The 144,179-nt window shown below is 33.4% G+C and overlaps 10 protein-coding genes across 13 annotated transcripts; 6 read left to right on the top strand and 4 right to left on the bottom strand.

Moving 5' to 3' along the window:
• Positions 1–26,322: 26,322 nt before the first annotated feature.
• Positions 26,323–34,728, top strand: LOC134237824 (dnaJ homolog subfamily C member 25 homolog). The gene is made up of 12 exons (XM_062719972.1): positions 26,323–26,439; positions 26,907–26,935; positions 27,200–27,268; positions 27,412–27,465; positions 29,199–29,253; positions 29,708–29,811; positions 30,078–30,218; positions 30,744–30,808; positions 31,063–31,258; positions 31,864–31,884; positions 33,824–33,907; positions 34,303–34,728. The coding sequence occupies exons 1-12, from the start codon at positions 26,331–26,333 to the stop codon at positions 34,423–34,425; spliced, it is 1,050 nt and encodes a 349-aa protein (XP_062575956.1). The 5' UTR covers positions 26,323–26,330; the 3' UTR covers positions 34,426–34,728.
• A 5,648-nt stretch (positions 34,729–40,376) lies between these two features.
• LOC134237808 (nck-associated protein 1-like) lies at positions 40,377–72,425 on the top strand. Its single transcript, XM_062719954.1, has 37 exons — positions 40,377–40,582; positions 41,912–41,935; positions 43,099–43,209; positions 44,162–44,248; positions 44,449–44,505; positions 44,611–44,753; positions 45,082–45,172; positions 45,658–45,795; positions 46,178–46,226; positions 46,911–47,064; positions 48,665–48,727; positions 48,981–49,077; positions 49,228–49,393; positions 49,724–49,815; positions 49,961–49,981; positions 50,768–50,849; positions 51,004–51,062; positions 51,181–51,326; positions 51,597–51,729; positions 52,013–52,132; positions 52,391–52,533; positions 53,384–53,515; positions 54,520–54,635; positions 54,801–54,906; positions 58,862–59,010; positions 59,233–59,330; positions 59,623–59,716; positions 60,675–60,695; positions 61,566–61,586; positions 63,418–63,500; positions 65,097–65,201; positions 67,662–67,746; positions 67,977–68,015; positions 70,484–70,594; positions 70,796–70,908; positions 71,063–71,158; positions 71,373–72,425. The coding sequence occupies exons 1-37, from the start codon at positions 40,469–40,471 to the stop codon at positions 71,484–71,486; spliced, it is 3,573 nt and encodes a 1,190-aa protein (XP_062575938.1). The 5' UTR covers positions 40,377–40,468; the 3' UTR covers positions 71,487–72,425.
• A 526-nt stretch (positions 72,426–72,951) lies between these two features.
• On the bottom strand, positions 72,952–75,336 carry LOC134237823 (uncharacterized). The gene is made up of 3 exons (XM_062719971.1): positions 75,212–75,336; positions 74,220–74,471; positions 72,952–73,736 (listed from the first exon to the last, which is right to left on the bottom strand). The coding sequence occupies exons 2-3, from the start codon at positions 74,443–74,445 to the stop codon at positions 73,570–73,572; spliced, it is 393 nt and encodes a 130-aa protein (XP_062575955.1). The 5' UTR covers positions 74,446–74,471; positions 75,212–75,336; the 3' UTR covers positions 72,952–73,569.
• A 4,452-nt stretch (positions 75,337–79,788) lies between these two features.
• Positions 79,789–90,707, top strand: LOC134237807 (phosphonopyruvate decarboxylase-like). Of its 3 annotated transcripts, none has more exons than XM_062719952.1 (11): positions 79,789–79,936; positions 80,795–80,893; positions 83,584–83,598; positions 86,083–86,230; positions 87,561–87,691; positions 87,923–88,082; positions 88,495–88,550; positions 88,828–88,940; positions 89,267–89,377; positions 89,476–89,782; positions 90,020–90,707. In XM_062719952.1, the coding sequence occupies exons 1-11, from the start codon at positions 79,895–79,897 to the stop codon at positions 90,197–90,199; spliced, it is 1,362 nt and encodes a 453-aa protein (XP_062575936.1). In that variant the 5' UTR covers positions 79,789–79,894; the 3' UTR covers positions 90,200–90,707. The 3 variants fall into 3 exon arrangements, with proteins under 3 accessions (XP_062575936.1, XP_062575935.1, XP_062575937.1); XM_062719951.1 differs by lacking the exon at positions 83,584–83,598 and adding an exon at positions 82,644–82,661 and having other exon boundaries at positions 90,020–90,706; XM_062719953.1 differs by lacking the exon at positions 83,584–83,598.
• A 3,314-nt stretch (positions 90,708–94,021) lies between these two features.
• Positions 94,022–98,689, bottom strand: LOC134237822 (radial spoke head 14 homolog). Its single transcript, XM_062719970.1, is given in 9 exon segments — positions 94,022–94,415; positions 95,041–95,206; positions 95,637–95,753; positions 95,957–96,105; positions 96,696–96,772; positions 97,346–97,480; positions 97,635–97,721; positions 98,258–98,363; positions 98,494–98,689. Coding segments are annotated over 9 exon segments (1,014 nt in total). The 5' UTR covers positions 98,587–98,689; the 3' UTR covers positions 94,022–94,331.
• A 194-nt stretch (positions 98,690–98,883) lies between these two features.
• LOC134237821 (uncharacterized) lies at positions 98,884–106,460 on the top strand. Its single transcript, XM_062719969.1, has 15 exons — positions 98,884–98,934; positions 99,240–99,328; positions 99,462–99,646; positions 99,975–100,028; positions 100,171–100,248; positions 100,429–100,480; positions 100,788–100,905; positions 101,100–101,234; positions 103,204–103,258; positions 103,564–103,636; positions 103,782–103,830; positions 104,071–104,162; positions 104,586–105,142; positions 105,389–105,490; positions 105,875–106,460. Exons 2-15 carry the CDS (start codon positions 99,244–99,246, stop codon positions 106,178–106,180), a joined length of 1,941 nt encoding a protein of 646 aa, XP_062575953.1. The 5' UTR covers positions 98,884–98,934; positions 99,240–99,243; the 3' UTR covers positions 106,181–106,460.
• Positions 106,461–106,983: 523 nt separating this feature from the next.
• LOC134237820 (sodium channel modifier 1-like) lies at positions 106,984–112,418 on the bottom strand. The gene is made up of 6 exons (XM_062719968.1): positions 112,320–112,418; positions 109,201–109,271; positions 108,644–108,732; positions 108,364–108,464; positions 107,507–108,189; positions 106,984–107,314 (listed from the first exon to the last, which is right to left on the bottom strand). Exons 1-6 carry the CDS (start codon positions 112,368–112,370, stop codon positions 107,224–107,226), a joined length of 1,086 nt encoding a protein of 361 aa, XP_062575952.1. The 5' UTR covers positions 112,371–112,418; the 3' UTR covers positions 106,984–107,223.
• A 267-nt stretch (positions 112,419–112,685) lies between these two features.
• LOC134237805 (peptidyl-prolyl cis-trans isomerase FKBP4-like) lies at positions 112,686–120,021 on the top strand. Of its 2 annotated transcripts, XM_062719949.1 has the most exons (9): positions 112,686–113,017; positions 113,672–113,836; positions 115,941–116,039; positions 116,282–116,529; positions 116,943–117,026; positions 117,123–117,359; positions 117,618–117,809; positions 118,925–119,124; positions 119,676–120,021. In XM_062719949.1, the coding sequence occupies exons 1-8, from the start codon at positions 112,810–112,812 to the stop codon at positions 119,075–119,077; spliced, it is 1,386 nt and encodes a 461-aa protein (XP_062575933.1). In that variant the 5' UTR covers positions 112,686–112,809; the 3' UTR covers positions 119,078–119,124; positions 119,676–120,021. The 2 variants fall into 2 exon arrangements, with proteins under 2 accessions (XP_062575933.1, XP_062575934.1); XM_062719950.1 differs by lacking the exon at positions 118,925–119,124 and having other exon boundaries at positions 112,687–113,017.
• Positions 120,022–127,931: 7,910 nt separating this feature from the next.
• LOC134237800 (tripartite motif-containing protein 2-like) lies at positions 127,932–128,798 on the bottom strand. Its single transcript, XM_062719944.1, has one exon. The coding sequence runs from the start codon at positions 128,796–128,798 to the stop codon at positions 127,932–127,934; it is 867 nt and encodes a 288-aa protein (XP_062575928.1).
• Positions 128,799–129,981: 1,183 nt separating this feature from the next.
• On the top strand, positions 129,982–134,950 carry LOC134237819 (uncharacterized). Its single transcript, XM_062719967.1, has 2 exons — positions 129,982–130,454; positions 134,800–134,950. Exons 1-2 carry the CDS (start codon positions 130,011–130,013, stop codon positions 134,932–134,934), a joined length of 579 nt encoding a protein of 192 aa, XP_062575951.1. The 5' UTR covers positions 129,982–130,010; the 3' UTR covers positions 134,935–134,950.
• Positions 134,951–144,179: the final 9,229 nt, after the last annotated feature.

The following is a 144,179-nucleotide window of genomic DNA, read 5'->3' as shown; positions in this document are numbered from 1 at the left end:
TCTTTCACTGTTTCCACAACAAAACATCCTTGTAATTGTTATTTATAATTGTTATTTATAATAGTCCTCCTGGTCCTGAAATAGAGATCATCGAAAATTTCGTCTATTTATACTGCCAGTTTGATTTGCAAGATAATACGATCCAACGCGCTTCGTGCAGATGTCCACTACGAGAACACTTGATAGAGGAGTGAGGATTGTTTTTTAAATCTAGCTTTTATCACAATTGCGGTAAGAATTTGGAAAAATTAATCCAGAACCAAGCACAACTACTAGTATCTTTTCATGTGCAAATATAGTTTTTTCAACGGGGGCACTGTAGCTCTCTGGTCTGTCAAAATATTTTTTTCGGAGAGCTGCAAGTTCTACAGCTATAACTTTTCAATCGTCAACTTTCCTTTACTTCTGCAGCAATATACCTTCATAACCTGCATACAGGATTATATCTCTCTATTGATTCGATATGCAAGAGCATGCTCTAAATATCAATTTCTAAAACAATGTAAGTTATTGACAAACAAGTTGATGAAACAAGCACATTTACAGTCTCGTTTAAAGTCATCAATTCGGAAGAGATGCACCTCAAATTTAGTTGTTTTTTTTTAAATGAAATGATCCTTTCTTTCTCTAAATTTCTTTTAAACTTCAATCACTTAGGCGAAAGTTCCCTCAAGCCTTATACCTTCAAAAGAAAATAGAAGTTCGACATCGTGATCACACGCTCTAAATTTATATGTTCATGTATGTATTTCCATATTATTCCATATTAATCAAAGAATAATTTTTCGATTATCATAATTGTTTCTGCCACAAAGCAGACTGTCATAGCAATGACACATAATGCAAAGGAAAAATGCAAACTGGCCCCAGGCACTTCCTATTGAATCTGGTACAAATTCTAAGCAAAAAGAGATGTAACAACAAGGAAAAACAAACCTGAAAAGAATTTTTGTCAGAATGAATTTTGAATACTTGTGCTCATCGACACAATAATAAGTCGGATGTTTATAATGCGCTTGTTACGCTTGTATACACAAAGATATACTCGTAACTAACTGAAAATTTATGATCTATTTTTTTAATGTATTTACATAAAAAATACTTCCTTTAACACGTTTAAAGAAATTATCTGTTTCGACAATATATGTCCCTTTCTAGTTTGTAGATCTGATATATTTCAAAATTGTATTTTAACTATTTTTCAAAGCAAAATTAACCACAAAAGCCTCCTACTTTTTACATACCTGTTATCCCATTAAATATCATACTGACTGTCAACAAAATAGAAGAACATTCTAAGCCCAAGGATGAATGCAGCGAGTATCAGAAAAAGAATTATGAGGAACATTAATACGTACAAAGACCACAGCAAATCTGAAAAATTAACCAACTGTAGCAAAGATGCAATACATATTTCATTTAAAATTTTTCGTATTTTTTTTTTTCGCAAATGCATAATTTGTATAAAGGATAACAATATAGAAAAATGTATTAGATGTACAAGCATATTAATTCCCATAAGCAAATAAAGACGTCTATTTGAAACAAATTTAAGCAGATACTATAAAGTTAATTTCTTATGTGTGGTAAATTGGGAATTTTGACTTGTTGTAAATTACCTTTTTGCTCCTTTGTCAATAATGGATAGTCAAGTACCCTTGTACATTTGGTTGAAGATCCTTCTTCATAATAATTTTCACAGTAATTCCAAAGCCCGATTCTGACTGTTTTTGTTCTGTAATTGGTCTCCAGTATTTCATTATCAGCTGAGGTCTCTGTTGTTATAACAATAGCTGTTGTCTTTATTGATGTATAATTAGCTGTCATGTTAGTTTCGGCTGTTGTAACATTAGGTGGCGCTTCGTTTATACTTCCAATGACCCAGTACGGTATCAAAAAAGCAACGGTGTGTAGCGTAACGGATAACCACATCAAAACAAAACTTCTCAATAACCATTTTGAGAAATTATCCAAAGGTCTGCAAGGAAAAATAACAATTTTAAAAAAGTGTGCTGTAAAATCACAGATTTCTGTGGGGTCGATTCTTCGTTGTTTATGGGAGTACAAATGTTTCGTGCTGGGGATTTCATTTCATGGATAAAAAATTGTTAAGTATTAAGCATAATTCAATGTACATTTTGTGGTCGATGAATTCATTGGTTCTTCATACCTTAAAAACATCAAAAGATCTATCTCCACGAAAATTGGTGATTTTACAGTACAGATGTTAATTAATTTGGCAAACTTCAATTATATAAGACAAAGTAAAAGCAATACTTTAATAGTGCAAAGTATTTCAAGACGTTTTGCTTGTAACTTAAATTCTCTGAGACTGTGCACGCCTCTCTGTACAGTTTGGCGAGAAAAAGAAATATGATGAAAGCGCCCAGATATTACCTTGGCATGTGTGTGCGAGAGTGGAATTTCAAAATTGCCTAAAACTGTAAGACTTTCTGTGAGTGGACTTTACAAAGAATTATGTTTCCATCGAACAGATTCCGAATTCAAATATATTAGTGTTGGCAACGAGTACCCGGTTAACCGTCGAACGATGCGAGTATCGGTTAGTAAAACTGTTATTCGGTTACTCGAATAAAAATACATCTTATATAGTAAATAAATAACAAAAGTAAATTGATTTGTAAGCGTATACATAAACATTTCTCTAATTTTTTCTTTACTGTTAGACTTGATTGATATAAATTTGAATGCCAGCAGGTTATACAAGTTTTGAAGACTTTAGTTATAATTATCTTGTTAAATAATTCAACAAGACGCCGCCAAAGACATGTATAGCTTGGAGGTATTTTAAAAGAACAGCTGATTGGAGTTACCGTGTACGGGTGTGACTTCATTTGTAAATACTCAGCAATTTTTCTCCTTGATCGCGATATATATATATATATATATGGGGTCAAAAAGTAAAAGGCGATGAACGCCATTGTAAAATAGCGTTTAATATTGAATATTTCTTTTTCTTCTTCTGATTTAGTTATTTTTTTTTTATTCTGATAACCAAATTATTTCAAGATAGTGCGTGCGTGTCTTTAATTTAAAAATAAAGTTCATTCACAATATATTGTGTTTTATTACTACCGATGAGTAAAGGATGAAATAAATGATATACATATATGAATATGAATAAATCTCCGAGTAACCGGGTACTCGATCGGAAGATTGAGCGAGTAACCGGTTACTAAAATTCGTCCGATTTGCCAACACTAAACAAAACTAAAACAAAATTATCTGCAACTGAATTTTACTTTGTGTAACGTAGCTCTTTATTGAATTGCTAAGATTTGAATAAGGTTTTAAACTGTAAAAAGTCATTTATGTAATAACTGCTTGTTCAAATATTATTGAGATCTAAATAAAACTTCCACTTATTTCTGGATAAAATATCACAACACAAGATTTGTGTGAATTTTTATTTTTTGAAAATGACAATGAGTATTAAAACTTACAATAAATGGGAGATCCAAAAACCTTTTACAAATATTCCTTTACATAACAAAGTAAATTTGTATAATGATCTCCCCTGTGCATGTCAAAATACCCGGTAATGTACGAAATAACAGAACAAACAGTAGAACATGATATACATTACAAGCAAAAAGTTGGCGTTCAAAAATAAAACAGTAAAAGTCATTAATGAAAAATCTAAAAAATAAATGGAGAATGCATTCTATAAACAAGAAATTTCCTTCGTGACAAGAATACTAGTACGATTACATGTTCAATAAGTAAAGTAGCTGACGGAACGGAATCCCGATTTTTAAATATCTATCTAAAATATACTAAAATAAGCAATATCAACTAATATTCATGATTCGAATATTCGATTTTTTTTCCAGAGTGCACAAAAGAAAGAAAGCTGGAAAAAAATATTGGAAAGTAAATAATCTCAATCAACGAAGGCAGGCTTCTGACAAATAAACGAAATTACATCAAATTAGTTATATGAATATTTTGTACCCTTTATGTATTTAATCTGAACATTTCTTATCATAAAAAAATAATCGGACCAAAATTAGGTTCAAATGGATTTATTTGCTAAGATTTTTTTCCATGTTTTTTTTTTTAACACGAGAAATTGGTTTTTCATGGCAACGACTATTATTTTAAACAAATGTAGAAAGCATTTTACGAAATAAAATGGCAAAAAATTAAATATAGTCATTTATTTATCAAATGAAATACATAACTTGTAAAAAACATAATAATCAAATTAAAATAAAAGTTTTTCTACATTACCCCTCACTCGCCATAGTTCATTTTCATCAACGTTTTCGATAAATTTAAGACTTCAATTTTCCCCCTTCACTTGTTAGTTACAGAGTAGTGAATTCGAATATATCAGTGTTAGAATTTTTTATTTAAAGCGACTTGAAAAAGATACAGCTGGATACCTTCCAGACAAGCACCGATGCAATCAACTTTTTTTTTTTAATTTTCAGAACGAGGATAATATGGATATTTTTTAAATTCCCATTATCTGTTCAACTGATCTGAATATAAAAAAAAGTTTACATCGGTGGCTCAAAACGGAATAAAACCCCAATCGATTTTCCAATAATTGTATATATAAAAATGATGTTGTGGTATCAAAAATGTTAAGAGGCCAACATTCCAAAGCAATTATGCATACCCCTCCAGTATCATCAAAATACGGTAGTATTAAGTTAACAAAGAAAGCAATACATCTCTTCTCTGCTTTCAAAGTTTGTAAATACATACAATTTCATATTGGAGGGCGTTCAGAAATTGAAACATGTTCTGAAATATAACGAACCAATGATGTTTTGGGGATTTTTCATTTTTTTTTTCTCGTTCGTAATGTCAAATTGACAGGGAAACTTTAGTTTCTGTATAAATGTAACTATATTGTATAATTTATTTACTCTTTCATAGTTCAAGTAATACTCCGTCATAATATTATCATAAGAAATAGACAGAACTGCACAAACAGTTTGGAGAAAAGAAACCGTGTGTTTGTTGAGTTAGAAACAATATTAATGAAATGAGTATTGAATGTAAGTCTTCATTTAAATAGTTTAACCCTTAATATACTGTAAACGTATAACATTTGGCTGTGTACTCAGTATTCTATTTAGCAGTTTTGGCAATAAGGAACCTCCGCTAATTCAAGTACAACGCTAAATGTCTTGCACATACATATACAAAAATAAGAACACTGAGAAATGCGCTAAATCAAATCTACGCTAACTCGTTCAAAAATCAATATTGTACACGCTAAATATAATACATTTACAGTATTCATTTTATAGCATATGTTCCGTTACAAAAAAATGTATATAGCATATACTGAGGGACTGTGAAGTTTCACTTACCAGTGTAATTTACTGGAAGATATCTACATGTATATGTAGTTTAGAAGAATTTAGATTTAATTCTACAAGTGGTAATATCCAACTTTTACTCATACATGTAGTTCCCTTTAGGAAGAAATTCATCAAAATCACCTGTCAGTTTTGAATATTTTTTTCATATTCCAAACAACCAAAATGAATCTGAATTATGATATTTACACTGGATTCCGAAACTTTATAAAAATCCTTACAAACAAAGATATATCGCGGCTTCCAGTAAATGTTCTACCTAGCCTCTTTTTTTTACTCCTTACTAAGATATTAACAGTAGTGAAGGTGAAACTTCAAGAGTGCTGTGCAACGATATATTTGAGAAGTGTTGTAAATCAGATGTAGATATTAAAAATTCCAGGGAACTTTTGGAACATTTGAAATCATAAAAATTTTACCAAAATCAACAACATAATAACATACGACTTTTCAACTTTACATACAATTTTCCCCCATGATAAAGTCCATGCTTTCTGTCACTGGCAGCTGCTTTTTAAATAAAAATGGAACTCGTAAATTTACTTATCTTGCCATTGGTCATTTGCAAAATTACTTTGTTAAAAAACATTCTGATTGTACATACAGGTATTATGAAGTTGATATTATAAAAATATTGCATGTAGTTGAATGTAACATTGAAAATTTTCACCCCAAGAAAACCAATGTCAACCGAGGCGCAGCCAAGGTTGACAATGGTTTTCGAGGGGGCAAAATTTTTTCAATGTTACACTCAACTACATGCAATATTTATTATATTATACTGAATGTTTTATACAAATACATATAACAGTGAACCGTGCGCGCATAAATTCTGCGCAGTCGCTATTTTTTGGAATATCATCCGTCGTCAAGCAATGTTAACTGTTGCTACGCAGGAGGGCGTGACTTCCTTATTCAGCGGGTAATAGTGTTTTTTAACATATGTTACTCGACGAATCAGATTCAAGTAATTCACATGAAAGTATAATATTAAAAAGATGCTTGAGTTTCTGATTGACAATATCTTTATATGTAGATTTTGAAGACCAGGTCTTCCAACAATCTAAATTGGAATTCCCATGGGTACTGTCATTAGCAGATCTATTTGTGTATTCATATGAAGCAGAATTTGTCCAAAATGTTTCACTTGAAAAGAAGAAACACTTGTTATGGCCTTCAACTCGACATTTAGTTTTATCGACGATGCAATTTAAATTAACAATAATTATTTCCATTCTTCAATCGACACGCTATATCCCGGTGAGCTTGAAATAAAAAAAATACAGAGCTTGACACATCTGTTTCATATCTGGATCTTTTAAAAGAAAAAGTAGAAAAAGACGTTAATGGTTATCTTACAACAAAGCTTTATGATAAACATGATGACTTCATCATTTCAATCGTCAACTCCCCTTATTACTTAATTTTGCAGCAACGTACCTTCATCACCGCCTGCATACGGGATTATATCTCTCATAGTTGATTTGATACGCAATTTTAAGCATGCTCTACGTGTAAACAATTTTTAAAACGAGGTAAATTATTGACAAACAAGTTGCTTAAACAAGAATATCAGCAGTCTCGTTTTACGTCATCATTTCGTAAGTTCTATGCTCGATACAATGACCTCGTCAGCAAATACAATCTATCATTATAATTAAGTCAAATGCTGACTGACGTTTTTCATACTAATTGTTAGGCCATATATATAAATATATATATCTATTTTAATGTTTTACTGATATAGACGATAAAGGCCAAACAACAACTTAACTCTGTGACAAACAAAATGACTTACCTTTCCCATCTTCAACTTTGAATTCCTATTCCAGTGAATTTCCAAACATCTCCAAACTTCTTCAACCCTCGAAAGGAATACTTTTTTTATCTGAGCAAGATCACTGAGAGATAAATTTGTGCAACAGGGATTTCAACAACCTCGACTTAAGTCAGCATTTCGTAGATGGTTGTTATATTGGCCTTTTTAGCAAATATAACTGATCAATGGCGTGTGTCATAATAATAATATAATAAAATAATAATAATAATACTTTATTTAAAGAGGGTGACTCAATTAGTGCGAGCACTATTCTTCCTTGAGGCCCTCTATAAAAACGTATATATAATACACAATGATAAATAGTACACTCAACAATGTTATATGCAGTATGACTCGATATACAATTAATAATAAAACATGCATCATTTCATTAATAATACAGTCCACATATGTATACAATTATATAATAATTTAAGTTGAACGTTGGTCTATTATAAATTTTCTTGACTTGATTTTAAAATTTTGAAGTGATGGAGACATTCTTACATTTAAAGGTAAATTGTTCCACAAAACTGCACCTGAATATTGAAAAGAGTTTTGAAATATTTTGGTTTTGTGCTTTGGAACACTTAAGTCAAAATTAGATTCAGATCTGAGATGGTACGAATTGGTTGATTGGTAGTTGAACATTTCAGACAGGTAATTTGGACTTGCCCCGTAAAGCGTTTTGTACATTAATACTAACTTATTTACAGTCAATTGCTCATGCACTGACAGCCAATCAAGTTTTTCAAATAAGGGTTTTGATGGCGTGTCATAGGCAGCATCTAAGATACAGCGAGCTGCCCGTTTTTGTAACTTAAGAATCCTCTCGAGGCTAAAAGCTGATGCATTACCCCAAACTGTTAAACAGTATTCAATTGATGGCATTATATAAGCATTATAGAATAACTTTCTTGTATGCAATGGAAGATATTTCTTAATTCTTCGTAATACAGATATCTTTCCAGATACAGATTTACAAACAGCATCAATATGTGTATTAAAGTTAAGTGAATTATCAATATGAATTCCAAGTAATTTTTCATGTGTAACACTCTCAAGAAAATGATCTGAGATTTTTAATTTTAGATTTTGGTTTGTCTGTTTTGATCGTCTCTGATGTGTGCCTATCAACATGCATTTTGTTTTACTAGTGTTTAAAATCATCTGATTCTGAGAACACCATGTTTCTATATTACTTATATCCGAAGATAACATGTTTTGAATGGAAGAAACATTACTGTCAGAAAAGTGAAGAGTAGCGTCATCCGCAAATAAGTCTATGCTTGATTTCTCTATGAATAATGGGAGATCATTGATGTAAAATAAGAAAAGAAGTGGACCTAAAATTGATCCCTGTGGCACTCCCGCTGTGACTAATTGTTTTTCAGATTTCATATTTCCAAGTTGAACACTCTGAAACCTACAGTTTAAATATGAGTCAAACCATTGTACTGCTTTGCGGTCAAAATTGTAGCAACGTAGTTTTTTAATTAAAATATCATGATTCACAAGATCAAAAGCCTTGCTAAAATCAAGAAAGGTTACGCCGACAAGTTCGCCAGTATCCATTGCTTGTAGCCATTCATCAATTAGTTTAGTAAGCGCGGTTTGGCACGAGTGTGATTCTCTGAAACCTGATTGTGATTTGCAAAGTAAATCAAAATCTGATAAAAATTTACGGATATGATTAGCAACATGTTTTTCAACTAGTTTCGACAAAGTGGGGAGGATAGATATTGGCCTATAATTACTAGGATCAAGTCTATCTCCTTTCTTGTATATCGGTGTTACCTTTGCAGATTTCAATTCATTTGGAAATATTCCTGTAGAAATACTGACATTGATTAAATGGGTGATAGATTTGTATATCGCTGGTGCAGCATGTTTAAGTAAGCGTGGACCTATGGTATCGATACCAGCCGATTTATTTACATCAAGTTTGTTTAATAAAGCTAACACGTCATTTTCATGTATAAGGGGAATGCTAAATTTATCACCATGTTCAAGCTTGGTTTTTGTAAACTGCATTAATTTCTCGTAGTCAAAATCTTTCCGTTCGATATTTGAGATAAGTTTTTCTGATATACCTGTGAAATGATTGTTAAAAATCTCAACAATTTCTTGCGTGTCCTCGGTGGTGTTATTATTGTCAGAAATAGTCATCGGTGCAAAATTATGTGATTTTGATGCTAGTTTATTCAATGTGTTCCACATTTGTTTTGGATTTTTGCTTTGCTCTATAGTTGACCTATAATATTTGATCTTTGCGCTGTCTATAAGTGCCGTGACCTTGTTTCTCCAGATTCGGAAGTTTTCAAAGTCACCATTTTGATGGAAACTGTCACGCATATGTTGCGCCTTAGTGATTTCTGGTGTTAGCCATTTAGGGCGATTGTCGTTTTTTTACTCGCTTAGTTTTAATTTTTGCATGTTTGTCCAAAACTTTGTTAAATAGGATGTAAAATTTTCTCAAAAATTCATTTGGGTCACATATGCTTTCCAGTGTTGTAAAATTAGCATTATTTAAATCATTTAAAAAATTGTGCTCATTGAAGTTTTTAAAGCATCTGTATGTTATCTCAGTGTGCTTTCCTTTATGTAAGGATTTATTTGTTTTTCTTGTGAAACACACTGGGTAGTGGTCTGACAAAGCTATGGGGGGCACTTGAATTTCACACATGTTTTTAGGTAAATTAGTGTAAACATGGTCAATGAGTGTTCTTGATGTATTTGTAATTCTAGTAGGTTGTTGAATTACTTATGTTAAATCAAACTCTTCTATAGCAGAGGTCCAGTACCGAGGGGGGTCTTTGAGCAGGTCAATATTAAAATCACCCGTTAAGATAATTTCATTTTCATCACAGCGGGAGGCACAATTTATTTCTCTAGCCAACTCATCAACCCAGTTGGAGGCAGCAGATGGAGGCCGATATGCAGAACAAAAGAAAATTGGTTTAGATTTTGGAATTATAATTTCAAGCCATATTGTTTCTATATTATCTTGTTCAAGGTCATCTCGACGCTTATAATTTAGATCTTTAGACACATACTAGTATACAATAAGTCCTCCACCTGCTTTACCTCGTCTATCCTTTCTTTCAAAAACATATCCATCTATGCTTAATTCATTATCAGCTGTATTTTCATTTAAGAAAGTTTCACAAACCCCAAATACATCTAGTGACTGTTCACTATTTAAAAGTAATTGGATTTGATCAAATTTCGGCAAAATGTGACAAATATTTAAATTCCCAAATTTTAGCCCCCTTTTATTTAAGCCGAAAGGTGATTGTGAATTTCTAGATTTTTCGGGAGGGTGATTTGCATCCTTTTTATTCGTGACTTTTTTGTTTGTATAATTTTCTGAATTTTCCTTTTTTGATAATGAATTAGATTTTTTAGGGATAGGTGGCTTGTTTGAATGAGGGTCTATGTGAAACTGTGAACATTTACATTTTACATTGTTACATTCTTGACATAAGTTTATAAGTTTTTCATAAATGTTTTTACAACTAGGATAATTGTTATTTGTAATAACGGCTGTACATTCATCGCCGATTCCCTAATATTCACAAAATTTAACTTTGTGACCAATTTCACCACATTTCCAGCAAGTAACTTTCCTCCCATGCCTGCAGTTTCGTGCGGAATGGCCCTCTTCACCACAGAATGGACAGGTGTATTTACGGGATGTATTAAGGCAGCCTTGTACTCTGTCGCATTTCAAAACGTTCACTTGTCCTTGAATGATCCTGAGAAACGAAGATGTCCCTTTGTCAGAGAGATGGATTCCGTCCTTCCAGTACAATTCAGGGCGAGGTTTCTCTTGCTTGAACACCTGTGTTGTCGATATCACTGTAGCTCCGTATTCCTCACAAACAAAACGAATTACATTATTAATTTCACAAACATTGATACCTTTCCTTGCCAAAACTTCACAAATATACACTTGGACATTAGAATTCCGGGACTTGAGATCGGTGATAATTTCTACAAAATCATTTTCAATGGCCTCCCTGTCGCGGTTGTTTCCGACATCATTTCCTCCAGCAAGAATAACCACATCATTATAGGAGGAGACGTTCATCTTAGCTAATTTTGCACGAATATGGGAGACTTGGGCTCCTCTGTTTGTGCTAACTTGTATACAGGGCAGTAACCCTCGGGTTTTTATTCTCTGCAGGATTGAATCCCCAATCAAAAGCACAGATTTCCCATCTTCTGGCTGTCTCCGTATTTTCCCCGTCTTTTGGCTTTGTGGCAAATATGTATTGGATTCTGCATCCGTGGATCATGTTTATTATCAGACTTTAAACTTTGTTTTTATGTCCCCGTAATCGAAGTTGTGGGGTTATATAGTTTTCGCCTCGTCTGTCTGTCCGTCCGTCCGTCCAGCTGTGTGTCTGTCTGTCCGCGAAAACTTTAACGTTACATAACTATTGAGTGGGTGGGGCTATGGTTTTTATATTTCAAATATATGTATTCCTTGTTACAAGACCTTTCTTTGGGTGCCACCAAATTTGACCTCTTGACCTTGTAGTTTAACCTACTTTTACCAAAAAAAAACACAATTAAATTAAACCTTAGCTTTAACTTTTGAACAGTTGGGGCCAGGGCGATCATACTTCAAATGTGTATTCATTGTGACAAGACCTTTCCGAAGGTATAAAATATGTTTTACCTTTTGACATTGACCTTTTTGATCCGTTTGATCCCCTTTTTTAAAAACATTAACGTTGGACATTACTATTGAACAGTTTGGACTAGGGCTTTCATATTTCATAGGTGTATTCCTTGTAACAACACTTTCCTTTGGGTCCAAACACTTTTTACATTTGGAGTTGCATTTGGACATGCATTTGATAAGATTCAGTCCTCGCCATAAGCTGAGATACGGGAGCACCCGTGTATAAAAACACTTCTTATAATACTAAATGTGATTATATATGGAAAATTTTGCATGTCTACTAATCCAGTGACGTTGCGACGTTTTTGAAAGTGGTCGGCCAATCAGAAAAAAATTTCAACCTTCCTGAAAAAAACTTGACAAAAAAAGATGAAATTTCCCAATGGGGGGGAGGTGTTGGGTGTTAGGGTTACTCAAATTTTCTCAGTACCAAGTTTTTTCTCATAATATACTACATTACTTTTATTTGACACTTACTTTTGCAAAGAGTGGGATGGGATGGCCAACCGGGCTTTCAATGACTGTTCTCAATTTTAAAAAATCTAAAAATATTTAAAAAAAAAAAAAAAGAAAGAAAATAGAAAGATATGGAAAAAAAAGTCTGCAAGACACTGCCCGCCCCCACGTTGCTACGTGTCTGCAGTGACAATTCTCTTAACAGCCCTACGTGTAGTCTTATCAATACGCTCTGTACACGCATGCGCTCAGGTAAATAGTTTCATTTACATTTATTAGAAAATAAATTATACAATCTAAAAGAGCGTGAAATTCTGAGTCAAATCAGTGTTTCATGTACCCAATTCGACCAAAAATGACCCAGATATGATCATTTAAAGAATTCCATCCCGTCACTCTTAGTAACGATTCATTCCGCATATCCAAGAGACCACTATGACGTCACAGTCCAAAAATTCATTATTCCAAAAATACTTCAATCAAACACTAAAAAGTCATTTATGCATCCATTTTGAAGCGATTCTCGGTGTTGGGTTCGGTTTCACACTCTTTTCCGCATCGAATGAATTTATTTTCAACATTCCCACACCTCAATTGACTTCAAAATAAGGGTCTCCTATATGGCTTATTTTACTTCCATAATTATTGCCCTAGGCCCAGCAATCTCAAATGTATCCCCATTAAGCGACAGATCGCGCTCAGATCATATCTCGGACACCTAGATGTATATGTATTTTGTACACTACTTACCAAGTTTTGAAGGTCCGCGCTCTTGTCTGGTCACAGTGACCATTCTCTACACAGCCCTTCGTGTGGTCTTATCAATACGCTCTGTACAGGCATTCGCCCAGGGAAATAATTTGGCTTACATGGCATTTCTATTAGAAATTCAATTACACCATCTGAAAGAACGTAAAATTCTGAGTCAAATAAGTGTTTCAAGTACCCAATTCGACCAAAAATGACCCAGCTATGATCATTTAAAGAATTCCATCCCGTCACTCTTAGTAGCGATCCATTCTGCATATCCAAGAGACCACTATGACGTCACAGTCCAAAAATTCATTGTTCCAACAATACTTCAATCAAACACAGAAAAGTCATTTATGCATCGATTTTGAAGCGGATTTCGGTGTTGGGTTCGGTTTCAAACTCTTTTCCGCATCGAATGAATTTATTTTCAACAATCCCACACCTCAAATGACTTCAATATAAGGGTCTCTTATATGGCTTATTTTTCTTCCGTAATTATTGTCCTAGGCCCAGTAATCTCAAATATATCCCCATTAATCGACAAATCGCGCTCAGATCATATCTCGGACACCTAGATGTATATGTATTTTGTACACTACTTACCAAGTTTTGAAGGTCCGCGCTCTTGTGCAGTCACAGCAACCATTCTCTATACAGCCCTTCGTATGGTCTTATTAATACGCTCTGTACCGGCATTCGCCCAGGGAAATAATTTGGCTTACATGGCATTTCTATTAGAAATTTAATTACACCATATGAAAAGACGTAAAATTCTGAGTCAAATAAGTGTTTCAAGTACCCAATTCGACCAAAAATGACCGAGATATGATCATTTAAAGAATTCCATCCCGTCACTCTTAGTAACGATTCATTCCGCATATCCAAGAGACCACTATGACGTCACAGTCCAAAAATCCATTGTTCCAACTATACTTCAATCAAACGCTAAAAAGTCATTTATGCATCGATTTTGAAGCGGATTTCGGTGTTGGGTTCAGTTTCACAGTCTTTTCCGCATCGAATGAATTTATTTTCAATATTCCCACACCTCAAATGACTTCAATATAAGGGTCTCCTATATGGCTTATTTTTCTTCCGTAATTATTCACCAGGCCCAGTAATCTCAAATTTATCCCCATTAAGCGACAAATCGCGCTCAGATCATATCTCGGACACCTAGATGTATATGTATTTTGTACACTACTTACCAAGTTTTGAAGGTCCGCGCTCTTGTCTGGTCACAGTGACCATTCTCTACACAGCCCTTCGTATGGTCTTATCAATACGCTCTGTACAGGCATGCGCCCAGGGAAATAATTTGGCTTACATGGCATTAGAAAATGAATTACGCTATCTGAAAGAGCGTACAATTCTGAGTCAAATAAGTGTTTCAAGTACCCAATTCGACCAAAAATGACCCAGATATGATCATTTAGAGAATTCCATCCCTCTCTCTTAGTAACGATTCATTCCGCATATCCAAAAGACCACTATGACGTCACAGTCCAAAAATCCATTGTTCCAACAATACTTCAACTAGATGCTGTCATGAGACAGTAATACCCGCACTAAGGTGTTTGCCTCTAAATACACGCTCCTACATATTGGGCGGCTTTCCAAGGAAAAAGTCAAAATAATTCTATATAATTTACATGTACAGTGTATTCATCAAATTGAGTATGAAATTCTCCCTATGACCTATAACTCTGAACCTCTTATATTTATTTTACATGCTTAATTCATTATATACCAATTTGAATTCTATTAATGATGTAAATTAGATTTTGATAAATGTTTTGCTCATAATTGCTGAGGACCTTTTCAAATTTACTAATCCCCCCCCCCCCCTCTCGACATCACAATCACACAGCACATACTTTTTGGAATAGGCTAGATGGAACAGTTTTGTTAAAACATCGTTTGTTATGAATTAATTTAAAATTTGCTCTTGTACTATACATGTTAACATGTAAATTTCTACATCACATCACGTTGCGTCACCCATTATCATATTTTTAGATTAAACTCCATTCGGCACACCTCGGCCGATTCCCACTTCATCTGATAAGGTGACGGAATCGACGGCACGAAGGTTTGCCGAATGGAATAGCATTAGCAGTGTCATGCTGCAGTCTGGTGTGCATTGGATTAATATTCATTTTGTGTTATAATTGGATTATATATTTCATGAAGTTGACAAGACCTATGGAGGTCGGTAAGTACAAGTTTAAGTATAGTGGGGGGGGGGGGGGTAAAATAAACCCAAACGATTAGGTTAAAGTTCAAAAAGGGTCAAAGATCATCGCATGCCACACTACACGAATTTCATATTGTGAAGTTATCTCCCATTGTCGATGTGACATTCAGTTACTGCCAATACTGGTGCGGATCCAGATTTTTTTTTCGGGAGTAGGGAGGTGGGTTCACATCTCAGTCAAAAAATTCCAGCCCAGAATTTCCTGACAAGCAGGAGAAAAAAAAACTGAAAACAAATAAACAAAATAAAAACAATGATAGTGGGGTCAATGTTTTCTAAGTTAGGGGGAGGATGTCCAAAGTCATTTTTTATTTGCTTCAGTATATAGTCTTGTTTAAATAACAAAGCAAATTCCAGGGGGGGGTCCAATCTCCCAACCCTCTCCCTGTCCCTGAAATAGTATATTTTTTTCCATTTGACTAATTATACATATTTTGTTTCTTGTGTTTATATTATGTCTGTCTATTTGTCTGCAGAAATTATAACCTTGCCCATAAGTTTTAAGTGGGATGGGCTATACAAATGGCTTCAACATTTTATAGGTTTATTTCTTGTAACAATTAAGACCTTTTATTTGGGTACCATTAATTTTTACCTCTGATCGCTTGACCTAGGATACACATTTTTACAAGAAAAATACCAAACCTTAAACTTGGCTTAAATTTTGATCAGTAGGTGCTAGGGCTTTCATGCTTAACATGTACTGTATTCATTGTGAACTGTCAACAGGTTTATATATGTTTGTTTGTTTGACCTTGACCCTAGAGTTTGAACCACTTAAAAAAAATTAACCTTGGCAATTAACTTTTCAACAGGAAGTACTAGGGATTACTTATTTCACATGTGCATTCCTTGTGACAAGACTTTCTTCTGATATCAACAATTTGAACCCTTTGACCTTGACCTTTGAGTTTGACATATATTTGAGAAACTTCAACCTTCGCCATAGGCTTCCATACAGGGACATCAGTGTTTCACAAACACATCTTGTCTTCATTATTATTTGGTGCTGTCTCCATATGAGGGAAAAATTCCTGAGAGAGATGTATTCACAACAAACAAACAAATTACTAAAGAAAATATAAAACATGAATATGTTGGTCATGCATATCTCTGCATGAAAAAAACAGCTTTTCAAATACTGCAACCATATTGTAACCCTTTCAAAACACTCATTTGAACTTTTCTGGTTTCCTTATCATATAATGTCTGTCGTGTCGTCCATCTGTTCGTCTGAAAACATTTTACATTTTTAACTTCTCTAGAACCACTGGGCCAATTTTACCCAATTCATATAGAAATATGTACATTTGTATGTCAGACTGTCCATCTGTCTCAATAAATTTAACCTTGGTCATCACGGTCATATCTACTGAATAAGAAGAGACAAGGCATTCATATTAAACTTATGTACTGGTATTTACCTGTGAGAATGGCATGTTGTTTTTTTTTTTACATATGACCTAGAAGTTTGACTTACTTGCAAAAAAAATAAATTGTTATAAATTCATCATTTTGAAAGAGAAAAGTTAGGGCATTCATATTATAATGCATGTATATTATTACCTGTGATAAGATCTTTCCAAATGAATCATGACTTTTACTCTGTGAACTTGACCTTGAAGTCTAACGTACTTTTCAGAAATGTTGCATTTGCTTATAACTTTTGATTGAGATGAGATATGACTCTCACATTTGACATGTACATTAATTACTCATAAGAATTCAAGGTGTTTCCCAGCATGCGATGCTTTTTTACCCCTTGACGTTGATGTTTTACATAATTTTCAAAATATTTAACTCTCCTAAAAGATGATTAGGCTTCTGAGTAACATTAAGGACTTCAGGAAAGACAGGACTTTTTGCACAAAAAACGTCATTTTTCCACACCCATTTGACCCCCTGGAAAAAATCAAAATTCCGAAACCTTACTGCACATCAACATAACACCACCAACCATCTCCCAAAAGATGATTAGGCTACTGTGTAAAATGTAGGAGAAGTTCAGGGAAGACGGGGCTTTTTGCATAAAAAACGTCATTTTTGACCCCCATTTGACCCCCTGGGGGAAAATCAAAATTCCGAAACCTTACTGCACATCTACATAACACCACCACCCATCTCCCAAAAGGTGATTAGGCTGCTGAGTAAAATGTAAGAGGAGTTCAGGGAAGACGGGGCATTTTGCATAAAAAACGTCATTTTTCGACCCCCATTTGACCCCCAGGGGCAAAATCAAAATTCCAAAACCTTACTGCACATCTACATGACACCACCAACCATCTCCCAAAAGGTGATTAGGCTGCAGAATAAAATGTAAGAGGAGTTCAGGGAAGATGGGGCTTTTTGCATAAAAAAATTCATTTTTCGACCCCCATTTGACCCCAGGGCAAAATTTAAATTCCGAAACCTTACTGCACATCTACATGACACCACCAATCATCCCCCAAAAGGTGATTAGGCTGCTGAGTAAAATGTAGAAGGAGTTCAGGGAAGACGGGACATTTTGCATAAAAAACGTCATTTCTCGACCCCCATTTGACCCCCCCGGGGCAAAATCAAAATTCCGAAACCTTACTGCACATCTACATGACACCACCAATCATCCCCCAAAAGGTGATTAGGCTGCTGAGTAAAATGTAGAAGGAGTTCAGGGAAGACGGGACTTTTTGCATAAAAACGTCATTTTTCGACCCCCATTTGACCCTCCTGGGCAAAATCAAAATTCCGAAACTTCACTGCACATCTACATGACACCACCAACCATCTCCCAAAAGATGATTAAGCTACTGTGTAAAATGTAGGAGGAGTTCAGGGAAGAAAAGTGTGACAGACAGACGGACGGACGGACGGACGGACATGAGTAACAACAATATACCCGAACTTTCTTTAGAAAGTGCGGGTATAATCAAACGCTAAAAAGTCATTTATGCATCGATTTTGAAGCGGATTTTCAATACGCTCTGTACAGGCATGCGCCCAGGGAAATAATTTGGCTTACACGGTATTAGAAATTAAATTACACAATCTGAAAGAGCGTACAATTCTGAGTCAAATAAGTGTTTCAAGGACCCAATTCGACCAAAATTGACCGAGATATGATCATTTTAAGAATTCCATCATTCCGCGTATCCAAGAGACCACTATGACGTCACAGTCCAAAAATCCAGTGTTCCAACCATACTTCAATCAAACGCTAAAAAGTCATTTATGAATCGATTTTGAAGCGGATTTCGGTGTTGGGTTCGGTTTCACAGTCTTTTCCGCATCGAATGAATTTATTTTCAATATTCCCACACCTCAAATGACTTCAATATAAGGGTCTTCCATATGGCTTATTTTTCTTCCGTAATTATTCCCCTAGGCCCAGTAATCTCAAATTTATCCCCATTAAGCGACAAATCGCGCTCAGATCATATCTCGGACACCTAGATGTATATGTATTTTGTACACTACTAACCAAGTTTTGAAGGTCCGTGCTCTTGTCTAGCCACAGTGACTATTCTCTACACAGCCCTTCGTATGGTCTTATCAATATGCTCTGTACAGGCATTCGCCCAGGGAAATAAGTTGGCTTACATGGCATTAGAAAATGAATGACACTATCTGAAAGAGCGTAAAATTCTGAGTCAAATAAGTGTTTCAAGTACCCAATTCGACCAAAAATGACCCAGATATGATCATTAAAAGAATTCCATCCCTCTCTCTTAGTAACGATTCATTCCGCATATCCAAGAGACCACTATGACGTCACAGTAAAAAAATTCATTGTTCCAACAATACTTCACTCAAACGCTAAAAAGTCATTTATGCATCGATTTTGAAGCGGATTTTGGTGTTGGGTTCAGTTTCACACTCTTTTCCGCCTCGAATGAATTTATTTTCAATATTCCCACACCTCAAATGACTTCAATATAAGGGTTTTCCATATGGCTTATTTTTCTTCCGTAATCATTGTCCTGGGCCCAGTAATCTCAAATTTATCCCCATTAAGCGACAAATCGCGCTCAGATCATATCTCGGACACTTAGATGTATATGTATTTTGTACACTACTTACCAAGTTTTGAAGGTCCGCGCTCTTGTCTGATCACAGTGACCATTCTCTACACAGCCCTTCGTATGGTCTTATCAATACGCTCTGTACAGGCATTCGCCCAGGGAAAAAAGTTGGCTTACATGGCATTTCTATTAGAAATTCATTACACCATCTGAAAGAACGTAAAATTCTGAGTCAAATAAGTGTTTCAAGTACCCAATTCGACCAAAAATGACCGAGATATGATCATTTAAAGAATTCCATCCCGTCACTCTTAGTAATGATTCATTCCGCATATCCAAGAGACCACTATGACGTCACAGTCCAAAAATCCATTGTTCCAACAATACTTCAATCAAACGCTAAAATGTCATTTATATGCATCGATTTTGAAGCGGATTTTCGTGTTGGGTTCGGTTTCACACTCTTTTCCGCATCGAATGAATTTATTTTCAACATTCCCACACCTGAAATGACTTCAATATAAGGGTCTCCTATAAGGCTTATTTTTCTTCCGTAATCATTGTCCTAGGTCCAGTAATCTCAAATTTATCCCCATTAAGCGACAAATCGCGCTCAGATCATATCTCGGACACCTAGATGTATATGTATTTTGTACACTACTTACCAAGTTTTGAAGGTCCGCGCTCTTGTCTGGTCACAGTGACCATTCTCTACACAGCCCTTCGTATGGTTTTATCAATACGCTCTGTACAGGCTTGCGCCCAGGGAAATAATTTGGCTTACATGGTATTAGAAATTCAATTACACAATCTGAAAGAGCGTACAATTCTGAGTCAAATCAGTGTTTCAAGGACCCAATTCGACCAAAAATGACCCAGATATGATCATTTGAAGAATTCCATCTCGTCACTCCTAGTAACGATTCATTCCGCATATCCAAGAGACCACTATGACGTCACAGTCCAAAAATCCATTGTTCCAACAATACTTCAATCAAACGCTAAAAAGTCATTTATGCGTCGATTTAAGCGGATTTCGGTGTTGGGTTCGGTTTCACACTCTTTTCCGCCTCGAATGAATTTATTTTCAACATTCCCACACCTCAAATGACTTCAATATAAGGATCTCCTATACGGATTATTTTTCTTCCGTAATTATTGTCCTAATCCCAGTAATCTCAAATTTATCCCCATTAAGCGACAAATCGCGCTCAGATCATATCTCGGACACCTAGATGTATATGTATTTTGTACACTACTTACCAAGTTTTGAAGGTCCGCGCTCTTGTCTGGTCACAGTGACCATTCTCTACACAGCCCTTCGTATGGTCTTATCAATACGCTCTGTACAGGCATTCGCCCAGGGAAATAAGTTGGCTTACATGGCATTTCTATTAGAAATTCAATTACACCATATGAAAGAACGTAAAATTCTGAGTCAAATAAGTGTTTCAAGTACCCAATTCGACCAAAAATGACCCAGATATGATCATTAAAAGAATTCAATCCCGTCACTCTTAGTAATGATTCATTCCGCATATCCAAGAGACCACTATGACGTCACAGTCCAAAAATCCATTGTTCCAACTATACTTCAATCAAACGCTAAAAAGTCATTTATGCATCGATTTTGAAGCGGATTTCGGTGTTGGGTTCAGTTTCACAGTCTTTTCCGCATCGAATGAATTTATTTTCAATATTCCCACACCTCAAATGACTTCAATATAAGGGTCTTCCATATGGCTTATTTTTCTTCCGTAATTATTCCCCTAGGCCCAGTAATCTCAAATTTATCCCCATTAAGCGACAAATCGCGCTCAGATCATATCTCGGACACCTAGATGTATATGTATTTTGTACACTACTTACCAAGTTTTGAAGGTCCGCGCTCTTGTCTAGCCACAGTGACTATTCTCTACACAGCCCTTCGTATGGTCTTATCAATACGCTCTGTACAGGCATTCGCCCAGGGAAATAAGTTGGCTTATATGGCATTAGAAAATGAATGACACTATCTGAAAGAGCGTAAAATTCTGAGTCAAATAAGTGTTTCAAGTACCCAATTCGACCAAAAATGACCCAGATATGATCATTAAAAGAATTCCATCCCTCTCTCTTAGTAACGATTCATTCCGCATATCCAAGAGACCACTATGACGTCACAGTCCAAAAATCCATTGTTCCAACAATACTTCAATCAAACGCTAAAAAGTCATTTATGCATCGATTTTGAAGCGGATTTTGGTGTTGGGTTCAGTTTCACACTCTTTTCCGCCTCGAATGAATTTATTTTCAATATTCCCACACCTCAAATGACTTCAATATAAGGGTTTTCCATATGGCTTATTTTTCTTCCGTAATTATTCCCCTAGGCCCAGTAATCTCAAATTTATCCCCATTAAGCAACAAATCAATCACAGATCATATCTCGGACACCTAGATGTGTATGTATTTTGTACACTACTTACAAGTTTTGAAGGTCTGCGCTCTTGTCTGGTCACAGTGACCATTCTCTACACAGCCCTTCGTATGGTCTTATCAATACGCTCTGTACAGGCATGCGCCCAGGGAAATAATTTGGCTTACATGGTATTAGAAATTAAATTACACAATCTGAAAGAGCGTACAATTCTGAGTCAAATCGGTGTTTCAAGGACCCAATTCGACCAGAAATGACCGATCGCGAGATATGATCATTTGAAGAATTTCATCTCGTCACTCCTAGTAACGATTCATTCCGCATATCCAAGAGACCACTATGACGTCACAGTCCAAAAATCCATTGTTCCAACTATACTTCAATCAAACGCTAAAAAAGTCATTTATGCATCGATTTTGAAGCGGATTTCGGTGTTGGGTTCAGTTTCACAGTCTTTTCCGCATCGAATGAATTTATTTTCAATATTCCCACACCTCAAATGACTTCAATATAAGGGTCTTCTATATGGCTTATTTTTCTTCCGTAATTATTCCCCTAGGCCCAGTAATCTCAAATTTATCCCCATTAAGCGACAAATCGCGCTCAGATCATATCTCGGACACCTAGATGTATATGTATTTTGTACACTACTTACCAAGTTTTGGAGGTCTGCGCTCTTGTCTGGTCACAGTGACAATTCTCTACACAGCCCTACGTATAGTCTTATCAATACGCTCTGAACAGGCATGCGCCCAGGCAAATAATTTGGCTTACGTTGTATTAGAAAATGAACTACACCATCTGAAAGAGCATAAAATTCTGAGTCAAATAAGTCTTTCAAATACCCAATTCGACCAAAAATGACCCAGATATGATCATTTATAGAATTCCATCCCTCTCTCTTAGTAACGATTCATTCCGCATATCCAAGAGACCACTATGACGTCACAGTCCAAAAATCCATTGTTCCAACAATACTTCAATCAAACGCTAAAAAGTCATTTATGCATCGATTTTGAAGCGGATTTTGGTGTTGGGTTCAGTTTCACACTCTTTTCCGCCTCGAATGAATTTATTTTCAATATTCCCACACCTCAAATGACTTCAATATAAGGGTTTTCCATATGGCTTATTTTTCTTCCGTAATCATTGTCCTGGGCCCAGTAATCTCAAATTTATCCCCATTAAGCGACAAATCGCGCTCAGATCATATCTCGGACACTTAGATGTATATGTATTTTGTACACTACTTACCAAGTTTTGAAGGTCCGCGCTCTTGTCTAGTCACAGTGACCATTCTCTACACAGCCCTTCGTATGGTCTTATCAATACGCTCTGTACAGGCATGCGCCCAGGGAAATAATTTGGCTTACATGGCATTAGAAAATGAATTACACTATCTGAAAGAGCGTAAAATTCTGAGTCAAATAAGTGTTTCAAGTACCCAATTCGACCAAAAATGACCCAGATATGATCATTTATAGAATTCCATCCCTCTCTCTTAGTAACGATTCATTCCGCATATCCAAGAGACCACTATGACGTCACAGTCCAAAAATCCATTGTTCCAACAATACTTCAATCAAACGCTAAAAAGTCATTTATGCATCGATTTAAGCGGATTTCGGTGTTGGGTTCGGTTTCACACTCTTTTCCGCCTCGAATGAATTTATTTTCAACATTCCCACACCTCAAATGACTTCAATATAAGGGTCTCCTATATGGCTTATTTTTCTTCCGTAATTATTGTCCTAATCCCAGTAATCTCAAATTTATCCCCATTAAGCGACAAATCGCGCTCAGATCATATCTCGGACACTTAGATGTATATGTATTTTGTACACTACTTACCAAGTTTTGAAGGTCCGCGCTCTTGTCTAGTCACAGTGACTATTCTCTACACAGCCCTTCGTATGGTCTTATCAATACGCTCTGTACAGGCATGCGCCCACGGAAATAATTTGGCTTACATGGTATTAGAAATTCAATTACACAATCTGAAAGAGCGTACAATTCTGGGTCAAATCAGTGTTTCAAGGACCCAATTCGACCAAAAATGACCGAGATATGATCATTTGAAAAATTCCATCTCGTCACTCCTAGTAACGATTCATTCCGCATATCCAACAGACCACTATGACGTCACAGTCCAAAAATCCATTGTTCCAACAATACTTCAATCAAACGCTAAAAAGTCATTTATGCATCGATTTTGAAGCAGATTTCGGTGTTGGGTTCGGTTTCACACTCTTTTCCGCCTCGAATGAATTTATTTTCAACATTCCCACACCTCAAATGACTTCAATATAAGGGTCTCCTATATGGCTTATTTTTCTTCCGTATAATTATTGCCCTTGGCCCAGTAATCTCAAATTTATCCCCATTAAGCGACAAATCGCGCTCAGGTCATATCTCGAACACCTAGATGTATATGTATTTTGTACACTACTTACCAAGTTTTGAAGGTCCGCGCTCTTTTCTGGTCACAGTGACCATTCTCTACACAGCCCTTCGTATGGTCTTATCAATATGCTCTGTACAGGCATGCGCCCAGGAAAATAATTTGGCTTACATGGTATTAGAACTTGAATTACTTACCGAGTTTTGAAGGACCGAGATACGATCATTTAAAGAATTCCATCCTCACTCTTATTCATTCCGCATATCCAAGAGACCACTATGATGTCACAGTGCAGTGACGTAACATCGCTTTTGAAAGTGGGGGTGGGGGTTTCAACCAGAGAAAAAAATTCAACCATTCTGAACAAAAAATTTACAAGCAAAAGAGGGGAGGTTCAAGTTCTTTAAGTTCAATATAAGTTACATAACCTTTATTTGATCCTTACTCTTAGAGTGTGTGTGTGTGTGTGTGGGGGGGGGGGGGGGCAACCGGCCTTTCAATGAAAATTTTCAATAGAAAAATTTATGGCTGGAAAAAAGTCCCCCCCCCCCCCACTTCCCTTGCTATGTGCCTGATTGCAAAAAATTTATGGTTGGTTTTCGGGGTTTACTCCTCCTAATCTCCTATTTTTGATACCGCATAAGCAAATAACGAAAAGCTGGAAAAATTATATATAGATGAAATTCTTTTCACGAAAAATCCTTAAACTTCAATTCAATTCAATTTCTTTATTGATTCACCAAACATGTTGGCATACAACCATGTTACATATAAAAGACAAGTAATAAAATACATACATGCAAGTGTATGGATCAGTGAAGTCAACAATGCAGAGTATAACAACTTGAAGATTAAACATAATCATTATGCAAGCAATATAGTATGAACAGTGATGAGCTAATAAATGCATTAAATAAATATATTATAATTGTGCTTTATTTTTGGAACGCAATTCAAAACATTCATATAAAAATTCACACAGCCTTCTAGAATGAACTGCATTATCAGGATTACATAATACTTTACAATGATTTTCTTTCAATATGTTATCGTTTAAATTACAGATGTTCAAAGAACAGTACTTTTTTCGCAAATCTATATATAAGGGACAGTCATATATGAAATGTATTTCACTTTCTACAACAGTTTTACAATAGTGACAAAAACACGATTCTTTTGGGATACAAGGCTTTGAATATCTGCCTACTTCAATTTCCAAAGGATGTGCAGAAATTCTCAGTTTTGTTAATTTAAAACGTATAGCTTTATTTATTGGATATTTTAAGTAGTCTTGTAATTCATAATTCTTTCTAATTTGACTGAAAAATAATAATTTACCAAATTTGGAGAATTCAATGTTCTGGAGTTGCAAATTAACATTTTTTATGTAAAAATTCTTCAAGCAGCTGCTGAATGTGTTATCAGTTATATCTAATGATGGAAGGTTAAGTTTCTTTTTTAATTTATCAATCTGACTTTGCCAATTATCCTTTACACCATTACTATATAAGTTGTCATCTTCTAAGGAAGCAGCAATAAGAATTTGATTTCTAGTGCTATTTTTATTCTTAACATTTTTTAGTCTCTTATAGTATTTAAACATTGAGATGATAGCTTTGCAACAAATAGGGACTGTTCCTAGCTCATATTTAATGGCTAAATTTGAAGCTTTTCTCTGTACACCCAAAATATCTTTAAATATCAAATGCTGTATCTTTTCAAAAGGTAGTTGATCACAATTGTTTATATTAATATTAAAGTCTGAAATCCATATTTAGAAGTTTTGGGATCAATGACTCCGTTAAATTTTCATACACACCAGAAAGCGGATATACATGTATAATAAAAATACACATTGCATGTTTGGCAAGCCTTTTGACAAGTTCAAATTCATTCCCTTGCCTAAAGAAAAGGAAAAGGTGACGTTATAGATATTTGAATAAACAAATAAATAAATGAATGCATGAATAGATCAGTAAATAAGAAATTAAATGAATGCATAAATAAATAAATGCATGAATAAATAAATGTATAAATAGATAAATAAAATTAATAAATAAAGATAAATAAAAATACACAGCAAAATGACATTGACAATATTGCATCGGGTTCGGCTACGTCTATATTTTCGTTTCGTCATTTCTTCGAATTAATGTAAATAAAACGACAACATGGCACACATCTGTGAAACCAAATTGATAATTTTCCTTCTGTTGCTGGTTTCTCCCTCATATGGATTTCTAGATGGTTTATATTGTGGTCTGGAGAACTGTTATGAAAGTAAGTAACGATGAAACAATTGATTCATTGAAAGATTTTGTTAATTACAACCCAATCGGCGAAATTTCAATCTGCCCACCTGTCGCCTGGTACTGTATGTCATTGACTTGTTGACGTGTGCTATAGACCACATTTTCAAAATTTTTAAGATACAATTATCCTCATTAGTTTGATTAACTTTCATGTACGTTATGTAGCAATAAAATATAAACATTTAATAGATACCCCATGATAATTTTTTATGGAATAATCCTCATTTAATTTTGTTTCATTCCTTTCTCTTTGCTAATTATGTTAGTATTAAAAAAAAGTTATAAATGTTAAGATATCTGATGATAAAATAAAACAAATAGATATATTAATATTATATTTCATCATTGAAGATGCGTGATTTATTAACTTCAAATTCCTCTAGTCTAATCCAATAATTTGTATAATTATAACATATGCCTTTTATCTCTTCATAGTTTTGGGCGTCACAAGAGATGCCTCAAAAGTAAGTAATTTCTCTTAGAAATATGTTATATCCATTGCTCTTTAAAACATGTGATGGATAATTAACCCCTTAGAATTTGACATCATATGTACATCAGTGCATTTTTTATAAGTACAGTTTATTTTTACATTAATTATAGTTCTTCTTTTGACAAGTCAGACGGTGATTTTCAAGTGTTAAAGAATATTAGCAAAAGTTGTATTTCATTCATATGATCTTGAGTTGCATTTATTTGTGTAATATGATATAATTTTTTGTTTGTAGAGTGAGATTACCAAAAATTACAGAAAACTCGCAAGGAAATGGCATCCAGATATGGCTGCCAAGACAGAGGTTTGTATTCAACTTATCATGCGGCAGAGTTGTTGAATGTATTTGTGGCAAAATGAAATTTTGAAAACCGGGACTTTCTTTTTTTTACAGAACAGAATCATTTATTTTTCATATAATTGATATTTGTCTTTTTACAATGACAGGAAAAGAAGAAAGAACATACAGAGATGTTCCAGAAAATAGCAAATGCATACGAGGTATGGACAAGTTCATGAAGACTGTAAAAGCAGTAGTATTTATTTGGAATTTAAATTTTGTTTATCATCTTTATTTCGTTGTAAACAATTATCAACAAAATTGAAATTAAATCCCACACAAAATTTTGAATGAATATATAATTATATTGAATAGGGCTATTATCGAAATAATCTCACTAAAATACAGATCTCTGCATTACACAAAGTGCAGCGCTTTGCGTTATGTAGAGATCTGTATTTTAATCAGATTGCTATCGAAACAATAAAATTTAATGCACATGAAACCTAAGGTGACAAAAGAGAAAAAAATCACTCGCTATATATTTACTTCTACACTTTACAGTAGATCAATATCCATGGTACACATGTAAATATATTTGCTGTTTAGTAGTACATGTACATAAATATACATATATGTGTTTCCAAATTGGATCTCCAATCCAAGATACTACTGATACTTCATTCTGCATGAGATATCATTTTACTTTTATTTTTGAATTCTTATTTTGTCCTTAACTTAAAAACAGAAGGATATTATTATACCCCCCGCAAACGAAGTTTGGGGGAGTATATAGGAATCACCTTGTCCGTCTGTCTGTCTGTCCGTCTGTCTGTGCAATCGTGTCCGGTCCATATCTTTCTTACAGAGGGACATTAGAATCTACTACTCCACATTAAGATTGCTCATAACCTAAGGGTGTGTCATGACCTTGACCCAAGGTCATTTGGGGAAGTTCAAGGTCACTGGAAGAAAAATTTCATAATTCGTGTCCGGTCCATATCTTTCTTATGGATAAACTTGGTAGGTTCTCATTTCACACAAAGATTGCCCATGACCCAAGGGTGTGTCATGACCTTGACCCAAGGTCATTTGGGGAAGTTCAAGGTCACTGGTAGAAAAATTTCAAAATTCATGTTTGACACATATCTTTTATGGATAAGCTTGGTAGGTTCTCATTTCACACAAAGATTGCCCATGACCCAAGGGTGTGTCATGACCTTGACCCAAGGTCATTTGTGGAAGTTCAAGGTTACTGGAAGAAAAATCTCATAATTCGTGTCCGGTCTATATCTTTCTTATGGATAAACTTGGTAGGTTTTCATTTCATATAAAGATTGCCCATGACCCAAGGGTGTGTCATGACCTTGACCCAAGGTCATTTGGGGAAGTTCAAGGTCACTGGTAGAAAAATTTAATAATTCGTGTCCGGTCCATATCTTTCTTAAGGATAAACTTGGTAGGTTTTCATTTCATACAAAGATTACCCATGACCCAAGAGTGTGTCATGACCTTGACCCAAGGTCATGTGGGGAAGTTCAAGGTCACTGGAAGAAAAATTTAATAATTCGTGTCCGGTCCATATCTTTCTTATTGATAAACTTGGTAGGTTCTTATTTCACTCAAAGATTGCCCATGTCCCAAGGGTGTGTCATGACCTTGACCCAAGGTCATTTGGGGAAGTTCAAGGTCACTGGAAGAAAAATTTTATAATTCGTGTTTGATACATATCTTTATTATACAAAAACTTACTTCTGAAAAACCCAGCGGGGGGTATTTTGTCCCGATTGGACAGTTCTAGTCTTTAATATTGCACTGAAATCAAAATAAACAATGATGTTTTGCAACAAAGTTAAAGAGTACAAATATAGTGCAGGTTTACAATGATAGTATAGGTGAGTCTTCTAGGATAACTTGTATATCACTTGATTGATCTTCCTCTTGTTTTATGCAGATTCTGAAGGATGATGAACAGAGATCAGATTATAACTACATGTTAGACAATCCAGGTAAGTTGTGTAATAAGTCTGGATGATCATAAATCAAGGCAAAGTCATTCATTAGCTAAACACTGATTTTTCATGATTTTAATAGTGTAACAAATATGTGAATTGTTGAGTACATGTCCCATGTGGTCTTTATATTCATATGGATTTCACAATATTTCAAATTTGGGATTTAACTCAAATTCATATGCGATGAAACATTAAATTAGATCTGATGCGTGAATCTTTAGTTCTGACCAACAAGCCAGTCAGTCTTGATAACCTACCATCTTAATCGAGGAAGGATAAATGATGCAATCTGAACAAATGAAATGACATAGAATTCTTAAGTGTTAGAGTCCTCAGCTACACAAAAATTGATAGAATCTTGATCATTCAACATAAAAGTAATGTAATATGAAAGTTGTCAGTCATAAACTATTTGTGGTATATATATGTTTTTTGTTTGCTTTTGTAGATGAACACTTGGCTAATTACTACAGATATTACAGGAGATATGCTCCTAAGGTTGACATCAGGATAGTTATAGCAGTGTCCCTAACCATTATATCAGTCATCCAGGTAAACCTTTTCATGATATCTCATATATGTACATGTAGGTAACCTTTCCTATTAAAAGATACATGTACATGTAGTTGCTTATTCAAACTTTTTTAATGACCTAATATGTAAATAAACTAAATATTTTCATACAAATTAAGTCACAGTTTTTATATTTTATTTATGTCACATGTGTACATTTACTAGTAGTCTCAGTTTGTTTTCGCAGGTGGAAATGTCAACCAACACATATTTCTAATTTTCATGATAAAATGGTTGTGTTACAGTACTGGGGTTCCTGGAACAATTATCAGACAGCCATCAATTACTTGTGCAAGGAACCCAAGTACAGAATCCAGGCCATTGGTATAGCCAAGTCCGAGGGTCTTATAAGTACAAAGAAAGATCGCAAAGACAAGAGGAGCAAGGTACGAACACATAAATGTTGACTGAAGTTTTTCATTATTAATACTGTCAAAGAATCGTCTGCAGAATTTCCAATTTTCTAATCATGACATAGAGAGTAGGACAGGGGTGACTGGTTGACATGGGATGCTTACTCCTCCATGGCACCTGATCCCACATCTGATGTTTTATAGGCCCGTGTTTGCTCTGCTCCAGAGTTCAATAGACATTTTAGCTTGATTACACTTGGTTATCTCCATATTTCATGGAGATCAGTTTGAAATTGACCGAACATTCTCTTTTTTAAATCAAATTTTCATTGTCAAAATTTTACATTTGTCAAATTTTGCCCATGTTTGGTGTATAGATCACTAAATTTTCTCACTGGTGAAAACTCTGTATTTGAAATTTAAAAAAAAGAATACTTGTACTGGCACATGAAAAAGGAAGTCTATCCTATCTATTTCTCACTGTTTAGAGTTTATGTATGATGGAATTCATGTGGATTCTTGTATGTTTTATAAAGATATACAAAATATTGGTTGCAGGAAGAAATAAGAAACGAAGAAGAAGAAATCATCAAAAAAGTGATAGAAGAGAAAATGGACATCAGGTTTGAATGGGATGATTTCTTAGGAATACTCATTGAATAATTTGTTCTGAATGCTTCTGAATCAGTACAATTTATACCTCATCAAGATTTAACTTATATCAAAAGATACAGAAATGCTCTAAGTTTAAAGAGAAGAATTCCATTTCTTCTAAATTCAAATTTTTTTATGTTAAATTTTTGAACATTGTAAATTCTAAAGCTGATGCTAGATTGTCATTTAAAGATGACTGAAAAATGAACATTTCCATCAACAGAGGGGGATACAGTAAACCAAACATTAAGGACGTGTTGTGGATTCAGCTGATACTGAGTCCGTACTACCTAGTCCAGTACATTATATGGTGGTGTCGGTGGGTCTGGAAATTCTGGATTTGTCGGGAGGAGTACGGAGAGGAGGAAAAAACATATCTCATAAAGAAATACCTAAAGGCCAGCCGCTCTCAATGGGAGGTAGGTATCCAGGAATTATAGGAAACTGAGAGATTTATGAATACTATAAAATTTATTTGGACAGAATTACTAAAACATAGGAAATGTTGGGTTTTTCTTTAAAAATTATTTAGACAGTATTAAATGCTTAACTCTTTTTAACTGTATTTTCATATTTTACTGAATTGCTTTCTTGAACTAATGTTTTTTTAATTCTAATATATGGTTATATACAATGTACATGAATTCACAATGAAGTAAAGTTGAATGATTTGAAGTAACATACAGAGTGAGTCAAACTATTTTAATAGGGGCATCCAATGTCAATGGCTACTAACAGCTGCTCTCATTCTAATTGCAAATTGTATTAGAACTCCTTAATATTGGAAACAAATCAAACCTTGAACAACTAGTCGGGGACATTCAGATAATAATAGAAACATAGAGCTCTTCAAATCAATATTTAAAATCATTTTCCTATAATATACTCACTTTACATTCATATGCATGGAAAAATGAGTGCAGCATGTTGCATTTTCAGCTTATAATATATTGATGAAATTAATGTCATATTGTTCTGATGATCTATATATAATGATCACATCTTTTATCCTTATGACGTGTAGGCCAGCCCTGTTTTATTCCCAGTAAGTATGTCAGCATGCCAATCCATTGTGCCGGTTTTATTATTTAAGATGGATGTCACCAGGGATACTTTTATGTTCTAACATTTACAATGTATTTTTTATGTCCTTCAGTAGTTCGTAGATTTAACCAGCTGAATTTAACAAGTATGCTTAATGCAAAGAGTACCCACCAAATATAATATGCAAAATTTTCTGTCTTCAAGTTTTATTTACTAACAAAGCATGTCATGGATTATCAAAGATTGCTTCTTCACTTCTTGTTTCTATTTTGCTTGAAATATGTTCGAAAAAGTGACTTATCTCCAATATGTTGGATTTATTGACTTAGGTACATGGAGTTGTAACTTGATCATTTCAGAAATACTGTGGAGTCATTGTTGATCGTGGGGGAACAATCTTCATGGATTTCAAGGATCACTTTATCCATGAAATTACATATCGATATACATGAACATTTACATGTATTTTGTCAATACACATGTATATTGATTCATCTACAGTATAATTGAGAAACACATAGAATTACACCTCCAACAAAATTTTGCTTGCCCACGGACATTGACCCTCCAAAATTAAAATGATTTCACAGTATTGAGGAAATTCTTTAATTCTTTGTCCTGAATCATTATCCCCCCATGCCCCCGAAAAACCTGTTTTAAAACTGAACTTCCATCTGCAGAGAATACCAGATATTATGAGTTATTCAGGTTCAATCAAGGGTGTATGGGGATACCCCGGGTTTTATTCCATACACCCTGAGGCCGAAGGCCGAATGGTGTATGGAATACAACCCGGGGTAAATCTCTGTACACCCTTGATTGGACCTGGATAACAGATTTATCTCCTATATACCCATAAAAATGTGTAAACATTAGAATCTAATCAACTGAGTCTCAATCTATCGATAAGATAACTACATACTACAATGCATCGTGACGTCATGTTATTTGGTTTTTATCATAGAAAATGTATGCATTGTGACGTCACGTTATATTTACAACCAGCTCAAGTCGGGTGCACGGAGATTTACACCCGACTTTGTAACCAATCAAAGCTTGTGTTACAAGCTAGATAGGAAATAAACAGTATTACAATGTATATGTACAGTTTTCAAGTTCTCTCTCTATGTATTTTATTTTTGCATGAATCTAATGCACGTGGTCAAGTTTGACTGCATGAATTATCATTTGGTTCAATGCTGCTACATGTATGTACATGTATGTACAGTATAATATCATAATGATATTAAAATTTAAGTGTTTGCATGAAAGTTAATTATAAATAGATACATAATATACTGTATGCATTTGTGATTCTTAACAAGCAAACACAGGTCCTTTTACAACATAAAAAAAAACAACACTATATAGTGTATTTTCATTCTGGTACAATATTATAGATTCACAATTTATGATGTGACTTTCCTTCTCAATCTAACAGCATTTTATTTACATATACTATAAAGTCCACCTTGTTTCGCAGAAAGAGACTCTTGTACTGAGTATTTGTTACGTTCTCTGTAGTTCTGTCACCATTAGACCTAATCTGCACACAAGATACAGTACATGTATCAACAATCACTGTATACTACAAATATTTTTTTTTTTATTTTTAACAAATCAAGTCAATTTATCAGAAAATATTAAGACAAAATAGAAGTTTAATTTTGTAATGATTTTTTTTTATGATCATGAACTGTGTTGCATGATGTTTATGCATGTACATATTTGTACAATTTTTTAAAAAGTTTGTAAACCAACAAATCAGTTTTGGAACTGAAAGAATGAATACATGAGTATATGAGTACAGATGTGCTAGATAATCTTACACTATATACACATACCTTGAAAATGTAGAATGGGGCTTAGACCCTGTGAATTCTTGTATGCACAGCTGTGATTTTATTGCTTTAATTTTTTTTTTTGTGCCTTTTTTACAGTTAGCTAAAGAGGAAGATATAGATGAATACATGAGGAAAGAACTCTGGAAAAGGGAAAAGTTTGAATTTTCACGTAAGAAATCAGTCTTTATCCGTTTAATCTACCATAGCTTCATGAATACTACTGAATAATTTTTGTAGAGTAAAGAAAAAGTAATATCAGAACTTTATTAGTTTATCTTGCCTGAATTGATTCAGTCAAATTTGATATGGAATTTTCACTGAAATTTGAGAATAGAGAACATACCTGTGTTAATCTAATCAAACTGAAGATTACAAGATAAAGTGGTACATGTATCTTGAAAAAAACTGTATTTCTTGGCAATTAAACTTATTACCGGTACTTGAATGAACTTAGCTGTGTTGTAAAAGTCAAAGTCACAAAGTCAAAGAAGAAATTTGAAGCAATGTTTATTCTAACTTGTAGAATATAATACATGTATTTCTTATATCATTCATTGTATTATTTCATGTGATAGGTATGGAAAAAAGAAAAAGAAGAAGAAATGAAAGCAAAACTAGCTGAGAGCGCCAGATACAAGAGTTTTAGACGTTATATGAAGAAAGGGGGACCAGGTCAGATGACCTTTGGACCTGAGTAGAGAGGAAACATGATACTATATGAAGAATCAGGGAGCTAAGAAGTTGAAGCAGTGGTTTGTGTGTGTTCCAGCTCTGTTGATTGATGTGTGTACAATGGGTCTGGTCAAGAATTTTTTCAAGTTGTTTAAGGCAATAGATTTTGGGGGGAGTTTACCAGCAATGCATCTAAAATATATTTTGGTTGTCGGAAATTCATGTTAAAAATCTCTGTATTTTGAAGGATTTAAATACTTACTGCAATTTTATAAAGCAAGCTAAGTGAATCTCAGATACATGCATGCATAAATTTAAGTGATGTCTGTGTATATGTGGGTAGGTACACCAAGATATAATCTCAAATACAGATTTCATTCTTATTTTAAAATTTATAAAATTTAGCTACATATCAGATTTTTAGGTCACCTGAGTAACTCAGGTGACCTCTTGCTATCTGTTTTTGTCCGTCGTTGTCCGTCGTGTGTTAACATTTGAACATTTTCAGCTTTTTCTCTGAAACCACTGAACCAATTTCAACCAAATTTGTTATACAGCATTTATGGGTGATGGGGAACAAAAATTATGAATTTTATGGTCCCCGCCCCCCTGGGGCCTGAGGGGTGGGGCCAAAACCACCAAAATTATTGCAATCTTTAAAAATCTTCTTCTTTACTCCTGGACATCAAGCAGGCAAACTGTTGGCATGAATGTAATGAGCATTGAGTCCTCTACCAAAATTGTGAAATTCATGGCCCCAGGGTCAGGGGTTTTTGTGCTAGGGCGGGGCTATATAGAGTATATAGTGAAAATGAATTATTTCTTTGAAAATCTTCTTCTCTGCTCTTGGGTATTAAGTAAACTAACTAATTACATAGTTATGTTGAGCAAGAGTGTCTCTTCCAAAATTGGGAATTTTATTGCCCCAGGGTCAGGGGTTCTGGTGTTAGGGCAGGGCTCTATTGATCATATAGTGAAAATGCATTTATTCTTTGAAAATCTTCTTCTCTGCTTCTGGGTATTAAATGAACTAACTAAACACATAGTTATGTTGAGCAAGAGTGCCTCTTCCAAAATTATGAATTTTATGGCCCCAGGGTCAGGGGTTCTGGTGTTAGGGCGGGGCTCTATTGATCATATAGTGAAAATGCATTTATTCTTTGAAAATCTTCTTCTCTGCTTCTGGGTATTAAATGAACTAACTAAACACATAGTTATGTTGAGCAAGAGTGCCTCTTCCAAAATTGTGAATTTTATTGCCCCAGGGTCAGGGGTTCTGGTGTTAGGGCGGGGCTCTATTGATCATATAGTGAAAATGCATTAATTCTTTGAAAATCTTCTTCTCTGCTTCTGGGTATTAAATGAACTAACTAAACACATAGTTATGTTGAGCAAGAGTGCCTCTTCCAAAATTGTGAATTTTATTGCCCCAGGGTCAGGGGTTCTGGTGTTAGGGCGGGGCTCTATTGATCATATAGTGAAAATGCATTTATTCTTTGAAAATCTTCTTCTCTGCTTCTGGGTATTAAATGAACTAACTAAACACATAGTTATGATGAGCAAGAGTGCCACTTCCAAAATTGTGAATTTTATGGCCCCAGGGTCAGGGGTTCTGGTATTAGGGCGAGGCTCTATTGATTATATAGTGAAAATGCATTAATTCTTTGAAAATCTTTTCCTTTGCTCCTGGGTTTTATGCCAATGATCCAAGTATATATATTTATGATGAAGAAAGGTGCATCTAGCAAAATTGTTATTTTTTATGCCCCCTGGGTCGGGGGGGGGGGGGGTGTTCATAGTCTGAAAATAAATTAATGCTTTGAAATCTGCTCTTTAGTATTAATCAACCATTTTCTGATAAAATTTGCAAAATTTTGAAATATGTGGCCCCAGGGTCAGTGGTTCCTTTAGGGTGAGGTGCACAACTAGTTATAAAGTGGAAGTGCATTTTCTCTTTGTTACTCTGATCTACATCTGGGTATTAGGTAAATGGAGTAAGCATGCTAAGTTTATAATTATGATAAGCAATGGTGCCTCTTTCAAAATTGTGAATTGTGAATTTCATGGCCTCTGGTTTGAAACACGAACCAATTTTAATTGTTTGAAAGTTGTTGCACGATACTCAGGTGACCTATAAGGCCCGTGGGCCTCTTGTTCATATAGATACAGTAATATCATCTGTAAAAGCAGATCTCAAAATGCCATTGTTAGCTCAATGTAGCCAAAGATTTTAGTAATTTTTCTGATCAAAATCTGTCCTCTCAGTGGGGTAGACTTCCTTTTTCATGTGTAGGGTATTCATTTCTTTTTTGAAAAATACAGCTATTCTTCACCACTTTGACATACAATGTAAATCATTTAGTAAAGATTGAAGAACATGCAGCTATTACTGTTTTCAAAGTGAAAGTTTCTAGAAAACAGCAGCCTCCAATTTTGGCTTATGGTATGGCTTTTAAAATAGTTACTGAAAACGCTGGGTGGGGCCACAATGGCCGACCCAAGTTTTACATAGGAATATATAGGAAAAATCTTAAAAAATCTTCTTCTCCAGAACCACTGGGCCAGGAAAAATAAAACTCATGTGGAATCATCCTGAGGTAGTGTAGATTCAAATTTGTTCAAATCATGACCCCCGGGGCTAGGGCGGGGCCGAAATGGCCAACCCAAGTTTTACATAGAAAGATATAGGAAAAATCTTTTAAAAATCTTCTTCTCAAGAACCATTGAGAGAGGATAGATAAAACTCATGTGAAATTATCCATAGGTAGTGTAGATTCAGGTTTGTTCAAATGATGACCCCTGGGGCTAGGGTGGGGCCAAAATGGCCGACCCAAGTTTTACATAGGGATATATTGGGAAACCAATATATTTAAAATCTTCTTTTCAAGTACTTCAAAGCCATGATTAGTGATATTTATATGGAATCATTAAGGTAGTGTAGATTCTAGTTCAAATGTTTTTGTTAGTAAACTTTCAGATTTTTTCCCCAATGTGCTCAGTGCTTTCATATTTCAAAGTTTTCGCAAGTAATTTTAGATAAAACATACTAGAATTTGAAAGAGCATGTGAAAAAATTGCTAACTAATTTAACAGGTTATTAGATATGTCATCTTAAAAATATTATTGAAAAGTTTATAAATGTCTGTGACTTATGTTAGGAAGTCAGGTGAGCTTTGTAGACCATAGACCTCATTTAATACAGATGGGTCTGATTTATGAACAAAGGTGCATTTTGTATAAATAATGTAAAAAATACATTTAATATACATGCATTCATGTATATATTTACTTACTTCACTTGACTAATGACACATGTAATTATTGTGCCAACTGAGAGTATGTTTTTGAATAATCATTAATATTAATACAAAAATTGAAGTATGGATACCTTTTATGTACTTGCTGAAAGTTTATTAATAGCAGTGTACAAAATTTCAGAAGATAAAATTGTAAACCAAGTTTTAAATTAAATTTTCTGGATGTTAAATATTGTGTAGTTCATCATATTATATTTCATCAAATTAGCTATATCATTTTTGAATTTAGTTTATAACATTACATGTTTGTACTGATAAAAGTACATTTGTACGAGTATTTGTGTAGTTCCTCAGAATGACAAAAATTGTTGATGTTTGTTTAATAATTGTGCAATAACTTACCTCTGCATTTTTTTTTATCATGCGTTATTGTTAGATGTGCATTTAATAAGTTTTTAGAAGAGAAGTGGTCATTTTCAATTTCAGTCAGCTTAACTTTTATCTCGTATTTTTCTTCATTAATAAAAAAAATTGTATCTTAATTGGGATGTGGAATTTACGTATTTTTTTCTTTTATATGGACAGGGTTTTTAGAATAATTTCTATTCAGTAATTTTCTTTCCATAGTGTAGTATATGTACCGGTACTTGTATCATTGTTTAATAATTTCAAAATTTATGGAAGTCTCACATGAGTGATGAGACTTTTTTAATTAAAGCTGAAAAAAAATTGTCATGCTCCCTTTTTAAATTGGACATCTTTTCTCTTAACCCAGTGTTGTCATATAATTATAACCCTTAATTTATTCAATAGAGAAAAAAAATCAAATTACGTATATTGAATTTCTAAAAATTTCAATTTTTTTATATCAGTGTATTTGAAATGGCTGCATTTTAGAAAAAGAAGGTAGTCCATTCAGAAATTTATATTGGTCATCTATATATGTATTAACTGTTTAGACTATTTTTTGTTAATTTGTTAGCTTTAAGGTTGTTATTCAAGAAAAAGGTCACATCATATTTTTCTTTCAAATGCTGAGTATGAATGTTTTGTTATTTTATTATCATGTGCAAAGTTGTTGATGCATCTTCTGAGTGATGGGAGTTTGTTTGTAATTCTACATTTAATAATAATTTAATCACAACAAGAAAGGATTTGCACTTAAATGTACATATATGTACACATAGATTATACAAACTAGTGTATTTTTTTGTGAGGCAAAGGTGTGGTTGGGGCATGTTAATTTTGTTGATAACTTTGTCAATTTTAATCTGCATTTATTTTTTTGCATTTAGTTTATATGATAATTTTGAAAAGAATTAAAAGTAAACTTTAAAAATCTCCTTAAAATAGGCCTTATTTTCCCTTCTTTTGTAGGATTTCTTTTATTTTGAATATTTTTGAATATCTTAATTTTTTCTTTAATCATGGTCAAGTGGGTTTTTCCTTTGTTCTGTTAACTTAATAGATACATGTAGGACATGCATGTGAGAATTTTTTAATGCTGTCTGTAAAGTTAAATTACATTGATACTTTTTTATGTAAAGTGAACCAGTGTAAAAACTTAAAAACAAGTATTATACCATTAACATTTTTAACTTCATGTAATCTAAACCCATTTGATATACCCGGTATGTCAATTCAGCCTTTTATCAATATTTTATTTCAAAATTCTACTGTTTGATATCTGTTGAAGATGTGTTAATTTATAAATAACATGAATTCACTGTCATGATGTGTTTCCTGGAACAAGACTCAATAATCACCAATTATTTGTAAAATACTTATAACTGTAACTTATTGAGATGGATGAATTCGTGTAGGCAGACAAAAACCTTTTATATGTGATACATGTATAGAATGAAATAAAACTACATTTTTAAAGTTTGATGTGTGTGTTTTAATTAATTTTTTTGACCTGTTGTTTTTCACATATTTATTTCTAGACAATATGTCAGCTCTCAGGAGAAAAGAATGAGACTCGAGAGTAAGGGGAAGATTGTTCTTGATCCCTTTAAATCAACAAATATATTCACAAAAAATTTCCACTGGTTTGTCCCATTTATTTATTGCCAAACAATGCCTATATAGTTCTACAAAATTTTGATTTACAAACCTCACATGAACAGAACATACACATGCATATACATGTATATTTGAAAGAAGAAAAAATGTGTGATTGAAATTGATAGCTAAAGTGAAAGTTACATGCAGTGAGAAGTACCAGGCAATGTAATAGGTTTTCACAAAGAACAAATATTCATCTCATTGAAGCAAAGTTATGAATTGCCTTATTGAATGTAATTGGATTTATAGTTCGTACACTGACAACATATTCATTTATAATTTTTAAGCTTTGAGGTATCCCCTCATCCCCCCTGCTATTACTATACATCAAAACAAAGGTAGAAAATTTGAAACCATGATAATATTTGTTTTTATATAGGAGAAAATTAAAAAGCTTTCAAATTTAAGATGGTTTGGTTTCCTTGAAAAGCATGAAAATTTTAGATCGGGTTCAATTTTTTGTTAATATTTTCATGATAATTAATATTAATATTCCCTTGCTATAATTTTATTGTATCTTAAACAGAATATTTTGGAAGAGTATATTGTATTTTTGCAATAATTTTTAAGATATTGGCGTTTTTTTCGAAAGTCCTATTTAGAATCTCTTCCTTTGCGTATTTTAGACTGATCTTAATGGTGAAGAACCGGAAGTAAAATTTGCAGGAAGTGTACAAAAATAGAATGAGGATGAAAACATTGTGACATTTTTATTTTTTGTTTTTACAAACTTAGAAAAGACAAGATGTCTCGTGCGATGGTACCCAGCCAACAAAAGTTGGCGGAGAAGTTGACGATCCTAAATGACAGAGGAAGGGGCATGCTGACAAGAATATACAACATCAAAAAGGTGTGGTCAGTTGGACTCGAATTTCCTCTTAATTATGTTTTAAGTATTTTAAGAATGATCATCGATCTAAAGCAAATTTTTAATCATGTAATTAGATCTTAACCTTTAGGAAAACTACAATATTCGTAAACATTGGAAATAAAATGGTGTATAAAATTGGTTTTATGGTATCTAAACATTGATCATGTGGATTATATATATCCCCTTACTATACATATAAATAACTCTATTGAACTCAAGAAAATCTTTTTATCACATTCACACCATTTTTAAAATCACCTATATCACAAAATGATATGTTGAGGGTGCAACCATTTGGGCAAGCGCAGCTATTTATTCAGCTTATATCAGGCGCGTCAAACCACACATGTAATTTGCTGTGTATAGACTGAAGGCTATAGAATTTTTTTTTCAGGCAAAATCATGGAATACAAGTTTTTTAGATACAGGTTTTGCACATGTTTTAAATTGATGAGTTTGTTGGGACATAAACTTATTCTTTGAGAGAGCTTTCCACTATCATAATGATAAGGCCTAAAAAAAAAATATGTTTGTTTCCTGTAACCCGAAAATCCCATTCAAATTATCCCCGGGTGGATTTTTTTTCTGACAAATGGCAAAACTTTGTTTGATCAATCAGCTGATTCCATTTATTAAATTTAAAAAAATAGCTTGTAGCTTAATTTGAGACATAAAATATGCCAACTTAGTGTACATTTACCTTAAATATAAAGACTAATCATTATTGTAACAACGTTTCAAATCGTCATTTGTTGAAGTTATAATTGAAATTTAATGTTGAATTAATTATTAAATGAAAATCATTTTTTGGTACTGGCTAAGAATTAATACTGACTTATCTCCCCTGCCATTGCAGATGTCGGTAAGTACGATTGTCCTATTTTCCGTGATGGCTCGATCTCTATTAACTAGCATAAAGTCCTTCCCGTGTCCTGTCAGTGATTAGTTTCTTGAGTTTTTTTGTGACTGTTCAATTTTTTTTTTTATTCATGCATTAAAATTGATATTCCTTTCTCATGTACTTATTGAATTTTTCCTTCATTTTTGCTTCATGTAAACATCAATGTGTATAGAACTGGCCAAAATTCATGTCCATTCAATTTGATTTCTTCATTTTGAAAGTGCTTGATGAATGAATGTTTTTTTTTTTCCTTTTAAAAAGAAAAGTTATCCATATGAAAAAATATACATATACATTATTACAGTAATCATGGTAATTAGATATTTAATTGAAAAATGTAATGTGCATTTATTTTGTAGAAGACCTCTTCCAGTCATTAGACAAGCATTACTCTGTGTGATGTTTTTTATTTTCAGATATACTCTACCAACAAAAAGAAGGTTCTATCTCTCCTCATTTTGGTTTACTTGCATGAACTAATTGAATATTTTCTTTGGATTTTTTTTTTTTTTTTTGAAAAAATTTTTCCTTTCAGATTTTTAAATGTTTAAAAGAAGAAAATAGGCTGCCATTTGAGTTTCACACAAGCTGCAGAATTTACTAATTTAAGTCACAGCAGCATGTATATGAGTTGATTAATTTTACATTGAAAGTCAAATTATTTGACATACTGGTAAATGATAAATTTTGGCAATAGAAGTAGAAAGTTACTTGGAGAATATGAATATTAGAATTTAATATGTACTATTTTTTTAAAGTTGAAAATCATTAAATAATGTGATCCCTTATTTAGGACAGTGGATGTTAAGTAAAAACTAGTAAAAACATTATAATGATTAATTTCTAAAATATGAAAAAAAGTTTGCAGTTAATCATGGTTAATTTTAGACTGTGCATATCCCTTTTCCTTTAAATCCAGTACATATGCAAACCAAGCTTTACAAATCACCCAGGTTGAATCCTTGCTGAGTGCACAAGAATGATGCTTCCAAAGTCCAAATTCCATAATTTCAATATATTGCATTGAATTCCTAATTCCTTGAAGTTTTTTCCAATATATGAAGATTTTCAATCTACCAGATTTTACTTCATTTTTCATATTATTCTACATTTGAAATTTAATTGATTCTGCATAGGATTGTTTTTATTTCATCTAGTAATTTGTTTATTTGCTGCATATACATGTACCGATATTTGTGTTCTAGATGCTGCAAAATGTCACTGAGTTGCAGAATATGAACTGGTACCCTACTGAAAGAATGTCACAATGTTAAATCTATATTTTGTATAGTACTTAAGAAATGTCTATTCTATATAACCAATAATATTATGTGTATATAACTAACAAATCATAGAGTGTAAATGTTATAGAATTTATGTTATGTCGTGAAATAAATCACCATGTATTTGTTTTTCGTCTTTTTAAGATGCTTGGAAATCCCGCTAACAAGCCAGGTTTTCTTACTGATAAAACATATGAACCAGTTTACAGATACCTAATGAGACGATTTCCCCACCCAGACAGCAAATCTACCACAGTAAGTCGACAAGGTTTTCAGAGTGTGTTTTAACTGTGTTTTCTGTATTTCTTTTCGGTTTAAAGATGCTTACGAACACCGACAGCAAACCACCGTTTCTCTCTGATAAAAGTTTGGAGTCGGCCTTCAAATATCTACTCAAGAAATTTCCCAACATAGACAACCATGCTGGGGCCGTAAGTCACTAAGTGCAAGGATGCCTGCAGCATGTTCCGTTCTTTAGAGCTGTTATATTTTCCTCATCTTAAAACGTACACTTAAAGTATACAAATGACATCTCCAATTTTTCTTAACTTTCTCACCATTGCACATGTTACAAGTATGTTCACCTGTTCTCTTGCTGCCCATGAATAAATTGCAAACCAAATTATGATTCTTCAGCATTCAGAATGCATATTAATAGTACATGTATGTCAAGTTTCTAGCATTACATTATTTGTAAAACTAACAGTAACTACTAAACAGCCTGCATGCAATAAAGTCATGGAAGTTAATCAAAAGAAATATTTATACCTCTGCTTGAAAATTTTATAGTACACCTTCTTTTGATAAGATATATGGCATGGTTATTTTAAAAACATGATGAAAGTAAATGTCATCTTAATAGAGTTTTTCCTGGAACAGGTAGTACCAATAGTAAGAGGCTTAACATGTTTTAGCATTTTCTGCTCTGCTTGAAACATTTTAAATCACTGTTATTAAATGTGCATAAAGTATTGTACAGGTTTAAAAAGGGGAATTTTATTTTTCTTACTGCCAAAATTTATAAGTTCACAGTGTAATTCTTTGTTTCTAATTTGCATTTGAACATTTGCATGGATACACTTGAACATTCTTGGTGCTAAAATATCAGATGTTTTATATTGACAGTTTCAATTTTTAATGTACAATGTATTCAGTTCACTCTCGTTACTGAAATTCAGAATATAGTGTGTATTGAAGATTATGAGTTTTATGATAAATCAACAATGATATGATGATATTTTGTTTATAAAATTTAATTTTAAAAGGTGTAGAAAGTGATTTGTAGCAGAGTTATAGCCTTTTGAGAAATAGTATTTTTGTGCATGTGTGTTCAAACTCTCATGCCATGATTTTGCATTTATTCTTGTCAACTCGTGATTGTAGCTCCAAGTGATCAACAACATCAAACAGGATGTCGTGAAGTCCCTGTCTCTATACTATTTCACTTTTGTGGACATCATGGACTTCAAGGTTGGTTTAAATCAGTTTCAAAAACTATGGCAAAACTTTAAGAAAATTGTGTTTCTTTTAATCATTCTAGATGAACCTTTGATGCATAAGAGTTAAGTCTGTTCCAAAGAATTGAACAAATGTAATCTAAAAACTATTTCTCTTTTATCATATAAAAAAAAAGAATTTTACAAGTTACCTCCATCTTATTTTGTTTTCAGGATCATGTCGTTGATTTGCTGACTACGATTGATGCCTGTCAAGTTCATATGGACATTGTAAGTACCTAAATAAATGTATTAAATTGGACTGTATTAAAATCATACCTTGTATATGCAGAGATGTACAACTTGTTGAGTTGTGTTATATTTATGCTTTGGTAGACCTTGAACTATGACCTGACCCTGAACTATCTGAACCTAATTTCGACCTATGTGTCCATCATGATTCTGGTGTCCCGCGTGGAGGATAGAAGAGTAGTGCTGTCTCTGTACAATGTGGCTTACGAGTATCTCCATGCTTCAAGGTGAGGGAATCAGTTTTTGTCCCAAATTTTCATAAATGTTTAAAAATATGAACTATTCCAAAAGAGAAAGCAGCAGTCTATGCAAAAGATTTTTTTTTTGGAGGGGGGGGGCACAAAAGACATTTGTTACTGTGTAATTAATGAACACACAGGATCATACCAAATTTGGTAGACTGAAACGCCTAATTAAAAAAAAAATGTGAAAATGCAGAATCAAGGATTACTGCTATATACATGTATACTGATACTTTTAATACTCTTATTTCTTAGAGACTTAATGCATCTTTTGTTTGTGTAAATTTAGTTACTAAGATTTAATTATTTCCAGTGATCCCTCCTTTCCTCGGCTGGGACAGATGGTGATTGACTATGATATTCCTCTTAGAAAACTCTCTGAGGAGTTTGTACCTCACTCTAGGGTAAGCCAAATCAGTCTACTAAATTAAATCTTGGTTCATTATAAGTTCATCTGAATATTTTTTTTGGGGGGGGGGGGGGCATATTAGCTCCATTTATTTTTAAAAGTTTGTCTGAACTATAAGTAACTATAAGTAAGCTTTTCTGATCAAAGTCTGTTAGCACTCTTGATATCCTGACATTTTCCAATAGTCTCACAGATATAAGATGTCAGCATGTCTCTTTCTAATATTAAATGCTTTTATATAAATTTTTATTAGTTATGTCTAGAGCTTTTTGAGATAAAATTTGAAATTTATACCTAAAAAAAGTTATCCACAGCAATCTTTGAGTATGATAGACTAAGAAAGTCATTTTTGAGAAAACCAGGGCTAAGGTTATTCCATTGATTCTTTGTGGTCATTGGACCATGTTTTATGTTCCATTTAATCTCAAGATACAGAATATTCTAAATATCCAGTTTTATTGTATTCTTTGTTATGGTTAGGTGTTGGTTCCAGCCATTATGTCTCTACACAAGATTTACCCAAAGAGGAATCTGCCAGCAGACCAGATGAGAGCTACAGGTTTCCTCAGTTTATTGGCAGAGCCACCCAAAATCATGAATGTTCCAAACACTGACATGGTATGTTGTTAGTATTATTAGAAAATTTGTAAAATTTCTCCAGAGCCATAGAGATGTGGAGAGCTGGTCCTTTAGATGAAGCTGTGGTCCTGAGATGAAAAGGTGCTGAGACAAAAAAGATCCTTCACTATTTAATGGCCTTGAGTGTGGAGTATATATCTACAATTTGCAATCTTCCACCAGCAGTGGGGATCTAAATATGAGTGAAAAATTCTCAAAAGGGACATCAAACAAAATAGATTTATAGATTTAGCTTCAAAGAAATCTACCAGGTACATAGATATGACAATAAATGTAGAAATGTAGATATGTACATGAAAGTAAAATAAAATGATTCTTTTTTTCTTCTTCTGAAATAACTTAGCTTTCATTTTCTTCCTAGGTACAATGTGAATATCTGTCTGTTGATGCCATGGAGAGATGGATTATTTGTAAGTACCACATTGTCTCAATTACTGTATGCAGGGAAATTTTTGCAGTTCCTATGCTGTCACATTTTTGACCATGTCTCTATATTATATTTTTGCAGTCTCTATGATGCTGTCTGATCTGACCATGTTTTATTATCAGTCTCTATGCTGCTGTGTTATTTGACTGTGTCTCTGTTTTATTTTTGTAGTCTCTAAGCTCCTCTGTAATTTGAATATGTCTCTATGTTTCAGCCTCTATGCTGTGTGATTTGACTTTGTCTCTATATTTCAGTCTCTATGCTGCTGTGATATGACGATGTCTCTATGTTTCAGTCTCTATGCTGCTTTGATTTAACTGTGTCTCTATGTTTCAGTCTCTATGCTGCTATGTGATCTGACTATGTCTCTGTATTTCAGTCTATGCTCTGTGATCTGACCATGTCTCTATATTTTATTATCAGTCTCTATGCTCTGTGATTTGACTATGTCTCTATGTTTCAGTCTCTATGCTGCTGTGATTTGTTTATGCCTCTATATTTCCGTCTCTATGCTGCTGTGATTTGTTTATGCCTCTATATTTCCGTCTCTATGCTGCTGTGATTTGTTTATGACTCTATATTTCTGTCTCTATGCTGTGTGATTTGACTATGTCTCTATGTTTCAGTCTCTATGCTGCTGTGATATGACAATGTCTCTATGTTTCAGTCTCTATGCTGCTGTGTCACCAGTACCTACAGGAGGCTCAGTTGTGGGACCTCTGGAAGACTGCTCTACAGTCAGGCTACATTGTACAGCTCTGTCGAGATGAAGTTCTTCACATCCACAGCTACATCACCGCATTCTTTGAGGGGCTTAAGGGGTAATTAATTTATAGATTTTTTTTTGGATCAACAGGGCTCTCGATTCTCTAAATCTGGGGCCGATATTCCGCCCTGTTCCCAATGCAAAAAAGGTACCTTTTTTCCCAAAAGAAAGGTGTAAATTTCCCAATTTCCATAGCAAAATATTAATTAAAAAATAAAAGTCCATGAAACTTAATCGCAAAAAAAAACCAAACAAAACACACTTGCAAATGAAAGTGAAACTGAACGACTATTTTATTAGTTCGCGCCAAATGCATTCGTAAACTGGTTCGGGGAACCAGGTTATTGTTTTTACAAAAATGTGTACTAACTAAGAGTGCAGAGTATCTTGTCATGTAGTTTCGACAAAAAACATCATTGTGGTTTCAAAAATAGACATTTCATTTTAACATTAGTAAGCTGCACCTAGAAACATACCCACGCTTTGGCATGTTCAGTCTCGCGCTGTATTGGTAAGCAAAGTTGTCCATGTGATCGAGGAAATTCGGGACTATATGACTAGCAACTGTCACTCAGAAAGACAGATAACCGCAATATCAACACTCAAAGATAGTTATGACAAAGAAAATGTACTTTCATAAATAGCCTACGTACCCATGTTTGTTCTGTTTAACTGTTTATTGAAAACCAGAGTTAAATTGATGACAAAATGCTAGAAAAGCAAAAGAACTATATGCGGTATTAACCAACATTTGCCCCCCAAAATCAAACTTTGACGGAGTAATATTTAATTAAGTCCTTAAACAGGGGAGTATATGCTGACTTCAAAGCACTGAATAATTTCATAAGTAATGACGTCATATGTACGTAATGACGTCACAAATATGACGTAAATTTCAGTTTTTTATGAATTTTGCAGAAAAATGTACATATTTCTTCGATATTTTAAATACCTCACCGAGCGCATGTGTGTTCAGGATAAATATTTTGATATAATGTGTAGAATGATAATATCAATGAAATATGTCAATATTGTTCCTGAACACACATGCGCTCTATAAATTTTAAAGCTTAAATTGTTCTCTTTCTGAAAAAGGATATAAAATCGGACTAGTTTGTGACGTCATAAAATCAGAAATTGTGAATACACTGCTCTGGAACTATAATATTTTCTGTTAACTTATATTTCTCGTACAATTTATTGAATTCAGCACATATCAGGAAGTTTTCAAAATTTGACTTTTGTGGGGGCAAACATATGCAATATACCGCATATAGTTCTTTGAGGATTTTTTAAAATGAATTTTGGTTATCCAACTTTTCCCAAAATGACGATAATTTTCCCAATTTGAACGGCCCTGGCCCCAGTCCCAAAAAGTGGTGTGAGAGCCCTGTCCAACCAAATGAGGTGTTGCAAACAAAGTTAATTTATTGAAGTACAATAATAACTTTTTTACCCTATGCATAAAAGATACTGTGAATGTTAATGATATACACTCTTAGACTGTAGAATGTTTTCTGGCTCTGCCTATTACACATATTTTCCAAATGTTGTTGCATTGATTAGTATTTCAACTTATCTTAATATATACCTACTAATTTAGCACTTCTATTAAGTAGACTTATTTGATATGACTATCATATACACATTTTCAGACACAACATGTCCAAGAGGATAACAGAAGTCAGAGATCTACAACATCAAGCTCTACAGTCAGCGTAAGTGTTATTATGGCCACAATATAAATGAGCAGTCTTCTATTGATATCAAATACAACGGAGGCTGTACACTACATAAATTTAGACATGTAGTACTAAAGCAGTGCTATTTTGTATATTTCAGCCTCATTAAATGTCCATTATGCCAAAAATCGTTAACATAGATGACTGATTTTTGCACATTTCTTTAACTGAATGTATTACATGTACATGCAATGCAAAGATAATGTATCATGTTTTGTTTCCACTTCAGTCCTGGCATACACAGAGAAAGGAGAAAGTTTCTGAGATCTGCTCTGAAAGAGTTGGCCTTGATTTACACTGATCAGCCAGGACTGTTAGGACCAAAGGTATCTCAAAGTGAAAGTACACTTCAGTTTATTAAAAGTACACATCAGTAAAGTGAAAGTACAAATCATGGAAATATCCTTTGTCAGGAAAAATTATCAAATGTTATATCTTAAAGTTCTATATAAATTTTCTTGTTTGTGATCCTGTAGGGACTGTACGTCTTCCAAGCTCTGGCCGTGGCTCGAGATGAAATCCATTGGTTACTGCGACATTTTGATAATCCACCCTCTAAGAGACACAATGTGAAACTGTCACAAGAGGACTTTGTAGATAGACAGCTGCCAGAGTTATTGTTTAACATGGAGGAATTGAAATGTGAGATTTTACTTTTAAAGTTGTGATCAAAAAGTAAATACTGATTACATTACAGTGTATCCCTTGATTACTCTTAAGATTCCCTGGCTCTCTGAATCTTAATTTTGAATATGCCAAAGCAAAAATAAGTACATGTAATACATATGAAAAGTATTTTGTATTATTAAAATTTCTGGGAAAGAAGCAAATGATGTATAGACTTTACGATTTATAATACCTTTGATATGGGATAATGTATTTGTAATTTTAAGAAAACTATTCATAAATTTCATTAAAATGTTGATTTGTTGATGTTTAGGTACTTATAATTTTTTTTTTTCCTGTTTTCAGCTTTGGTTCGAAAATATAACCAGGTGGTACAGCGCTACTATGTACAATATTTAGCGGGTTTTGACTCAGTGTTACTAAACCAACTGATACAGGTAAGGCTAGAATTAGTCATGTTCAATGTAAATAAGTCTGATTTCAGTTGTTCATTTTTCTGCCGCAGCTGTTGTATGTGTATAATGAAAGAACAAAATGCCACCCTAAAGAATGAAACTAATTAACTATTTCTTTGAACGACAGGATGTAAAAAAGGAATGGGAAGTAAGACTCTCGCCACTGCATTTACTTTATTTATTTTTACAGAAAATGTTACAGTTTTACTAATCTGAGCTGCCAACTTTACTAATGTGTTATTCTGAATTTATTGAAGAAATATGACAGTATTTTTTGCTATGCATTCCATATACAAATATATGTACCATCTGTTTACTCTGATGCTTAAGAAATTGTATGAGATCATAGTACAAAAAAAAAAAAAATCGGCATATCTCCATATTCTAGCGGATTGTCAGTACAGTTGTATTACAATTTGTATAAAAATATTGAGTCCTTTTATATATACATGTATATATATTTAAAGGAATATCTGCTATAAATCTTTATTTTTCATTACTCTCTGTGTTTATTGGGGGGTTTTTCTGGACAGATAAAAACTCAAAGAAACTTTGAAACTTTATACATCTATAGATATGTTTTAAAATGATTTTACTCCAAATGAACATTGCATGTTTGAGATGTTTTTTAAAATTTATCAGTCTTTCTATTTATCTCAAAACTTTGCCTGGTCTCTAGACCTTGTAAAGATAATGCATTCTATTTTGAATTTGTATTTATTAGAACACCGGAAACAAAACAAAACCAAAAATCTGGCTGAAAATGGGCCTTTCACATACATGTATTGTGTTTATATTCATGTATGGCTACGTTACTTTCTAGGGTTGAATAGCATTGTACTCGGTATGATGTGATGATCTGATGATCTTTTACATTTATCTCTGTAAATTATCTTTAATTACAAAGTAAGCTAATTATCTGTGTTTGTTACAGAACTTGGCCCACTGTCCAGAGGATGAGTCTGTGATTTTATCTTCTCTGTACAACACCATAGCAGCATTATCTGTCAAACAAGGTCAGATTTAAAACAGAATTTTCATTTATGATTGTAAAAAAAATTACCTTTTTAAAGATACAGGTAAACTTACCTGTATTTTTTTTTTCATTTAATGGAAACTTCACAATTTTGGGGAAAAAATTAGAAATTAAATAAGTTTCCTGATTTCCAGTTGAAGCCAATGAAGTTTTTGACTTGCGTGGAATTAGATTGGATTGGTTCAGATTGCAGGTAAGCTTCAAAGTTGAAAAGAATTTTGAATAAGAAATGTAGTATTCAAACTATTAATAAAACAAGGTTTAGGATTAATCATTTGTTTTCCGTTTTCATTTTTTCCTTCTCCACCCAGGCTTACACTGGAGTCTCCCGGGCAGGCCTCGTACTGAGGGACCATCAGGACCTGGGTAAACACCTCAACATGATCATCTATCACACCAAAATGGTGGACTACCTGGATGAACTGCTGAACGAAACAGGAGACCTTTCTATCTATTGGTGAGTACTAACAAGAAATACTGACTGTACTTCAGTAAAACACACTTATAGCAAAGTGCCAGGGATGGACAATTATGCTTCATTATAAGTGTAATTTGTTATATCCTTTTAGTTAACAATCCTTTACATTTTAAAGTCATGGAAATGAACATGACTTTACTGTAAGCCTCAATGCATTACATGTAAAGTGTCTATGCTCTATACTTGTTTTACAGTATAAGTACAGGTTATTTGTGTAAATATCAATAAATCATGCCCCTCCTTTTGTAGCTTCTACACCCAGATTTTTGAGCACCAGTTTAAGCAGTGTATGGAGTTTCCTGCACAGCACCGCTACAGCATTGTGTTCCCCATCATATGTGGACATTTCATGAATGCCACTCATGAACTCTGCCCAGAAGAGGTTAGTGCATATACTGTATATCACCAAAGTTTTGTGATACATTCTTTTTATTTCTTATTCATAACCAAGACAAATTTACAAATTTACATGTATATTGCTGTATTTAATATTAATATTTCACATTATTTCTAAACTTTAAAAAAATGACATTGCTTTTGTCTCTCTAAAAAGATTCTTACTTGGCAAACAGAACAAATCATGTAATCAACATGGCAGTCGCAGAGATTATATGATCAAAATAATGTACTCCTGGGCCATTTATGTGTTTTGATTTTTTCAATAGCGCCACTCTATCGGCACCACCAGTGTACAGTACGCCCACTGGTTCCTGAAGGAAATGTCTGATGAAGTGAACCAGGTCATCACAGCTATCTGCGAGGAACAGTGCATGCTGAACTATAAGGTATTTAGGATTTAGGTTGAAAGGATTTTTAAGATGGTAAAATTATGTCAGACTCTGTGAGTAGAGCTGTTAAACTACTATAACCATGTACCGGGTATGAATTTTTGACAATTTTAAAATGTGGTCCTGTGAGTGGAGTTGGTTTTATTTAGACTTTTTGCATTCATTGAATATTAAAGGAAAACAAAGAGCCAGCCAAAAATGTTTTTGATGACAGTTTATGAAAGTACGTTAATATTTAAATTGTACTGGTTGTAGCTTTTGCCAAAGCACAGTGCAGCCAGTATCCTTCAGAGTTCCAACAAACATAAGAAAAAACAGGACAAAAAGAAAAACCAGGGCCCTGAGGAAGAGAAGCCAGGGATGGAGAGTGCTCGTAAAAACCGGGAAAACTTTACAAGGTATGGGGACAGTTCTGATGTGCTGTTAAATAAATTCATGTAAAATTAATGAACTTGTCACCAATTTCCAGGCATATTCTGTACCGTCTCTTATTAATTAAATTACATTGGTTTACAGGATATATAACAATATTTATGTGTGATTTATATTAGATTAACACGATGATTGATCTTCAAGTCTCTTCTTTAAAAATGAGTACTCAGTATACATGTATCTGTTGTAGGACAACAAAGTATGTAAGATTTATTACTAAAAGCACTTAAGAATAAGATTCAAAATGCCAATTGTCTCCACTAGGAGTATTGATAATTATGCAAATTCAATGAAGAACAGATAGCTTGTAACTCAGTAATGCTTTAATTGTAAGTAATAACTGACTACATGTAAAAGTTACTATTTTACAGCTTTGACAACTAAAGTAGGAGGCTTTTTAAAAGTTAAAAAAAAAACAATTTCACTGATTGACATTGTCAACAAATTTTAATTAATATCTGTCAGATTAACATACTTCAAATCAAAGCCTTATATACCGGTATATGATTTTAGCTACAAGGATCCGACATACATGTGTATTTGATATAAAAACTGTAAGTTATCTTCTTTCAACTTAGTTGGAAGTAACGTCACTTTGCATATACATGTACATTACACTCTGACAGCAGAATCTGTATGTAACAAAAATTTGTAACAAAGATCAGCAAAAAAGTCTTTCTCCTGCCCCAAAATATTATTGATTATCAAAATAGATCAGGAACAGTAACTTTAAGGGAGATTTAATGATTAAATTTTCATGCATATCAAACTGTGCACAGAATTCATGTCATTATCATTGCCATTGACTGATTTCAGGATGGACAAGTTACATATGGCCTTGACGGAACTCTGCTATGCTATCAACTACTGCAATGTGATACAGGTCTGGGAGCATGGCTTCGTTCCAAGAGAGTTTTTTATACAGCATCTGGAGACAAGATTTAACAAGTGTGTACCAAATTATGGCTACAGTTTATAATCAAATATCATTAAAAAAAGTCCTTTTTCGGTTTGATTTTCTGGGAGGTGCTATCTATTTCATTAAGATGTAATTTACAATTGACTCTGATTAATCTTGATGACTCAATTTGTGATTCATGATGTAGGATTTAAGACTAACACAGTTTTTTAAGAAACATAATACTTTGTCTAATTGGTTTTACAAATAACAGTATAAATTATTAATTTTGCATTGTATGGTATTAGTTTTTTTCCCTGAATCAAGTTGATTCTTTGGTTGAAAAAAAAATAAACAAAGGCAATTTTTTTCTCCCTTTCCTTCAAATCTCTATAAATAATTTCTAATTTCTAAAAAGAAAATCAATATTCGCAGTATATATATAATTTGGTTAGATTAATTGAAAAGAAAATGCACAAAAAGATGGCTGTAGATAGGTAAGTAATTTACAATGCTAACATATAATACCAGCAAAACTAAAATAGCAAGTCAGTTTTAAACATGATGTGGCAAAGAGTGTTTTACACAGTTTGATATCAAATTCATAGGTGTTTTATGCATTGGAGTGTACAGAATCATCTATCATAAATAAAATTCACAAACATGAATTAAGGTTTCTTACATACATTGTAGAATCCTTTGAACCGGGTAGTTGTTATCTTCATCAGTTCACACATACGATTCACGAATCACTAAAATGAATAATTAGAACACAGCTAAATTAATTCATCAGTTTGGATCTCAAAACAAGTCACTGATCATCCTAACTGCCACATTTGTAGATTTGTTGGAACTAATCTGACTGTATAGATTGACAATGAAGCAATTTTCATTGTTACTTAATAACTGGCCATCCAGATGGGGAGTGTGTAGAGACAATATATTTTAGAAATATGTTCCCAAGAAATAAAATAATCTAGAAATTGAATCAACAGTTTAATGGCATTAACATTATCAAGGACTTCACTGTCTAATTATAAGTTTTCATTAACAGAGCATTAGTGGGAATGATGATGTATAACCCAGATACAAGTGAGATAGCCAAACCTTCTGAGTTACTAAGTAGTGTCAAGGCTATCATGAGTGTGCTTCAGGGTCTGGAAAATTATGGTAATTTCATTAGTATCCATTAACTTTGCAACTCATAAGTCATGAATTCAGTTTCAAATCACCAGTAAGTGTAGGTCCATGGTATTGCAAGAAAATGAAGATTTTATCAAAACAATTGTATTTCCCTGTAAAAACATTATTCATGCTTTGATTCTACACTTTCAGTCCAGATTGATATAGCCAGGGTGTTCAACAGTGTGTTACCTCAACAGACACAGGCTACAGACAGCTTTAATGGAGAGAAGACTATCACTGCTAACTACACTAACTGGTAAGGATTTACTCTTTAGGATGTCCACCAAGCCCCCTCCCCCCTAATTTACTGATAGAATGCCCCAATATACATGTATGTAAAATCTATTACTTAAATCTCAATTCTGCATGCAAGACATTTATAAAAGAAGTTGTGCAAGAAGAAAATGTACTTTTTACATGTACAAAATGATACTTTTTAGCTCACCTGAGCCGAAGGATCAAGTGAGCTTTTCTGATCACATTTTGTCCGGCGTCCGTCTGTCCGTCTGTCTGTAAATTTTCACATTTTCGACTTCTTCTCAACCGCTGGGCCAATTTCAACCAAACTTGCCACAAAGTATCCTTGGGTGAAGGGGATTCAATTTTGTTCAAATGAAGGGCCACGCCCTCATTCAAGGGGAGATAATTGGGAATGAACTGAAAATTTGGTGGCATATTTTAAAAATCTTCTTCTCAAGAACCACTGTGCCAGGAAAGATGAAACTTTTATTGAAGCATCCTCAGGTAGTGTAGATTCAAGTTTGTTCAAGTCATGACCCCCGGGGGTAGGGCGGGGCCAAAATGGCCGATCAAAGTTTTACATAGGAATATATAGGAAAAATCTTTAAAAATCTTCTTCTCAAGAACCACTGGGACAGGAAAGATGAAACTCATGTTGAATCATCCTCAGGTAGTGTAGATTCAAGTTTGTTCAAGTCATGACCCCCGGGGGTAGGGCGGGGCCAAAATGGCTGATCAAAGTTTTACATAGGAAAATATAGGAAAAATCTTTAAAAATCTTCTTCTCAAGAACCACTGGAACAGGAAAGATGAAACTCATGTGGAATCATCCTCAGGAAGTGTAGATTGAAATTTGTTCAAGTCATGACCCCCGGGGGTAGGGTGGGGCCAAAATGGCCGATCAAAGTTTTACATAGGAATATATAGGAAAAATCTTTAAAAATCTTCTTCTCAAGAACCACTGGGCCAGAAAAGATGAAATTCATGTGGAATCATCCTCAGGTAGTGTAGATTCAAGTTTGTTCAAGTCATGACCCCCGGGGGTAGGGCAGGGCCAAAATGGCCGATCAAAGTTTTACATAGGAATATATAGGAAAAATCTTTAAAAATCTTCTTCTCAAGAACCACTGGAACAGGAAAGATGAAACTCACGTGGAATCATCCTCAGGTAGTATAGATTAAAGTTTGTTCAAGTCATGACCCCCGGGGGTAGGGCGGGGCCAAAATGGCCGATCAAAAATTAACAAAGCAATAAAAAGGAAAATTCTTTGAAAATCTTCTTCTCAAGAACCACTGGGACAGGAAAGATGAAACTCATGTGGAATCATCCTCAGGTAGTGGAGATTCAAGTTTGTTCAAGTCATGACCCCCGGGGGTAGGGCGGGGCCAAAATGGCCGATCAAAGTTTTACATAGGAATATATAGGAAAAATCTTTAAAAATCTTCTTCTCAAGAACCACTGGGCCAGAAAAGATGAAATTCATGTGGAATCATCCTCAGGTAGTGTAGATTCAAGTTTGTTCAAGTCATGACCCCCGGGGGTAGGGCGGGGCCAAAATGGCCGATCAAAGTTTTACATAGGAAAATATAGGAAAAATCTTTAAAAATCTTCTTCTCAAGAACCACTGGAACAGGAAAGATGAAACTCACGTGGAATCATCCTCAGGTAGTATAGATTAAAGTTTGTTCAAGTCATGACCCCCGGGGGTAGGGCGGGGCCAAAATGGCCGATCAAAGTTTTACATAGGAATATATAGGAAAAATCTTTAAAAATCTTCTTCTCAAGAACCACTGGAACAGGAAAGATGAAACTCATGTGGAATCAGCCTCAGGAAGTGTAGATTGAAATTTGTTCAAGTCATGACCCCCGGGGGTAGGGTGGGGCCAAAATGGCCGATCAAAGTTTTACATAGGAATATATAGGAAAAATCTTTAAAAATCTTCTTCTCAAGAACCACTGGGCCAGAAAGATGAAATTCATGTGGAATCATCCTCAGGTAGTGTAGATTCAAGTTTGTTCACACTCATGACCCCCGGGGGTAGGGCAGGGCCAAAATGGCCGATCAAAGTTTTACATAGGAATATATAGGAAAAATCTTTAAAAATCTTCTTCTCAAGAACCACTGGGACAGGAAAGATGAAACTCATGTGAAATTTTCTTCAGGTAGTGTAGATTCAAGTTTGTTCAAGTCATGACCCCCGGGGTTAGGGCGGGGCCAAAATGGCCGTCCAAAGTTTTACATAGAAATATATAGGGAAACCTTTTTAAATCTTCTTTTCAAGTGCTTCAAAGCCAGGATTAGTTATATTTGTATGGAATCATCCTCAGGTAATGTAGATTCTAGTTCGTTCAAATTATGATCCCTTTGGGGTTTTCAAATTGTTAAATTTCAGGTCCGGTCTGATATGTGTTTTTTCCTAGCTGATGTGCTCAGGTGAGCGCTGTGGCCCCTGGGCCTCTTGTAGCTCACCTGAGCCGAAGGCTCAAGTGAGCTTTTTTGATCACATTTTGTCCATCGTCCCTCCGTCTGTCTGTCTGTCTAGCTGTCCGTCCGTCTGTCTGTCTGTCCGTCTGTAAACTTTTCACATTTTCGACTTCTTCTCAAGAACCACTGGGCCAATTTTGACCAAACTTGGTACAAAGCATCTTTGGGTTAAGGGGAATTCAAATTGTTAAAATGAAGAGCCAAGTCTCCTCACAAGGGGAGATAATCAAGAAAAGAAAAAAATAGGGTGGAGTCATTAAAAAATCTTCTTCTCAAGAACCACTGGGCCAGAAAACCTGAAACTTATGTGGAAGCATCCTGGGGTAGTGTAGATTCTAAATTGTTCAAATCATGACCCCCAGGGATAGGGCGGGGCCACAATGGGGAATCAAAGTTTTACATAGAAATATATGGGAAAATCTTTGAAAATCTTCTACTCAAGAACCACTGGGCCAGAAAAGCTGAAACTTACATGGAAGCATCCTGGGGTAGTGCAAATTATAAATTGTTAAAATCATGACCCCCGGGGGTAGGATGGGGCCACAATGGGGAATCAAAGTTTTACATAGAAATATATGGGAAAAATCTTTGAAAATCTTCTACTCAAGAACCACTGGGCCAGAAAAGCTGAAACTTACATGGAAGCATCCTGGGGTAGTGCAAATTCTAAATTGTTAAAATCATGACCCCCGGAGGTAGGATGGGGCCACAATGGGGAATCAAAGTTTTACATAGAAATATATGGGAAAAATCTTTGAAAATCTTCTACTCAAGAACCACTGGGACAGAAAAGCTGAAACTTATGTGAAAGCATCCTTAGGTAGTGTAGATTCTAAATTGTTCAAATCATGACCCCCGGGGGTTGGGTGGGGCCACAATGGGGAATCAAAGTTTTACATAGCAATATATAGGAAAAATCTTTGAAAATCTTCTACTCAAGAACCACTGGGCCAGAAAAGCTTAAACTTACGTGGAAGCATCCTTGGGTAGTGTCAATTCTAAATTATTCAAATCATGACCCCCGGGGGTTGGGGGGGGGGCACAATGGGGAATCAAAGTTTTACATAGAAATATATAGGAAAAATCTTTGAAAATTTTCTTCTCAAGAACCACTGTGCCAGAAAAGTTGAAACCTAAGTGGAAGCATCCCAGGGTAGTGTAGATTCTAAATTGTTCTAATCATGACCCCAAGGGGTTGGGCGGGGCCACAATGGGGAATCAAAGTTTTACAATGTTGAATCAAAGCATCCTATGGTAGCGTAGATTTCAAATTGTCTAAATTATGATCAGTTAGGTAGGGTGGGGTCACAATATGTATTACAAGGGGGAAATCTGGTAAAGAACGTAATGGTCAAAGCTTCTCAGGTGAGCAAAGTAGCCGATGGACCTCTTGTTATTTGACAGTTACAATAAAATTTAATGAAATGAAACAAATGTACAAGACATTACATAACCTCCATTTTCTTATATCTTTTACTTGCACAGGTATTTGGAAGTATTGCTAAGAAGAGTGACAGTAAATATGGGTCACATTGTGTACTCTCCAAACCATAAGGCTTTTGTTACCGTGGCACAAGACAACAACAGTAAAGAGAACCTATATTTAGCAGCGGAGGAATACGCTGACCTGACAGGTAGGGGTCACGACAGGACTTCATAAACTGCATGTGTCGAAGGTTAACTTTATAGGTCACTATTGTCATTAAGGAGACTTATTGCTGTATGTTTTCATTTAGCATTGTGCATCATCTATTTTAAACTTTGACGATTTTCAGCTCTTTTTTGGAACCACTGAACAGATTTCACAAAATATGGTACATAGAAACTATGGGTAAAGGGCTTTTCATTCATTTTAGAACTGAGAGCTTTGGCTGAATTGATTGGTCCCTATGGAATGAGGTATCTAGGAGAGAGACTGATGGGTCATGTGGCCAGTCAGGTGGAGGAGCTAAAGGTAGGTCAAAGGGGAAATTTCAAGATGTTAATCAGATGATAAAAGGCATTGTTTTTTCTTTCATTACTATCATCTTGAGGATATGAAATAATGAAGATTGTACAGCCCTTTTTGGTTGAAAACACTTTCCAGGCATGGCATTCTGATTCTAACCATGAATATTACATTTCTTGCCACAAAGTTTTATGACTTAGTTGGGTATGGTTGTCTTTTTTCTTTTTAAAGGATTTCTGAAATGCTAATTTACAAATCTGAAGGTCTGTTTATTTTTGTTTTGATTCAATTTTGACAGAAACTGGTGATACAGAATAAAGAGGTGCTGTTTAACATGAGAACTAGTTTTGATAAACCAGAAGTGATGAGGGATCTGTTCCGGCGATTAGGAAGTAAGTCAACCAAAAGATTACATTATTTAGGGTTTAAATCATTTAGAACTGTTTATTCTTTACATATCTAAGTAGGATTTGCTCCTGAAATTTTGGGATAAAGAAACTGCTGGAACGATTCTGATAAAGATAGTCTCTGTGCATTATCTTGGTATGAAATCATTTACACTATTTGAAGAAGGGAAGGTCATGGTGTGAAAACATTAAGAGCATTCTTTCTTTATTTTTTTTTTCTGAAAAATGATGCAAACATGGGATAAAACTTGTATATTTTTTCTCTTAAAATTAAGTTGTAGGTACATTTGAGTCTAAAAATCTAAAATATGTGTATTGGAGAGGGAGGATCAAATTGCAAAGATACCTTCTCACATGTTTACTTCATATAGATGTTTGTGTCGTGTACAAGACTATAGTTCACTTAAAATGCAGATTCACATGTAAATAAATGTGCAGTGATCTTGACTTTCAATGGTATGGTATGTGCTCTTATTATGAATGAATAAGGAAAATTGTATGAAGTCCACCTTTAGTTTAGGAGTAGGAATAATGCTGCATGTAGTGTAATTTTTTATTGAAATGATACATTTTTGTCCAAGGTAAAAAAATGAGAAGTTCACTTAGTCTTATTTGTCATTTCTTGTAATTTTCTTTTTTAAGCATGATGATATACCAAAGATTGCTGCAAATTATTTTCTGTGTAGTAAACTTAATTTTTGCCTGTCCCAAACAAATTTTGATTTCACTAAACAAAGGGCATTATTTTTGCTTGGCATATATGTATAAATTACTAACAAACCAAAAGAAACCATCAATGAACTTCAAAGTAATGAGAGTACAAGAGGGGACAAGTTGGCTTCTTTACATTCTATTCATCTGAGAGAGAGAGAGAGAGAGAGAGAGAGAGAGGTATTGGATGTGATGGCTACTGCCACTCATTAATCTTATTGCTGTTATATAGGACCCATTAAGCCACATGGAAGTAAGGACATCAGATTCTCTGTGTATACTATGTATTGTCTGCATTTGATTTGTACCTCATCTGTCAATATTTAGTAATATTATTGGTCATTGGAAAGCTTTGTATCATTTATAATTCATCCAGAATCACTGCGCTTTTCCGTTCAGAAAAATGGGGAGATTTTATTTTAATTCTTTTATTAATTTCTGTCTGTCCTCTCTGTTTAGTTTGTAGAGCTTTAGAGAAATATGTTGTTTTATATTTATTTTTTATTTCTTAATTATTATAATCAGGAGCTTATGTTCAGTACAAGAAAGGTAAAATTGTGATGGTTATCGGCAAATGTCCATAGGAGAAGAGGGGCTTTGACCATTGAAATTTTATACGAGGGATTACATGTATTATTCATTGATATGACCACATTTTTATCACCTCTGTTTTATGCATGGTTTGACTTTTTACAGTTTATTCTTTAGTCAGATTATATTTATTTTTAGCATGTTTCAACTTTTTATCATTTTCTTTCATTCTTATCATATTTCACAATTCATTGTACTTAGGTATCCCTCATTGCATTTAAATATAAGTTATGAAGTAAAACAAGAAAAAATACTGTAAAAAAGTAGAATTAAATAAAGAAAATGAATAAAATTAACACTATAGATAAAATAAAAACTATGAGTCAGATGTGTATTTTTGTTAATTCTACATATCAATGACATCATCAGATGAAAGGAAGACCTGGTAGTGTATCTCTAAATTCAATCATGATTTTTTTTTTATTGCTTTATTCATTTAATTAACAAAGATAATCAAGCTTAAGGTATGCAAGATGTGAGAATTACAGTAATGGAATCAAATGTTTAATTTTGTCCTTATATATATCTGTAGATGCTAAAAACCAAATGTCAGGTAAGATTTGTACACACAATTACCTCCCTTATATTACACAGTTATCCCCCTCATATTCTCTATTGTACATATCTATATCTCTTCTAAAGGGAAAAATATCTTTATGATAGTAGTGCATTGTGATTGAAATCTGGAGCAAACTTCTGTTCTTCGTAATACAGATTGGATTGGCTTCTAGTTGTGCCTAAAAAGTTTCTTACAGAGATATTACAATGTCCTGGTACAAGAAGTAAATTATTTAGATAAATTTTTCATTTGCAGGTCTCACTATAATGGGAAACTATTGTATCATATTATGCAATATTTCCTACATATTACCTCCTCAATAGATCCTTACAACAATTTAATCAGAATGTCCAAATATTATTTCCTTTCTATACTCATCATTAACATTTTTTTTTCAATCTGCATATTATACATACATCAAATATGCAGGGTGTCATAATTTTCATAGAAGCATGAAATCTGAAGTGATGGAGTGAATATCATGATATAGTGATGTATATTCAGGTTCACTGAATGGGATCATATAAATGACATTCCTCTCTTGGTTTTCAAACTGACTGCTCGAATCTGATATATATGTAACAATTTAAAGACAGAGTTGAAGCAATTTTTGCAGAGCTATGTACAGATGTATATCATTTGTGAACAGGAAATGGTGTTAGAAGTACATACATATGAAAATGGACTAGGAGCATAATGTGTGAAACCTTCAGTAATACATAAATCAATTTTTTGTTGTCCGAAATGTTTCTAAAGAGAGGTTCTACAACTGTTTAGATGGAAATGTTTAGTAGCCTCCATGAATATATAATCTCTAGTTTTCATTATCTGATGTGACATTTGCATGGTATACATTAAATGTATAGAGTTCAGCTAGTTTGTATGCTGCATGGCATATTGTACAGTTACACTACTGCGTGTATCTGTATACATGTGTCAGAATGATGTGGCAATGTTTTGTGCATTGCATGCTTGTGAAGAAGGATTTCTTTGTGGTGCTGTTGATTTTAACACAAAAATGACCTTTTTAACAATAATGTTTTGAAAAAATTTAGAAACTCTCGTATTATGATCTCTTACATATGTTTTTGTGTCAAAAAATTCAAAGAATAAACATGACTTCAAAGTGATTAAATAACAGAGAAAAAACAAGCAATTTATACAGTTCTGTGGTAAAAATTAATTTTGTAAGAACAAAAAAATTGTTTTGTGCTTTAATTGTAAATTATTTTCACATTGCTTTTAAGCTGCTTGAAAAGTAACACATGTAGTGTATGCAACTTGATAGTAAATTCCTCTTATGCATAATATTGCTGAAAATGTTATTATTTAACTCTGGTGGATAGTTTAATTTGTTTTCATTTGAATATGTTAATATTCATTGTTATTAGTTTACTTTTTTGGAAATAATTTATATTTATACGAAATAGAGATTTTCCAAAATGATATGAACTTCTATACATGTATATGTAACTTTCTGCAGCTTTACAGGTGTGCTAAATTTTGAGATCAAGATTTTGCTCAATTTATAATTTTTTGCAATTATGACAATTTAGTAATGTTCCCTTGGGCAAGTAGGCTGTAACATGATGCTATTTGATATTGAGGGCAAACAAGGTGTGAGGGGAGGGGGATAAGTAAAAGAACTTACTGATGTGGGTATTGAATATAATGGAAATCATTTGGAATTCCTATGATGGAACACTGGATGCCACCAAAAGAGAAAAAAATGATTTTTAAAAAAAATTTTAAACTCATGAAATAAGTGATGATATTTTTCTACTAGTGCTTCTTGTGATGGCCATTTTGTTGGTTTATTTGACAGATGTGGACAGTGTATTGATGAGAATGACCATTATTGGTATACTTCTGTCCTATCGGTCATTGGCTCAAGAGGCATTATTGGACGTAAGTAACACATCAACTTCCATCATCATAAAACTGCTTTGATATCAGAAAATCTATACTATATACTTCGGGCATCAAAGGCTCATTTTATAAGTTTATGTAAAGTAAAGATCTTGGCAAAACAACCAAATGGCTGTTTAAATTTTATTTGCATGTATTTATCCTTTAAAATGTGTAGTTTCACAACTGCAGTGGTGTTTGCAAACACATGAAGTAAAGCATTTTCAGATTAAAATTTTTTATATCACAGACTTATCTTGCTCATGTACGATGTCAGCATTTGTGATATCAATTTATGAAATTCTTTTAAAACCATTTGACTTTCCCATTTGTGTTAAGGTGTAATTAATGCCGAAGTTTTTAATACATTTTAGATGCAAAAGTCATGTGGTCCAAAAAAAGAAATATTTTGTTTGAAACTTAGTTTTTTTTTTTTTAAAAAGGTAAATCTATCATACATGTACCATTTTGAAAGTATACAAACATAGGCATAAGAAGAATATTCATTTTTCAGAAAAAGTCAGTTGTTAGGAATTTGTGTTTCTTAGATGATTATTATGATTATTAATATTAGGGATGTCAACGAGTACCCGGTTAACTGGGTACTCGATCGAACGTCCGAGTATCGAATACTAAAATCGGTACTCGGTTACTCGGATGTATATTATTTAATGTTTTTTAAGCTTATTTATTAATGCATTAAAATATCGGTTTTAAACGTAAAATGTTCATTACACTTGTACATACAGTAATTAGGGTTTCCTGAGCCTCTAAATGACCGTTATCGCCTGTGGCAGTGTTTATACAGTAATTACCGTGACCAAGCACCTGCTACCTACCTGGCTTTTCTCACCTTCGGCTTGTTTAGTTTGCTCTAATATTTGTTTTCATTGAACATCGTTTAAGGTCTATTAGTTTAAATAAATTAGATAATTTTGTCAATTCTCCAGAAGCCGTAGATTCTCGGGGAAAGAGACAGACGATATTGCACGTGCGATTGTTGATATGGATGCGTTTGGTTACGTGCCAATTAATGCAAATGGTTGAATGCAAAGGCTTTAAAAATCTTATGTCCATCGTTGCACCAAACTACAACATACCGTCTCGTAATTTTAATGAAATCAATGATCGAAAAGTGTACGAAGATCGTAAATCCGCTCTGTTAGAACTTGATCAAGTTAATACTGTACATGTATGTAGCTCTGACGACTTATCACTTAAACGTCAAACGCATTGATAGAACATTACAATTAGGGAACAGATTATTTTTTTAAACAAAACCACTGTGGGCCATTTATGATTTTATTTCTCGTATTTATCTCATAAATAAATTGGACTTTAAAAATGTTAGATTAAATTTCGTCGGGCACAAAGTTGTCATAATTTACAGGTAAACCTTCCATCAGACCATGTGGTTTTATTTCAATGTTTTGCAGTCAGTTGTTCATATTTATGTAGACTTTTACCGAGTACCCGGGTACTCGATCGGAAAAACGTCCGAGTAACCGAGTATTAAAAATTGACCGATTTGACATCCCTAATTAATATTGTACATGTAGTTAACAGAAGTACATGTATCTTGATTTCCTGTTCTAGGTATTGGAAGACAGAATTCCTTTCCTAATGGCATCAGTACAGGACCTGCAGCATTTTGTGCCCAACATGAAAGACAAAAAATATCACACTCACATTTTTAAAATTGTAACCTGTTACATAAGAGGAAACAAAGAGAAAGAATGCAGCTGTGCATTAATGTTTTTCTGAATAAAAATATTAATTTTTAAATCAACATATTTTAATGAATTGATGAACTAGAAAAGGAGTGAACATTTGGCTGCATGGAAACATGCTGCTAATTATTAACTAATATTTATATGCTCTAATTATGCTTAACATGTAGTCTGTTCATTTATTTAGTGTACAATTTATTTATATAATTTAGCTCTCTTTCATGCTTTTGATGGGCTCACTAGGTCCCCAAATCAGACATATATGGTAGATCTACATTGATTTTCTTTGAAAAATTAGTTATGGAAATTACTAGATTTGGCAATATTCACTGAATATATTCACTCTTTTAATTTTAGTATAATTTGAAAAAAATATTTTATAATTCCAAGCTTAGTAGTTTCCTCAGTGCACAGATATATTATAAATTAGAGGAAATCCTTAGTTCCACATTATAATATTATTTCTGTACCATGTGATATTTGATTATCATACAAGATAAATATTCTCTCTATGAGATAATTAGATCATCTACATGTGAATATATATGAGATAATTAGATCAAAAAATAATTAGATCAAATTTTATATTTCCACATGCATATTTTTCACATAACAGTATTCCAACATGAAGCAACAGGTTTGTCTATCTCTTGTTTTGGCTTTTGTGTTTTGTTAGCATATATTATAAATGTGAACTTATTCCTGTGTCATTATGAAAAATGTGATTCTTGATTCTTGTTTACATTGAAATTGAAAAAAAATAAATGATCAATTTGGTTTAAAGAAAAATCATATTTATTATAGTTCCACATTATATAGTGTAATTTCTGTCTGTCCGTCTGTCTGTGCAATCGTGTCCGGTCCATATCTTTCTTACAGAGGGACATTAGATTATTCCACACAAAGATTATGACCCAAGGGTGTGTCATGACTTTGACCCAAGGTCATTTGGGGAACTTCAAGGTCACTGGAAGAAACATTTCATAATTCGTGAGATGAATAAACTTGGTAGGTTCTCATTTCACACAAAGATTGCCCATGACCTTAGGTAGTGTCATGACCTTGACAAGGTCATTTGGGGAACTTCATCATTTTTCACATAACAGGTTCTCATTCACACTAAGATTGCCCATGAAAGGGTGTGTCAACAAGGTCATGTGGGGAAGTTCAAGGTCATCTCTTGTTTTGGCTTTTGTTTCACAAAACGATTTTGTCATGACCTTGACCCATATATTACTATAACTTGTTTCCAGTCCATCTCTTTTTTATGGATAAACTTGGTAGGTTCTCATTTCACACAAAGATTACCCATAACCTAACGGTATGTCATGACCTTGACCCAAGGTCATTGGGAAATTCAAGGTCATTGGAAGAAAAAATTCATAATTTGTGTCCGGTCGATTTCTTTCTTATGGATAAACTTGGTAGGTTGTCATTTCACACAAAGAAATGACCCAAGGGTGTGTAAAAATATAAGTTCAAGGTCACTGATTTCATAATTCATGTTTGATACATATCTTTATTATGGAAAAACTTACTTCTGAAAAACCCAGGGGGGGTATTTTGTCACGTTTGGACAGTTCTAGTTATTTATGAAACAGGAGTATTTTCAAATTTATAATAGACTCTGATTTTTTTTAAATTCTTTTTTCATGGCAATTTTCAGTATATGTTGTGTTAATACACAATGTGCTGTCATGTGTATAGTTTGTAGAATTATCACAAAAACTTAACCCACTAAAGTTTGAAATATAGTAAATTATTTTTATATAAAATGTAAGATAAATGATAAATATATGTCTTCATAAAGTGTGTACCCTTTTGTACTGTCCCCATATACAGTTGAACTTTGGCATCTCAAACACTGGTATCGTGAATACCATGGATATGTTGAAGTGATTTGGAAGTTCAAATCATTTATTCTTTGAAGTGTTTTATCTTTGATATCTTGAATTCTAAGAAATCTAAAAGTTTTCCTTTGTCCCTTTGGGTTTGAGATAACAGAAGGTTTGACTGTATATAATTTTGATGAACCGTAATTATCAGTAAGAAACCTTGGAATTGAATATGAAATGATTGCCTGTTTTGCCTGGTGTGAATGTGTGTGTGGCTTGAATTAGTTTAGATAGGCTTCAGAGTACAGAGTTTATGAAATAGTTTGTTCTCAAGAATTCTATTGACAGCTGCATTATAGTTATAGCATTATAGTACAGTCTGTAGATTTAACCTAGAATACACTTAACACCACACATTTGTTATTGTACATGTACATTGTGAATTTGGAAAGGATTCCGTTTAGCAAAGTTTATCCGCCTCTTTTTTACATTAAAACTAAATTAATACATCCCAAGATGTTGCATTATTACATAAAGAGAAAGATGCTGTGTGCCATTTTTGTCCCCTATATTTAACTTTGCCCTTTGTTCTGTAGGTGGTCAATGAGATGGCCTCAGCCGCCGGACTCTCTTGTGATATTGACCCCCTCCTCATCAGTGCCCTGAGGTCCCAGAAAAACGGTAGGTTATCCCCCCGATGAAGATAGTATTGTGTGTGATTTCCTACAGTGGCTAATGTAGATTTAATTTGATGTTGTGTGAAATAGTTCATTTCATGCCACTTTTTATTTAAAAGAGTGTGTTTATGTGAAACCATATTGCAATATTGTTTGTGGAATTTCTAATGAGTGAGATTTTGGTTTACTTCATAAAAAAGTGTATTTTATTATTAATTTAATTTAATTTTAAAGTATCACAATCAACACAATCTAAAGATAGTAAAGGGAAAGGTAAGGAACAGAATTTGGCAGTGGCCAGTAAAATCGTTTATCACAGTTATAGTCAGCAGGATATGTTGATCAGATAATAAATAATAGGGATTTCCAGTGGATGCATGGGACATTTTAATGAATTTACATTGTTTTATGTTGGGACTGGTTGAATGTTCAGAGAGCAATTTATTATAGGCTCTGTTGAAGAATTGTAACAAAAAAAGTTATAGTTGTCAAGGGAGGTAATTTAACACTTTACACTAAAATATTATATGGACTGGTGTTGAGAAGCATGAAAAGTTTTTTTTATTGTTGTGGGTTGTCATGGGAATGGTGACAGGTATTTTTGTTTTGTGGTTTCCATCATTTGAAAGAAATCAATATTTTACATTCAAACAGAAGCTAACAAAGAGTATAGTGAGTACTTTGAAGACAAAAAAGTAAACCCATATCTGAATTCATGAAATTTCTTATGACTGTATGAACAGGTGCATTTTTTAAATACCTTCTTTGATGATGATGATGTAAAGAAACTTAAACTCAACAAAGCATGTGATGGAAGCATGAACTTCAAAATAACATCAATTAATAAGTGATCTTAATTGGAAATGTTCATTTCTGCTAACATAATCAGAAATTAACAATCATTCAACTAAGACTTGCTAAAAGAACAAATACATTTTCATGTGTTGTTAAACATAGCAACATGTTCATAGTCTTATTGGGTATGTAAGAAAAACATTTTTTTGTTTCCTATACTACATGTATTATTTGTGTTGTTGATAAATCTTGTTTTAGAGGACACCCCCAGAACTTCCACCTCTAGTCAGTCTAGTGACACAGAAATTATTCCAGGTCTGAAAACGCTATCTACTAGCTTTGTCGGAAACATGTCGAGCCCTTGAAAATTCAATAGCTTTTGAATTCTTAGATCTCCCTTTTTATGTATTCTTCCAAAGAATGTGTAGCATACCATATTTCTTTATTCAGGACAGAAAAAAAAACTTTTTATATGCTTATCATATGGAAGATGTGTAGCGGTATATTATTGAACATGTATTTCAGAGGTTTGCAAAATTCCTCACAGACATGTACATTTATTAATGAAACTCTATTGAAAAGACCTTGTTTGTTATGTACATGTACCTCTTTCTGATGATATGAATGCCATGTGAAATGTTCTTCATAACATATTTACCACAATTTGAATGCAACTGAGTCTTTGCATACTTGCCAACCTCCAGCATGTAAAAATCTGGTCATGACCAGATTTGGAAAGTAAAAAATCTGGTCATAACGCGTAACGACATTCACGACATAATTACCATGATTAAATTTTATAATATATATACAAAGTATTTGTGTATTGAGAATTTTTTTTATTGAAAAAGGATTTAATTTACTATGACAAAAAATTCATATATAATTTGATTTAATTTACATGTTAAAAATGAGAATTGAAGGTTTCGTATTTTTATATTGACCTGATTCAGAAGTAATTGTGCATTTTTTTAAAAAAGCCTTTTCACATGTTTCAGTTTCTGCTAAATTTGAAAGTATACCAATTTCAGTTTTGAAGTTATTTTTCTTCTCTCTTAATTAATTAACTACTGCAATATGTTTTAAATGTGAAGTTAGGCCTACACTGCCTTCGATCACTTTATTTTATCTAGAATGAAAGGTTTTTTTCCCCCAAGATTCCTTGATATGTAACTTGCATAAATATCGTTTCTCTTTTTCTTGGTTCAATCAGAGACATGTGTTTGGTTCAATTTGTTCCTGTTGGCCCTGATAACGATCTAGTTCTATCGGAAGCCATTTTAATTGACTTCAGACATTGAATTGTCAAAACAACACCCAGTTAATTGTTTACACCTGCACTGATAATTAATCCATCGGCATTGTTTTCGCGTAGATCTAAGCTTGGGTTTTAACTGGAAGTTAAAAGTGCAACCTAATTTACGAACCAAATCCGGAAATCGGGAGATTTTCGGGTTGTTTGGCAAAAATCGGGTGATAAGCATGACCCGCCGGGTCATAAAAAATAATCGGGTTACGGGTTGAAAAATCGGGTGTGACCCGACGAAATCGGGTGAGTTGGCAAGTATGAGTCTTTGCATGACTATATATATTGATGCATGTGCAAATACTTTTGGCATTCCTCCCAAAGATATCTCATTTTATTTAACTCAGTATAAAATATAATTAATCTTTGTTTTTCTATTCTCATAGGATTTTTTCCCCCCAGAACTTTGTTATTTTCTCATGCTGTTCAGTATTTAAAACTTTCCATCTGTTATAAAACCTTTTTTTTTAAAAAATATTTTTGTTTAATATATATATTTTTTTTTTTAACTTGTTGTCATTTTTAAGAGAAATTGTTAGATAAATTTTAATAGCAAACTAACCAATTTAAGTAGATAGATGCGACTGTGATTGAGCTATATTTACATACTAAAGCTTAGCCCTGTTGTTTATTTGACCAGTGGCCAATGAGAGTGATTACGAGCTAGCCTGCCTACTGATGGTGTTTGTAGCCGTGTCCATTCCAACACTGGCCAAAAAAGACTTCTCAGTGTACAAGGCTTCCCTAGAAGGTATTGGAAAATTACCTGTTATAACGTTAATATATCTGATACATTCAACAGATTGTCCATGCCAATATTCTTATTCCCATTTTACATATGAACTTTCAACAGATCAAAATGTAATTTTATAAATAACCCTTTTGAATGCTAAATAAATGCTTTAAGTATTTGTGATGGACCTAGCAGTTAATAATTCTGGTTTCTCTCTAGGTAATCTGAATAACTCTCACTGTCTGGCTAAAGCTGTGAACCAGATAGCAGGTGCTCTGTTTACCATCCACGGACCTGGTGATGTGTCGGACAGGTTACAGGAATTCCTAGCTGTAAGTCTCTAACAATCAGGCTTCTTCTGAGTGATACAATATTCTTATACCATTGTTTTTGCAATATTGGTTTAATACATACCAAAATATTACTTACTATTGGATATCTGGGTATTTATGCAAAATTTATATTTAAGAACATTTTCAATTACAGCTTGCCTCATCAAGCTTGCTACGATTAGGACAGTCCCAGGAACAAGACAAAGAGACTGTCAGAAACAGAGAATCAGTGTATATACTACTGGATCTGGTAAGATACCTGACAAATGTTAATGCAGCTGATATTTGTGTGACTTGTTTAAATATGTATGCAATCAGTAGATCTATGCCAATGCCATATTCATTATTTACTGGTACATGTACCAATGTGTTTCTTTTGATGACCTCAACTGAGAAGTGATGGTTCGACACCCAAACAATTATGTCCCAAGAAATTCCTCATGCCTATTAATTTTCTTTTACAGATAGTGCAGGAGTCGCCTTATCTGACTATGGACCTGTTGGAGTCCTGCTTCCCCTACGCTCTACTGAGAAATGCCTACCACACTGTGTATAAAGCCTCAGCAGTAGACAACTAGGTCAAGGTCACAAGAAACAAAAGCCTCAGCAGTAGACAACTAGGTCAAGGTCGCAAGAAACAATGTTCCATCTGACTTATGTTTCATGATACAAATACCTGTCAGCACATCTCTCCATGGAGGAGTTTTCTATGATCGTATCTGATATAGGGGACTAGAAAACATTATGATATATAATTGATGAAAGGAGAATAGTTCTAACACAGAACCAGTGCATGTTAGATAATATACAATTTTTAAAGTACATGCAGAGTTATGTATCAAATTGATATACATTTATCTTTTGTGTACTCAGTGTGGTATACATGTAATAAGTGTAACAACAATTCAAAATGAGCCATATTAATGCCAGTTAATTTCTAGAGAGTAAAGAGTATCGGGTATATGCTTGCATGTATATATAACTGTATGAGGAATGGATGTTTAGGATATTTCAAGTGCAAGTTTAAATTTATATGAACAAGGGTGTTTAATTCTAGATAAGGACTGTTAAATTTGTGGAATTGTGTTGTATTTTGATAACTACAGTTTCATAAACAGGATACAGAAGGAATCTTTTTGGAACAAATAGACTTGACATGTGCATAATATTTATACATGTATATTCTGGTAGTTTGTTCCCATGACAGTGCAATATAACATAATCGTACATTTTTATCATCAACTGAAATTATTTAACGTGTATGCAATTTTTAATTCATTAGTGTATGTGTAAATATTCAGTGTATTCCATATTTATCAGTACTACTGTACAGTTCTTTACATTTTTAAAATAGATGCATGAAATATATAAACAAAGTGACAAAACATTTACATTAATATACATGGTATGATAGAGATCTGATGTTATGGTGCAGAAATAATTCAGGTACTTAATGATTTTTGTATGTTTAATTATGACAATACTAAGATTAAAAGTTTGAAATATGAAAATTTTAACCTGTCTTGTTATACATTTCTGTCCATCAGAGTGCTGTAACAATGTAAATTCCTATGATCAAAGGAGCTATCTGTATGTAGACTGAGATAAAATCTCAAGAAGAATGAATAGAATGCCATCAACTGCTCACTCTCAGTTTTATCTATACTTCTGATAAAGAAACAGACAGAATGGGTATTGAACCATGTACAAGTTTTATGTCTTGGTCATTGATTTCATGTAAACACAGGGTAGACAAGATTGACCTGAGGGAAAGTTTTAAAACACACCTGGAAATCTCTAGCTTTTAATTAAAAGTTGCTTAAAGTACAATTTAAGAACTTTTTTAAAGCACTTTATTAGATGGTAATTTTTTGAATTATTTATGATATAACCTACAACTAGAGAGTGAGTCGAATACATGTAGATAATTGATATACAGATTTGGAAACTCCATGATTTTCATACTTGTAGATGTCCATGTTTAATTCATTCACTTTTAAGCTTTTCAAATATTGATGCTCAGACACACACAAGAAAATATAGTAGTTATAATGATTTATTCTGAATCATTTATATATACATGTATATAATCAATGAAAGTAAAACAAAATGTCTATTATGATAAAATATGTCTTAATGGCCATATTATACAATCATTATACATATTTGTGTAAGATATTCTAAAATTCAAGGGTAAAAACAAGAGGTACACATGTTTATGATATCTAACCACATGGAATGGCAATTGATCATCACTGTTTATCAATCATACAAATGTCAGTAGCTTAAAATGCTGTAGTTTAAGGAAGTTCAAAGGTCACTTTTTTAAAAATTGAATTTGAGTTCCTGATTATAGATACAAGTCATTATTTTATTCACAAATTGCATAAAAGGGCACTGAATAAAACTTAATACTTTCACCAAAGCAAATGTTGAAGAATTATTGTTAAAAAAAACTTTGAACAATTATTAGGTTCATCCGCATGATAATTGTGTCATTAAAAAGAAAATAGAATTGTAACTTCATATTTTCTATTTCCAGTGTTAAAAAGGCTATAAGATCCCATGAATATTCACATGTCCTTTCCCGAATAGTAATGCTCACTGATACACTAAAATTTGTCCATGTATGGTCTTTTTTGTCTCTCAGATCTATTTATGTCATGGTGCATGTCCACCCTTTGTCTGGACATTGCTGAGGGTGAAACCAATGGCCACTGCCAGAATGATCGTAATGCCCAGTGTGGCCATTGACATCATGAATGCGTAATCGGCCCACTTCTCCGCATATTTCATGTCACCATCATAGTAAGAACGAGTGGACATAACTAAAGAAAAAAAAATACAATATTTAGTCACTGGTTTGTAGAACGAAGTTTTAAAGGTTGTATGCCTTCATACAAATTTTGGAGGGGAAAGGGGGGATACAAAATGAAACGATTAGACCCCCCCCCCCAAAAAAAAGTTCCTTGTTAAAGACAATATTAAAAGTATTTACCTGCATTTATAATTTTATCATACTGAATAGGATGGATAAAAAGCTTGTATGAGGAAAACATGAGAATAAATGAATCAAACATCAAATGCAATTAGATTTAACATTACATCACAAATGCTCTGTCAAACATTACATGAATTTAAAGACATTGACGCAATTTGTTGTAATATGATGAATGCATTAACATTATAGAAGGTTAACCTTCCATTACGTCACAAATACTTTTTGGGGCAAAATTAACATGCGACCTTTAAACTCATGTCATTAAAAACGTAAGATAAAAAAGAAGAAAAATTGTAATTAATGAACTTACTGGCAAAGACAATGGCAATGGGTCCAATGAGAGGGTTAAGGATGGAGGCAATGATAGCCAAGGGGAGATAATTATGGGGTTTTCTTCCAATGTAGTGTCCGTTTATCACTGTGCGGTTCACAAACACAGGATCTTTTGTCACAAGGATTTCTTTTGACCATTTAGATGAGCTTTCATAGTACTCCGGCCCGATATTCGGAGTTGTGGATCCAGGAAATGCACTCATGTTTTCTTGTTTGTGCAACCTCAACCCTGAAATTAGAAGAAAAAAATTAAAATGAGATTGAAAAACAAAAAGGAAGATGAAGTTTAAAACTTTGAATTGATTTCCTAAATTCAAAATATGCCGATTAAAAAGGGATGCTTTTTGAAAGCAATATATAAACAATGTATTAATTAATTTCCTTAGAATTTCAAGGGTAATCCATATCATCCCTAAAAGAATTGTATTCCAAATATACTGGTATTTAATAAAGAAATATTAAATATTTTCTCCCTTTTTTTCCTATTTTGATTTTAAAATTTTATCTTAAACATGCTGTACTAAAATTCAAACCCCTAGAAATCCTAAATACTATTTGGCTTTTTTAGATCATTACTTACCATACACATCTAGCTCCAGTAACACTGACATTGTTTTATGTTATAACGGAAATGAATATTCAGACAGGTAAAAAAGACAGGTAGAAAAGGTGCATATACAGTCTCAAGATCACAAGAAACATGCTAGGAAATTCTTTGTAATACCGCTAATTAAGCAATTAGTTTATTACTCTGCAATAATGTATTTACTTTTTATGGCTAAGGTACATGTATATTCCGTTTCGGCTGTCAATCTTTTCATCACATATCCATTACTTTGTGATCAACCGCTTATCAATAAACAGTGCATAAATGTATACGTCGTTCACTCTCCTACGGTTACCTGTTGGGTTTGCGAGTCAGAACATTAAGTTTGACCATATTTAACAGAATATAAGACAAATAAATACCTTCACATTACTGATCCCTTCCTCTGGAGTGTTGAATGTGTTGAAATTCCAACTTTCAGTTAAAAAAAAATGAGTCACAAGCTTCCGCTTTACCTGAGACAGGTGTGTTCACGCATGCGCATCATCACGTCACAAATTCTAAATAAAGAAGTGAACAGGTAAACAAGGCATTGCTCCCCTTTTGCAAGTTACAGTAAAAATACAACATGTACAATGCCTGCAAAACATTTGTTTTATAATTATTTTTTCATAATACCAAACTTTTCCATTTTTTTCTCCAAATTATATGTATGGACGACACATTTGTGATATATCATGTTTATATATATAATTCTTTTCATTCAATACAGAAAATTTTCATTTTTTTTTTAAATAAAAGCTACATAATTTTTTTATTTGAAATGTCGCATAATATCACATATATTTAAACGGCCAAATGTTTAAAGCATTTATTTTTAAAAGCTCATAGTAAGAATATTTAATTGATTCAATCTTTTTAAAAAGTAAATCATTAGTATATAAATATTTTATATATAATTGCATGTAACTTAAGTTAAAATCATGAATTTTAATTTCATTCAACAAAAATCACTGCATTCTGATCATCAGATAGCACAGATGGTGTCAAGTTTTAGAGATCGCCTCTCTTTGAATTCGGTATTTAAAAACAAGTTAATTTAGATATACATTGTAATCATATAGATCTACATAATCATATCTCAATTATATCTACACTAATTCAAAGGAACTTTTGGACAGTTTGAAATCACAAGATTTTACCAAAATCAACAGCCTAAAAACTTACGACTTTTCAACTTTATGCACAGCCATTCCTCACGATAAATTAAAGTCCAGGCTTTTTGATATAATTGACAGCTGCTTTTTCAATAATAGTGGAACTCGTACATTTACTTACCTTGTCATTGGTCATTTGCAAAACTATTTTGTTAAAAACATTCTGATTTTACACAAGTACTCTGAAGTTGACATCAAAAAGATGCCTGAGTTTCTATAACTGAGAATATCTAAGATGTTGTTTTTAAGGAGGATCTCTACACCTGTAAAGTATAACTGATTTTTGTTGCATGCATTTGTTTCTAATAATAGGCCCCATATCCGATAAAATACGGTTCCAAAGTACTTCAATTTATTTTTTAGAAATATTTGAAACATTGTATTTATTTTGTTAAAATCCCTCCTATCTATATTTTTAAAAACACGGTGCTTTAAATTTCTCTTCAAAGTTTAGTGTTATAAAATACTGAAATGATAACCAACAAAGATAAAAATAAAATCAACATAATTTTTATTTAAATTTACAAAAATAGACAAAAGAAAAACTAAAACAGCATTTCCCACAGGCACCTGAAGTATGGATAATACCCCCCCCCCTTTTTTTTAATGAAAAAAAATGTAAGCGTGTATAATACCTTTCAATGACATATAGATGTGTTTGACGGGGAAATTTTATATTTTCGAGGTTTTATACACTCTTACATTTTTTCATTAAAAAAAAGGGGGGGGGGGTATTATCCATACTTCAGGTGCCTGTGCATTTCCTTGAGAGTAGCTGGTTGGATCCTCTTCAATATCTGAAAAGATATATAATATCAAAGGGTAAAAACAATGAAAAAAAGAAATTGAAAAACTGTCAAAAATTTATAAACATCACAAAAATTCAGGTGTGAGAGATCCGCTTTAAGAGTGGACTCAAATATCTTGGTACTGTTTTTTTTATATAAACTTCAAATAAACTCTACTTGCACAAGTACAATCTCTACCCAGAGTTATCGTTCCGACAACTCTGGGTAGAGATTGGCACAAGTATTAAACAATTAAATGTCACGCAAGGACATTGAAAGAAGTTCGTATTGTACATGTATTGTTTTTCAATGAGTTTAAGCGAAAATCATCGCGTTTCCAGTCAATGACAATTTAGACATGTATTTAGTGAATTCATGGTATTGAGAAAGGTAGATTTACTTACCGTTTTATCCAACTTGCATGTGTTATCCAGTGCTATATATAACAAAACAAGTTAAGATGGTAAATGGCCAAAAGCGGTAAAAGAAACTCCTATAACCAAATGCACACTTCGTCAAAAACCTGCACGTTTCCCATACTTGTAAACAGCTGACAATCAATGGTGATCAAACGTTTGGGTAGCTGCAATAATGTAGCCCTCTCCCCCTTTTTTTTTTTTTCTTTTTTTTTTTGGGAGAGGGCTACAACTCCTTAGGATCTCCGTAATGGAACAGAGCGGGAGCGATTCGCTCCCGCACGGATTTCGGCTTAAATTGTTAGTAAACGGCTATTTCATTTATATGTCTTACCTGGACTTCCAAAATGTAGTTATCCCAGACATAAATCGATCCAAAAATATACAGAACAATCCATATTATGATATATCAGTATTTTTCGTGTATGTCAACATCACAACTTAAATTTATCCGCCATGTTTACTGACCTTGACAGATTTTATTTCGGGACAGCCAATGAGATTAAGGATCTATAGGGAGCGGATTTCTTTGGAATTACCTTATTTTAAGCTTAAATATCGGTGTTTACAAAAAAATGAAACATGGAATGATTTTATTTATCGATGTTTAGTGTTACTATTCATCACAATTATTTATAAACATCGACATTTGCTTTACTGAGTTGTTCTAAATTTGAAGCGCAAGTCTCACTACGCCACGCGTGAACTGTCATGGCTGCAGAAGTAAATGCACAGATTTATTTTACATGGTTTTCGCGTTTAACGAGCTTTGATGTCGACAGTGAATAAAAATTTCGTCTTATTAGAAGTAAGTTGATTATAAAAACAATTTATTCTGCCTGCAGTCGCCAGTATGTACAAAATATTTTTGCACCATTACGGAGATGCTGTGGAATTGTAGCCCTCTCCAGAAAATAACAGATAAAAAAAAATCGGAGAGGGCTACATTATTGCAGCTAACGTTTGGGTCATGCGAAATTTCACCGGGTATAACCATTCATTCGGGTGTATACAAATCGAGAACAGAGTATCCTCTAGTCGATGGGAAGATAATACATGAATATGTCTTATCTTATCAAATTTGCATTTTTGGGGGATATATTTTGCTGAAAAGCATATATGCTTATTGGAGAAAAAAATTTCTGAGTGTATGGCGTTTTGACACATAATGATCATGAATTAGCATATGGACAAGCCATGTTTTATATCATTTTTTTCTCATCTAAAAATCTTATTCTAATAAGTTTGTAAATGTTTTATTTAATAATTGAATAAGTAAAAATTGATTAAATTGACAAACAATTCATTTTTAAAGAGAGGATACGTATTGGGCAATACACTGTATTAATTGATGTGATATAATGTACATTACATCCACAATATCGCATGTTGTGTTACACTCAGTGATTTTTCGGTGTTTAGTGAATTTGAATCTGATCATTTGGGATCAAAATGGCGTTTTTACGGAAGTACGCCATGTTATGACGTTGTAGAGAGCCCCCTTAAAGACCAGCTGGTCTTACAACAATTTATTGCAATTCCCGTGGCTACCAATTGCGCCCCGTTGTTAGCAGACCTATGTTTTATTCATATGAAGCAGAATTTTTGCAAAATCTTACGCATGAAAAGAAGAAAACACTTGCTGTGGCCTTCAACTCGACATTTACTGTAGATCTAACAACCAAGCTCTATGATATAAACGTGATGACTTTAACTTTTCTATCGTCAACTTCCTTACTTGTGCAGCAACATACCTTCATCACCTGCATATATTCGGAGTTATATATCTCAGTTCGCAAGAGTAGATGCTCTACGCATGAATAATTAATTTCTAAAACGAGGTAAATTATTAACAAACAAGTTAAGGAAGCGAGAATATCAGCAGTCTCGTTTAAAGTCATCATTTCTTAAGTTCTATGGTTGATACAATGACCTTGTCAACAAATACAATTTTTCATACTTATTGTTGATCCATTATTTATACACTGAAATGACGGATTTTCCCGCTACTTAATGCCTTATTTGCAGAAAAACCTTTTTTTTCGTTATGATATTCGGACCAACCCTCAACGAGCGGAGAGCACTAACACGTACAAGCCATCGACTTCCCTATAGAGACCTTAGCCTAAGGCTTAGGCGTTAGAAGCAAATTGAAAGGGGGGCTTCATACGCCTATGAAGAATAATCAAGAACTCCCCCCCCTCCATCAATATTTAGTAAAATTTTCCCTACGAATATTTTGTTCAGTATCAACCTCAGAATATTTGTGTGAAGAATCAGTAGAATAAGAGATAGGATAACGTGACTAATGTGTAAAGTTACAACACAAACAATGTTATGCTTTTGCAAATAACCAATCATAATTTTTTTTTTAATTAAATATAATATAAGGAATGAAATTCAAGATTGTTGAAATTGAAGAATCAATTAGAGCTGTATTAACATTTTTTATTAACACGGAATTCAATGCAAGTTCTTATCAGACAAGTAATCGGTAATGAGATTGTGCAAGACGTTTTTTTTTTTCGGAAAATGCAAATTCGCCTGTTCAATTTTCTCTTTAGTACCGTGCTCATCTTATTTCCGGTTGTGAACTCGCTCTGTCAGGCGAGGCACGTTGCTAGAAGTTAGCGTTGTCACGGTTGACTATCCAATCCAGGATCTTCCACAGGGTGTGCAGTAAAATGGCCAAAGCTGGAACATTAATTAAGTTTTCTAGATTACTGGTAAAAGTTTCTTTGATATGCTTATATTCATTTAATTTGCTCTTAAGGAAAGTTCATTTGATGTTCTTGACAAAATTAAAAAGCTGACACGTATCTGTCAGATCGATCTAAGCACGAAGATATAGCGTGATATTCACAGATTAAAGTTTACATTCAGGATGTGACAGGGAAATCTTTAAACTCTATTGTGTTCATTTATAAAAATGACAAAGCTTTAGTGCGTCAATCAAAAAACAAATACATGTAGCTAGTGGCCTGGCCTAGTGGGTGCAGGAATATTTTTACCAGTAAAGTATATGAGAATGATGAAAAGTTTAAATTTTTCTCATTACATGCATATATCATTGCATGTATTGAAAATAAAATTAGTTGACTTTATCCTAGTTTAGGTGTACATTAGGGCTGTCACGGTTCCAAAATTTTTCGGGTCGGGTCTGTTAGAATTTTTTTAGGGTCGGTTTCGGGTTGTTCGGTTCAGGTATTCAAAGGAATAAAAGCTCATGATTTGAATTATATTCAACAAAAATAAAGATTTTTCATTTAATCCATGAAAAAGCAACATAATAACTAGTTTAAAGTAGTTTCCTGATCAGAAAACAGTTGTACCAAATTATTTAAATCACATTATAATGGCAATGTACTAACGAATCTCTCATTTCGGACACCATTTTTCTGGCAAAACCTACTCTATTGTACAAATCGGAACCAAACCGAATTCTGGAAAAACAGAACTGAACTTGATCAGAATCAATTGTTCCATGGTTCCGGGTCATTTCGGGTACCCGTGACAGCCCTAGTCTACATTAAATTTACCTCTGACCATTGTAAAAGAAAATTTCCATTGACATTCATTTGCAGGCAAATACCAGTTACATTAGCCTAGGTCGCACATGTTGTGGGATTAAGCAAGAATTTCACACAGGACCTAAAGTGTGCAAAAGTCAGACCCATCAAAAGGTAACCATTTATATGTTGATTCTTGTCTTAGTTTATAGAATTCCAAATATTTTATTGATTAAATTCTTTAAATGTTTATGTCAAATAAGTTGAAAGTATTATTTGAAATTTTCCCACAATGTTAATGTTTTTATATAAATATTGCATGTAGTTGGGTGTAACATTGAAAGTTTTTACCCCAAGAAAACCATTGTCAACCGAGGTGCAGTCAAGGTTGACAATGGTTTTCGAGGGGTGAAAATTTTCAATGTTACACTCAACTACATGCAATATTTATTATATTATACTGAATGTTTTATACAAATACATATAGTAGTGAACCGTGTGCACATAAATTCTGCACAGTCACTATTTTTTTGGAATATCACCTGTCGTCAAGCAATGTTGACTGTTGCTACGCTGGAGGGCGTGGCTTCATTATTCAGCTGGTAATAGTGTTTTTTAACAAATGTTTCTCGACCAATCAGATTCAACTAATTTACATGAAAGTATAATATAAAAAAAAGTATGATATAATATTTTAGCTCATCTCAAATAGGTTGAACATTTGAAAAGAAGTTATTCTATACAAGACAGAACTTTTTCCCAGCATTGATAAGACCATTAAGAGCCCTACCTGAACCAAACTATCAATGAATACACATTCTCAGTATTGCTCTATATGCTTTACCCGACATAAATTTTCCAGATGAAAGGCAAAAAATATTACCAAATAACTTTGCAACTATAAGTCCTCTTTGAAACTAGATCATATCTTGGATGATACATTTAGGAATTCACAAAACAAGCCTTGCTTTATAGTTGCTCAATATTACATATGTTCTTCTGGATACTGTAGATCACTTAATTTTCGCGACACTTGGTATTTTCGCGAGATAGTCATTGACTCTTTATAAGCGAGACAAAATTTTCACGAATTGTGGTCTTTGCTCCATATCACATTAAGGAATTCTATTATGCACGAGGATGAAATTTTTGTAATTACCCGAAAATAAAGTTCTCACAAATAAAAAGTGATTTACAGTAAATAAACAGGTTAAATATTCTAAATCATATATATAAAAAAGATACAGAACCTTCTCAGACAAAAATTGATGTGATTTTACCGGTATACAGACATACGATGGAAAAGTACTGGCCTTGCCACCTAGGATGATGCATGTGGACATTGCGTTTTGGAAAGCTGGTCTTTGTACCGAACACTGGTTGGAAAAAATACTGTCTTTGTGATCTTGATATTTCCTATATTCTCATTCTGAGAGGTCAACAATTACAGAGATAGTGGATATTTTTAATAAAAAGTCATTACTTGTATGTAAAAGTTGAAGAAAAAAACTATGAAAAAATGAATTAATTAATATACCTTCAGAACATGTATACATCAATGAAACATACTGCATGTCCATACCTTAAAATTCCTATCCATTCATTTAGACTACCAACTGAAATATTCTTCTCTAAACTTTCAGGGCTTTTATTTAAATGTACAGTCATAACACATGTTTATACATGCATCAACACAAATTATTTGTATTCAAACATATGCATACATGCAACATTAATAATGTAAAATTTCAGATATTTTATGTTATTTTTCTCTAAATATATTCAATATAAAATGCACATGTAGAAACAGAATGCACATCTTATTCATATAAAATACATACCTGTACATGTATTTAAATCATATAAATTAAAAGAAAAAAAAAGGTTTTATTTTCAATTTTTTATGGTATTTCTTTATCTCAAGGTTGGAGATCAGGTTAATGTAAGTGAAATGTTTTAAACTCATGTTTGAAATTTCTTCAGCTGTTTAAACACACACATGGTGTCTGCTTAAGAAAAACCAAACTTTCTGAGGGAGTAGGGTATTTATAGTGTGCCGAGGGGGTATGTTTTTGATGGCCTACCACCTTCATGGAAATTCTTAATTTCTTATTTTACAGTAGAAGATGAGTAGTATTTTTTTTTTCTCATTTTGATGTAAGTTATTTGATGGAAATGGTATATAAAAAATTAGAGGTAAAAATTATGCATGTATTAGTAAAATGATTTGCTTTTGAAAATCTATACCTATATTCTACAACTTCGACGAAAATAGATGCCTTAGAAATTATTGTGTTACAAATGTTTTGAAACAAAAATGAATATTCTATTACTCTGTTTCAAATCCTGAGGAATAATGTTGCTGGTATTGAAATTAAAATTCTAGTAGAAATGATCTCCTAATGCTCTTTTTCCTTGAAGAAAATAAAAGACAATTCACCCCATCCTACCTTTCTGCAGATCAGAACAAACAGCTATTAAGAGGATTAAAGAAATGACCTTTTCAATTATGAATTTTACTTTGAAACAATGATTATATAAGCATGATAAGAGAAAAAAAACTCTCATTACTACTGGCAAGATGCAAATAAATTTGCTTGGACATGATTTTCTATGGCTTATATACAAGTCATGTACATCAGTCAAGATTACTCACAATTAAACAATAAAAAGAATTCTAGGCTTATATCATTTGGAAATGACAAAACCCTATTCTATGTTCATTCAAAACTTTGCCAATCCTTTGAAAATTTGAACAGCTTTGCAGATACAGTATACATCTATATATATTGTGCTGATATTTATTTTGCCATGTATACCATTATAACTTTCTATGTGCAACTTTTCATATATCATATTTATAGAGCAAGCAGGAGAAGGTAAGACTCCATGTTAAAAACACATTTTCAGTTCTAGTTGACTGTGCTTTGTTGCTTGTTTCTAGCAATTTTGAAGCTAAGTTAAACTAATTCTTCATTTCACCAGTAGGAAGGCATGTGGAACACACTCTTGTTTCTATTTCAGAGAAGTAAAGTTAAAGTGACTTAATTTGCAAAGCAAAATCTACCAGAAGCAGAAGATGTTTTTTTCCTCCAAATTATAAATCTTGCCAAATTTAATTTTTGAAGAGAATGAGTTGTTAATCAAATGAAGTTCAAGTTGTTTAGAAACCTGAACCTGTCTAAATCAGACTATTTGTCAAGCTCTACTTCATCTGACTTACATTAAAAAAATAAAATGCAGGGAACCATTAAATTGGTATTCTACTAAATGTAATATAAATGTAATATAAAGTAAAGTGCACGATGCATGTAATTATGGGAAATAATACCAAAGGAATTCTAGTTGAATTCATTTTTGCACCTTAAAGTCACCTTTCATAATTTCATAATAGACAATGAAAATTAGTCCCTGGTCACACCTGCCCAATGCCAAAAAAAGATTTCTTTGCTTTAAAAAAAATTACGGAATGTATATACAGTAAAAACTCGTTTATAACGAAATCACTGGGACTTATGAAATTACTTTGCTATATCCATAATTTGTTGTATCCGTATAAGGATACAAGTATAAGTATAATTTATATAGCTGGGGATCCACTATATCTTCACTATATCCATGAATTCACTATATCCGTGTTCGTACTAAATGAGTTTTACTGTAATTGATTTAATCAGATATGAAATCTCTATATTTGAGTATGTTTAATTATAACTCCAATACCATCTATAGAAAGGAAAGGCAGAAAGGTTTATTTTCTTAGTTACAACCTATAAGATTTTCTGAAAAAAAGTAACAGACTAAACAGGATTTTCATAGTTTTAATCACATTATATAGTTTTGGAGAGAATGCCTTCAATAAACTATGCATGCACATATTGTTCACTTTCTGTTAGCTTTTCTGTTGTATATGCATGTAATACTATACTATCTAATACACCTTCCACATTCACTGTCAAAGGTATTGAATCCAGATAGGGTCATGTAATTCAACATGGCATCATTGAGGTTTAAATCGAAAGTGCAATAATGCATTGACGATGAAGCGATGGTGCAAAAGCGCTATGACAAGATGCAATAGGGCAACAATGCGAATGACTTTGAAAAATGGTGTGATAGCAAGATGGGATGGGATGTTGAGATAACGATGAAGTGGTATTTACTTTTGCTCCATCATGCTATTGCACCATCATTTTCGCATTATTGCACTCGATGGTGTGATAGTGAACTGCATGGCCCTATCCGGATTCCATACAAAAGGGAGAAACTTTTATGTAGCACATTCTCCTATCTACAGAGTACAAAACTTGTCTAGCCCAGATGTCATACATATTTTTAATATTAGCCAAAAAAATTTTAACTTATTTTGGTCATTCAGCATGGAAAGGATTTTGTACATTGGCTGTATATTTATACTGAATTTAACTTTAAAATAATTTTTGTTTGCCCTCTCTTGACTCAGGTTAAAAAATTTGGATCAATTTGGATCAGAATTTTCAAGATTTATTTTCTAAATGCATAAAAAAAATTGTTTCCTGGAGGTTAAACAAGTTTTGAGCCAGGCCATTTTTAGCTTGTAGATCGGGAGAGAGCATTCAAATACCGTATAAGTAGAATTTTTAGCGAGAATGTCGAGATACAAAATTGAATATCGCTAAAAATTAATTGCGTTTTATTTGTAATAGTTTCTTTAATGTGCATTTTAAAATCGCTAAAATAACATCTCACTAAAAATAAATTACCAGTTTTTAAGGACAAATCGCTAAATTTGTATCTCACTAAAATTTCCTCTTATACGGTATTTTTTTAATTGCTTGATATATGATTAAATGAAAAAATATGGATATATTCAAGTGTATATTTGAAATGCTAGTGCACTGTACCAGGTATTAGAGTTTCATGAAAAAATTCAAAGCTTAAACTCAACTTTGTGTACCAGTAGTTGAGACTTGGTCTTACCAAAACAAGTCCTTTGGAAGCAGGAATTAAAAGATTGCATGCTAGGATATTTGAATGTTATTGAGGTGCATGCAGAATAACTCTTTATTGAATAGATGGTATTAGTATATACATTACATATTTGATATACAAGCATCCTTTAATATAACGGTACATGAAGCAGTGAATATGTCCTTTGAATTAGAAATTTAATACTTTTCTCCATGTGGTATTAACTAATAAATGCTATATATACAAGGTCATAAATTTTTGACGTAAATTTGTCCAAGCATACTTAATGTACGTATAAGGTGACAATCTAAGAAAATCAGTGTAACTTCTATCCTTAGATTGAACAGAAAATGTGATTTTGCTAGAAAAAATTATATCACTGATTAACTAACAAAGAGGTGTGATTTTTCCAGCAATATGAGGAGCAACAAAAAAGGAACGAGGATGCTGGAGAGTTGACGGAGTTAGTGCGAGACTTCTTACTGCCTGACGAGTTCTACAAATCCTGTCTCAATATCGGAGTCGACTTCTTCTGTGGGGTACCAGACTCACTATTGAAAGGTACATCCACATTCAACCTTTTTTGCTTTAAGTAGCTCTTTTTTGGTGAACTTTATGGTAAAATATCTGCATGTATATTTTATGTACAACCTAATTTTAATGTAACTTGGATGGATTGTAGGTAAGATTTAATACAAAATAATGTGCAAACAATACATTTGCTAAGAAGTCAAGCTGATTTTGGAGCAGATGGAACTCTATTAATTATATCAGTAAAACTCTACTTTTATTGGCTTTGGAATGGCTAAGGAGGTTTTTAGCTCACCTGAGCCAAAGGCTCAATTGAGCTTTTCTGATCACATTTTGTCTGTCGTCTATCGAGCTGTCTGTCCGTCTGTAAACTTTTCACATTTTTGACTTCTCAAGAAGCACTGGGCGAATTTTAACCAAACTTATTACAAAGTATCCTTGGGTGAAGGGTAATTAAATTGTTAAAATGAAGGGCCAAGTCCCATCACAAGGGGATATAATCAAGAAAAGACAAAAATAGGGTGGGGTCATCAAAAAAATCTTGTCAAGAACCACTGGGCCAGAAAAGCTGAAACTTATGTGGAAGCAATCTGGGGTAGTGTAGATTCTAAATTGTTAAAATCATGACCTCCCGGGGGTAGGGTGGGCCACAATGTGGAATTTAAGTTTTACATTGAATATATAGAGTTTGTTTTTATAAATCTTCTCAAGAACTACTAGCTTGGCCAGAAAAGGTTCAAAAGCTGAAACTTATGTGGTACTTATTGGGTAGTGTAGATTCTAAATTGTTCAAATCATGACCCCCAGGGGTAGGACAGGGTTGCATTTTGGAATACAAGTTTTACATTGAAATATATATAGGAAAAATCTTTAAAAATATATATAGGAAAAATCTTTAAAAATCTCCTCAGAAACTACTGGGCCAGAAAAATTGAAACATGTGAAAGCATTCTGGGAAATAGTAGATTTTACATGTTTTAAATTGTCCAAATTATGACTCGCGGGGTAGGGTGGAGTCACAATAGGTGTTACAATGAGGAAATCTGGTAAAGAACAGCATGGCCAAAGCTACTCAGGTGAGCGATGTGGCCCATGGGCCTCTTGATAATCCTTTAGAATTGTAATACAGATCAATTGTGTATAATTATACAGAAATAGAAGGCATGTCTTTAAATTTAAGAAGAATCTACTAATTGTATAAATTATGTAAAGGTTAATTGTTTCAGGATTTTGTTTTATAGCTTTGATGACTGAAGAATAGAGGAGCTTGTATTTGTTTTGCATTCACTCCTTCTAAATTCTATTTAAATTTATACATTTCCTTCCTTATGATACTGGTGACAATTAATTTCTTTTTCAGATTTTTGTGCCTATGTCACACAAAATGCACCCAAAGAAAAGCATGTTATCACTGCAAATGAGGGCAATGCTGTAGCCATAGCAACAGGTTACCACCTAGCAACTGGCAAACACCCTATGGTATATCTGCAGGTATGCATGTTTTTTAAATAAAATGCATTTAACCCCTTGTTGAAAATAGACTAATTCAGAATGGGATGAAATGCAAAGAAAGAAAAAAAAAATCCCTTTAACACAAGGCAGAGTCATTTGCTAGTGTGGAATGGCGAAAATTGCATGTTGTAAAATTTTCCTGGATACAGTAAATGTATGTCATGTTCCTGTATACTTACTTTGAAAAGTAATTTTTATTTTGTATTATAGAATTCTGGTTTGGGCAACATCATTAACCCAATAATGTCGCTGACGTCCCCCTCAGTGTACAGTGTGCCTATGATCCTTCTGATTGGTTGGAGAGGGGAACCAGGCAAGAGAGATGAACCACAACATCTGGTACAGGGGCAGGCAACTCCTGGACTTCTGGGTATAGTTTTATTATTGTTAAGGGCTAACAATATTTTTAATTCTGAATAATACTGTACATGTACTTAAAAAAAGTGGGCTTCATATTTTAGTGCCTTTGGGGCAGACATTGATGTGCTTTGACTTGAATACCTTAGAAATCATAAAAAATACAATATACAGTGTGGAAGTGTGTAGTGCTAATTCATGAATACTCAATACCCATTGATTGCACTTAATTTTGAATACACCAATTTACATGATTTATGTACACATACAGTAATTAACGAGTTTTAGAATGGATCCTAATTAAATCTTTGTGTATTAATATAAGTAAAATATGCTTTTTCCTCCTTTTCATCTCTGATTAATCACCCTGTTGATAGAATAAACATTCCTTTTTATTGTGAATCCTGCATTTTCTTATATTTAAGCTGCCCTAGGTATTCCTTTCCAACCACTGCCTGACTATGAAGATGGTGCTGATCAGGTATGTTTCTACATGTTTATATGGCTGTCTTATCATCAAGTGTGATGACAAAAAAGTACACTGTACATCAAATTATTTGAACATTTGAAGAAAAGACAATAAAAATAGCCATTCTATCTTTGTTTTGTCTGTAGAAAGAGAGTTGTAATGCAGATTGCAGATGTACAGATTGTGTTTTTTTTAATTCTTTTAAAATCGTGAAGAAAAATGTAAGAAACTGAAAAATAGCATGAAGTTAACTGTCATGTAAGTGTATCATTGCTGTGTTTTTATGTAGGCTTTGCTGACTGCTAAGCACTACATGGAGAAGTCTAATGCACCCTATGCATTCCTTGTCAAGAGACAAACGTTTGCACCGTACAAACTGAAGAAGATACCAGCACCAGAGGAGTAAAAATTACTATACTCATTATTATTTTCAAATAAATCCTGATATTAGTACATTTACGAGTACTAGACTTAAAAAATGAATTCATGCTAACAGAATTGATTCTCATTTTTTGTAGTCTTCACGAGTATTATAATGATATTGCTGGTCCCTGGAACTTTGCAATTAGCATGTTTTACCTAATATCTGAAAATAAATGGATCAACAACATTTAAATAAATATTCAGTAGCAAGGAACAGTAAATGTTGTATTTTAGAAATACTAGTAAACTATTTGAGATGATTGACTTTGAAAGTCATATTTTAATTGTAATTGGAATTGTTTTAGGTACAAGTTGTCTCGAGAGGAGGCGATGAAGATTGTAATAGATAACCTGAGTCAGAAGGATGTGGTGATTAGTGCCACCGGGATGTTGTCAAGGGAACTGTTTGAGTACAGGTAAACTTTATTTAAGTTACTCCAGAAATACCAAAACCTACCCTGTACTTTAAGTCTGCACATGGTACAATAAATATGTATTTTTTTTCTAAATCCAGGGTTTCCAAGGATATGGGTCATGAGAAGGACTTTTTAACAGTGGGGTCTATGGGGCACACCTCCACCATAGCTCTGGGGGTGGCCATGCAGAAACCCAGGAGACAGGTCTTCTGTCTGGACGGAGACGGCTCAGTCATCATGCATATGGGAGCCATGGCAACCGTCGGCCAATCAGATCAAACCAACTTCAAACACATCATTATCAACAATGGCGCCCATGATTCTGTGGGAGGACAACCAACAGATGCTGCCAACCATGAGGAGTTCTCGTTCTCAAAAATAGCTGAAGGTTGTGGATACAGAAAGGTAGATATTTTTACAGCCTAACGATGCAGATTAAGGAAAACAATCAAGATCTTATTCTTTAGTATCAGACAGAGTTCATCTTAAGTTATTAAGTTGGAATATCTAAGATGTGTGAATTCAAGTCTATCACATAGCATCCCTTCGGCCTTGGTATAAAATATACCAGTTTGTTCAAGTGAGGAGCCCTTTTTTCTAAAATAAATAAAGTTTTCCTATAATTTTTGTCCTGAATTTCAGACAATGGTAGCTGTTACCCCTGAGGAGGTGGCACAATGTGTACTGGACATGAGGGGGATGGATGGACCAGTCCTACTGGAGATAAAATCAAAAACGGGCAGTCGTAAGGATCTGGGTCGGCCCACTAGGTCGCCCATAGAGAACAAGGAGGACTTCATGCATTTCCTGGCAATCAATTAAAAATAGAATTTTTAGGGACAATTTTATGGTCAGTGTTTGAAAAGAGACTGGTTGTTCTGAGTATTTGGAATCTCTTTGTCAGTCTTTCATACATTTCTTTGATGAAAATGTGTTCAGAAATAGATTTTTTTTTAATTGTATGTCCCAATTTACTTACAATCAATCAAGCTCTGTATGCTGTATACATGTATGAGACCAATATTGTGTTTTCTGCTGCATTGATTTTAGCATAATTTTTTTTTAAGAATTTGTAATTACTGGTATATATCTTTTTGATACTTACATGGTACAATGTATTTATAGTTGCAAAACCATTTAACTTAATTGTCATTATATTTTTTACTGCTTCCTATATCCATTTAATGAGTATACATTGTTATTTCTTATAGTGTTATTTGTGAAGGTATTACTCTCATAAAGTTTTATGTAATCTTTTGACTTTAAAAGTCTCTTTTCATGTTATTGTAAGGGGTATAAACTCAGGAAGAGTTTAATATTTGTTTGTGTATTTTGTGTTTGTTTATTGTTTTTATTCTGATAAGAAAATGAAAGATTTCTTTTGTTTGTAATTTTTGTTTGTTTGTTTGTTTTATGTCTGATAAAGGATATGAAGAATTTTTTGGTTAAATATGCACTATTGAATGAATTACAGATTTAATACTTGACACTCTTGTCATACCTTCAAAATAGGGAATCTTACTTTTTTAAGAGTACATTTTAAAGCAGATCTACGTAATCCTTGTGAAAACTTGAGAGAGGGGTTTTATGATGACTTAGATTATCATAAAACTATAACTAAAACTATAGAAAAAGTAAGATTTCAGAAATGATCATTTTTGTATTTGTAATTTAAATAAGATGTATAAGATACTGAAGAAGTCACTATACTGTGGAACCCACTGTTTAACAGGAGTTATAAAAACAACAGTACATGAAATGCAACGCGCGAAGAAAAACATTGCTTTTTTAAAAAATATTAAAAAAAAAAAAAAAAATCACGTGTGCAAAAATGAATCGTCTACATTTGTTTTCAATTCAAAAAAACCAATAAATTAATTTTCGCCTCATTTCTGAAACACAAAAGTTTGTTTACAAGACAGAGGAAATTCGGACGACAGTGTCAAAAATAATAAATAACATGTTCATTACACAAAATTTGTAATACTGTAACGGAATTATATGTAGTTTAACTTTAAACAAAACATTGTTTGTTTATTCATCCGTTTTATTAAATTATGCATAAAAAATCTAGTTGTATCATTAAACATTGAGGTCAAGGCACAGAATACGCTACTGAAAAAGTCTCGATTTTTACAATAAACATACACTTTTTCGCAATACAATCTCTTTAAACATCTTTAATCTATCAAATTTGAGTACATACAGCTTAATCCAACACTTTGCACGAACATTTTTTTTTTCCGTGAAAACGGCACTTTTTGACAGCATTCACGGTGGGATTAATTTTACCCCCGAAAAATGACTGATAAAAACAACAGTACATGAAATAAGACAAGAAAAACATTGCTAGGGCTTTAATAGTGCTGTTCTATCTTTATCATATATTATGCAGGTACATTTTTGTGGTATGCGTCAAAACTATATGAATGTATTATATGTTATATTCATGAATATTTATTTGAATTGAACATATTTTATTGACAAAGAGTCAATAGGATTAGACACAAGTTCAAAAACTTAGGGAGTCTTCTCCTAATATTTATATAGTGTAGTATTTATTAGGTTTGATTTGTTTGATATAGTGGGGGTTGTTTTTGCATGCTTACATTACTGTATTTATTTGTAGTACAATTAGCAATGGAACATAATCTGTGGCAATTATATTTGTATGTACATCATTAATATGAAATTTTCCAAAGAGCATGTATAATTATTTTTTGTAAATTTATTTTCCTAATTTTATCCCATAAGAATTTAATTAAAAAATGTATCTCTTCTTTATTGAAACTGTTTCCAGGACCAGGATAAGAGCTTCAACTCAGAGTCCTATTAAGGTTTTAAGAAAAGCATGTATATAATGAATGGCAGCTAAAATATGACCTACAGATTGCCTTTTCAGTGGGATTTTTTTAGCTAGCAAGTGATGCATAAAAACCAGTGAGATCTTGTTTACCTGTGCTCAAACTATTAGTATTTATTTTTGCTTGTTGAGATTCGTGGAGTGTATATCACTAAGATTAGGATCTAATCTTTTTTGCATTAATTTATACTAACCAATAGCTCTTTATTTATTGATATTTGTTGCATATATTTACAAATATCAAATTAGGATCTTCTCCTTTGTATGAGCATTACTGTATGCAGGGTAATTTTCACCTCATTTTATATCCACCACACTTAGTTCGGTTGTAAGTCAATTACACAACAGTTGTGTTAAAAGAGAGAAAACTCTGATGTGTTGAAGGGAGATAACTTTGTTGAATTACCCAAATATGTTGAAAAGGTGTGGAAATATTGAATGAGACAACTTTTTCCATGTGTACAGTAATATTTATTATTCTAAGAATTTGTGTTTTTTCAGATATGTGGAATAGTTATATTTGTTTATTTAATCACAATGGTGTAATTTTTTACATTATTTGAATTATATAGGTATATATATATTCACACTTGTATATTTGCAATAAAACTTCAGAATCTTAGTAAATAAACATACTTAAATTCTGCAAGTTCTAGAATAAAATGTGTGGTGAAATTTTCTCTCTTTCCATATTATTATGAACTTGAGTTACACACACACATATATATATGTATATATATATATACACACACACACACAGCTTACTCCACTTATATTGAAATCGCTCAGGTTCTTTTTATTTTAGACCGCGATTGAACTTTAAAAAATTTCGCTTATATTGAATTACGGATATTATGAAATAATTTGCATGGTCCCTTGAATTTCAATATATCCAGAGTAGGCTTTATTTAGCTATAGTTGACCGATATAACAAAAATTCCATTAAATATTGGAGAGAAAAAAATCATATTAAGGGCAGAAGATAGTAAATATATGTAATTTTCTGTTGTGCTTTCCACACTAGAATGTCATATGTAGGTAAATGAAAAAGATTTTTGAATTAGTCACAGTATATTTCAACAATATCTTGAGATTAATGAAGCACTGTGCAATTTCTTACTGCAGTATAAAGCACTGAATGACATTTGAAATTTTCAAATTACACACTTGAATTCCTTTCAAGGCTTAAAAAAAAAAATCTATAATTCACTGTTATCATTATTAAGGCTAAATGGCAATTTTTTGTTCAAGGTCTTTCTGCGGGTGCAACATCAAAAGTTTTTACTGCACTGGTGCAAGTCCATCACACACAAAATATATATGTCAATATTTTGCACTTAACCATAAAAGCATATGTGATGAAAAAAACACAGCTTACGTGAACGTTGATGTGTCAAATTATCAGTTTTGCACTTCATTTAGTATGTTATCTCAGTCAAGTCAATATTTTACTGAAACCAACCAACCAATCAGCCTGTGATGTCTCTACAGTTCCCTTGGAATTATTTGCAATGCATTGTATTTACTTTGAAATAATTAATTTCTGTGGCAAGGATAGACCTATGAATTTATAACTGCCATTTGATTTAAAATTTCATATACTTTTACTTTTATACTTTATTTGCAATGCATTGTGTATAAACAAGAGAGACAACTATGTGTAATTGTAAAGAGAATGTTGAATGCTTGGAGATACAAAAGACAAATAAATTTATCATATATAGATAGTGTATTTGATATGAACATTAAATATAAACCAGGATTTAATATAAAAACTTAAATTATAAAAATTTCTTTGAGTAAAAATATTCATTCATGAGTGAAAATTCTTCTTTTAGAACATTATTTTAAAAATTCTTTTCTGTAGATACTGAACAAATGAACATACATTTATATAATATTAATTTTCTCAAATATAATGATACACTTATCATAGAAGTATAAATTTCACACATTCATGATTGCACACATATGATGAAATAGCTATTTACATATCACAGTTTTAAATGAACAATTCATACTCGGTACATTCAATCCTCTTTCACACGACAGACACATCCATACATCACTTGTAATTGTCAAAATTGTCACTCAAGGTTTCCATGTGATTACTCGGACAGCAATAGTGGCTGCTTTAACAACAGCGGGAATGGAGTCTGTTTCATGGGCCTTAATCTGAAATGGGGAAAAAATAAAGAAATTGAAATCACCAAAATAAACCAGTCTGATGAAATTAAACTATAAAATAACCTTATCTCTTCCAATATTTTATGTGTGGAAAACCCTTGTGTTCACTCCCAAGAAAAAAAAGATTCAAGGTGTATACATCACTCCTTACCTTTTCTAATTGTGATTTTTAAGCATTTCCTTATAGTTAGGTTACTATATTCAGACAAACAATTTACCCATTAAAATTAAATGATTGCTCTTACTAAAATATAGCATTTTCCTATGATTACTTTGGAAATACAAATGGAATTATCACACTATTAAAATCACTTTAACTAGAAATTATTTGTCTTCTTTTGCAAGGATCATAACTAATTTTTACCTTGATGGCATTTAGGTTCATGAGTGGAAATTTATCCATAAATTTACTGACTGGATCATCATTTTGAATGTGATCATCCACTAAATCTTAAGGATTTTTTAAAATTTTTATTTGTTTTATTTTTACACCTTTCATAAAATCTTACTCACTGGATCATCCATAAAGTCTTACTGAATGCATCATCCACTAAATCTTACTGACTGGATCATCCATAAAGTCTTACTGAATGGATCATCCACTAAGTCTTACTGACTGAATCATCCCCTAAATCTTACTGACTGGATTATCCACTAAATTTACCTTGATGGCATTTAGCCTGACTTCACTGACTGGATCATCCACTAAGTCTACCAGAGGCTGGATGGCTTTTCCTTCATTGATTGCTGTGTATTTACCCTTTGTTGTTATTGTAATCCTGTGGAAATCAATCATATGGTATACTCACTGAGTTACCTCCTCTTAAGGTTCATAAACCCTCTGCTCAATCATATAAAATGTTTCTTTAATATTTATGATTTTCAAAACAAAACGTATTTTATGAGTAAAATACAAACAATTATAGCATAGCTTTGCAATACACACTTAACTACAAACAAATGGAAAAATAACATGTTTATGATTTAATTTTCTCTCTACCAAATCATGCATGAATTCTTCAAACATTTTTCTTTTTATATATTATAAGGATTTTGCAAAGACTAGTAGGATTTACAATAACAATAGAAATGCTACAAGTAGGAAACACTTGTTTGACACTTAATTATAGAATCTTTATGATATTTTTTGACAAATTAATATATAGAAGCAATTTAAAACAATTTTTTACATGAACAATGGTGTCTTACATCATGAGAGCACCTGCTGCATTGGCTCGTACATCTGGCTCTTTGTCCTTCAGAAGTCTGACCAAGGATGGAACAGATTTCACTTCTACAGCTTTGTTCTTACCATCCAGAGGTACACTGTAATTCAAAACACATAAATAATTAAAAAATCAAATTTTAATAGTTTTCTTTACCTTATTCATGTAATTTTAAAAAAACAGTTTTGAGTTAGATACATGAAAAAAATTTCAAATTCTTCTTTCAATTTTATTTTTTGTAATTCTTTCTATGTCTGTGACAATTTTTATAACAAACAGACTGAATAGTCATCTGAGATTTACCTCAGATCCATGATATCTCTGGCAGCTTTAGCTCTGATCACATCAGAAGCGTGGTCTAGGAGCTTTGTATATGTTTCCATTGCTCCGGCCCCCAGGGCTTGTTGAGTATTCACTCTCATACAGTAATGCAGAGTGTCTAAAATCAAAATCTGCAAGATAAAAAAAATAACATTGATATTCAGTAAAATTACAATTACAATTAAGTCCAATATGTCAACTTAACATTTTTAAGCATGTACATCAGAATTTTTTTTTTCAAAATTATTTGCATAAAAAATTGTAAACCGGCTATTATTACAGTGTATAATATATTGTCTAGTTTAACTCCCTTCTTTTACTTATAAATACTTTTTACTGTAAATAAATTCATTCAATATATTTTTGATAAACATGGAATATGGTTTCATTTGTGATTTGTTTTGGTCTTGGATGAAATTAAAACTAATGAATGCAAATGATACTAATGTACCAAAAAATAGTTGGATTACAGTTACAAAATACTGGTAAATAAATTACTATAAACCAACTTTTATTCACGTGCGAGAAATATCCGCGAGTTTCATGACCAACTTTAACTCGTGAATATTAATTGCCATGAAGCATTTATTTTGCTCTGTATTAGTAGAGAATGGTTACTCAGTCGCAAAAAATTTCAAACTGACGAATCGCGAATAAAAGATGACACAAATAAAAGTATATCATTTTTTTTTATAGACATTGTCATATGTTTATCCCTGACCTTGATTTCATCTTTTTCTGATGACAATTTTTTCACAAGAATAGGAACTAAACTGGCTTCTACAATTCCTTCAGCACCTGAAAAAAATACAAAGAAAAAATTTATTAATTAAATGCAATGAAAATGTAAACCTTAATTTCTACATGTTAATTTTATATTTAAACATTCAACATGAAATTAACAATACAGTTCTTCTTCGCATAAAACCATTTCTATTAATCAAATTTTTAAAAGCAAAAAGATCAATTGAAATTTTACAGAAACTATGAATCTGGCTAATTTGAGATACATGTTACCATTTTGTCATTAAACTGTCAAATATTATGTATTTTCTAAGAATTTTTCCAGAAATATTCTTCATTTGGTTGAAATCGATCTATTTTCATAAATCTGAATGCTTGCATAAACTTTATGTTTAAGTAATTCAAACACATATTGTTCTACACTTAAAGGACTTGCTTTACATTACCAATATTATATTTGTGGATGTTTGGAAGTTAAAGATTCACAAACAATGTTTTAGACATTTACAAAGAATCAACTCCTGAGGAAAAAGCTGATCATGTAGTCACCAACAGTATGAAAATAAACTATAACTGGTTTAATACCCAACTGGAAGAAAAGGATTATAATAGTGTGAATTTTTCTACCTGGGGGTGTTTCAGAAATCATTTCTATTGCTTGGTGTGCATTCTTCCTGGCAATGTCTTCTTTATCATCAAACAATTTTGCCACTGGTGGTATGATAGCATTTTCCAAAAAGGCATCTCTACCTATTGCATGACCTTTCAAAAGAGTGTAATTGGGTAAAATAAACATTAATCATGCATTTGTGTAAATGAAGGTATTAAAACAGTTAAAAGGAAGATTCTTTATATTTATCTATCAATAATTATAGCACCCCAAAATAATAAGGACACAATCAAGGTTAAAACTTACCTCCAATTACATATAAACATTCAGTGGCTTTTTGTCTGACTGTTAAATCAGAATCAGTGAGTAGAGTTTTCAAGCTTTCTGCTATTCCTGAAAAAAATAATAACAATGCTTGATAAGAGAATCACAATTATAAACACATGTATCTAGATTAAGTTAAAATAATCATTTCAGTCTTAGAGGATTGAACAAGAATTGAAATCCATTTACACCATGAGCAGTTCAGTTATGGATGGAATAGATTGGATGGTAATTATAACAAATGAAATGTAACATTTTTCAGCATCAAAAGTTTATTTTACATTTTTATGCCACCAAATCCTGTCTGTTTGTTGTCAATTGTTGTCAATTTAACCGGTAAATGTAGTTGTTTAACCATGACTTTAATAACATAAGCACTTTGTGTGACTTATCTTTTTAATGCAACATAAAAGTTATTAGTCAATCCATAATTTTTCTTGTTTATGGGTTATATACTTTATAGGTTTTCATAATCCTGTCAGCAATTAAATCTTATTTTTGTTACTTGTACAATTCAGTAAAAAAAATCAATTTATTAAGCTTAACAAATATTCGAATATTTTTAATGTAAAAAGGAATATTATACAAACACTTGTATTACATACCAACTCTTAAAGCCTCTGCAATGTGTTCCGGGTCATGTAAATGGTCACATAATGACATCACAGCTCTTTGGCGAATCAAAAGAGTGGGGTCTTTCAATTCTCTATTCTATTAAAAAAAATCAAACTACCATATACGTATCTGCTGCATTATGACACTAAACAACACATAAATTCAATAATTATTTCTGTCCCGCATTTCCTCTAAATGGCAACAAATATTTTTTTTTTAATCCTACCAGTCTTGGAAGAGCTCTGTCTCCATAGGCCAAAGGTGTCCGTGTTGGATCGATATGAGGGGGATATAACGCAGAAATTACTGTCTGTGCCATTTTGTCACGTTTAATCGTAAACAATCACTTTATGCTGCTAATAAACACGAAATCTGTCGACATGAATTTACTCTCGTTACCAGTGGTGATAGCGATCAAGTAAAGCTACGTTCTTGTTTTCGTATTTATTTATTCAGTTATGGCTGGAATTGCATGTAATTTAATTCTCTCCAGAATATGTAATTTAATTTAAAGGAAGAAATAAAATATCGAAGAATGAAGCAAAAGTTCTAAATAAAAAAGATAAATACTGGCCTCTTAACTCCAGGTTTCGCACATTTATTTGTAGTCTGTCATGGCGGCCTTTTCAAGTCTCAGTCAATGACATAAAAAATAACGGATAAAAAGGTGTGCATTTTCATCGTATATATATTCATTTTGCTATTCATACAAATATTTACTCTTAGAACATTGAGTGGAAATTGGTTGAACTTAGGAAAATCAAATTTTCTTAGTTGAATACACCGTATTGAATTGCTGCATAAAGGGGAACAACTTTGGACACTTTACTCACAACGAAGAATACGTCATGTGCTTAAATTTGCGTGTGACATGTGGATAGCTTTTATAATTAAATGCAGTTTATTTCTGCGGTACTTAACTTGTAACATTAATTTATTTGTAAATTTCATTTAAATTCAAGCATTTTGCAGCCTGATGGGAAGACACAGGGGGTTTGAGGAATACTTAAGAAAAGCTGCAGATAAAGAAAAGAAAAAAATAAAAGAATCAGTTTTGGAGGGTAACAAATGCTCATTACAGTGCCAATAAAATCATATATTCATAAATCTACATAAATTTGTGTACCAACAGTTCAAAAGTTTATTTAAAAAAAGAGAGAAATAACAATTAATAAAGTCACTACTTTCTGATAGTATTTAGGGCTAGGTCAAAGTCTCCTGGAGGAAATGGTGCATTTCTTGTAGCTGGGAGCAAAGGAAAGACAGAAGCAACAGTTGACAGAAATGCCGTAGAGGACATCATGAGTCCAGCAGAAAGAAAATCAAGGGGGAGGAAAAGAAAAATTAACAAATCGAAAGAAGATAGGAAAAGACACAAGGTGCTTATTTCTTTCAAACACTTATGATACTGATAGTTTGAATATGATAGTAAATGCAACTATAGTTCATGCATTTAAAGTCAATGATTTTAAAAATGGTTTCAAATGCATGCAGTATAATTGTCTGTTTGCCTGTGAATACCAAAACAAGTTTTTCTATTTACCCTTATCACAAAATTAAAGATGTTTAGGAGATATAATGATTAATAAAGAAAAATGATCTGAAGGAATTTTACTCTCAATCAGCCTCTAGTGGAAATCTAATTAAATTTATATTTTAAAAGTTAATTTATATATAATTTATTTGTGTTTATGTACATTGTTTCAGTCAGAAGAAAAAATTGATCAAGTCCAAGCACACTCTGATTCAAATCTTAGACATGTAAGTGCTTGCAAGTACTAGTACCTAGGATATTATTCAGTGTCTGGAGAGTCAAGTCATTTTTAACACTTATTTCAAATTTAAAAAATTGTTCTTCAAGATACACGTGTACATTTGAAGCTATACAGGCTTTCTGTTGAAGGCTTTGAGATCAGCACGGGAACAAGATGAATTGCATGCCAAAAATGCCATCTCAAGAATTGCCAGAAAGCGAATGACAGTGAGTACTGTATATCTGCATGTATACCAAGTCTTCTATTTTTAATCATCTGAATTATTATTTACAATGTGTTTTCAATAAAATTATTTGAATTAGTGAAACAAGTAGCATCTGAATACAATGCCTTCTTGTATGTACTTGCTTATATGTGAAATAGTTTTACAAATTATGTTTTTTCAGAGACGACTTGGATTATTTAATCAAGGCAAAAAGTCAGAAACAGTTTCAAGAGGTTAGACACACTGTAACTATCTACTATTGAACTCAATTATCTCAAACACCAATAGCTTTGACAACTACCAAATTAAAGTGAGCCTGCAATCCCAACTTCTTTTTCTTTGAGTTGAATTCTCAGATATCTCAAAAAAGTTTAAACTTGGTCTTGTTGAGTTTGGGATAGCCAGGTTCAACTGTTTGTGTATATTATTCATTTTTCTACATGTTCAAGATACATGTTGACTTTTCCATTTCATTTTTTTTTCTTAGAATTGCTTTAGCTGAATGTTATAATGCAAGAATTGTCTTGTGAATTTTGACAGAATTTTATATTTTGAATGGAAAACGAAGAACTGCAGAAGAAGATTTAGAGGAATTTCTCCATAATAGTTCGACAGACAGATACAGTGACCTAGAAAGACATAACCCTAAAATATCATGGTTAGATGTTCCTGATTAATTTAAACATCCTTTTTACCACTTTAGTTCGTGAAGATAAGAGTTAGATTATTCACCTTTGTAATATATTTGATCTGCAGGTAGTGCATAAAATTAATTGTATGAAAACGTTATATATTAATTTAATCAAATTAATAAATTCTAAAATATTGAAATGATGGTTTTATTTAAAAAAGCCATAAAACAAATGAAAAGGAAAAGTTGACTGTGAATTCAGCAGACTTGAGTAGACCTGAGACAGGATACAGGAGCTGCTCAAGTACTCACACCACTACCCCCGCCTCCATTCACAGAACGTCTGCTCCTCACAGGTACATGTACTTTAAGTATTGTGCAGAATGAACTGTTTTATATTCATTATTAGTTTAAAGCTAAAACACAATATCTGTCACTTTTCAATTGTTAATTGAAGGATTTAACTAACTTTTTGGATTTTTTTTTTTTTTACAAAATACTGTGTTTTATTCATTACTAACTCTGTTACACAATAACTGAGAATATCAGATTTTGAGTCCTGTTCATAATACTGTTTATACCCCCCCCCCACCCCTTTTAAAAAATACACAGATAAGTATATGTATGAACAAGAGAACCTGGGCCACATCGCTCACTTGAGTAACTTTGGCCATGCTTTTGTTTTCCCTCAAAACACACATATTGTTTTTACTCTGTTTCTTATTATTATTATTATTATATATTCTTTTTTCTTCTTATTTCTTCTCTGGTACTTTTTTGTTCTGAAGTGTTCTCAGAAACTGTTCACCAAACTAAGTTAAAACCTTTTTAGGGTTAGTAGGCATGTTGTGTAGATGTGCCGAACGAAGGTCATTCTGCGCGCATGCACGTGCGGGCGCGTGCAATGATAAACTTTATATTTAATATGGTTGTAACTTTTATATTTTTTGATAAAATGTTTTGAAACTCATTATATAAAGATATATAAAACATCAGATGACATGGTCAAATTTGCATGAACTCACGCGCATGCACGTGCGCTTTGCTCTGATTGGCTGAAAAAAATCTTAATGTCTTTTTTGTTGTATGATGAAATGCTTTGAAACTTAAAACATAGACATGTATTAGGATGTACTACAATATGATATATAAAATTTTTCATGAAATCACGCGCATGCACGTGCGCTGCAATCTGATTGGCTGAAACTCTAAATGACTATAACTCCCTTGAATTTCAACCAAACAGCATGGGATTTAGAACATAGATAGACATAAAGGACTCCTACAAGTTGGTATGGTCACCATTCACATGCATGCACGTGCGTGCACGTGCGCTTTGCTCTGATTGGCTGAAACAAAAATCTCAATATCTTTTCTGTTTTTTTACAAAATGCTTTGAAATTTAAAACATATGCATACTTTAAGATGTCCTACAATATGATTTATAATAATTGTCATGGAAACATGCGCATGCACGTGCGCTGCAATCTGATTGGCTTAAACTTTAAATGGCTATAACTCCCTTGTTTTTCAACCAAACAGGATGGGATTAAGAACATAGACAGACATAATGGACTCCTACAAGAAGGTATAGTCATCATGTACGTGCCTGCACGTGCATATGAGTAAAATACTGTAGACAGGATGATATCGTCATTACGCTCATGCAATCACATGCACACGCCTGCATTGCTTAAATTTGAAATACTTAGTTTACTTTTGGGAAAACGTTGTTTACGTCTTAAAAATAATTTTGCCTTCTTTTGAAACTTACAGGGAATATGGCACAAGAAGGGATTTGGGAAGCGTTTGGGGAACATCTGTAACGGTTCCCGTTACAATTAGCACTAGTTATATCTGTTGTGACCCCAGTCTACACCCAGGGTTCATGACTGGACAATTTAGAATTTACATTACCCCAGCATGCTTTCACATAAGTTTCAGCTTTTCTGGCCCAGTGGTTCTTGAGAAGAAGATTTTTGAATGACCCCACTCTGTTTTTGTCTTTTCTCGATTATCTGTTCTTGTAAGGGGACTTTGCCCTTCATGTAAACTCCCTTTACCCAAAGATGCTTTATACAAAGTTTGATTAAAGTTTGCCCAATGGTTCTTGAGAAGAAGTTGAAAATGTGAAAAGTTTATAGACGGACAGATGGACGGATGACAATGACAGACAATGGGTGATCAGAAAAGTTCACTTGAGTTTTCATCTCATGTGAGCTATCGAAAGTGGCATTTTATAAAATTGGAAAATGCAGGAAAGAAACATTGTAGTTTCTCTCTTTTATTTAAGAACTTTCAGTGTCTTATTTGTTTTTCTTGCAGTATTTTGAGCCTTGCCAGTAGTTGTGGCTCAGCATTAAGAGAGGACCATGAACAGGTTAGATCTTTCAACGTTTAAACTTCATAATTCTTACTGTGCAGGTGCAACAAAATAAAACTATCATAAAAGTTGTAAATATAATGTTCATTCAGATATATCATATAACTTTTATCCATTCAAGGAAAAATTTATTGTGTAATAAACAGTTTCCTGTGATCGTCTTTGCAATATACAAGTATATACTTTACAGTATCTTAAAAAAGGTTTGGAAATTATGGCTTATTACTTAGTATTTCAAATGCAGAACGAAACAGTTAAAAAAAAATTGAATATATATATATATGTTTCATTTCTGTTTAAAGTTATCATCTATAGAGAATATTGTGGATAAAGTTCTATCTAAGCTCAAACCACAGAAACTTTTTCCAGAAAGAGGTATAATATCTTTTTTTGTTTAATCTTAAAAAAGAACTGGATTGAGATAGATTTTATAACTTTAATCGAAAGATTTTCAGACACTCATATAGCATCATATGTATTTGATATGAAGTACTTAATCTTTTTTTAATTAAAAATGTAGATTTTGTCCAAGAAACCACAGACGAGCTAAGAAGTATAATGAGGAGAAAGTCAGTACATATGTATTTAAATATGTCAGATCAAGTTATTTCTTCATTTCAAAAGTCATTTTAAATGTCCAAAATAAAAAAAAATCCATTCAATTCAATTAAGATAATAGTTTTTTCCATGAATATGATATTGTATAATATATATTGAAAGACAATTTTGACAAGTTTATGAACATGATACTTGGTTTTTGTTTAAAATGACATTTATGCACTTTCAATCACATTTTTGCTGTTTTATAGTGCACAAAGATCATCTACACCTACGCCATCCCTGCGAATAAATTCATCTATCAAGAGATCTCTGTTAGACAGATATCTGACGCCAAAGAAAGGTAATATTAATCAAATTTATAATAATTGACAACTATTTCTGTAGAAATGTTTGTGAACTGCATCTCACCTTACAGTGATGGTGCTGATGATGTAGACTAAGATATGTGAAATTTTATATTGTTAGGTAAAACATGCTTATATAACAAAAGTTTCAGGAATGGATGAGTTTTGTTCCTTTTAAATAAATTATATTTTGCTAAATCCTTATATTTGAAAGCCAGGGAAAATGAAAACGTCTTTGCTGTAAGCAACAATTCATTGCAAGCTTGTTTGCTATAAGCATGTTTTACTGTACTTGTATTATTGCAGTTTTATAAATTCTGTACCAGTAGAAGTCTAGCTTATTAAGTTGTAGAACCTTTGCCTTTTTCTTTTGACTTTGTCAGTAAAATATGTTTAATTCATGAAATTTATTTTTTAAGATGAGAATAAGGAAAAAAGAGACCTGACAAAAGATACCGGTACTGTGTCTCCCACCATAGTAAATTCAATACCAAAAACAAAAGAGGTGAACCAACCAAAGCAGTATGTAAAGATACCAACCTCCCCTAAAGAAGTACACAGGTCCAATTCACACAAGGCCAATAGTCCACCAAACCTGCCCGTAGTACAGAGAAAGCATGAACATTTCTTCCATGATCTGTCAGACATTCAAAGTGATGCCCAAACTCTGCTGGAATGCCATGACCAGATGCTGGCAGAGGCCAACAGATACATGATAAAAGTGACAGCAAGGAGAGAGGAAATTTTCCTGGAGGATTTGTGTAATGCAGATGGTCTGGACATCCTGAGGAAGCAGGATGAGCATGCCAGGAAGCTACAGGAGCAGGATTGGAGGAGGAGTAAGGAGGAGGACAGCTGGAGGAGCCTGTTTCCTGAGCAGAATGAGGTCCGGTCCTCATCGCAGACCTCCTCAATGTCCTCAGGTTACCAGGGCAGTCAGATACTCAGGGACACAGGGAGCTGCAGGACTGAAACAGTAGGTCTTCAAAGGACTGACTTTATTTCATTAAATTTATTTAAAGCCTTTCATACTTCATCTCTTTGTTTCTTTAGGAGTAGGGATAATGAAGAACTTTAATAATGTTTCCCAAAATCTAAACTTTTGCAATTCATTTTGATTCTCAACTCTTAGAAGATACATGTAATAGACATACAGTTTGGTTGGAATTATACTGCAAAAACATTTTCTCTTTAGTAACAAATACGGTTTGTCTTCTTGTAGGTACCAGCATATGCAGCATCCATCCAGTACCCAGAGTTTATGCCACAGTTTCATGACCAAGACTACTACAGTGGAAATCACACGAGTGGAATGTCAAGTAAAGTATGCATCAATTTTAGATATAAAGCTAGCTTAGAAAATGTCCCATTTTTATATGTATAAAATGTTATAACATCTGCAATAACTGATTAGTAAAATATTCTTCTCGAGCTTCTACCGGTAATTGTTTGTATCAAACTGTCCATGTGAACCCATTAACTTAAATTTAGCAACATTATACTTTACAACAGACTTATGGCAAACACACTTATAATTTAATGAATTGATGTTTTATATCAAAGGGATTCTCATTCCTCTTCAAAATACATCCTGAACATTACAGAAATAACTAATAATGTTTTTCAAGGAAACAAAATCATCCATTCAACTTTGTTAATTGTTATAACCCCATTTTGCTGTAACATGAATATAATTTGATATTTTCAGATTAAATCCTTGGATATCCTGGAAATCCTTGACAACAATGAAGTAAAAACTCATCATCGTCCTTCAAGTCAGGATGCATACATCAATACTTCAAATTCCTTATCTAGCAGAGACATTATTGACAACCTTATCCAAGATATTGAGGTCCCCAACAGGACTCACACCATGAATAGGGATAGGATTAGTCAGCAAAAATCCCCCCACAGGGCCTCACAAGAGGAGTACCATTTCTGTCTAAAGAAACCCAGCTTAGACACACCTAGTCCCCCAGAGGAATTGTTCAAAAAGCACTCACTCATTCCTTAAGGCAATCAAAAACATTTCTTAGTAAAAATAGGAGCAATTCAATACACTCCTGTCTCAAAAAATCAATGGTGAGAAGTATGGCATATACAGAACAGGTGCAACTGGTAAAATAATTTTTTAATGTGGTGGGATGACTTTCTTTCTCAAGCCTTTTATTTTGTGCATGTAATTTCAATGCACATGTAATTTGAACATGTACATGTCGAGGTGTATATCTGTGAGGGACAAATCTGTGATAATTGTAATTTTTACCATTGATTCAGTTGTCAATTTGTGTACTTTGTTGATTTATTTATTTCTGCAACAAGTTCTGTTGAATTAAATGTCTCTATTAGCAATCTAGTACAAACTTTTTAGACTTATTATATCTAGAACATCTTTATTAATTCTAAATCAGAAATCTAGTAGGTGACAAACTTTATCTTTCTTAGGTTCCATCCAAGGCACATTTTTGTTTGTAGAAACTGTTAGTATTGGCCAATTTTTAAAAACTTCTTAGTCATTTCATTACTGTGGTTTTATGGGAGATAACTCTGAAACTACCACAAATTTCAACTAGGGACATTTAAAAACTATGACCATGCAATGTTAATAGTTTCTAAGAACAAAATTTTGCCTTTAGAGGAACCTCAATACCATAAATAAATAATTTACTGGAAACAAAGAATGTACATGCATCAACAGTACTATTTAAATTTTAGCACCAAATGATATTGATTCAGTATTCCTTGCAGATTATTTGGACTGCAAATGATCCAATAAGGAGAGCTGTACTAATGTACTAAACAGTAGCTCAGGTTCATGTCTATACATTTATTTTCAAGTCCCCTTGTTACAATCATATTCTGAATGATCTCCCTTCCAACAATGCTTTGATTGGCATTATCTTTACATCACATTGCTCTTTATATTATTGGATAACAAATACAATATTGATAAACACGAAAAGAATTTACTGAAATGAATTGATTTAATCTTCTTTTCATTCATCATTACAAGAATTTGGACTTCTAAGAATAAGAATATAATGATTTAATATCAGTTTATGGTAGCTCTGGAGGTTCTTCATCAGAATCAAATTCAACATCTTCATCTTTGACCCACTCCCCTTTCCAGTTCTTCTTCCATCCTCCTCTACAAAAGCAAATACAATCAATATAAGAATTATCTTTACACTTTATGTAAGGATTAAGAAGATTTTGAACTACTTTTCAAGACTTGAAAGAGGTATAAATTTGTCGGGAACAAATGACGATCAGAAATACAAGATATTTGAAGATACAGGCCCAGCAATATGAATAAGGAAATGCATGTAACAACACCTACCCTCTGTAATACAGGTATTTGTCTGCTAACTCCTGTTTTTCTTTTAGTTGTCTTTCATCCTCTTCACTTCTTTGTGGTGCTGTCTTTTTATTTTTGGATTTTGACAAAACTTTCAGATTGTTTGTACTGGTAGATGTATTTGAAGGTTGCTGAGAGTTATTTTGAATGTGATTAGGGACTAAACTTTCTGCTGGTATTAAAGTGTCATTGCCTCTAAACTGTTTAGCACAATTTACCATGCCAGTGTCACATGTCAAATTTCCTGTTGCTTTCCTTTTGTATGGCACAGGGTTAAAGTAATTTGTTTTTGGTGCAGAAAAAATATTCTTCAGTTGTTTTTCATGGAGAAAGGGTCCCTTCTGGCCAAGAAAATGTTCCCTGAAGTTTTTGTTGCTTTTGAACTTTTCAGATTCATTATCTCCTACGATATCCTCTTTTTTCTTGCACACCTCATTAGTTGAAACATCTTTCTTCAGAATACTAGGTACAGTTAGAGATGAATTTGACAATCTTTCTCCTGGGAGGGAAGATACATCTGTAGCAGCTGGAAATTCACACTTGTTTGTCACACTAGCATTGCTGGATTCCCCCAAGCTTACTCTTGTTTTTTGGGAATGAAACTTTTTCTTCACTCTGGGGTCATACTTGTGTCCACAACCTAGTCCTTTGTGTATTATTGTTGCCTATAATATTTAACATGAACTTAACTGAAAACATGCAAGTAAAAGTCTGTGCATAATTTTACGAAACACTCTTGCATATAAACACCTTATAATATGGTTAATATTTTTAAATTCTTCAATTCTATTCTTATACATCTAATAAAATAAGGCCATATGATTTGCTATAATCCAAACCTGCTGGATATTTGTAGTTCCATCTTTTAAGTATTGTTCATGTTTTCTCTGCTTTATAAGCATTTCTAGCTCATCCTTCTTTGCTTGAAACTGTTCCATATCTAAAGTAAAAAATCCAAGCATGTAAAATTTAATTTCAAGTTCTGAATTTGTTTACAACCAAATAGCCAATTTTGAATCACTGGTAATTTTGTAATAAAAGTAATGAATATACAGAGTATTAACAATGTTAAAAAAATTAAGTTCCTATAGCAGATTTACAAATATTCAGCTAACATACAAGCCTCATGTTTCTTTCCTTTGCGATGCTGTGACAGCATGATCACAGTATCAAATACTGGTCTGTTGGTACAAACAAGGCAAGCAAACCTGAAAGTTAAAAAATAACCATTGAAAAAAATATATTTAATTTTAATATTTGGTCACTTCATTATAATAGTGTTCTAAATGTTTCTCTCTTGATGTAAGCATGCTTTCTTTACTTAAGGAGGCTGGGGAGTCAACAAATTAACCACAAATTAACCACCAGATTTAACTAGTTTTTTTAGATACAGTATCTTAAGCTGTCAACTATCATTTGGCAAAGAAAAAATTCATATATTTTAGTTTAAAAATTTGATCATTTTTGTATATTCTTATATGGAGCTCTTCTTTTAAAGGAGATCAAAATAGTCTGAAAATGGCTGCCACCCCCCAGCCTCTTTAAATTCTCGTCATATTTCCTATTTTCACTAAATTTGCACTATTTCATATAGTGCTAAATCATGATGATTCATCAATGCTTAATTTACCATATTTTTATTTTACTGTAGGACATAAACGCTATTGTTTATTCACCTTCCATTACTTGTTAGTAAGGCCTCATCCTCTGGAATGTCTTCGGCAAACAACTCCTTTATTCTTCTTTTCTGCCAAATATGAATTATACATGTTAATACATGTACCTTTTGTCAGAACTTGGCCTTATTCTATCTAAAATTTTTATTATTAATTCAACAGTATGCAACAAACTTATTACATGTATTATATCAAATAGACAATGAGCTAGCGAAAATTTCATTCTCGCATTTAAAAGTATTCCTTACGATTATATAGAAGAAAAACAACAATTCGTGAAAATTATGTCTCGCTAAGAGTCAATGACTATCTCGCGAAAATAAGATGTCACGAAAATTTAGTGATCTACAGTACGCTTAATGGAGTTTTAGAGGCTGGTGTTATCAGAGGTCATTTTCAAGCATGTTTGTTCAAAGTTGGACAGATATGGCTTAGAGCACCTGATGAGTTCAGGGAAATATATCAGTATGATCTTGGTATGATATGCTTGACTTTCTCCCTTCCTACTACTTTTACATTTTAATATGACAGAAGACCCTCCCAAATCAATTCACAATGAAATATCTTACATGTTTCTGCAAGTGATTAAATCAGCACAAATGGCACTGTAGTCATTGACTTACATGCAAGAAAGAAAAGATTAGTTTTCATCAGACACATTATTATGGAACTTCTCCTTTTACCATTCTTTGACATTATGTAACGTTAAACCTTAGAACAGATTGAGATGGTTCTACTCTCAGATATGGTATCATACATGTTAACTCTACCGATTAAGGCGGGAGTCTACCGCTTTTTCTCTCCATCTCCCGCCTACCGATTTAATTCAGAAATCTACCGCTTTTCTACAAAAGTTGCGTCTTAAGTATTTTTGGTTCGCTTGGGAATCCATTTTTGAAGCCACTCTCATAAAATCTCGTTGGATATCGCGTGATTTGTCTCGGAAGCATACAAACGCTTTTTTAGTACCGCTGTGTACATATATTTCAAGCACGAATTTGACAACAACAACAGCACAAGATTACCAGTGATTACATTGGTTACGATAAATTTAGTCAACATCACTGCCATGAACAAGGAGATACAGCTTTTAAGAATTCGATGAAAACATTTGACATCATCTATAAAAGCACAGGAGCTCACAATTTTATCACAAATTCAATAGAAAACACTCGATTAACCAAGCCATGTGGCACATCTCTACTTTCGTTTTCGATCATCGCGGGAAATCTGATTTATATAACGAAAAATAGGGACTTGTTTTAGATCAAGTTTAAACCATGTCATCATTTGTTTTGTTTAACTACTGAATGAACATTTAGAATTATTGCCTCTAGGCTATATCAGCAAAGATCACTCTTCAAAATGCTAAGTTAAACAGCCAATCAAAGCAAAATGATGAGCATGAAAAATATTTGAATTTTTACAATTTATGTCAAACTTAAGGTGTTTCTGTCTTCTTCTTTGCAGTTGACATTTAAGATAAATTATTGTAGGATTCATTTAAGGCTACATACATGTATATTGCATGAAATATATCTATAATCCAAGCGTAAAACAACGCACGCGCAATGCTACCGCTTTTGAGGTCTGAATCTCCCTATTTTTCATCACAATAGGTTAACATGTATGATGGTATATAATGGAAATAAATAAAGTGAACCCAGCAAGCGCCACTCGCACTAACAGCTCTAACAAAAACACCTGGGTGAAGAGAAAATTAGGATTTTGCATATTGTTCCAATCCAAATTATTTTTTCCTGCATTTATCTCTAGAACCACAACCCCCTAAATAGCAAATAGCTTCTTGTCGAAAAACTACATTCTCACAGTAACAAGAATTTCCAAGTAAATAAAGAGTACTTATCTTGATTTAATAGATAGCAGGGGCTGACAAATAGATTTTTCAAATCTGGATCACATACGAAGTGTGACAAACAAAGGAAGATAACTCTTACAACAAAATAATTTTAATTTCGTGGAAAACTATGACATTTTAAAAAATATTTATTGACTGATCTTTTTTAAAGTCACTTGCCCTTGGACAAGTGCCTATTAAAAATTCACTTGCCCGCCTCTAAATCTCACTAGCGCGGGCGTCGGGCAATGGGATTTGTCAGACCCTGGATAGTAAATGAATAGAAAATTGAGCTTTTTAAAAATTAATTTAAGCACTGTCCAGACTTTGAATTGGTATCGTAACTTACTAACTTACATACATGAAACGTCAAGTGTCTGACATCAGACTTACACGCGAGGCCTTCTTGTGATGTTGGCCTACTGCCTAGCACCCAAGGCCTTCTGAGTGCAAGCAGCTTCAGTTGTGCTTGTACTCAGAAGGCCTTGGTTATTAGGGTACCTGAATGTGTGAGTCTAGACATAACAAGTATTGTGCACAGTTGGAAGCCTCATTCTAAATTCAACACAGAGCAGGTATCTGTGCTAGGCCTAATGATGGTACCGTGAACATATAATATTATCAGGATTCATAAATATGCATTTAACATATGTTTAACGTATGTTCAACATATATTTATTTCAAACATACGTTTAACATATGTTTTGAGTTTGACACTTTTTACAATAAAACGTCTTCAACGTAAGGAAATGTTCAACAGCTCAATTTTCCTGCCAACAAAGTTGAGAGTTACCTTACATTTTAAATAACTTATAAATTAAATTCGTGATAGACTAAGTTCAGTTATCCACATTAATTTCTGGGTTGCATGTTTTTGGACAGGATATACCATTTGTAGACCCCCCCCCCCCTCACGCCTTCCTGGCCTAAGAAAGAAATCCTGGACCTGTGCCTGCTTTAAAGCCTAATATAAATTACACGAAATTTATTTTATGTTAATTTTAAACAAATGGACTTCAAGTAAAAAAAAAATAAATTCATATATTAAGATGAATTTGAATATATATTTATTTACAATAATGTAGATGCTCATTTCTTGTAGACGCCCACATAAAAAAGGAAGGATGTCTACTCTGTTACTCTGTACCCTCACCCCCATCCTCTTCAAATCTTGATCATAAAATATTTTACTTTTTTTAAGCTAAATTTATCAGGTATAGACAAAATGTTTTCAACTCATTAATTGTATTATATTACATACTCTCAACACTCCTAATTGGTTGGTATCGTCGCCATCTCTCTTAAATGACATTTCTGTAGTGAGTAGTAAGCTTTGGTTGCAATTTAACGTCTACTTCAGTGTGTGTCTGGCGTGTCTCACTGTCTGGTTGGTTGTCAGTGCTTTACATATTGTTTCCACTTTTTAAGATCCTGATCCCGATGTATAATAAAAAAGAGCACTGATAGAAAAAAAAATTCTGCCATAAAATGAGACAGGTGACACCTGTTAAATAAGCTTTGGTAAATAACTATGATTAACTTATTATTAATGATATTTTTAATGTAATAGAGTAATTACTGTCTTTTGAATTTGCTTCCGGTATCAAAATCGGGATCGACATTCTTATATTGCGGACTTTTCTCGAAGCCGACGAAAAAGAAAGTAGAACAAATATTTTTGGTGCACGTGCACAAATTAAGTGATTTTCCCTCATAAAAACACAAAATATTCAGGAACATTTAGTTAAATAATGACACAAGAAGTCCATGAGCCGACAGACATTACTCCAGACAAGGATGGGGGAGTTATAAAGCAGATTTTGCGTGCGGGAGAGGGGAACGATAGCCCGGTACCAGGGGACAAAGTATCCGTTCATTATGTGGGGACCCTGGAAGACGGAACACAGTTTGATTCAAGTCGAGATAGAGGAGAATACTTTGAATTCGATCTTGGGAAAGGTAAATTATATAGCTTAATTTAAAATTACTGAAAGAAGATGGAGATGAAAAGGAAAAATATATAGGCCTATAAAAAGGGTCACGGAGCTCTCTTTTTATTAGGTTCAGGGACTCGTATTTTCCTTTAAATAATGTATAATTGAACATATTTTGTCAGAGGATGTTGAGCAAAATATCATTGGTTGTTAGTTAATTTACAGAAATGGGTTCCTAATGGAATCGGTTATGTGGCCATTGAAATGGGTTCTTAATGGAATTGGTTGTATGGCCGTTCTATAATTTTGATAATTATTCCAAAATATTTCATGTTTTTTAACCAAGCCCCTAAGTAAATATTCTTCTTTCAACGTGTTAAAAAGGGAAGAAAATTTCATGGAAAGCAGACTCAGTTCATGATATACTCGTGCAAAAATAGAAAGCAGGAACTATTTCAGAATTAAGTTCTTAGATTCTATTTTTGTTTGTTGGTTGTGGATCTGTTACATGTCTCATTTATCTTTCCATCCAATCATGAGATTTATATTTATGTAAAGCTAGAAGAAAAGTATAATAGTGTTCATCTGCAAATCTCAATTGATATTGAGAGATGCTGAATTAGAAAAGGAGCTGATACTCCAATCAAAGTTAACAGTTTTAATCATTCTGTAATTTTAGGGAGTGTCATCAAAGCATGGGACCTGGGAATTGCCACCATGAAAAAAGGAGAGCTAGCCAAGTTCACCTGCAAACCAAAGTATGCCTATGGAGAAACCGGATCCTTACCAAAGATCCCAGGCAATGCTACCCTGATATTTGAAGTGGAACTTATCAGTTGGAAAGGTAGAAACAATGAAGCAATTATGATTACATGATTAGACTTTGATGTCACACTTTCAAATATCCAATAACCTATATCCTTTTGTTGCCATTCAAAATTATATTTCAATGTTTACTTTACCACCTTAAACCCAGTGAATAGAATTCAATAATTTAAACAATAAATTCAATTTTCATTTGAGATTGTTGATGATAAGCGGTTTTTCACTGAGAAACTCGTACCTTGGTATCAAAATGATGTTACATACAGTCACATTTTAATTGCAAAAAGATGTATGAAGGAGGAATGCTACAACTAAATTTTATTTTATGAATGGTTAACATATTCTTTTTCCAAAAAATATGGTTTCAGCATCATGCACTATTAGTTTTTTAAAATAATATTTTCCATATAAGATGTGAAAATTGTTTTACATGTATTTGCTAATTAAACTCTCTAGACTTTCACACTGTTAATAAATCCAATATTTTCTAATAAAACATGTCAAGAAGAGTGAGAAAACCATTTAAAAATTTTAATGTTTTGGTACTTTTCAATGAAAGTAAAATACATTCAATATTTATGTCAATGAATATTTTTTATACTTACAGAGAATGTGACCAAGAATCAGGAGTCTAAAGGTTACAAGAATGCCATCTCCTGGATGAAAATGGCACAAAAATAATTTTATAGAATAATACTGATACACTGCTTATCTTTTCTGAATTTGTTGACTATCAAGCAGAAAATTTTAATTGTGGGAAATCATCATAGCATAATTGTTATTGATACTTATTTTATATTTAAAAAACTAAAATTCTGGCTTTATTTTCACATGTTTGATACATGATCATAATATGCTAAAATGGATTTATTAATAGCAAATTGAAACCCTTAAGCATCTTACATCTTACAAATAAAACAATTGCTACATTGTCTCTAGAAAATCATGACCCCCGGGGGAAGGGCAGGGCCACAATGGGGAATAGAAAAATTATTACATAGGATATCCCAAAACTGTCATAAAATTCATATAATGTAATGGAGCTTATGTCAGTATTTTCACGATGAAACCCTAGTTAAAAGCATTCCTCCTTAAATGGAATTTGAGAGAAACATTAGACTGAGTTTTGTGCCTAGAATCAAAATTAATATATGGCCAATATCAGCCTTAAAGAGAAATTCTTGTACAGTCTGTGCTGATATATATACAGTGAAACCTGTCTAATCAAACGTGCACTGGGAGACAAATGTTGTGTCGGAATAGACAAGGTGTCAGATAGCACAGTGTTAAAAACATGAAAAATAGTAAAAAGGGAAAGAAATAAAATGTTGGAATTCACAGTGTGTCGGATTGCACAGGTGTTGGATTAGACAGTTTTCACTGTACTACTATTTTTGCACTATCTGATCAATTAAAATATGTATAGATTTATTCAGTAAAATTGTGTTTCATGGGCTAAAATTTTCAGTGAATACTTGAATTTGCTAGTCTGTAGTCAATAATTAAATGTATTTCCTGTCTAGCTTGTAACACGAGCTTTGATTGGTTACAAAGTCATGTGTAAAATTCTGTACACCTGACTTCAGCCGGGGGTTAAAAACATGACGTCACAATGCAAAGTTTCTGTATGATCAAAAGCAAATAAGAGGACGTTACTATATGCATTGAAGGAAGTAGTAATTTAGGAAATCTTATGTCGATAGCTTGAAACACAGTTTTACAAAGAATTATTTAGGTACATAGGAATTAATTTGTTATCCAGGTCCAATCAAGGGTGTACGGGGATTTACCCAGGGTTGTATTCCACACACCCTTCGGCCTCAGGGTGTACGGAATAAAACCCGGGGTAAATCCCCGTACACCCTTGTTTGAACCTGGATATTTAATAGTATTTCCTAAAACTGTCAGTAAATACATGTATTTACTGATTGGTTTAGGAAAAGCATGAAATTCCTGATTTCACATATTTTCATTTGCCACAGGACTAGCAAAGAAATGGACAATCTTTTACAATAAGTATTAATGATAGTTAGCAATGGTATAAAAATTGGTTGAATATCTTCCTGCATAATCATAATAATAGAATATGATGTATCTGACCCAGTTATGTATCTGTCACTTAGGTGAAGATTTATCTCTGAAGGCTGATGGGTCCATTATTCGTCATATCACCACAAAAGGAAAAGGTTGGAAGAATCCAAATGAAGGAGCACAAGTTAAAGGTAGAGAAGCTAGCTGATTAAATCAAGTTTAAGTAATTTTTTAATGCTTCATTCTAACTTTGAATCAAAGAGGAAATAAATTTTGCACAGAATGACACATTACAGTTTCCAAGCATTAAAAACATATTATTTTTCATTAAAGTTAGAAAAATTACCATAACTCCTTAGATTTGTATACATTTATAACTGGTGCATTGCAATAATTAAGATTAATTTAATTAATTATCATCTTCAAATTTCAGTACACTATGTTGGTAGACACGGAGAGAATGTTTTTGAAGATCGAGAGGTAGAATTTTGTATCGGGGATGGAGTCATGTCTGATGTCATAGAGGCATTAGACATAGCCATCAAGAGAATGAAGGAGGGAGAAAAATGTCGCCTGGATGTCAAATCCAGCATGGCTTATGGATCCAAAGGGAATGAAAAGCTAGGTGTACCTCCAAACGCAGACCTCGTGTATGATGTAGAACTACTCAGCTTTGAAAATGTAGGTGGTTAAGCAATTTTAAGAGATACATATATTTATATATATATATATATATATATATATATATATATATATATATATATATATATATATATATGTTTTTCTTAATATCTGCAATGTAAAGCTTGAAAATATCTTAGTGGCTTGAAATGGGATACAGTTAAACCTCATTATTTTGCCCCCAATCAATATATCTAGGGTTTGAGATATACAGGTTAAAATGCATGAAGAAAAAGTGAAAGGGACTTACATAGTACTCCAGATATTGATGATTGATATACCATCATTCAATTGAAATTGAAAATAGTGAATTGAGTATATAAGTAAAAATAAATCATATATGATTGACAATGCTTTTTTGGTAACTATAAAAGAATAGAACAGTTTTTTATGTCACTTATATGTCTTATTAGGCAAAAGAAAGCTGGGAAATGGAGCCCCATGAGAAACTTGAACAGTCAATCATGGCTAAAACAAAGGGAACAAAATTTTTCAAGGTAAAATTTGCAATTATTTTATGCAATTGTCAATATTATAAGTACTTGTAAATATGGAATCAAAAGACACGCTGTTTCTATTTTATATTTATACAGGAAGGCAACTACAAAATTGCTATGAAATACTATGATAAATGTCAGAAGAACTTGGAGTTTGAGACAACACTGAAAGGTGATGATGAAGAAAAGAGGAAAGAAATCATCGTTCTAGCTCATCTGAACATGGCCATGTGTCAGTTGAAGATGGAGCAATACTTCAAGGCTCGGGACCACTGTAATAAAGCACTGGAGCTGGACAATAAGTGTGTCAAGGCGTACTTCAGGAGAGGGCAGGTAAGCAGAATAGCAATGACAGGGTACAGGTGAGAAAATATATGTATTCATCTTATAGAGTATGTGTATTTTAATACAAAATCTGCAAATTAAAGGATCTCTTGGAATATTAGATATTTAGTGGAAATGGCAATATTTAAGCTTTTGGGACTAGAACAGAATCAAAATCTGAAAGTCATTTCTGATAATCATAACATTATAAAACTGCAAAAAGTAAGTCATAATCTTTTAACTTTGGTAATTTTTTTCAAATTTCAGGGATATTTTGCTGAAAATGATTTTGACCTAGCTAAAAAGGATTTTGAGAAGGTTTTGGAACTAGAGCCAGACAATAAAGCTGCCAAGAACCAGGCAAAAATTTGTGAACAGAAGATCAAACAGTTTGACAAAAAAGAGTCTCACAAGTATAAGGGAATGTTTGACAAATTCGCTGCAGAGGACGCAAAAAAGGTATCAACAGCTCATTAATTCGGCCTTAATGTAGGTTGAACGTTTTTGGCTTTCCTGCTTTAATATTTTGATTTTTCTCTAGGCCTTCATTCTAAATTTTTTGTTTGTTTGATGTACTCTGACAATCCTCATAAAAAAAACCAGAATACTATGTTTTCATTATTAAAAAACAACTGACAGCTTGGAAATAACTTAATCAATAGAACAGAGAAATGATAGGTCTTATCTTTAAAAAAGTTACAGATAAATTGTTATTTTACTGTAACAAGAAAAATTGAAGAATTTATCAAAACTATTGGATAGAGAAATTATTTGCAAGGGGTAATTTAAATGGTTTAGTCTGAGTACATCAAACAAATACCATATAGCGGGTTATTTTAGTGGGGTGCCATTTTTGGCGTATTTTGGCATTTTGATGATAGTCGGCTAAAATTTTAATCGCTAAAACAGTCAGTACTCTAATTAGTGTTCATCTGCAAAGAGTTTAAACCCTGCTACCGCCAAAATAAATTTCGCCAGAATTATTGGCATACCTCAGAGCAGGCAAAATGCCAAATTTTACACCCACCAAGAAAACCTCATATACGGTATTTTTTTTATTGTTGGCCTTAATTTATGATTATTTTAAGTAATTGCTGAACCAACAAAGGTCCTGAAGCTGCTAACTTGTGTGTCCTTTTTCACTTACATTTATATACATGCATCAGTATAAGTGTTCTATGAAGAGAACCCACTGAAAATTTTTGGTTTTTGTATGTCTTAATCTCAGAATTAGAAAATGAAGTGAATCCTTGGATTAAATTGGTTTTCTAGTTAAGTCAAGAGTTGAAATTTTTTTTCACTATTTCCTACATGTATGCAAATCATGCATACCTAGTTTCTCTCGCTTTCCTTATGTGACTGAAAAACTTAAAACTTGTGTAAAAGATGTCTTTTTGGATATTTTAGCAATCAATACCTTTTCATGTCATATTCTTGGGGATTGTTTTCAAATATACTGAATACCCTTAAGGGGGAAAGAAAGAGGGCTCTAAGAGAAAACGTGTATCAAAATAATTACACTTCGAATAATCCCAAGTCTGCCTCAAACCAAATCTTGACCAACCCTTTTTCAGCCTCAAAATCTCTATTCTGATGGTTTTGAGGAAATTGGAGAGTGGGATAATAAAATGGCTCATGGCATGCTTCCCCTTGATCAAGAATGTGAAGCTTTTGGAGAGAAGATGCCAGAGCGATGCAGCATGCCCCAACCCCCCGGGGACGACTGACCCCCTATCTCCCAGGGGACATGACTGTCATTGACCGATTCTCTATGGTAATTCTGTTTCTAACATCTTCCATCAAATCCCCATGAACTCATAGTCGCTCCTCAAACCATGGAAATTTGACCCTACAAAAACATTCAAATCTCTATGCCTTTAATTACTAAAGAAACAGTTCTGATATATGTTTGCCTTAACCATATATTCCAATTGTTTTTCCACATACTTCAGAAACATAAAAGCTAACTATGCTTTGCTGTTATTAATTAATTAAAAAAAAAATTAATATCAAAATCCTTGCACTTGAAATTTATGTTTTTTGAGGGAATCTACCTGACAGATTTATTCCCCTTGTCCTTTTGTGGGTTGTGACTCAGGATAACTTTTAACTTCAGTAAGAAGTTTGAGAATTATAGCTTTAAGTTTCCTTATATATGTAAGAATATGTAATCAAACTTTTTACCTACGTACATGTATGTGAATGATGAAAGATACATGCCAAACTGTTTAAAACTGCATTGATGTTACATCTGATTTTTCATACATTTGAATTAGAACTATTATTAATCAATAAAATATTATACATTTTATCAATCTTTTTCAGACCGACGATGAGAAGAGTAAAAGTGAATCTAAGTAGAGAATTCCAAGACAAACCACATGAAGAAGGATATACATAGCAAAACCTACCACAGTGAATACTTCAGATAGACAGTTGGTTCAATGTTCTTCTTCTGTGTTTCTTATAGTGCCATTGGTTGTACAGCTGTGAATCATGACTTTTTATCTCATCTTATCCATAGAAAGAAATCAACCTCGGTGTTTACATGTTTCTTACCTATTTCGTAGATGAAATGTGACAGTGCAAGTTTTGTTTTACAAGAAAATTTGTAATCATTATCAATTTTATTTTACATCTGATAAATAAATGAATTTAATAAGTTCCGAAAGCTTTGTTTTCCTCTAAACCTTGTGCTTATTTTGATTCAGTGAAGATATGTTGTCATTTTTAATAGATATTTAACATTTGGCCGTATTTGTTTGTAAAGTATTGCTGGTGGGTATACATTCGTGCCCTAGTTTTGAAAGGAGAAATTAACTTAACACTAACTATGCATGAAGCAGTAAAAATCAAAAGTCCTGATCACCTGGAAGATCACATGCAGGTGAAAATAAGGATGCTGAGTCTCAGCTAATCAGAGAGCTAGGAATCATTCAGTCATAAATAAATTATGGATAAATGAATTACTAATTCAAACATACATGTAAGAAGGGAAAAAATTGCAAGTAAATTGTAGTATTAAACAGGTTATATCAGTTAACGTTAATTTTCTCACTTTTAACTTAAAAATTCTTCAACCTATGTAGTAAATATCTTTGTATGATTAAAAAAATAACATCACATATGATAATGTATATCGATATTCTTTTAACTTTTCCAGTAGGAATCTACTTTGTTGCACTGTGAAATCTGTATATGTTCAAGCTACTGCGGCAAAAAAAATTTAATGGATAGACAGACGGACAAAGTCGTTAGTATGAGGTCACACTTAAAAGAATCAGATAAGGGCTATTATTAAAGAAAGTGTGACTGACATTTATGCTCACTTATTGACAACAGATTTTTCCGATATTTCCTGATCATGACAAGGAGCACACGGCGGGTTTGACCAGTCGGTAGGGGATGCTCACTCCTCCATGGCACCTGATCCCATCTCTGATGTTCAAGAGGCCCGTTGTGCTCTTGTCCTGATTTGTATGGTTGACTTTGTAGCTTGAAATGAATACTGTTCGTTATTTCCAAGAGTTTCATTAAAGGTAACAGCATTTTCATTTTTAGCTCACCTGAGCCGAAGGCTCAAGTGAGCTTTTCTGATCACATTTTGTCCGTCGTCCGTCCGTCCGTCCGTCCGACCGTCCGTCTGTCTGTCCATCTGTAAACTTTTTACATTTTCGACTTCTTCTCAAGAACCACTGGGCCAATTTTGACCAAACTTGGTACAAAGCATCCTTGGGTAAAGGGGAATTTAAATTGTTAAAATGAAGGGACATATCCCCTCGCAAGGGGAGATAATCAAGAAAAGACAAAAATAGGGTGGGGTCATTAAAAAATCTTCTTCTCAAGAACCACTGGGCCAGTAAAGCTGAAACTTGTGTGGAAGCATCCTGGGGTAGAGTAGATTCTAAATTGTTCAAATCCTGACCCCCGGGGGAAGGGCGGGGCCACAATGGGGAATCAAAGTTTTATATAGAAATATATAGGAAAAATCTTTGAAAATCTTCTTCTCAAGAACCACTGGGCCAGAAAAGCTGAAACTTATATGGAAGCATCCTGGTATAGTGTAGATTCTAAATTGTTCAAATCATGACCCCCGGGGGAAGGGCGGGGCCACAATGGGGAATCAAAGTTTTACATAGAAATATATAGGAAAAATCTTTGAAAATCTTCTTCTCAAGAACCACTGGGCCAGAAAAGCTGAAACTTATGTGGAAGCATCCTGGTATAATGCAGATTCTAAATTGTTCAAATAATGACCCCCGGGTGATGGATGGGGCCACAATGGGGAATCAAAGTTTTATATAGAAATATATAGGAAAAATCTTTGAAAATCTTCTTCTCAAGAACCACTGGGCCAGAAAAGCTGAAACTTATGTGGAAGCATCCTGGTATAGTGTAGATTCTAAATTGTTCAAATCATGACCCCCAGGGGAAGGGGGGGGCCACAATGGGGTATCAAAGTTTTATATAGAAATATATAGGAAAAATCTTTGAAAATCTTCTTCTCAAGAACCACTGGGCCAGAAAAGCTGAAACTTATGTGGAAGCATCCTGGTATAATGTAGATTCTAAATTGTTCAAATAATGACACCCGGGGGAAGGGCGGGGCCACAATGGGGAATCAAAGTTTTATATAGAAATATATAGGAAAAATCTGTGAAAATTTTCTTCTCAAGAACCACTGGGCCAGAAAAAGTGAAGCTTATGTGGAAGCATTCTGGGGTAGTGTAAATTCTAAATTGTAGGAATCATGACCCCCGGGGGAAGGGCGGGGCCATTATAGGGAATCAAAGTTTTACATAGAAATATATAGGAAAAATCTTTGAAAATCTTCTTCTCAGGAACCACTGGGCCAAAAAAGCTGAAACATATGTGCCCATGGAAGGATCATGGGGTAGTGTAGATTTCAAAATGTCTAAATTATGATCAGTGGGGTAGGGTGGGGATGCATTATGTATAACAAGGGTGAAATCGGGTAAAGAACAGAATGGTCAAAGCTTCTCAGGTGAGCGATTTGGCCCATGGGCCTCTTGTTTCATTATTGAATCATTACTTTTAAGTATCAAACAAAATTTTGTTATTGTTTAAGACTTGAATAACATTTACTAGTATATTGAACAGATTCAAATCATTTTATTTCATAAAAGAAACAAACAAATTAGAAATACAGAAAGCTGTGTCATTGTTTTAAAAAACAATGAAAATTAAACCAACCTTGCAATCATTTTTTACGCTTGAATCCATTTAAAGTTCTTTTGACAACATGAAAAGGTAGGTTAAAAAAGCAAAACTTCTTCAAGGTTTAAAATTATTATAATTCTGAACTATTGTAATTAAACACTAAATATTCAAATGAAAATCACATATGCATTTATGATAAAACCTTTTTGATGTTTAAAAAGTCGAATATGTTTTCCATATTTCTTTAAGTAATGCAAAAATAATTCTGGAAATAAGTTCAAAATACAGAAAAAAAGTTTTTCTTTCTGAGAATAAATATCTGAATTCCTATTTGCAACACGAGAGCAGTTCAAGGACTACATTATTCTTGGTTTTTAATTTCTTTGTGGAAATGAATTTTGAAAAAAAAGTGGGAGTAACTACAAGTACTGAGTATATTGAAACTCCAGGGACCTTGGGGAGAAACATTCAATTTGTGTAGATTTTAAGGAAGAATATTATAATAGCAGCAAACAATGGGGACAAATTGGCAATCTTCTTCCTCCAACCCAGTTTAGTTTTTGTAAATTATATACTCGTAGGGTCAGACGGTTTCCGTATATTGCATGTATGTAATGTAATTTTGTTCACCTCTCTGGTGAATTTAAAATCACACCAATTAAAAGCAGCTATTATAAATAAACGTATAAGAAATGGAGTTAAGTTTTATACCAAATGTATAATACAAAAAGGCTTTAAGATAACTTGGAATTGACTATCTCCGAAAAATCATAACTTGTTTATTCATCCAGAAAACATTCCAATCTTACGGTCACATTTCCATTACTTGTTATCTATGCACATTGAAATTTTGCTTAGTTTTTATCGATCACTGGTGCTTGAGAACAGGCCCTTCTCTTGGTATAGACCCCGGGGCTTTTTTCCAAGACATATTTCTGAAAAATCTATACCAACAATTCTCGAAGTTACCTAAAACAAATATTTTTTAAAATGCATTGCACTCTTTCAATATAAATCAACGTTTATAGTCTGCGATGTTGCTCTCTGTAGGATTTCAATATAATATAGAGTTGACGAAGCAATTCAACGAAGATCCCCTCAAAAGAAATAGAAAACAACAAGGCATGTAGAATATTTATTGTACGAAGAATCCAATACCGTCACAGATGCTTCGGATACTGCTTTTGAACTATTTTTCTGAATGTTTGACAGATTAAAGATTCTGATGCTTTCTTCTAAATGTTACCTTTGAGAAAAAAAACCTTCTTAGGCGAAACTGCATGAATGGATGTACACTGCCATACTTGCTCAGAGGTAACTTTCCAACGGATTTGTATCAAAGTCCCATTAGGCACTCCCCATCTTAATTGTTAAAAATATATAGATGAATATTCTTTTTAACAATTAAGATGGGGAGTACCCATGCAAAATCCTGTAAAAAGCTGGATCAGACCTACATCCGGGTAATTATGGAACATTTTAAGTATTTAGAGTAGATCCATTCCTAGGTAACTACTTGAACCATTGTTGTCTAGACCTTGCTTCGAGAGATTCATGCTATCAAACATTCGGTGTGATATGTTGTCCAACACACAGATAAAAAGTTGTGATTTTAGCAGGGCATCAAAACAACATTTCTTAAATCAAGCAAAAAGATCCAAAATTTTCTTTGAAAAAATTAAGAATAATTTTTTTGGAATGGCAATCCTGAACCGTAAATCCAACTTATGCATGCTTAAAGTCTTTCACCATATTCCAAAATGTTCTGTGACCATGACTCGATGTTTTAGAAGTGTTTTAGTCAATAAGAAATGTAATTAATAATTGTGACCAGTAACTCATTTCGTTAGTTCCGTGTTAATATCAGTTTGGTTTTAATTAAAATATAGCATCTATACAGGTATTTTTTCTTTAGTTTTGACATTATTTAGACAGTCACTGTCTTTTTTTAATCAACTCCTGAATTGAAATTTGGATAAGTTTATACAATCCAAACATTGCGCTTTCATATCCCTTTTCTCTCTGTCTCAAAAATACAGTGTCATTAAGTTCCATCCTTTATTTGTCTCTGTTCTATTTGCACTTGATTTTTGACAGTAGAGCTTTACTCACTGATTCCTATTCTTAATTAGTTCAAAGATAGTAAGTCTCTTGGCCTTTAGATTGTTATCTTGGTAGTACATCATGATGAGGCACCTTTTCACTAAAGTACTCACTGATTGTTGACTCCTTTGCTTTCTAGCTACTAGTACATGATTTTCTCCCTTTTCTGTCTTTTCCATTGCATGGAAATAATTGAAACCCGACAGTAATGATTGTCAGTTCTCTTTCAGAGTACTTTTAGATGCCAGTTAGAAGTTGAAAATTCAATTCTCGACCAATCTTATTAGATTTTTTTTTTCATTTAACATGACAAAATTTGTATCACATCCCATATCAACCCGAGACTCCAATATCAGCCCGAAGGCCAGACGGCTGATATTGGTCGAGGATTTATAGTGGTGTGTAATGATAGTTTATATAAAATCTACGCAATTGCACAATAATATTAATCTAGCATATTCACACACTACATGTAAAAGCGACCCCCCAAAAAAATCATTGTACATTGAAATGGGTCTTTGCATATCCTAAATTTTGTCCCCTGCTTTTGCGAAAGCAAGGGGACATTAAATCTCATTCGTGTGTCAGTTTTTAAGTATGTCAGTCTGTCCGTCTGTCACAGAAACTTTAACCTTGGTCATATACTTTGAATGGGAAGAGATATGACTTTTTTTTATTAATTACACATATGTTTTACTTGTGACAAATCCTTTCTAGATAAACAATGATTTTTGACCCCGTGATCTTGACCTTGAAGCTTGACCTCCTTTTAAAAAATGTTATCGTAGTAGTGTAAGATACTGGTACAGTGTAAGTACATGACATCCTACTAGCTTGGGCTATTGGGTTAAACATTTAGCTTAATTGGTGGAGAACTGGACTGGCAAGCCAGAGCTCCGGGTTCAATTTCTAGCAGAGGCAACGAAATCGTTTCTGTTACATTTGGCGCCCATGTAGGGACCCGGGTGTTCTCTGGCGGGTGAGAGTGATTGCCCCAATAACTTCGCCCCACAGGTGTCGGCAATCCAAGAGAGATGAGGAAATCTCATTCTCTGGAGGACAGGGGACAATGTAGTAGTGTAAGATACATGGCATCCTCCTAGCTTGGGCTAGTGGGTTAACCCTTTAGCTCAATTGGTAGAGCACTGGACTGGCAAGCCAGAGCCCCATGTTCAATCTCCAGCAGAGGCAATATAATCGTCTTTGTTAAATTATTAATTCCATATGACTTTTGATTTAGAAGGGGATAGGGCTTTCATGTGCACTACCTGTGGCAAGATGCTAATTAAAAAAACAATTGATTTTGGTGATAACTCTTGAATGACATTTAATAGGGCGTTCATATTTGACTCTATATGTAATAAATAATGACATTCCACCCACAAAGACATCGAATTAAAGCGGGGGACCACAATTCTTTGAATTTGCTTGTTAAAGTTTGTCATGAAAGTATGCATAAAATATGTATTTTACAATTAAAAGGAAAACAGGGAGTAAATTACCTTAATATAAAACATCACTTTTATGACACACTTTGTAGTGATTAGCAGCGTTTTAGTTAAAAAAAGTGTTTGTGAAACACAGATGCCCCCGGCTGGTAGCTCATGGCGTAGGTTGATGTTTCTCAAATACCAGTCAAAATCAAAATGTTAAAATTGTTGGTATCAAGAGGATAATCTTTTCACAAGGAATACAACTGTGAAATACGAGAGGCCTTATTTGGCTAGCATTAACTGTCCAAATGTTATGACCAAGGTTAAATTTTTTACAAAGTGGGTCAAACTCTAAGGTCAAGGTCAAAAGACCAAAAATATTTATATCAATTAACAGGTCTTTTTACAATAATTCCACATGTGAAGTATGAAAATCCCTAGCACCAACTGTTCAAAAGTTATAAACAATATTATTTTTTTTTTTGTAAAAGCGGGTCAAACTCCAAGGTATATAAGGATAATGTCAAGAGGTCAAATTTAGTGGTGCCCAAAGAAACGTCTTTTTTATTGCTAAATGAATTTATTTTTAGTTTATACCTACTGGTCAGAAGGGGTAAACATGTGATTTGAATTCCTGAATTCAATGTGAAAATATTTCTTTTATTTCTATATAGTGTTTTGATTAAGTATTCAAAGGACAAGCTGATGTCAGATGACAGATTTTGATTTTTATAAAGACAGTCTGATTAAAATCAAACCTTCACTAGCTCCTTTTTATTTTGTTTATCGTGACAAACAAAATATAAAGGAGCTAGTGAAGGTTTGATTTTAATCAGACTGTTATAAAGATGATGCTTAATGTGTGTATTTTATTGTTAAAATCAAAATTAATAAATTTCAGAATCACCTAGTTTTTTTTCCAGTCTGTCGTCCCAATCTCCTATGCAGAGTTGTCGTTCGTTCCTCTCTCAGACACCTCTGCAATGGGCTCGATCACGTCAAGATTTTTGACATAACGTATAAAAAGTAATATTTGCAGGATTGTTTCAAATTAAATTAATAGTTTTGGATTAATTTAGTAAATATCTATCTGAAAAGTCAGACATAAACATATAAATTAAATTATAATGAATTAAAACAAATGCACTATTTCTCGTGCGAATCACTGTGATATACGCGAGCCAACGACAGAGGTGGATGTATGAACCGATGGTAGAGAGTATGAGCCGATGATAGAGAGTATGAGCCGATGATAGAGAGTATGAGCCGATGGTAGAGAGTGCTGTCGTCCTTGCTATTTAGCTACTAGTATTAAGAACCTAAATTGAACCTGTACATCTACTTTGAACCTGTATATCTACATTGATCCTGCACATCTACATTGATCCTGTACATCTACATTGAACCTGTACATCTACATTGATCCTGTACATCTACATTGAACCTGTACATCTACATTGATCCTGTACATCTACATTGATCCTGTACATCTACATTGAACCTGTACATCTACATTGATCCTGTATATCTACATTGAACCTGTACATCTACATTGAACCTGTATATCTACTTTGAACCTGTATATCTACATTGAACCTGTATACCGAATATCTGGGGTTTTTTTTTCGCGTGTTGGAAATTTTGCGAAAAAGGGGTAGATTAGTACAGTTTATATTTTGCGTAAGTTATTTTTTACGATTGAAGATTATTTTGTTCAAAATGGTAATGTTCTTATGTAACATTATAGCTGACATACTTTCAGCGTGTTTTATATTTTGCGAATTAAAAATGATCGCAAAAAATGCGAAAAATAGATCACCGCGAAAAAAACCGGATATACGGTATCTACATTGAACCTGAACATCTACATTGAACCTGTACATCTAAATTGAACCTGTACATCTAAATTGAACTTGTACATCTTGACTTTGTTAGTGTTATACTGTGTCAAATAAAGAACCGATTGGTTATCTATTGTTAAACCACTTGGGCCGCTAATTCCATGCTCTGATGTTAGAACAAAACTGAGGAAATGTCCGTCCTGGTCAAGGCAGTGGACAGAGTCATTCTCCATGTCACAAACAAGGATGTGTCCGTCGGAATCAACACATATTCCGTAAGGGTGGAACTCAGAACTTGACCTATGACCTTTGTAGGTGAACCGAAGGTCACCCTGCCTGTTCACAATAATGACTGCGCTTTTATCATAATCTGAAACGCAGACATCTCCATTGACGTTTTCAGTGAGGTAGTGAGGTAGTTGGAATAAGTTCTCCCCATTACAATCTCTCTCTATATTCTGAAGGATTTGTCTTCCTGTGTTATCATACCTCGTGACCCTAACCTCTCCAAATTTACTCATACCCACCAGAAGGTCTCCATTGAGTTCGGAAGAATAAATACTGAACGGTTTCCAAGCACCTGTTTCCATATACTGTAGCCATTTTCCGGATGTGATGAGTCGTGCCCCTTGTCTTGTGTTGTCCGCCATATTGATTGTATGGTTTGGTTTATCTACGAACAATAAATTACCATCTTTAGTTACTGTGTGGTAACCCTCACTCACGCCGGAAGTTGAAATCATCTGAATCAAATATCCTGTTGAATCCAATTGTGCTAGGTGCCCATATCCATCACTTACTGCTAGGTTCCCGAAATTGTCGACAGAAATGTGGTATCCATCTTTAATACCAGGGACAGTTATTTCTCCCAATTCCTTAACAATAGACATGCTACTATTTTGATTTTCTGAACTCCTGATGCTAACTTACGAGGAATTCATTTGAATATAAATTTTTAGTCCAAACACGTGCAGGCGTCTGAAAATAGTAACAAGTAGACCTAGTTAGAGAGCCACAAAAACCGATCGACACTCGGAACGTAAAAAGAATTTTTCCATTTTAATTCAGTTAAAGTGTCTTACATATCGAACACTCGAAAAAAGAATACTGAGTAGTAAGTTAGTTAGAGAACTCACTTATCGATCTCTCGAAAGAAGAATTGTAATCATTAATACATTTAAAGTATCCCACATATCGAACACTCGAACATAGAATTGTAATACAAATAGAGAACCCCATATATCGATCTTTCGGGAAAAAAAAACTGTTATACAGTTAGAGAACCCCCATATATTGATCACAGTGACTCCAAAATAGAACTGTAATACATTTAGAGTACCCACATATTGATGACTCGAATAAGAAAAATGAAATATAATACACAACCGAATTATTATACATCCCTACAGGTATCTTTTGAAATGTTTATTTTGAACGCAATGAAAACAATTTTATAAATGTGTGCATCATACAGTATACTCACAGTCATAAGCCTGGTCATGATACAGTATACTTACATGTACAGTTGGTAAGAATAAATAGATTATTCTAGTTTGACGCTTGCATAAAATGAAGGACGAATGATGTACTTGAAAGAATGTCTTCCTTGTGTATTAAGTAAACACCTTCACGGTGTTATATTTTATGACTCAGTGTGATTTCCTCGGTAACAAAATTTAAATTCCTTATTCAAATCGAAACCAGGTATTTTGCAATATTGTTGAATTTTTTTTTTAAATCTTGAGTTATATATATATATTTTTTAAAAATGCTGATAAGTGTAGATTTATATTAAAAGATTCATACTTCATAAAAAAATTTTGTTCCGTAAAAAGTTACAATTTTTTATGATGAAGAGGTTTGGAATAAAAGGTTTTTTAACAATTAAAAACATGAATGACAGTTAATGAAATATTATGGGATAGTTGGACTGAATGAATAAAACTATTTTACTATGTAATTTCATGTTCTATCTTGTTTGTATTTAGTTACATGTACATCATTTTTAATTCATTAAGAAGAATATGCACAGAGCATTAATACATCTCAAATTCTCAATATTATTTCAGAAGGAGGCCAACATTTCTTATTTAGAATGAATAATGGATGACATAGAAAGTATTCTACCCAATAACCCTACAATTCCCATAAATCCATGCAGGGAGGCAACTTTCGTCACATCCGCTTCCTCCGAATACGAGCGAGAAAGTCTGCGAGAAGTGCCATCTCATCATCGTGCCACAGAGAAATTGCACTACGCCACTCCCCCACCACGCTCACCATTGGGTGAGGATCAGGAGCCCAGATCAATCTCACAGCTCATAAACCGACGGGAGGGCTCGTTCGCATCCGACGAAGGTACAGAGGTCGAGGGATCCTGGACGCCAACGTCTGGCTCCTTAGATAACAGCAGGAACCGTGTCCACACGCCATCAGAATCTGGAAAGTCGGGTATATCGCTAGGGAACGTGTTCGAAAAAGGATTCTCCCAGAACAAGGTCGTTCCGAACGATTCGAAATTTCCGTACAGACTTCAATTGCCAAATGTGAGTATAATTTACATTAAAAAACGTCATATAATCAGTAGTATGCATAAATGATGGGACAGTTTTATCGTTATTTAAACAGAGTCAAAGGTTTACTTGAATAAGTAACTGGTTATGCATTTACAAACTGTATCACTCTGTGTCAGGATGTTCAGTATATAAGAAATTGTAAAAAAAAAATTTCATGTGTAATCAAATCAATTTTCTTATTTTCAGTACACGATATCATTGTAACAAGGGGAAATCATTAGGTCACTTGAATCCATTAGGTGAACTTAATATTGCTTTTTGTTTCCGTCCGTCCGTCGTTATGCGTCGTTCATCGTCATCCGTACATTTACATTTGAACATTTCCACCTTTTTTTCTGCAACCGCGGAACCTATATCAACCTATTTTGTTTTCCCTTTCTCAATCCCCACTCTCCACTCTCTTGACTACTCATTCTTTATCCAATATCTCTTTCCCCAAACTCTCTCCCCACTCAGTCTCTTCCAACTCTCTCTTTCCTCACTCTCCCTTCCCTCTTTCCCCATTCACTCTCTTCCCACTCTCTATCTCTCTCCCTCTAAACTATCTCTCTACTCACTCTCTCTGCCCTCTCACCCCACACACTCTTTCCCTTCCCCACTCACTTTCTCTCCCTCCTCAATCACTCTCTCTCTCCCCTCACTCCTTCCCAACTCACTCTCCCCTCTCTTAGATCCCACTTTCCCTTCCAAATCTGTCTCGCCACTATCTCGCTCTCTCTTTCTTTTCTTTTTTTTTATTCTTCTGACTCAATAACTAGGTGGATTTGTGAAATAAAATATGTATATGCATAATACATAAATGTTTCAATTTTTTAAATCATAAAAATATTGGAAAAAATACTTATTTTAAAAATAAAGAGAACAATTTTACCTATATAAGGAAAGAAAATATAAAATGTGTATTCTTGATCTTTTTATTTTAACATGGAGTTGACAAAAAAGTTTATTTGTGCAAAAAATGAATGTAATTTAAAATTATAAGGGCGATAACTTTACACAAGAGATATACTGCTTCTCAGTTCATAATTTGATCACTGCTTTATATTTTTGCGTATTTGATTTTATAGGCACGAGGAACAATATTTATATGCTTATTATATGTAAGCTTGAAATCCCAGATTGATACTATTCGTTGTACCGTTATGAAAAGAAGTGCGTCTAATTTTTAATGCCCTATATTTTCCACATATAGGGAGGGGGTTATTATTCCTAGGGTTTGACATTTACTGTCAATTTGCCTCGTTAACATTCGATTCAGTTTATTTAATATTTCTTGTTTCGTAATTTTTTTTTTTACATGTTTTACGTTGAATGTTAACCCAAATGTACTTGTAACTTGCATCATAACCCCCTTATTGTTCTACGCATTATCCGGTATTTCATATTTTCATATTGTATATAAATGTTCGTTTGGTACTGTTAATAAAACTGCATTTATCTCAGATAAGTGCATATAAAAACATCAAGTATGTATTTAATAAATTTTATTGTGGCGATAATTGGGCACGGCTGTTTATCCAAAGACTCAAATTATGAAAAGCTGTTGGTGTCTCTGGCAACACAACAAAACAAAGATTTCATAAATTAATATTAAAATATTCAAACTCAGGTTCAAAGTTCATAGTTCAAAGGTCAAAGTTCACAAACACCATCTCAGAAAGTGGTAAAAGCCTTGACCCTGGGAGGTGCAGAGGTCAAGCACTTATTTACGTATATCTAAATCCAAAGTTTACTTTCCAACTTTCATGCCGCCAAAACATGGCTGAAAGATTGCCGACTTGGCGTTAAACAATATTCAATCAATCAGTCAATCAACTTTCATGAGTTACATGACTGCATATAAGGATAATTACTTAGTGCCGCTCGTTTACGCACATCTCAGCCAGAAAGAGACGGACAGCCGTACCAGATTCTATAAATCAACATTATTGTTTTAACGTTGTGGTTAAAGGAAAGTCATTGGCTCCTGCAAAAATGGTGCATGATTTGCTCTTGGAATGAATCACTTCCATATAAATAGGTGTTCCTAACATCGCTTTCACATTAACTCAAGTCCTACAACGGTGTGAGCCCGTAGAGGTACTTGTGGTTTGATCCTCTTAACTGTTGCCTAAGACTCTAGTTTCATCTCACAAGTCCTGTCATGTTGAGACTGATATTCGCTCCAAGTCTTCCTCTGAAAGCATAAAAAACCAGAAAAGCAGCATCTATTCTAATTGGGTGTGGTGGGTGGGTGTTTCAAATTAGACAATAACAAGCTGGAAAATTTTTACAGACCCAAGATGATGCTGGAATATTGAAAAAGGAAGTTGCAACCAAAGCGACCTCAGGTGTTTTTATTAAAAGGGCAATACTAGTAATCAACTAAAATATTTGACAAGAACGATAATCACTAGGTATAAGTATTGAGACTTAGGTAAGGCAGATATGCACTTCCTTCAATAAAAGCAGCTAATTCATAGTGAATTAGCTTTTAATAATAATCTTGATTTGTTGCATGGTTCTACTCTACAGTACCAACCATAGATTTTCACTTAACGTTTTGAATGGAGAGTGTTATTAGAGGAAATGTTCACCCTTTTACAGGATTTCAAAGTCAAAATCATTCAATTTAGCAATAGATCCATTCAATCAATCAAAAAATGTAGTCAAGCTTAAAAATCGTTACAAGTTGCATGTGTGTCAAGCGCATAGGTGCCCTCCTCATGCTACATGTGTTTGTAACGTTATAGAGATTAAGTTAGTAAATTCTAAAATACTTAGAATAAACATTCAGTTTAAAGTTTGAAGGAAGAATGAAATTTATGAAAAGGACCGGGGGTGATGGGTAAGGTCGAAGCAAACATGTTCAAAATTCCTTGAAAATTAAAAAAAAATATTATAAATGTCCGCAAACTTAATTACAGGAGCAAAAGTAATGAGCACCAAACTGCAATCAGTGCATAGTTTTGGAGACAAACCAATCTTATTAGATGAAACCGGAGGGAAGTAAAGGTTTCATCCGCGTCTGTCTGTCCGTCTGTCAGCCCCAGTTGGTTTTCGGGTTTTTTTAATGCCTGCAGATATTGGTCTGGGTACATGTATATGAGTAGTTCTTAATGAGATTGCATTTAGTTGCATTTTAATGATTTTGACGGAAATACGACCAAAATTTTAAAATTCATGGCCCTTACAGGGTCCTTGTGTTTTGTTGGTGCTCATTTAATTAAATAATCATAATAGTGAAATGCATTCATATTCTTTGGAATTTTTCTCAGCTCCTAATTATTTAGAAAAACTTTAATATATGCTTATTTATATGATGCGCATAATTTTGAAGGTCATAGTCCCTAGGCCAGGATTCTATTATGACATAACTCTATCAATATTGATCATAAAGTGACTTTGACATCTTCCCTGCTCCTTAATATTTAGGCAAAGTTAATAAAGTGCATAAAATATGATGATGAACAACTTGGGCGCCTTTCCCCTAATTTTGAATTTCATGACCTCTAAGTAAGGAGTTCTGAAGATAGGACTGGGCTCCTTTGCCTTTACAGTGAAACTGCATTAAATTCTCACTACTCTTGGGTGATCAAACGACAAACTAAGTGCATGGTTATAATGAGATACGGTGCCTTTTTTGATTATAATTATGTAATTTTGGAACTCAATCTGAGATAAATGTTCTGGGATTAGGATGAGGATAAATAATCATAATCATTTAATCGATTCTTAGAGATATTATTTCGCGTTTCGTGACTTTTTTATGCCCCCGTAATTGAAGATGGGGGGAGGGGTTATAGTTTTTACCCTGTCTATCTATCCGTCTGTTTATCCGCAAAATACTTAAACCATGTGACAAGGCGTTTCTTTTGGTACCATCAGATTTGACCTTGTGGTCTTGACCTTAGAGTTTGACCCACTTTTACCGAAAATTTCCTTAACCATAGCCATTACTTTTAAATAGAAAGTGCTAGGGCTTTCATACTTCACACGTATATTCACTGTGACAAGACCTTTCTTTGGGTATAAAAATATTTGACCTTGATCTCAGCCCTTAAAAACATAAACCTTGAGCATAACTTTTGAACCGTTAGTACTAGGGCTTTCATATTTCACAAGTATATTCCTTGTTAGAAGACCATTGGGTACCAACAATTTTAAACTTGAATTTGACGTCGGAGTTTGAATGCATTTGAGAAATTTCAACCCTCTCCAAAAGCTGTCGTACGGAGGCCTCAGTGTTTCACAAACACATCATGTTTCTTCTTTATTCAGAACTGTGACCATCGGTAAAGCTCCACGAAGCTGAATAATTTTTCATTCTTTTCAGGTGAAAATAAAAGAAGAGGAGGAAAGTGTCAGAAGACAGAAATGTTATTGTTTCATTGTGACTATCGTGTTAGCAGTGTTTATAGTGGGTGGGGCCATTTTAGCCATGGTGCTGGCTGTTAATCTAGCCACTTAGTACAAACTCAGAGGAAGGGGAAAATCATTTTATACATATGCTACATGTAGTACATGTACACATGCATTATCTAAATATCGTGAACAAAGAAAAGGATAAGTCATTGTCACTGATATATTCGAGAGAAATCTTTTATGGCATGTGATGATTTTATTTTTCGTGATCCAGTATCAGCATAAAATGTTTAAATATCATGCAAGATATGATGTCGATAAATCAGCTTAATAAAATGTTAAAGTGTCAGCATATTATGTTAAAGTTTCATCATATTTTGAATGTTCTCTACATAAGGCAGCTGAGGCGTTCCATAGGGTTTTGTAATGGGTGCTAGGGCTTTCATACTTTACATAGGTAAATATTTATTACAGACCTTTCAATGGGTATAAATGTTTTTTGATCTTTTGACCTTGACCTTACAGTTTGACTCACTTTACAAAATTTAGACCTCGGTCATAACTTTTGAACAATTAGTAATAGTGCTTTCATATTTTGCAGTTGTATTTTTTTGTGATGAAGCCTTTTTCTGGATATCAACAATTTGGACCTTTTGACCGTAACCTTGAGTTTTGACTTGCATTTAAAAAAATTCAATCTTCGCCATAGGCTGCCATAGTTTCACAAACCGACGTGTCTCCACGGCGTTCTCGCCGCGTGCTACTGCGTTCCCACGGAGATCTCTGCGATTAACTGCGCTTCCGCAGATTTTTTACGGCGTGTTAGGAGTTGTCACTTCGCGTTCATGGCATTCTCACTGCCCTGGCTGCGTTCACAATATTAATTCGTTCTTCACCCGTGGATTTATATTCAGAAGATATGTGGTCAACATTTTTTCAGATTACAATGAAAAGATTTCTACTTGTGTCAAGAAATATTCTTTAATTAAAGATGATCTATTATTACAACCTTTTTTTTCAATTTTATCATTTCATATGTTTTTTATCTCTTCTTTGAGTTTACTATGGTCGAAAAAAAGCGCATTAAAAAGTTGTTATAAAATTTTATCAATTTCACCATAACTCCATTGAAACAACAGAACATCCTCTGGTGTAAATTCTTCTTCCAAATTCTACTCCCATGCTTCTGTTCAGGAGTGAAACTATGAGGCCATTGCTCTTATTTTGTGAGCTGGTTGACAACGCTCTAAAAACGCCGTGAAAGCGGATTTGTGATCGCCAATGGACACTGTAGAAACGACAAGGGAGCGCAAAAATCGCAGTGACAACTCCTTACTGTCGCTGTGTTATCGCAGTCGAAAAAATCACAAGAGGATTAATCTCATCAGATCTAGAAGCGCCGTAAAGCTCAATAGGAACGCAGTGACATCTCCAAGGACTCTGCGAGGTCTCCGTGGAAGTGCAGCTTACTACCACTGCGTTTAAACCCCTGCCACACCGGCGCTGCGTCCCGACGGCGATTGCATGGCCTCCTTCAATAATGCAAAACGCCAAGGTGAGCGCAGAAGTATTCACAGCGCTGTGACAACGCTGCGAGATCTCTACTGAACGCGGTAGGGTCGCGTAGGGAACGGCGTGGAACATGCACAAAGTACATGCCGTGTGATCGCCATCTGATAAGAACACAGTGGACACGTAGTATGATCGCCGTAGCAGCGCGGTGAGATCTCCAACAACGCAGTGGAAGCTCTGTACGAACGCCGTGAAGACGTACATGATCGCAGTCAGTAGTCAGCATGAACGCAGTCATAGTAGACTACGTTTCGATGGAGACCTCGCACAGTCCTTGGAGATGCCATTGCGCTTCTATTGCATTTTTACGGCGCTTCTGATGAGATTAATCGTCTTTTGATTTTTTTTTCAACTGTGATTGCAAAGCGACAGCAAGGAGTTGTCACTGCGATTATTACGCTCCCTTGGCGAATCTACAGTTTCCGTTGACGAACACAATTAAACCACTTTCACGGAGTTTTTAGAGCGTTGTCAACCAGCTCACAAAATAAGAGCAATGGCCTCAAAGTTGCACTCCTGACCAGGTGCATGGGAGTAAAATTTGGAAGAAGTAAAACTTACACCAGAAGATGTTCTGTTGTTTCAGTGGAGTTTTGGTGGAATTAATAATAAAATTTTATAACACCTTTTTAGTGTGTTTATTTTTTAACATTCATAATAAAATCAAAGAAGAGATAAAAACACAAATACTGATAAAATTTTAAAAGAGTTTTAAAAAAAATCAATACTTTATAATTAGTACTTAATTTTACAAATAGATCATATTAAAGAATGTTTCTTGACATAAGCAGAAGTCTTTTCATCGTGAAATCTTTAAAAAATATCACATACCTTCTGAATATATATCTAGAGATGAGGACCGCATTGTGAACATATTGTGAACGCAGCCAGCGCAGTGAGAACGCGACGAATGCGAGATGACAACTCCTAACACGCTGTGAATACTCAGCAGAAGCACAGTCAATCGCAAAGAGATCTCCGTGGGAACGCAGTAGCACGCCGCGAGAACGCCGTAGTTGTAAACGCGTCAGTCGCTGTGATATTTTCACATTATATAAAGGTACAAGGTCACGGGGTCTAAATTCATAGTGTATTTAAGGAAATCCGATCCTTAGCCAGGAAGGATAATTCCAATCAAAGTACTGAGACAGTACTGAAAGACGGGGTCAAAAATAATCTTCATGCTAGATTTCACAAATGTAATTTTTTTAAGGAGTTTTAATAACAACTTTATTTTTTCATTAACATGTTAAAAACAAAACTATGAATAATATACATTCACATTTTTCATTTAATTTGATTTGAAGTAGAAATTTTAATAATTGCTCAGTCTGGAAACCTTTCTGAACTGCTCCGAATTTCATCAGGTACGAACTAATAATTTTTCCGGAAGTAAACAATGGATGATGCGTACACAGTCATAATAATACGCAGGATAGTACTTTGTCTACTAGTGTTATTTACAGTTAATATTAATTTTCAGTTTTAACTTATCAAAATACTTTATTAGTTGAGTTAGACAAAGGTTCATATCAATTTCTTCAGTTTGATACAAAATGTTTATGTTTTGATCGAAACAATTTCTGCACTCTTTCGTATGCGTAGATCTAATTCATGTGTTATCACCACGGCTTCCTTTTTCTATTTTTAGACCTCTGAGAGTAAACTAAAAGACGGGGTCACGTGACCCCGTCTAAAAATTAATATTTAATTTGAAATTCATCAAAATGAAGCTTGAAAATGAAATTTTTCATGCAACAATTTTCATTTTATTCATCTTTATAAGATTCAAGGTTTTTGAAAGTCTTAAAAAAGGTCTTATAAAAGTTGACATTTCTACCCTATAAAAAGAAAAAAAAATACTACAGTTTTAGAGAAAAAAGATTTTCTTGAACCCAGCCTTAGATACCAATGCTTATTTGCATGATATGAAATAAGAAGTGATTTGCGGTGTCTTGCAATGATAGCAAAAGTCTTTTACACTATGTATGATAGAATACATGACGGAAATAGAAGACAAATCAAAGTACTGAGACAGTACTGAAAGACGGGGTCAAAATAATCTTCATGCTAGATTTCACAAATGTGATTTTTTTTACGAGTTTTAATAACAACTTTATTTTTTCATTAACATACTAAAAACAAAACTATGAATAATATACATTCACATTTTTTATTTAATTTGATTTGAAGTAGAAATTTTAATAATTGCTCAGTCTGAAAACCTTTCTGAACCGCTCCGAATTTCATCAGGTACGAACTAATAATTTTTCCGGAAGTAAACAATGGATGATGCGTACACAGTCATAATAATACGCAGGATAGTACTTTGTCTACTAGTGTTATTTACAGTTAATATTTTCAGTTTTAAATTATCAAAATACTTTATTAGTTGAGTTTGACAAAGGTTCATATCAATTTCTTCAGTTTGATACAAAATGTTTATGTTTTGATCGAAACAATTTCTGCACTCTTTCGTATGCGTAGATCTAATTCATGTGTTATCACCACGGCTTCCGTTTTCTATTTTTAGGCCTCTGAGAGTAAACTAAAAGACGGGGTCACGTGACCCCGTCTAAAAATAACAAATAAATATAAAAATCATGACAATTTCTCTGAATGCTTGGATAGTAATCGTTTTTTAACCTAAAATATACAATGAAGCGCATTGAAGTGGTAAAATTTTCTGTTTGGATAAAACGTTCTGAGTCATGTTTTGAACGTCAATTATAACATAATGACACGCCCATTTCTTTAGAAACGAAAAAGAAATATTCTTGGTAATGTCCAAGGACACCCCGCTCTTCGTGACAAGCAACATGAGTTACACCGAAATGGAGCTTTAAAAAAAAATTAGAAGAAAGAATTAGAGACTCCCCGCTTCTGTAAAACTCAAATTGCAACAAATATGTAGATATTTTTGAACTTATCATGTCTATTAAAGTTACCACAACACATGTTTCGGTCGAACACGTGTTTACTCGGTGTTTATTTAGACCGTCAATTTGATTGGCTATTATATTTATGGAAAACCTGTTCTACAGATATTCGAATAAACAAATTGACCGTTTTGTCCATTTCTAAAGAAATGGGCGTGTCATAAGATGACAATAAACGTTCTAAAGATAGCTCAAAACGTTCCATTCGAACGGAAAATTTTACCACTTCAATGCGCTTCATTGTACTTGTTGATCTAGTCCGATCCTCAGGTTTATAAAATTAGCAGTTAAGTAATCAAAAAAAAATACTCATAAAAGTATCTTTGAATCCACAAAGTTTTGTAAATTTATCCACAAAATTTCTTTAAAGTTAAAGATGAAAGTTAATCATATTCTAGAGGGAAAATTGTCAAATCTCCAATATTTTTGCAGAAAAAGCGAATTGGAATATAAGCAATGCATTTTCTAATTGCAAATACCTTAAAAAGGTCTTTTCACAGGTAATATACATATGAAATGTGAAAGCACTATCTCTTCTCATTCAAAAATTATAACCAATTTAAAGTAATGTTTAAATTTTTGTGAAATGAACAAGATTTCTTGGAACGTTATTTTTTATGTGGAATCGACTCGATTTAGCCCCATAATGACGTACCATTCAAAAACCAAGAATCTGAAATCTTATTGCACAGTTAGAGGACATCGCTCTTTATATGCCAAAACTTGAATTAGCCTTCAGTGCTTAAAATGTAAAACGAGTTCTGGAAAAATAGTTTTTGTAGAAAGCATTATGTTACTGAGTTTGACCATCAATTGACCCCTATAGAGTGAAGTTAACTTTCTTTCTGAAACCTAGTATTACACATGCACAGAATACCACCATTCATATTTGTAATCATATTTCAAATGGTAAATTGACTAAATTGTAAAATGTAAGAGCTAGGAGATCTTAAAACATGTACTTGATTTTCCTATTAAGTGTCCAACAAATGTAGAATACGGCCTGAAGTATCACAGATCTGGCGGCGAGTTTTTATGGACACCATATGTGAGATTTCGGCCTGTTGGGTAGATGACAGGTGACAGTTCAGATTTCTGATCTATGTTTCCTACAGCCACACCTGACCTCAAGCTTATTATTAGGTTACATGCAGAGGCCGGTACATATCCTTTTATTGATTTTATACCATTGAAGGATGAATTCGTTTATAAATTTTTGGATTTTTTATGCTGAATGATTTTTTTTCAGCACTATTAATAATTGACACTGTTATTGGTAAACATCATTATTTTGAACATAAATGTATACAAGTACTAGCTTTCCTAAAAAGCTCGTCTGACGTAATTTGCTTAAATTCACAAAGCCGAAAGAAATCAATAATTATATATATTTTACAATTTTTTTTTTGTTCGGTAATCTATCTTTTAAAGACCATGTGTAATAAATATTACCATGGAAGTTCAATTTCTTTTAAATCTTGGTGAAAATGAATTTACTGAACACAATTTATTTGCAATAACATCTTTCTTTTCTCATTAATACTACGTTTTATTGTATAACATTTTTTCTGTGGAAAAGGGATATAGCATGTAAAAAAAATACCAAATGAAATGTTATTTCTTACATAATGTCAACAGAAATTATTTTTTTTAATCTATATATACATGTACGTATATATTTCAATTACTCAAGTTCAGTTTAATTTGAAACCATTTTATGACATGCCATGATATAACAACTGGTCTATACCATTGTCATTAAAATGTATGGATCGTTTTACCGATACAATAGTCATGCCAAGAAAACTTGCACATTCTATCCGGAGAGCGAATTCAATAAAAGCCGAATCAACGTTAATCGGTGATTCTTCCCCAGAGAGATGTGCGCGCGAGGCAATTAATGTCAGCAGTTTTGAGGGAGGGAACTTAATATATTAAGTTTTACTGGGTTTAAACTTAATATATTCAGTTTTACTGGGTTTAAACAGCCCCCCCCCCAATTTCTTTTCCCAACATTACCTTTACTATAGAACATGTCCATTGAAAGGTTGGTTCCCCCTTCTAACCACAGTAAAGAGTAAAGTGATATCAAGGAAATGTAGTATTGTATGCTGAAAAAAAAATTAGAAGTGAAAGGAAATTAGCCTTGCAAAAAGTTGGTTACCAACCCCTCCCCCAACGCTTCTACAAAGCCTCTCATTGGCTATGTAAATATTTTCATTTTAAAGTAAAGATATCAACAATGATTAAAATTAAAGGTGGAATGTATCAAGTTTATTTTTTTTAACTAAGAAAGCTGAAAACCTAGGATCATTCCACCCCCTGAAATCTGTTTCCGTAAATTGTCTTGCCAGGGGAATATGGATGATCTGCATCAATTACACTTTAATTAACTCCATTGCTTTAGAAAATTTGACTTGATTTCTTGGCATGAAAACACGAAAACAATAATTTTTATATAATAGTCCAAGAAAAAAAACTTTCATTCGAAAAATAAAAAAAAATCTGAAGCATATCTCATACTTGTACATGATTAAATTGATTTATGTATAAATAACCTGTTTATGTTATTATTATAGATGTAACAAAGTAAAACTGTGGTGAGGCAAAGCCACTAACATTTATGATTTTACAAATGTACAGTATATAACACACACTTACTTACACAGCAAGAACATTAAATTTAAGCTTTTGCATTGTTTACGTTTCGGATGTGCAATGTTTAAGTTAAGTTTTGTATGTTAAATGACCTTACTGATTTCTTTATTCAACAAACAAAATAAAATGAAGTTTGTAAATGATATCAATGGGAAGATCTTTGTTTGATCACTTAATGGCCAGTGCGTATAAACAGCGATAACAATCTTAGCAGAGCTTTACAAATGATGACCATTCCCCTGCTGTTAATTGATGGATGTAATACTGAAGTCTGTAAGAGAAGAAACAAGAAGACGCAAACTAATTTAAGTTTAATCGTCCAAATTATTATCGCTGGATTAGAGGTTTTTTTTACTATAGTGGGAGCAGGGCAACTAAGAGAAAATATTTGACCACGTGCCCAGTTAAGTAAATAAAAGATTAAAAGCGCATTTCCTCCTTGGCCGAATGACATTCGTCTTCGGAAATTATGCATGTATCGAAATTTCCACCATCGAACTATCTAAGCAAATTAATGGAACGACTGCATAAATAAGCCCTGGTTAAATCTAGTACTGTCTGACGCCAAGACGTCAGACAATAATATTATTTCTTTAAAGGTTAGAACATAAGTTTGATAATGAGGTAGCACATCATTTACATTCATTCTCTAATAACGAAACAGAATGAATGACCCCTTCTGAGCAACTTTTTACGATTTTTGTGCGTTAAAAAGGGGTTATTTAAATTTCACGTCCCAAATTGTTCGTCATCCTCGCAATGTCAGGCGTCCTGGTCATAAGTCAACCGTTTTCCGTTGGGTTCCACGGCAACGTGTTGACTCGGAAACCCTGGCATTGCGAGAATGCATACGGTTTTACAGAAATAAAAGATAAAAAATTCGTTTTCGTCCACCGAATCCTCTTCTGGACGAAACTGAATTTCAGAAAGCTTTTGAGCTTATCCTAAATGCTTATTTACGGGAAACCAAGGATAAACCGTTGTTAACCTTTTTCAGTACCAGACCATATTCCAATGCCAGTATCACGACAGCAATTTTTTTTTAAATAATAAAAATGGTACCAGTTTTACAAAAGGAAGGGCCTTGTTTCACAAGGAATGCATGTGAAATTTTAAGGCTCTAGAAGCATCCATTTGAAAATGATCGGCAAGATTTATTTTTTTTTCAAATATTAATAAAACTCCACGCCTAAGACTAAAGTTTTTCAAACTCAAAGATCAAGGTCCAAGGTTTAAAAATGTTTGTACCTAATAAAAGGTCTTGAAACAGGAAATATACATATGAAATGTAAACCCCCTTGTTTACCATTCCAAAGTTATGTCCAAGGTAACAATTTAGTAATTTTTTGCAAAAAGTATGGTAACTTCCAAGGTCACGATCTAGGGTTCGAATATTCGAATATGTTGATATGTACCCAAAGACAGGTTTTGCTACAAGTTAGATTCTTGTGAAATCTGAAAACCCTAGAACCAACTATTCAAAGTTAAGGACAAGGTTAAAAATTCTGCGGACAAACAGACAGATGGATGGAAAGCCCCCGAATTCTTTATTACGGGGCATAAAAATGAAAATGCCAAAAATCCAATGCAAAACTAAATGACACCACTACCAACCAAAACTTTTAGAAGGCTACTGTGAAAAATGTAAGATTGAGGAGTCGAGATAGACAGAAGTACTAGGATAATGTTAAACATTATTATAAAGCTTTCCTCATATATTTCGGGTGTAAATACTTATTATTAAAACTCCATTTTTAAGATAACAATTTTTTACTTTTCTTTCCAACAGTCTTGTTGAAAGATTTTAACGTGGATATGAAAAGAATTGAAAGTAGGACCCTTTAATTTATGCTTACACGGATAACATTCAGAGATGTTTCGATACTGACCATCCTTTCTACTAATGACAATAACAGTGACAATATCATTTGTACATTTATTATTCTGAGATGTTCCGATAATCACCATTCTTTCCAGAGGATTTCACGCGTGAAAGAGATAGAAATAGGTGTTATAAAACAAAATAGTTCAGTCCTAAAGACACAGGCCGGGGAAGATGAAAACAACACTACTAATTCTAATTTTTGTGGCGGGCGTTTTTGCAACACGTAAGTATTATCCTCCAAATATATACACTTATGTATATAAAAAATTATCTAAAAAAGTGAACAATCATCGTGTA

This window comes from Saccostrea cucullata, unplaced genomic scaffold, assembly GCF_032062105.1.
Source record: "Saccostrea cucullata isolate Sc308-1 unplaced genomic scaffold, CSIRO_AGI_Scuc_v1 ctg454, whole genome shotgun sequence".
Classification (NCBI taxonomy): domain Eukaryota; kingdom Metazoa; phylum Mollusca; class Bivalvia; order Ostreida; family Ostreidae; genus Saccostrea; species Saccostrea cuccullata.
This window is presented reverse-complemented; position numbering and strand designations above follow the sequence as displayed.

Bases quoted from the DNA above. Each gene is read 5' to 3' on its own strand.
- LOC134237807 (XM_062719951.1), top strand. From the start codon at position 79,895: ATGGCCAAAGCTGGAACATTAATTAAGTTTTCTAGATTACTG. The intron at 79,937-80,794 runs GTAAAAGTTTCT...ATTCATTTGCAG, and splicing joins TTAAGTTTTCTAGATTACTG to GCAAATACCAGTTACATTAG. The intron at 88,551-88,827 runs GTATGTTTCTAC...GTTTTTATGTAG, and splicing joins ATGAAGATGGTGCTGATCAG to GCTTTGCTGACTGCTAAGCA.
- LOC134237805 (XM_062719949.1), top strand. From the start codon at position 112,810: ATGACACAAGAAGTCCATGAGCCGACAGACATTACTCCAGACAAGGAT. The intron at 117,360-117,617 runs GTAAGCAGAATA...TTCAAATTTCAG, and splicing joins CGTACTTCAGGAGAGGGCAG to GGATATTTTGCTGAAAATGA. The intron at 117,810-118,924 runs GTATCAACAGCT...ACCCTTTTTCAG, and splicing joins CTGCAGAGGACGCAAAAAAG to CCTCAAAATCTCTATTCTGA.
- LOC134237800 (XM_062719944.1), bottom strand. From the start codon at position 128,798: ATGTCTATTGTTAAGGAATTGGGAGAAATAACTGTCCCTGGTATTAAA.
- LOC134237821 (XM_062719969.1), top strand. From the start codon at position 99,244: ATGGGAAGACACAGGGGGTTTGAGGAATACTTAAGAAAAGCTGCAGAT. The intron at 99,329-99,461 runs GTAACAAATGCT...ACTTTCTGATAG, and splicing joins AAAAGAATCAGTTTTGGAGG to TATTTAGGGCTAGGTCAAAG. The intron at 101,235-103,203 runs GTACATGTACTT...TTTTTCTTGCAG, and splicing joins AGAACGTCTGCTCCTCACAG to TATTTTGAGCCTTGCCAGTA.
- LOC134237808 (XM_062719954.1), top strand. From the start codon at position 40,469: ATGTCTCGTGCGATGGTACCCAGCCAACAAAAGTTGGCGGAGAAGTTG. The intron at 44,754-45,081 runs GTGAGGGAATCA...AATTATTTCCAG, and splicing joins GAGTATCTCCATGCTTCAAG to TGATCCCTCCTTTCCTCGGC. The intron at 67,747-67,976 runs GTAGGTTATCCC...TTAATTTTAAAG, and splicing joins CCTGAGGTCCCAGAAAAACG to TATCACAATCAACACAATCT.
- LOC134237819 (XM_062719967.1), top strand. From the start codon at position 130,011: ATGGATGACATAGAAAGTATTCTACCCAATAACCCTACAATTCCCATA. The intron at 130,455-134,799 runs GTGAGTATAATT...CATTCTTTTCAG, and splicing joins ACAGACTTCAATTGCCAAAT to GTGAAAATAAAAGAAGAGGA.
- LOC134237820 (XM_062719968.1), bottom strand. From the start codon at position 112,370: ATGTCATTTAAGAGAGATGGCGACGATACCAACCAATTAGGAGTGTTG. The intron at 109,272-112,319 runs GTATGTAATATA...CATATTTGGCAG, and splicing joins ACCAATTAGGAGTGTTGAGA to AAAAGAAGAATAAAGGAGTT. The intron at 108,733-109,200 runs GTGAATAAACAA...TTTAACTTTCAG, and splicing joins TTACTAACAAGTAATGGAAG to GTTTGCTTGCCTTGTTTGTA.
- LOC134237824 (XM_062719972.1), top strand. From the start codon at position 26,331: ATGGCACACATCTGTGAAACCAAATTGATAATTTTCCTTCTGTTGCTG. The intron at 30,809-31,062 runs GTTTGAATGGGA...TTCCATCAACAG, and splicing joins GAAGAGAAAATGGACATCAG to AGGGGGATACAGTAAACCAA. The intron at 31,885-33,823 runs GTAAGTATGTCA...CCTTTTTTACAG, and splicing joins CCAGCCCTGTTTTATTCCCA to TTAGCTAAAGAGGAAGATAT.
- LOC134237823 (XM_062719971.1), bottom strand. From the start codon at position 74,445: ATGAGTGCATTTCCTGGATCCACAACTCCGAATATCGGGCCGGAGTAC. The intron at 73,737-74,219 runs GTAAGTTCATTA...TTTTTTCTTTAG, and splicing joins CATTGCCATTGTCTTTGCCA to TTATGTCCACTCGTTCTTAC.